This window comes from Callionymus lyra, chromosome 15 (genome assembly GCF_982586985.1).
Source record: "Callionymus lyra chromosome 15, fCalLyr1.hap1.1, whole genome shotgun sequence".
Classification (NCBI taxonomy): Eukaryota; Metazoa; Chordata; class Actinopteri; order Syngnathiformes; family Callionymidae; genus Callionymus; species Callionymus lyra.
Window position 1 is genome coordinate 17,679,144 of NC_141832.1, and position 124,220 is coordinate 17,803,363.

At 36.6% G+C, this 124,220-nt stretch overlaps 3 protein-coding genes across 4 annotated transcripts; all 3 read right to left on the minus strand.

Moving 5' to 3' along the window:
- Nucleotides 1-66,396: 66,396 nt before the first annotated feature.
- On the minus strand, nucleotides 66,397-79,929 carry micall2a (mical-like 2a). Its single transcript, XM_087808881.1, has 17 exons — nucleotides 79,732-79,929; nucleotides 77,437-77,485; nucleotides 75,235-75,376; nucleotides 74,996-75,159; nucleotides 74,107-74,243; nucleotides 73,564-74,049; nucleotides 73,314-73,483; nucleotides 72,172-72,235; nucleotides 70,739-70,881; nucleotides 69,701-69,802; nucleotides 69,514-69,578; nucleotides 69,238-69,361; nucleotides 67,789-67,891; nucleotides 67,428-67,501; nucleotides 67,239-67,353; nucleotides 67,116-67,162; nucleotides 66,397-67,048 (listed from the first exon to the last, which is right to left on the minus strand). The coding sequence occupies exons 1-17, from the start codon at nucleotides 79,872-79,874 to the stop codon at nucleotides 66,969-66,971; spliced, it is 2,208 nt and encodes a 735-aa protein (XP_087665007.1). The 5' UTR covers nucleotides 79,875-79,929; the 3' UTR covers nucleotides 66,397-66,968.
- A 2,503-nt stretch (nucleotides 79,930-82,432) lies between these two features.
- On the minus strand, nucleotides 82,433-87,266 carry LOC148065167 (visual system homeobox 2). Its single transcript, XM_087809304.1, has 3 exons — nucleotides 86,474-87,266; nucleotides 85,103-85,260; nucleotides 82,433-83,202 (listed from the first exon to the last, which is right to left on the minus strand). The coding sequence occupies exons 1-3, from the start codon at nucleotides 86,712-86,714 to the stop codon at nucleotides 82,798-82,800; spliced, it is 804 nt and encodes a 267-aa protein (XP_087665430.1). The 5' UTR covers nucleotides 86,715-87,266; the 3' UTR covers nucleotides 82,433-82,797.
- An 8,122-nt stretch (nucleotides 87,267-95,388) lies between these two features.
- Nucleotides 95,389-118,991, minus strand: ints1 (integrator complex subunit 1). 2 transcript variants are annotated; one of them, XM_087808588.1, is made up of 48 exons: nucleotides 118,853-118,991; nucleotides 118,507-118,599; nucleotides 118,143-118,433; nucleotides 117,888-118,084; nucleotides 116,937-117,074; nucleotides 116,444-116,603; nucleotides 116,266-116,371; nucleotides 115,998-116,184; nucleotides 115,747-115,892; nucleotides 113,493-113,634; nucleotides 113,238-113,414; nucleotides 113,069-113,177; nucleotides 112,867-112,987; nucleotides 112,724-112,801; nucleotides 112,449-112,606; nucleotides 112,274-112,370; nucleotides 112,116-112,207; nucleotides 111,967-112,027; nucleotides 111,706-111,903; nucleotides 111,311-111,440; nucleotides 110,278-110,457; nucleotides 110,063-110,212; nucleotides 109,825-110,004; nucleotides 109,659-109,763; nucleotides 109,423-109,590; nucleotides 108,080-108,191; nucleotides 107,860-108,018; nucleotides 106,639-106,785; nucleotides 106,473-106,571; nucleotides 106,290-106,414; nucleotides 105,960-106,214; nucleotides 105,713-105,872; nucleotides 105,501-105,632; nucleotides 105,089-105,257; nucleotides 104,226-104,349; nucleotides 104,023-104,138; nucleotides 103,859-103,946; nucleotides 103,537-103,778; nucleotides 99,339-99,468; nucleotides 99,142-99,275; nucleotides 98,878-99,070; nucleotides 98,023-98,147; nucleotides 97,847-97,956; nucleotides 97,528-97,641; nucleotides 97,362-97,432; nucleotides 97,192-97,283; nucleotides 96,958-97,067; nucleotides 95,389-95,792 (listed from the first exon to the last, which is right to left on the minus strand). In XM_087808588.1, exons 2-48 carry the CDS (start codon nucleotides 118,559-118,561, stop codon nucleotides 95,677-95,679), a joined length of 6,549 nt encoding a protein of 2,182 aa, XP_087664714.1. In that variant the 5' UTR covers nucleotides 118,562-118,599; nucleotides 118,853-118,991; the 3' UTR covers nucleotides 95,389-95,676. The 2 variants fall into 2 exon arrangements, with proteins under 2 accessions (XP_087664714.1, XP_087664715.1); XM_087808589.1 differs by having other exon boundaries at nucleotides 118,507-118,595; nucleotides 118,853-118,979.
- Between the last annotated feature and the right edge of the window lie 5,229 nt (nucleotides 118,992-124,220).

The following is a 124,220-nucleotide window of genomic DNA, read 5'->3' on the forward strand; positions in this document are numbered from 1 at the left end:
GTTGAAAGGCATTATGGGAGTTTGTTGGATGGATGGATGGATGGATGGATGGATGGATGGATGGATGGATGGACGGACGCTTTTCAAATTATAATAGATAACTTGATTTTCGTACTGTGACTCAACTTTCAGTAGTTGACGATTGTTGTTATAGCACCAGCAGCTAAAGAAACTATAAAATCCTGCAAGGTGCCAGCAATGACTGAGGACAAGAGGATACGGTCGACTCCGTCAGCTTTTAAAACTGATGTCTGGACATGTTTTGGTTTCAAAATGAAAGCAGTTACGACTTCGTTAAGAGTCATGTGGTCTGTAAATTCAACAACACCAGAGTCAAGTACTCGTATAATACTACAAATATATGTTCCTATAGTATCGCAATATAATTTATCGTTGCCCCTGTATCATGATACGTATCTCCAGATTCCTGCCAATACACACCTCTATGTGTAATGTGGTTGCGCTACTTAGTGCCTCCCAATAAGTTCTGTGGTTGCGTTGAAGTTTCTGTTCGAAATAAATCACCTGGAGCAGGTTTACTGGTCCCGACCGCAGCTTTCTACCAAATATTGAAATATGTAGTACCGTGTGCAAAATAAAGAAATCTGCAAAACAACAAGACCGTCGAAGAGGACCACTGTATACACTCATCTGATGCTTTATTAGGTACACCTACAGGGTATAGACTCAACAAGAGGTTCCTTAGAAATGTTAGTCAATATCACTTGATAGCATCCCGTCCAAAAAGTGTCCTACTGGACTGAGATATGGTAGACAAATCGGTACCAAACTGTGACATAGCAGAATCGATCCATGATTCCATATTGTCAAAGCCAAATTGTGGCGTCCAGTCTGTGATTCTTTAACTACTATTGTCCTTTTGTTAGCGATTGCGCAAATTCTAGCCTCGGTTTCCTTTTCGTGGTCGAGTTAAGTAACTATTGTTGCGTCTTCTGCTTTAGCCTTGGATGAAAACAGGGAATTTTTGTCCACACAACTGCCACTCGCTGTATATTAGCTTTTTCTTTTTTGTGTTTTCTGTTCACGCAATAGAAGATTTATTACAAAAAATCCAAACAAAAAACACAAATGGCTCTAAAATAAATCTATTATAATCAAAAACCTTGTAAAGTTAAACACTCTGAAATAAAAAAAAATATTGGGGTGCTTTAAAATAGAAATATATTCTGATTCAAATTTCCTTTAAGTTTCTAAAAAAAAATTCTCTCCTTTAAATCTTTCTAAAGGGGGAACAATAAGTTCTGTAAGTGTTGTAAGGGACTATTACGAAGAAGAGACGGCGGAAAAAGAGCCTTTAAAAAAATGGATGAAAAGTAAGAAGAGCGTCATTTTATCAAGAATATTAAGATTTAATACTAAACCTACGTCTAGAAAAGTGTCCTTTAGACTCACACTCGACAAAACGCTTGAAAAACTGGCCTATAATCCGCTCTGACTTAGTGTCATCTCTCCTCCTCCTGTCGCGTTCAAGTTTTTTTTTTAAAACACATTTATACCATCCAATACTTGCACTGAATGATATAAAATCCCTATGTTTTCAACATATATGTAATTGAATTGACTACTTATTCAGTTCAACTATTAGTAGATAATTAAAATAAAAGTAGAAAACACAAATGTTTCTTGGGTAGATAAACATTTCTACATGATCAGTTTTATCGCTTCCCCACGAACTCACAAGGGCCACATAAATACAATTAAAGGGCCGCTCTGGCCCCCCACGGCCGCACTTTACTCTGCTCTGCTCTAATGAAAAACACAAAAAGTTTCTTTGTTGAACTCTCACCCCGTTGGTATCGTTTTTTTGCTATAGTTTCCGCCCCCAAAAAAATCACGGCAAATAACGACATGATCGAGACGCTAAATATCCCGGAGACGCATCACCACCGGCAGCGCGAGCGATCCCCCGAAAAAAACAAACAAGCATTTTTAATTTACAGCCCATAAACAAACAATGGACGTCACGACGCGCCAGTGTGTGTCCGCCTCGCCTCTAAATTTCCCAGCAGAATATCTGTTATCTTGATTTGACAACAGAATTGGCAATTCATTAAATGTTTTCATATACAGAGTATCAGTTTCACTTTGCAGCTCACGCCAGACATTAAAAAAAAAAAAAAAAAAAAAAAAAATTACACATTTGGGAAGAACGAGACTAATCATGTCTCGGAGTCGTCCGTTTCGAGGCTCCTTAATTTCCCCACTGTAGCCAACAGGACGCATAATGAACAATTATACATAAAGTCAATCTCGGTGTTGTGCGGGAAGACTTAATTAAAATTAGTAATGAAAAAAAAAAAAAAAAAGGGGAGACGGCTCGCCGTGCGGAAGTTTGCTCATCAATTCCGGGTGCTTTACGGGCGGTAAATGAAAAGGGGGTCTTGGAAGACGCTCTCTCTCTTTCTCTCTTTTCAGTCTGCAGTCGTTTGTTATGCAGGAACAATGTCTTTTATTTTTGGAACAATATCTCTTATCAATTAGGCGTCCGGAAGACGAGGTAATTATGATGATGAACAAGCGACAGGAAGCTGTCACATGCTTTTCCCTGAAGTGATTCCATCCCACCCCCAAACCAAAGAAAAAAAACCGAGCCGGTCCCCAACCCAACCCCCCCCACACCGGCGCCGCGAGGCACAATCGGCAGCGTGGCACTGACAGATTGACAAATAAGGTTAATAAGTACTTTCCACCTCTCCTAAAGGCTAATCAAATATTAATCCTCGAGGTGTGGTCAGCGGAAAAAAACACAACAAACAATTGGTGGAGGGGAATTGATTGAATTGATTCGCCCTCGTAATGCTGGCGGGGGGAGGGTGTGTGTGTGTGTGTGTGTTGGGGGACGAATTGGGGGGTGTCAGTATTCATTTTAGACTGAGGGGTGGAATAGACAAATATTTGGATAGAAGCGCTTAGAGCAATTTCAATTTTTAATCCATCTGCTATCAGCTCGCCTGGATTTCCTTCATGCCCAGTGTTTGGTGGGGTGTCACTCAGGAGTCGAGCGCCACTGACACCCGGGTCTCCTCCTCCCCACCTACCCCCCCAAACACTTAAATTCTCGCCCGACAGTGATGCGAAGCCATGCCAACGGTAGGTTGGACTGTGCCCACGGAAAGGGCACCCCTTGGATTTCATGAGTCGTCGAGCAAACAAGCATGCTATGAAAACTTGACCCCGTCGGTCGATCCCTTAAGGCATTACTTGAGCTCTAGTCCGTCCAAAATGCCAAAGTACACCCCCTTATCTGAACCACGACAGGTTCGTCTGGAAAGTCTTTTTTTCGTTCTCTTCTGTGGGACTACCGTTTTGCAGATCTTTCTTTTGCATATAGTACTTCACTATCGATGACTGTACTTCTTAAACCTACTGTAAAAATTCGGTTGGTGAGCGTCAAAGTTTTAGGGCGAGTCATTCCCACGATAGGGAGGACTGGGCCCATGAAAGAAGAGCGTACCCCTTTGATTTGGCAGTCAAGCTTTTGTAAAAAACGTAAAAAATTAAAAGCGAGCACTACGATCCATTTTCTCCAAAACGCCAACATGTACTTGTATTCCAACCTCTACAGGTTCATCTGGAAAGTTGTTTTTTCATCCAAACTTGTAGAGAATAAGACGTCTTAAGCTTGTTAACATCGACATGTACAGGGGCCCTCTTCTGAGGGCCCACCGTTTAAAAATACTTTCTTCTGGACACAGTACTTCACCGTCTATGATTCTACGTCTAGATCCTACTGTATGAATTAACTCCAATGTGTTCTGTATCCTGAAGGTTCCAGAGAGTGTCCAAATACTGGGTTCTGTGTCTTGATTGACTAAGAAATAAAAGGATAATAACAAGGAAATTTCGTCCACACGACTGCCACTCATTTCATTTTTTTTCAATAGACCATTTTCTGTTAACCCTAGAGATGGGGTCAATTTGTGGGGGGGAAAAAACAACATATGGGTAAAACAACCGTCTATTTACTCAAAGAATCAGGGTGCTTCAAAATAGAATAAATACTATAAGGGGCCACAATAAATTAGGTGCCAGAGGGGTGGACAATAGGATCTGGTGAACAAAAAGGGGGACAAGCACCCCCATGAAAATTCATATATTTTTATTAAATATAAACCGTATGTATTAGAAAATAAAATGATGTATTATTTTTTAACATGAGACGAAGTTATAAGGAAGGGTGGGGACGCAGCGAAGTCAGAGGAGCTGTAATACCTTTTTTTTTCGTTCCAGACTGACGATGCTACAAGACGGTCAATAGTTTTTGTTATAAATTTATTCAGTAACCAATCCTCACGCTACCGTAGACCACAATACTCTCTCTCCTTCCTCTTTCACCCGGAAACAATAAAAGACTTCTTACAATTCATCGAATCAGAGACACCTTCACTGAGACTTGTATCCTGAACTTAAAACGAACAATTATTGTAAAGCCCACCGTTAAAATATTGATTTCTGATCGCTTTTGCCATTATGAGGTAGTGTAGCTTCACGCTAAACCGTTTTTGCCGACTTTTCAGAACGTAACGCGCTCAAAAAACAAGAAATGTTATCGTTTATTAAGCTAACAAGGCAAAATAAGTGAATTGTAGTAGAAGGCACACTTCTCTGCTGTTTTTGATGGACTAATGCTTCTGAGGAAAATACTCTAATGTCACTCCAATGCTTAGCTCTTTAATTTACTTTCAACTGCGTATTCCTATATCGGGGCCACAGGAGGCAGGACACTATCCCAGCTGGTTAGGGTCTAAGGTGGGGGGCCACCCTGAACAGATTGCCAGTAATCATTGGACACACAAAGACTCCAAAGGACAATTTAGAGTATCCAATACACTTCTGTATGGACTGTGGAAGGAAACCAGGTTGCCTTGAGTAGACAATGGCGGTCAATTGAATTTCTTAAGGGCCCATGCACCATGCTGAGACTCTTTAGTGAGGTGCCCTCAAGCCAAAACAAATAACAGACGACGTAAATGGTTGGAAAAGTTCAACAAATCATCGACAAAAAGATTAGTTTTGAATGATAATTGATTAAATTAGTAGAAATACATTAACTTTAACATATGAACAAATAATATATATATTTTTTAAGTCCTGAATTCAATTGCTTTGGTATGGTTATATAGTTTTACTCTCATGAGGGCCTCATAAATACAGTGAAAAGACTGGATGTCCTTCGCCCGACATTGACCAGGTCAGGGCTAGCTAGAAGTTAGCTTGACCATCATCAACAAACAATCTTTACACTTTATTTATTTAAAGCACACGAGTGTCCAACATTTTTCAGGGGCCAAACCAAATGTAAATAGGGACCAAATTGACTATAAAAGGAAGTTGAGTGTGATATCGTCTTAAATAATCTTAATTATCACTTTTAATCTAGTTCAAAATTGTTGACAAATCCACAATATATCCGATGATTTTATCTTAAACACTAAAAATGTATCAACTTTGATTGGTGCGCTCCGCATTAAATTATTTGGCGGGCCGGATTTGGCCCCCTGGTATTTGTGCGTCGAGTTTTCGGGTGTGATCCCTGAATACGCGATCGAAATTACAATCATTAATGACAAAAAGGGGCAGAAACCTCAGTCATAACCAGACTGTTGGAGAGGAAATTAATTGCGCTTCTATTGCTGATAATTAACCTTTTTATCGCGTTAATAGGACGAGATAATTGAAAAAAAAAAAAACATTCATGAATATGAAATTACTGGTGAATATTTTTGACACAAATCTCACCCCCTAAAAAGTGTTGTCACTAATCGCCCGCCGCGGGACATGTGGGCGGCCGCGGGAGCCGGTGAGCTCCACAGCTCCAGTCTGGAGGACTGATAGGGCAAAATTGGATCCAGTGAAAAACGCACAGCGGCTTATCAAGCAACACTGGCAGGCGACGCCGCTGCAAGAGCATATGTCAACATCATTTATTAGATGTGGCCGGGGACTAAATTATGTATGATCACAAAACGGGGAAATGGGGAGAGAAAATAGGATCACACACAGCAGGTGGATGGAATAATATTTGGAGAGAAAGGGAGAATATTAAAAAGAGAAGGGAAAAAAGTGCTTAAGGGAGTTATTTGTGAACACTTAACATGCAGTCGGTGCTTTAACCAACCAGGTATTGATTTCACAATCATTATGGGATTCATTTATGCCTCTAAAAATTTGATTTCTTCCTAAAACTAATTGTGTCTTTTTTATACCACATATTTTAAGACTTGTGTGTTTTTGTTTATACTGATAATAGCATTTACACGTCATTTTAGCGTAGTTTATGATTTAATTGAATGGTTTTGTAATAAATTAAGTTTTGTTTTTTTCTTCTTAATTGTAACATTTTTGTTTGTTTACATTTCATCGTCAGTTCACAATCAATTTGAACTACAAAATGTACTCGTTTTCAATCTTTTCTTTTTCCACTGAACAACATATTGACTTCAAAGTTGATTTATAATGTTTGAATCCCGTTAATGTCGAGGTTGATAATTGAGTTGACGTTATTAAGTCTTGCCTTGAAACACACTTTTATTCTCTGGCTTTTAACACAGCATGAGACTCTGATCTGTTTTTAGTGCTTTATACTCGTTTTATTCGATTTTTTTTTTTATCTTTGTGTTTTAACTGGGATTTTTTAGCACTTTCATGTCATTGTACAGCACTTTGTATTGACTGTTGTTTTTAAAGTGCTTCATAAATAGTTGATTGATTGATTGATTGACGTTTGTGTTGTCGTCGTCTTTACACATGTTGTCGTCACTATATTAGTATTGTTGGTTGTGTTCATGATAACTATTTGGAGTTTTGATTGGTTTTCATTTTTTTGTCCTTTTGCTTATTAAGTTTAAAGAAATATATACAGTAAATAGTAAGAAATATAGAAATACATGTTTTAATTCTATGTGCAAATAACTGTATTTAGTTAGTTATTTTATATGTTCCTATAGTTTAGCTAATTTAATTTGCAGCATTCTGCAGATACGCTATTTATAACTGTAAAAGTATTGTTCCTTTTAATATCATAGTACGACCTACTAAATCTTATTTTGATTTCCCTTATCTTAATCCTACGTATCAGAACTGTGGTGCGAACTTCACATATATTCCACATTAATTTTATTATTTTTGTTCTTAAAACTTTAGTTAGTATTTTGTCCTCATGTCAGTTGCTGTGTGGTGACTGGACCCTAATTCCTGACAATGATTTCAAATATCTACAAGATTTATAATGTCCTCTATGATGATAAAAAATACAAATTATTTGACAACTCTACGAAGTGTGTGCTGAATGATGCGAATTACATTAGCAAAAGGTATAGGGGATTCAAAATAAAACAAACTTCATGCACCTTTACTTTATATTCTTTTTTAGGTATGCTTTTCAGGTACATGGGAACACATTTATGAGAATCTTTAGCACGAAATGGAAGAATTGGAAGTGAAATCTATGAAGTTATTTAGTCATTCATTTACTTTTTCTTTCAGTTGCGACCGTCATCTCACTACACATGACCACTTCTTCAAGAGAAGACGGTCCTCAGCAGAAACCAACACATTACGATTTAAATGAACCACATTTCCTTGACTTTATCAAACATATACTAAGTAGCTTTAATATTGCCAGATGAGCAATCTCTCAAGCAAAACACTCGGCAGAGATACGATGTAATTGACTCCACATCTAACAGTATGGAACAAATCCCACTAGCAGAGGGAGTTGACAAATTGCATTAAAAAACACTCAATTGGGGCCAGGATTGGATAGAAGCTCATGTTCCCTCCTTATCCCATTAAACATGAAACAGTTTAATCTCTAAAAGTTGCTGACATGCGGGGAAAACGCTTAAGCGTGCGAAAGGCCCTCGTGTTTGATTTATGGAGGAACATCAAGGTGCGGAGGAAAAAAGTCGCGGAAAAGCCGCCCGGATGCGCGCGAGGCGGGCGAGACAAGAGCGCGTTATTTTCAGTCAACATCAATTACAACATCGTTTAGCCGCACACTCGGAGCAAAGCCGCAGACACGCATGTCATTTGTTTCAACCTCCCCAGAGTGGGTTATATTAAAGACTCAAACTGTCACATCATCCAAGTTTCTCCTTCAATGGCTTACCCGATTTGAACATGTTCCGCTTCCTTTCATGACATGTAAACAGGTTTTGACATGGGTCTGCTTAAATGTGTGAGACGTGCTCGGAGAGAGAAAAAAAAAAAAAAGGGGAATGCCAGCGCGGAAAAAAAAAAAAGCCAAAACCTGTCAACACGCAGTATACCTGCTTTAAATCTGTTCCCCGTTTCAAGCAATCTGTGGGAACCAGGCCTGTGGAGTCTAATCCTGTTTTCATCCCGACACCCCCCTTCATCTGTATCACACTTTCAATTCCACTTACTGCTGCCTTTGTGCGATTTCCATTTGATCTCGCTTTTAAAATTTCTAAATCTATTCAACGGTTTTTTTTTTTTTCTCTTCCAACTTAGATCGTTTCACCCAAGCTTTATTTATGTTCTACATTTGGACTTGCAAAGTGCGCGCTCAGGGAGGAAACGTGAGTCCACCTTTTTATGACTGCAGAGCTTTTGAAAAAAAAAAAAAAAAATGTTAACAAGACAGCGAGCGAAGGTGATATGTGAACTATTACGCCGCCTCCGACTGTAAACTTCTCCACGAGCGGAAAAAAAGAAGAAAAAAAAAGGTGTTTACTCGCCCCGACAAACGCCGAAGGACTCGTGTTGGTTTTAATTTCGAGGTCTAGACGATCCCCGCCGTCCGTCTTCGGCCAAGCGTGCGCTGATGTTGGCAAAGTTGTTGTGATGTTCCGCCACGACTGGGCGAAAACCACTGTTTGTGTCACACACAAACAAAAACATTAAAAAAAAAGGGTTTAATAATGGCCTTTTTGTTTTACTTGTACAACACACACAAGGTTCGGTTTAAGATGAGCTCAGGTTCACGATTAAAATCCCTGATTGCGTAGGTGTCAGTTTTGAGGTAATAAAGTTGTAGTTGAGACCAAAATGTGTATTAAGAGCATCTTAAGTTCAGCAGATACACACATTGAGACTTTTCCACTAGATTGTTATGGCGAGCAAATTGGTTTGAGAAGCTAATTTCCGCATTCGGTCACAGTACAGCGCCTTACGATAACAGCTAAGTCGTACCACGGCTCATAGCGGCGCTAGCTAAGATGAAGAGAAGCTTGAAGTTATTATAACATGTGTGTTTATACTAAATGACCATCAAATCAACAACCCAAGTGGTGTATCATGTGGCTATAGTGTGTTAGAGCTTTGATTATTAAGGTGGTTGAGGAAGTTAAACCTGGTCAAAATACAGAGCAACTAATGGTGACTTTCTACTCCAAGATGTGGAAGAAGTTATCCACACTGAAGTTGCAACAAAAGGTTTAGGACTCAGGCTCAGACGTCCTATGACCAGGACCGAAAATAATATACTTGGCCTTATAATGGAGTCTACGGACTCCTTCAAGAAACATCTTAAGACGTTTTTATGTCTTCAGGCTTTTCCTTATCAGTCTTATCAGTTTTATCTTGACCTTTAAAGTATTTACTTTATTGAATATTGTTTTGATTGTTTAAGCGCTTTGTGACCCTGGTCTGGAAAAGCGCTATACAATAACAATTACTTACTTACTTACTTATAAAAGAACTTGACTGGGAGGATTTGGCCCCTAGGCCTCAAGTTTAAAATGACAGCCATAGGGAGGATAACAAGGATGGCGTCACGAAAATTGCTGCGTAAGAAACCAATAGTATTCACTGTGTATTACTTAAGACAGTATTTCCCAACCACTAGGCCAGGGCCCGAGTACCGATGCTGCTCAAAAAACAATATAAACATGTTCCTGTGCATTGATCCTTACTGTCTGATAGGACATTTTACTTTAAAAATAAACATTACTATGTGACTCTAGACGTATAAAGGTACTGGTTTAGGTCACATTTACTGCAAAATAAGACTGTAGTAAACTAGCAAAAGTGAATAATGGTTCTATGAAAGAAACCAGATCAGGGCTAATTCAGAGTAACGATTTATTTTTCATGTATTTACCAAGATTTTTTTTTCATGTTAGCCATTCTATTTTAATGTTACTTTCTATATCAGAGGTTTGATGCTGATCTTGTGTCTTAAGTATCGCACAACCACGCTAAAAACCGGTTAGAATTTACCTCAAACAAACTGTGGATTGTTTTGCCAAAGTGACTAAATGATCCCATCATCTGCATAGGTGGTAATCTTTATCTTAAATCTTTGTAGATATCGGCCGATGTATATTTTTGCGTTCGTAAGTTATAAAAGCCATTCCTTGAAAGATTTTCTTAGATATAACGATAAATAATCTTCTAAAGATGTCAGCACACTTCAGGATTTGCTAAACAAAGAACCTTAATAACGAAAACAAAGACTTCGGCATCTCCCTCAAATGTCAGCAGGATACTTGAAGGATAAGAAAAAAAATCCTGAATTCATCCTTAACCAAATAAGAACCATATATCAATAAGAAAATAAATTTCCCTGCGAGCTTCTTTTGCTTGTGAGGAAACATTTCTTGGGCGTTATTATCCGAGACGGCGTGTGTTTTCTGATTGTTTTTTTCCTCCCGGTTACACTGATGCCAACGGGACAATATCAATATCCTCCAAATTAATAACCGGCCCCACTGTGAGAGAAAAACCCAGCTCAGTCCAAGGGAAAAAAAACAAACTTTGGGTCTATTAAATAAATTCTTACGAGCTATTTATTGGAAGGAGATTTAATATTGCTGCAGACTGCAAATAACAGCTCATATATGACTCTAAAGAGCACATTATACTTCTGATATTCTTCAGGAAAAAAAATCTCTTTTTTTAAATGTCAGGCCTTAATAAACAACATTTTTATTGCTCCGCTCAGCGGTAACGTAGTGTCCGAGGGATTCCGAGAGGAGCCTGTGATCATGTTTGTTTGGAATAAATGCTAATCATGTTAGAGGAAGAACTGTATCCGCTCCTCAAAGGAAAAGGTTTCTTCTCGACGTCCAACATGGGATTTAGGTGAGCGTCGACAACTCCGGGACGCGACACGCTTCCCTCCACAAAAGGTGCTGACTGACGCCCCGGTGTCGACATTTCGCCGTGAATAGAAAACCGCATACAAGGACTTACCCACTTGTACGGTTCTCTCCCCTCTTTTGTGGTTCCAGGACGAGTCGTTGGATCATCTCCGGTGTGTGTCGTCCCGGGAAACAGCTGAAACATCAGAAAAATGCTAAATAAAAGCTCCGTTGTTGGGGCGACATGCTGGGAAAAGTAGTAATGGATAAAAGGGTCATGGTGTCGTTTCTATTTTCATTTTTAAAAACCCGAGCCTGACCTGTTACAGGCGGAAGTTATTACCGGAGTAACGCGGAATCTGATTACCATAAAAATAAAAAAAATCCGCCGAGGTTAATGGTTCATCATTTGCTGCATTAAAACCACGACGCTTTAGCCCCCGTTTCTGTTGCCCTAATGGATTTATTTCACTTCCTGTTCTCTGAAAGCATACATAATCTCAGGTGATACCAAATCTATTTTTCATGAATACAAAGTGTTGCAATAATGATCGACTCCAAAACACAATGAATTTGCATAACGGAACTCTTTTTTTTAAACATGTTTTTATGAAAGTTTGAACTTTTTTTTGTAACCATTTTATTTTTCATTTGCATAAAAGACAAATATTTTTGCTTTACATTTTATAAGACTTCTGGACGTCCCACCAAAACCGAAATGTATCCAGTAATAGCAAAAAATGTCTTTACTCGCTCCAAAATCCTTCCTTTATGGGGGTTTTCTTTCTCTAGTTTATACACTTTAGTACTAAACTTCTCTTAATTAATGCTTGTGTTTTCAACACAAAAAAGGTTTTTATAAAGCGCTGACCAAAGATCAAAAATCAGTTCTTTAAACAGTTCAACACAATTTTGAGAAAAGGTTAAAGGAATGTTTCAATTCAACCAGTGAATAAAAAATGTACATATGTGTGGTACAAAGTGTTCTCCAATCATTTCAAATTTCGCTGACTCATAATAAGTTGGTCGAAATGGTACGTAAACTACGAATAAGCTCTGAGGCTGTACTTTGGACTATACCAATCTATAAATAAATACTGTGTTGTGTCCTATGTTAAACATTTAATAGAAGTCAAAGATACTTTTTCCCCCTCTATCATTCAATCAGTGGGATTTTTCCCACACTAAAAAGTGTATAAAAGAGTGTACATGCAAATTGTCACACACATTTTTTTTTTACATCTACAATGTAATTAAAAAAAATGTATACAAACATGGAAAAATGGAAAAATGAGAATAAATTCAATTTTAAATTAGGTATATTTTCATTTGTAAGTAAGTAAGTAAGTAATTTTTATTTACATAGCGCTTTTCCAGACCAGGGTCACAAAGCACTTAAACAATCAAAACAATACTCAATAAAATATATACTTTAAAGGTCAAGATAACACTGAGAACACAACAGGAGTTCCAGAAAACCAAGGAAAAGCCTGAACAAATAAAAACGTCTTAAGATAATCTTAATATTTTAAGATGTTAAAATATTATATTAAATATATATTTGTCACAATAGTATGTTTATTTAACTCATTCTGCGCAATTGCAACTTAAGAGTCTCGCTCTCCGTCTGATTTGACGGCCTATTAAACACTTCTGTCAATAAAAAGCGTGGTGAATGTTAATTTCTGGCAGCCTCCATCGATAAATGACCATGAAGCCCACGCAAATTAACCTCCAAATGTCATGGGAAAAGCTGCGGCCACAGTTATTACTGTGTTTGCTGCAGGTAAGAATAGAATATATGTGTATATATCACACAATCAAAGTTGAGACGTGAAATAAATATCCTCTCATTAAAAACTGACCCTGATCATCTTGAAAACAACAATAAAAACAACATATTTTCATGAGAATTATGTCGCTTTTGACACCCCAGTCATACCTCAATAAATCAATGTCAAACAATCTATAATAGACATATCATATCACTTAAGATTGATGATTTTTTTTACTTTAATACAAGAGGTAAGTAAGTTAGTAATTTATATTTATAGAGCGCTTTTCCAGACCAGGGTCACAAAGCAATTAATCAATCAAAACAATACTCAATAAAATATATACTTAAAAGATCAAGATAACACCGAAAACAATCCAGGAGTCTCAGAAAATCAGGGAAAAGCCTGCACGTATAAAAATGTCTTAAGATGTTTCTTGAAAGAGTCAGTAGATCATCAAACATAGAGCGAGAAGAAGATCGTTCCAAAGCTTAGGAGCACAGACCTCAGAGCCCGAGCTGGGGTATAAGGCTGGATCAGATCACTGATGTAAGGAGGAGCCTGACCATGAATAGCTCTGAAAGTAAGAACCAGAATTTTAAAGGTTGATCCTGAAAGAAACTGGCAGCCAGTGAAGAGATTTAAGGATTGGAGAAATGCGAGTTCTTCTACTAGAGCAGGTCAAAAATTACAAGTAGAATTCTACCTCACTTTCTTCTTTTATCTGCTTCAGTTTATATATACATATATGATCACGTGGCTTTATCCTCATTTTTGACTTGACTGACAACATCAAAGGAAAATAATAAATATAAGTATTATCAAAATAAAAATAAAAATTGGTTTAAAAAATCCAGAAAATATTGCCAATTATTCCTCAACACAGTTTCCACTTCTATGGATGTTGTTTTGGGAAAATAATGAACGTGCATTTACCAACTTGTGTCTGCAAAAGTGTTGTCTTAGCTTTAGCAAAACCAGCTAGCTAGTGATAGAGCTACATTACAATTTGGGACATTCAGGCAAATCCAACTCCTTAGAAACATCACTCTTCTTCCATATCTATCTAGGAAAAGTGCGGCCCAGGGCCAAATGCGGCCCTTTGAGAGCAGTTGTGTGGCCCATTTTTACTAATTGCGTCTGTTTCTTTTTCAATATATATATATTGATATTTTTTAACTTTTTCTCCAATTAAGTTCTTTGTTTTTCATTGCCAGTATTTCTAAATAATTGGTTGATCGAGTATATTTCTTCGTCAACAAAACTTGTATAAATCATAACTAAAAAGACACTTAAGCAAAAGTACACAAGTGGACGAATTCACAATTCCAAAGAATCTAATGATTCTAGATAGAGGTTGTCGAACTTCATCAAAAAAATATATATATATTTACCAATTTGTCAAGTTTGAGGAAGAATGAGTCTGATTATAACATTGTCTTTTCATTCTTGGAGGTTTGATTTAGTCGAATTATCGGAAGTCTATGTATAATCTTCTCCTTTAACTTAGCTCAAACAGGATCATCTTTTTAGGTCGTTATAATCACATCTAATGTACATTTTATTGGTCATTAAGCTTTATAGTTTTCGCCAAATAACCAGGTTTACATTTGACTAATTGACGACGATATTTTGACTCAATACCACGATTTAAAGGAGACACAAATAATCGTCGAGACCAACTTCACGGCTGGAGAGCCATAATCGACACCACGACTACTTTAAATAAAGTATTATATTATCCATGAACAGACGGCGTTTGACTTATCTTTTCTTATCCTGGTGAAACTTTAATTTTTGGACTTATCGACTCGGCTTTTTCAAACTCTCTTTGTTTTCATTCAGGCCTCAACTTACTTCAACTCGCTCAGAAAACGACCTTAAGAGTAAATGGTAATTTTCCCTCTTAAGAGAGAAATACTGGGAGTGTTAACAACAGACGGTCCGTATTAAGAAAACCAAAGCAACAGATATGAATTCTGTTCCAGGAAAAAAAATTCGTTAAAGCCCATAAAATACATCGCACATGACTTTTTTTTTTTTTTTTGTGATCTCCTTTATAATTCCCAGCTTCCTGCTTCCTGCCTTATCTTCTTACCGCCACTGTTGTGGCGCACCCAGAAAGCCAGTGTGCAGCTCTCGCATGTGTGTAATTTTTCACATCCGCAGATTCACACGACATGTCAGCGTCGGGGAGTGAAATATACTTATGTTCAAAGGAGTTTAACTCGGAGTGATGGCTGGGCCCGCGGTCGCCTCCCAGCCGCTGACACGCAGCTGTCTCTGCTGTAAATCTTGCTAAAGCCACTAATAATAAAAAAAAAAAAAGAAATACAACTTATTTTCCAATTGCTTAAACCAAGAGTCGTCTTGTGAGGAACTTTCAAAGGGATTGAAACAATAGCCGAGCGGATTCCTGATGGTGCCTCTTAATGTAAATAAGTAATCTGGCGACTAAAGGTTAATCCCGTAGGTTAATGCGACACAATGCAATATCACATCTGCCGGGTGTCGGGGTCGCTCCTCTTGACGCCATTATATAATTATATTATTGTCGCTCCCGTCCACCCTCGGGGTGAGGAACAAATGAACGCGCTGTTAAGCTTCATATGACTCGGAACAAAGAGCACAGCAAAAGTTCATATTTCCCTCCCTGTAATGAACGCTACATTATTTATGCCATAAATAATGGATGGTGAAAGCGCCGCCGACTCGCGCCCGCCGTGACCCGGATTGACTCGAATCAATACGCGTCTGATGCGCCGCGGCGCAGACGGAATACTTTGAGACGGATTAAGGAATGATTGTTACTGCGAGACGTGTTGATGATTGTTATTTGTGGGTCATTGTCTCTATAATTATAGGTTCAAAACCAACTTTCCCTGAATAGGTCACAAGAATGTTAAAAAACAAACTAAGCATAGGTCAAATTCTGGTAGCACAGAATCCAGGGTTCGTCAGAGTATTTGTACGAAATAACTTTATACTCTTATGAATCTGGTTATTTTGTCTAAATATAGTTAACCTTGGATATATGTGATAAATTAGAATTAGTCACGTTAAATAATTGAACCTTGAATAGCATTTCCGTGACACATCAACGACACCTATCAGATTTATATAACGATATTGACCATAATTCTGTTTTCAATTCAATTTTTGCTTAATACATATTTTTATTTCATGTAAAAAAGGTTGTTTTAATGGTATATGTACACGTGATTTACTGCAATAGCTCCTGATACTTTGCTAGAACATCCGTCTAGATCAGATAAAGACTTTAAGCGTTTTTTTTTTAAATAGGTTCGACATATTAAGCTCAGATATCTTATATGTTAATGTTAAAGTGTATCTTAAATCGATGTTAGATTCTATTGTATCATCAGTATGTGTCTGTTTGTACAAAACTATCTTTTCATTGAAATATTTACATTAGAAAATGTGCTTAAGCCCCGCCCACTGACATTTATTTTATTTATCTAAAGATGAAATCTTGTTTAACATAACCACGCCCACTCTGCTGGGATTGGTCAAGCATCAAGGTTTGTCACCGCGCGTCATCAATCCCGGAAGTCTCTACCCTCAAGGGACTGGTTGTATAAACAAAGCGGGGCGTGATAACAGCTGGCTGGAGGAGTGAAGCTATTATTTCGTCATAATGGACTCTGCTCTTGTAACCCCTTATTCGTTGAGATTTCAGAACTTTATAAAGTAATAAGTTGAAAACATGGTCATGATGAGGGACTTACTGCATCTTGGAGAGTTAAGACTTCAACATTTGAAACATGTGATTCAGTCAGGAGAGTTGGGTTTTCACATCAGTTGCCCTTTAAATGGGCACTTGTTCATTTTTATTTAATTCAATGTATTTAACAATTTTATTTTTTCCATTATTTTCATAATTTTGTCAGTTGGAATTTCCGTGAACAATCATGTCTACAAGAAAAAAAAAAAAACTCACAACTTTTTACAATTTGGGGCACATCATAGAATAATAGTGAGCGCTAGCACCTAGAAGTCGCAGTCACAACTCCAAATGGAAACTACATCTAAGCTGAGCAAATTAAAAGGAAGTACTTGTGTTGCTATACTGTCTTTGTTTTACAAGGAAGTACAAGTGTCTCTATAGAGTGAGCAAATTAAAAGGAAGTACTTGTGTTGCTATACTGTCTTTGTTTTACAAGGAAGTACAAGTGTCTCTATAGAGTGAGCAAATTAAAAGGAAGTACTTGTGTTGCTATACTGTCTTTGTTTTACAAGGAAGTACAAGTGTCTCTACACAATGATCAATTTAAAAGGAAGTACTTGTGTTGCTATATTGTCTTTGTTTTACAAGGAAGTACAAGTGTCTCTACACAATGATCAATTTAAAAGGAAGTACTTGTGTTGCTATACTGTCTTTGTTTTACAAGGAAGTACAAGTGTCTCTATAGAGTGAGCAAATTAAAAGGAAGTACTTGTGTTGCTATACTGTCTTTGTTTTACAAGGAAGTACAAGTGTCTCTACACAATGATCAATTTAAAAGGAAGTACTTGTGTTGCTATACTGTCTTTGTTTTACAAGGAAGTACAAGTGTCTCTACACTATGATCAATTTAAAAGGAAGTACAGTACTCTGAGGAGTTTTTAACGTTTTCATGATGCTTGGGTTAGTTCGCAATGGGAACTCGGGTTTCCTCCCATAGTCCAAAAAAAAAAAAAGGAGGTTGAGAAAGTACTCTAAATGGTTGGTTGAGTAGGTATTTTTTCAGGGTGTCCCGTGCCTCTCACCCGAGGTAGCTGGGATAGAAAGAAAGGGATGAAAGCGGTAGCTATGATGACCCTGTAGGACACCGTAAAAAAAGTCTTGTGATTTGAAGTGTCCGTTGAGAAGAACGCCGGCAGATGCCCGTGGATTCCAGACACCTCCCATTAAGTAGCAGCAGAGATAAAGCTGTATTGAGTGCGTTTGTTAAAACGTCCACTAAACACTAAAGAGGAGCACTTTAAATGACAGCATCCTTTGAATTAATACACTTTGTCGCTTCGCAGGCAGCCGCGCCAGATAGAGAGGAAACCTTATTCATGGTGTTTTTTTCTATCCTAACTCTACTTTATTAGCTTATTCGATTCCCCCCATTCTTCCCATAGTTGATTCAATACATCCCCCTATTTGCATAAAACTGTCCGGTAAGATTATCTTCACTTATTCGATCTATCCTAAGAGTCACCTTGTTCAGGATCTTATATGAATAATGAGATTTTAAATTGGAAGACACTCACACAGAGAATGAGGCATTTACAGTTAATTCATCTCATTGAGTTACATTGCTTAGAGGTATTGGAAGGGGTTTAGATTTTCATTGCGCCTCATATTTAACACTGTCTGCTTCCCCCCACTTCACCGCCATTCAAATTTAAATGTCCTGAGCCCCACAGATCCAATATTGGGAGCCACTGTTGCCGTTTACCCACCAGCAGAATATCATGGAGGGAAAAAAAACACCCTGGAATAAAAAAGAGAAGAAGCCACCGCGCTACTATGTGTTTTTTAAAGATGCTTATCTTTTAATATCTTTTAGCCAATTGTTGGAGTGTCGTTATTCAACGTGTCCACCAGACTCTGACTTGACATTTACAGGAATCTGTTACAAATGTGAAGAAAAAAAAAAAAAATAGAAAAGTGCAACATTTATATCATTTGAAAAATATTTTCTATTTTTACAGAAAATTCATATTTTCTAATTCTAAATATCTGGGTTTTAATGGGACGAGTGGCACTTGTACTTCCTTGTTAAAAAAAAAGACAGAATAGCAACACCTGTACTTCCTTTTAAAATGATCATAGTGTAGAGACACTTGTACTTCCTTTTTAAAAAAAGACAGAAACGCAACACCTGTACTTCCTTTTAAAATGATCATAGTGTAGAGACACTTGGACTTCCTTTTAAAAAAAAGACAGAACAGCAACACCTGTACTTCCTTTTAAAATGATCATAGTGTAGAGACACTTGTACTTCCTTTTAAAAAAAAGACAGTATAGCAACACCTGTACTTCCTTTTAAAATGATCATAGTGTAGAGACACTTGGACTTCCTTTTAAAAAAAAGACAGAATAGCAACACCTGTACTTCCTTTTAAAATGATCATAGTGTAGAGACACTTGGACTTCCTTTTAAAAAAAAGACAGTATAGCAACACCTGTACTTCCTTTTAAAATGATCATAGTGTAGAGACACTTGGACTTCCTTTTAAAACAAAGACAGTATAGCAACACCTGTACTTCCTTTTAAATTGACGATAGTGTAGAGACTCTTGTACTTCCTTGTAAAACAAAGACAGTATAGGAACACAAGTACTTCCTTTTAAATTGATGATAGTGTAGAGACTCTTGTACTTCCTTGTAAAACAAAGACAGTATAGGAACACAAGTACTTCCTTTTAAATTGACCATAGTGTAGAGACACTCGTACTTCCTTGTTAAGAAAAAAGACAGAATAGCAACACCTGTACTTTCTTTTAAATTGACGATAGTGTAGAGACACTTGTACTTCCTTGTAAAACAAAGACAGAATAGGAACACCTGTACTTCCTTTTAAAATGATCATAGTGTAGAGACACTTGTACTTCCTTTTAAAAAAAAGACAGTATAGCAACACCTGTACTTCCTTTTAAAATGATCATAGTGTAGAGACACTTGGACTTCCTTTTAAAAAAAAGACAGAATAGCAACACCTGTACTTCCTTTTAAAATGATCATAGTGTAGAGACACTTGGACTTCCTTTTAAAAAAAAGACAGTATAGCAACACCTGTACTTCCTTTTAAAATGATCATAGTGTAGAGACACTTGGACTTCCTTTTAAAACAAAGACAGTATAGCAACACCTGTACTTCCTTTTAAATTGACGATAGTGTAGAGACTCTTGTACTTCCTTGTAAAACAAAGACAGTATAGGAACACAAGTACTTCCTTTTAAATTGATGATAGTGTAGAGACTCTTGTACTTCCTTGTAAAACAAAGACAGTATAGGAACACAAGTACTTCCTTTTAAATTGACCATAGTGTAGAGACACTCGTACTTCCTTGTTAAGAAAAAAGACAGAATAGCAACACCTGTACTTTCTTTTAAATTGACGATAGTGTAGAGACACTTGTACTTCCTTGTAAAACAAAGACAGAATAGGAACACAAGTACTTCCTTTTAATTTGCTCGCTCTTTATAGAGAAACTTGTACTTCCTTGTAAAACAAAGAAAGTATGGCAAAACAAGTACTTCCTTTTAAATTGATCATAGTGTAGAGACACTTGTGTTGCTATACTGTATCTGTTTTACAAGGAAGTACAAGTACTTCCTTTTAAATTGCTCATTGTATAGAGACACTTGTACTTCCTTGTAAAACAAAGACAGTATAGCAACACAAGTACTTCCTTTTAATTTGCTCACTTTATAGAGACACTTGTACTTCCTTGTAAAACAAAGACAGTATAGCAATACAAGTACTTCCTTTTAAATTGATCATAGTGTAGAGACACTTGTACTTCCTTGTAACATAAGGAAAGCTTAGATACGCTACACAACTGTTACACCTGTAATTCATTGTGAAATAAAGAGAAAATAGCATAGCAACACCTGTACTTCCTTTTAAATTCATGATAGTGTAGAGAGACTTGCACTTCCTTGTAAAACAAAGACAGCATAGCGACACCTCTATTTCCTTTTAAATTGATCATTGTATAGAAACACTTGTACTTCCTAGTAAAACAAAGAGAAATAGCAATACAATACTTCATTTCAAATTGACGATAGAGTAGAGACACTTGTTCTTTCTTGTAAAATAAAGATAGTGTTCAAGGTAAAACAAAACCTTTTTCATATCAACAAAAATATTTTGAAATGGAAAAGCAAACAAGTACTTCTATTGACCCAGCAAGAATACAAAGTACGCTCAGTAAAGTGTATTCAAACAACTAGGGAAAGTAAAACGTCAACAATCTCATCTTCAGGAGCTTTTATTACTTCAACTATATTTTATTTTCATTTGGTAGCCAAAATTGTAATTTGAGGATTCATTCCTTCAATATAAAAAAATATATACACCTCGCATTGATAAAGAAAGGAGGACATTCCCATAAGACCTACTGTTAACAAGTTATGGTAGGTTTTCACCAGATGTTCACCTACTTCCCGAACCCATATAATACTTCCTAACTCTGCCTAATGTTCTTATCTTATCAAAATCCCAATAGCATAAAATGATGTGCTATATATGCTAGTATTACCGTTTATTTCGTACATACAATTTATTTAATGAATACTAATAAATTTGAGGTAGAGTATGGACTGTAATGTTTGGGAAATAGCATAAAAAGTTACGTTTAAAAGAGTTAATATCCGACTGTTACATCAATAAATACCAAGAATCAATGATTATCTTTGAAAACACACTTTGAATCGCTCACTTCGCTGTCACTTCTTCACAAAGACGACTCGGAGAAAAAGAAACAGTGGGACAGAGAAGGAGGGGAGGAGGGGTTAATTGGCTTTTTATGACTCCAATTAAATAACATTATGCACATAGTGGCTTAGCAGCTTATATGTGGCCTCCATTAACAACGTCCCCTTGATTGGTTCTTTGGCTCAGGGTCTCCTCCACCTCGGGCTCGCCGTGACGCTAAAAAAAAAAACCCGCTCGTCGCCCGGTATGAGATTTTTATTTTGTTTTAAACCAAAAAAAAAGAAACTATCAATCTGGCAAAAGATCAACGACCCCCTCAATGACACGAGCGCCGGACACGACAATTGAATCCGAAATAAATCAGATCATTAAAGGCGGCGTTATCTTTTGAAAAAGCGGCGAGAGAGAAAACAAGCATGTGCCGGTCCTGAAGCGTCGCTCCCGAGGTGTTAACTAATCTCTGGTGGCCAGTCCGTGCTCTGCCTGCCTCTAATTGCTCCCTGTATTTCAGTCTGGTGTGAGAGCAGCCATTGTAGCCGGCGCCCAGTCAGCCCCCCGAGGTCTCACACCTTCATTATCACTCTTTATTGCACAACCTTATACGGGCACTCGGCACCAAACAGCCTGCCCGTTAAAAATAGAGCTCTTCTCCGCTCCTCTCCTTTTGGTGGTTTCAGTTTTAATTACTAACGCAGAGCCAAAGCCAGAGTGCTCAGCAGGCCTCACGTTTTTTTTTTTCTCTCGTCTTCCTCCTCCTCCCCCCCTTCCTCCATCCTTTAGTTTTTTTTTTTTTTTTGTTCACTAATTAAAGCAGAGTTTATTGAAGGAACCTGGAGTCTGCTCCCTCATCTATTATTAAGAGGCCAGGACAAATCATTTTTAAATTTATATGCTGAAACCTGTCCGGGGAAAGACGCAAAGGAAGGTTAGGGTCGGGTCGCATGACGACGTGACGTCAGGAACAATATGGAGTCAATAACTATACAATTAAAACGTTTAATTAAACGTAAGTTATATGTGTGTGTGCACAAGAGAAAATGTATTAAAAGCTGTCAAGGCATTCTTTTTTTTTGTTAAAGTAAATTGTTTATTATAATACAAACAAAGTATAAAAAATGTATATGATCAGTAAATAAATCGATCTCCTTTTTAATCTCACCTACAATAGCTGAGAAAAAAGTTCTCAACTTGAGTTAATTTTTTTCTATTCAAACTGATAGTTGTGGCAGAACAAAAGGCTGATGAATAGAAATATATGTATATTATAACTGTGATTAAGTCATCGTAATTAATCACATAATTTGATATCCCAAATTGTGTGTTTCATTTGTATATTTACCTTGCTTGTTGTTTTTTTTATTATAAAATAAATTACCAAATGATCAGACTGAAGTACTTTTTATCTTTCCGATTCAATTCAAAATGTCTTCATTACATTAATAAATAAATGTTTTAAGTAATAAGTAAATAGTATTTATAGAGCGCTTTCTCTTTTTTTGATGTTAAAATATGTTTTGCTGTAGTAATAAAATATTTTTATTGTGATAATTAAATGTTTTTTTTGCTGACCAATAGATGAAACTCCTGCTGTTTTTTCTATTAAATGCCAAACTTAATTCTCAAAGTTAAATTGAACAACATCTCGGATAAAATAAATCAAAAACGTTCACTAAGACAACAAAATACAACCTAATTTTTTAAACTCATTAATAAAAGAACCTAATCATTTCAAAATAAATATACATTTATTTAAATATATATAAAATATATAGACTTGTAAACATATCTTAATACAAAGAAAACTGCATTGCAAGTTGATCTTTAATATGTTTTTGTTAAAAATGTTTTAAATGTGCAATTAATGAATAGCAAATGGAGGAATGTACTTTTTTTCAGAGTACAATTATAAATATTAGTTAATTCAAACTGACAAAAAAGTTATTTCCTTCACAAATACATGTTGGTTTCAAAGAAAAACCAGGTCACTGCTTAACATTTTGGAAGGATGACTTCAGGCAACAGAGCTTTCATAAACATCTGTTCTTTGTTCTCATCTTCAAAAGTCTTTTTTTCCGGAAAGACAGTTTAAGTCGTCCTGAATTTCACTTAGTCAACCCGGCATCGGCCTCGTCGCTGCTCTTTAGATCAAGTCTGGCTTTTAAAAACAAACCTGTTTGTTTCAAGTGCCAGACTGGTCTGCAGCCAGCTGTCTCTCTCTCACTCTGACTGTGCTACCTGTGCAGCTGTCAGGGTCGAGCCTGTTTAGACAATTAAAGATGCCAGACCCGAAAAAAACAAAAAAACGGGGGTGAACGCAGGAAAACATCAATGTGGACGCACGCCGTCCTCGCGCATTACCGCCCTGCTGTTTCGGTACTTTGGCCGAGTGTTTACACTGAGGCCGCAGAGGGGGGTCCACCAATCAATGTCTTTATTTCTCCTCGGATACCGGCGCTGCCGACCGAGATTCAGGAGCGTATTGATCCACTTCCGAGGTTTACTCATTTTATTTAGTCGACTCGTATCCGTCCGACTCCTTTCTACACTCGCTCGGATCAAACAAATGATCAACACGGGTGACAAAACTGTAACTCGGGTCTAAAATAAGACGGAAATATCAACAATAGTGGAGATATTTGTTTGTCTATATTCACTTATTAAGCATTCCTGGCGTCTTAAAAAAGGAATTATATAAATATAAAATATATTATTTCAGTTGCTCTTTAGTAGTGGTGTGTATTGGCAGGAATCGGGCGATACGATACATATCACGATACTATTTATTTTGATACTCTAGTAAAGTTTATATATTTGTGGTACTGTCCGAGTACTTAGACTTAAGACTTTATTTTATTGTCAGTGAAACTGGCAATGAAATTTCGTTGCTTGGCAACCGTTAAAAAAAAAACACAGCATAGGGTGATTGTATATAAAAAAGTTAAAAATATTTATATTTATACTTAACTCTAGTGTTGTAGACAGGCTGCACGACTCCTGACAAAGTCGTAACTGCTTTTCATTTGTTTTGAACCCAATTACGTCCAAATATCAGCTTTAAAAAGCTGTTGTAGTCGACTGTATCCTCTCGTCCTCAGTCATCGCCTGGATTTCCTCGTGCGTATAGTTACAGAGGACGTGACGACTGCTGCCGTCTAGCACCCGTGACAAATGCTGTGAATATTTGCATGTTAATTCTAAATTTTGAAAATATAATTATTCATTAACTAATATTCATTATTTAAATTATCGCTGATAGAAATGAAATATAAAAACTAAAAATATATCTGGTCTAGAAAGGCGCTATATAAATAGAGATTATTACTATTATTATTATTATATATATATGTATATATAAAGTAATAAAAAACAAACAAGAATCAACAAAGTGCTGTTGAATATCGATACAGTATTGTATTAAATTAAATATTGCGATGTATCGGCGTATTGTTATTTTTTTACAACCCTATTAGTACATGTAGGTCTGGAAAAAGAAATGGTGATAACGGGATAAAAGGCAACTCTCCTACCTCCCTTTTTTATTTTTCCAAAAGGAAAAATCTAGTATGAATAAGTTAAAAATATACCGTAAACATGAGCAAAATACAAAGCTCAAATCATCCATTGAACAGAAACTATTTTCACCCCTTGTTCTTAAGCACTCTCGTGCAAGTAAAGAAATATCAGAAACTGAGGCAGGAAATCTTCATCCTGGCTCCCTAACCTTTACGAGTGCAGCCGAAGTGAATTGAAAAAGAAGAAATAATGAATTTGGCCAAGTGCGGAGCAAAGACAATCCTCCTTTAGCCTAACAAGCCGCCTGCATCCTCGGAGCAATTAGTCACTGTCATCTGAGGGCAAATGTAGAAGCGTCTGCAGCCTTGTTAAGTAAAAACTTACACCGGGGTCACTGACATGGAAGAGAAATGCAGGGAAACCACTGAGCTGCTTTGAAAAAGAAACAGCCAGACAAAAGACTTTTCATTACGCTGGATTTGAAGCCAAAGGAAAAGTAGTTAGGTGGCGACGTAGCGGAGAGATAAACATAAATACCAGTTCTAGTTATATTAATTATATGATGTATACATGTATCTTGATGATGGTTGGTTTCAGGTTGTGTTGTAGCATAGCCAGGTACACTTGTCCTTGTCTTTTAATACAATTTTTAAAAAGCTCACGTTGAAATACAAGCAATTTGTGTAATTTCAATATTAGCATTTAGCTGAATTAGCGGTTAGCAGAAGCTCTGATGGTATATATATATATATATATATATATATATATTACTAAATATAAAAATTAGCTCTTTAATCAAAACGTTGATGTTCAAGAAGTTAGCTAGGTAAGTAGCTAAAACTGGCTAACTACTCGCTAATAGCTTAATCAAACACAGCTTGTTAGCGGTTAGCGTTATAAGAACAATTAACTTCAGTATTAATATTTTGCACTTGCATCTTAGCCATTTCCTTTAGCAGGAAATAAAAGCATATAGCAAATTAGCCATTATGTTTAAATTTAGCTTAGTGAGTTTATATGCACTTTAATTCAGTGACTAGCCATTAGCCAAAGTTGCATTAGCTCTTATGGTGATAATGTTATAGTGATATTGTTTTGGAAAATACTGGCATCTGCATTTTGATGAGTGAAAAACATATTTGAAACTATATTTGTATTTAGGATAAATTACAGCATTTTACATGTCAATATTAGCAGCATCATGCTCTCTTTAGGGCAGATATGGTATATATTTTTTTACATTTTTTAAGCATTCATTGGTCATATAAGAACCTTTAGCAAATCATTTAGTTTGTGCTAACATATTGTGAAGCAATTGAATGAAGCTAGACTATGTCTTGCATATGTCTAGCAAGAGAGCTAACGTTAGCCAAATGTTAGCAGTAACTAGGCTGTGGCCTAAATTTTGCACTTCTGCACTTACACTTAATATTTTAAGTACGTCCCGATGAGCAGTGTGCGAAAAATGTAGTGTGCAATGAGCACTCAATTGGCGCACTCAAATGGCCAGAAAATTGAGTGTGGATCGATGGACACTTTCCACCCTTAACGGCCGCCATCTTAGTGACGTAGATGACGCTAAACAGAAGCTACGTCACTGAAGATGCATATTCGTAGCAGATACTGGCGTAAATGTCTCGAGAAAACTCTAATTTTACCAAAAAACAACAAAAATAACAAAACTTTTGTTTGGCGAAAAGCGCTGTCACGTGTCGGCGATAGAGTTCCAACTTCCTGTTGCCATTTCCGCTAAGTGCATAGCGGCAATGTTTGATCTGAGACAGTACTATCTGTCGAAAATATGCGTACTGGCCAAGTACCTGCACTGTCTTAATGTGTACTATAAACCAGTGTACTCGGAGATGTGCGCGATTTTGGAGACAGCCCTAGTTTAGTAGCTAAGCTAGCTAAAACTTAAATATTTTTTAAGTTTTTCTATTTTTAAATAGATGTTATACGTCAGAGAACATTTAAGCTTAAGATACAATGTCGTAGGATACGCCACAGAACCGGTCAAGCTAAATCAAACATCAGACCGAAGTTGAAACAAATGAATGTGTGCGACTGGAGAACAAAGGAGGAGCGAAGGATTGTGTAATTTGGAGATTTTTCCACAATATAATGGTTTGGTTTCTCTCCGAGTGGTTTTTTTTTTTCTTCCTAGCACATACATGGGAGGGATATATAGGTCAGAGACCTCAGTGCCTTATCAGTAATTCGCCATTGCCCGGTTATTAAGGACAGCTTAGGTGGAGAGGGCTGGAGTACCAGGAGGGGTTAAGGTGAATTGATTGCCTGTGGACATGTTAAACATGACCCTGTCAGGCTTCCTCTCTACTCGGGGAGAAGAAAAAAAAACACACCAACCTGTGCAACCTCACTGCCGGTAATCAGCTGTGGAGGCTTTAATAAAATTCAGTAAAAAAAAGCGCCCCGGAACTTTCCCCAGAGGGACGCCGGCAAGTTGGAAATAATCGAAACCCGCGGCGAGTTTTTTTTTTTTTTTCCCGTGTGTTACCGGAGGAGAGCGAAGTGTGGAAAAATAAACGCTCAGATTCAGAGTTAGCAAGAGCTGGTTATCGCCGGCAGATTGGAGAGTGATCACCGGAGTGTCTCTCAGAAGGCGGCAGCTTGCGGTTTGAGGGGGCTTTTGGTGGCCCGGGTAATTACGGGGGGCTAACCTGGGCTCAATCTGTCTGTGGACGCCCCTCCCCTCTTTGGTTAAAAAAAAAAAACGGGGGGGTGTTTCCCTTGATTAGCCTGACTTGGGGTGAAGCCCCCTCTGCAAACGGCAGATTGAAGTTCATCACAGGGGTCTCAGCTGCCGGCGTGTTGCGATGAATTGCTGGCTGTAAGAAGGTGTTGACAGGAGCAGCTGGACATCAGCGAGTGATGAAAAGAAAAGGGAAATTCATGGACGGCCCCAGACGCAACGGTACACTGGGGGGAAACAAAAAAAAAAAAACGGGGGTCGGTTCATCTGGCGGCGGGGAGCAGAACTGCAGCTGTTGGGAGTCCAGTGGCCCCACGTTTTTGTTTTTTTTATGTCCACAAATGTGAGTTAAAGGGTCTTGACGAGTGCTGGGCCCTCGTGGGTGCCATGGCAACCGGGTTTGGATCGTAGAGCTTTAAATGTCTTATACAGGATCGTATGTGTCGTAAGAATTAAAAAAGACACAGTATAATCCTTCACTTTTAAATAAATAATACTTTTTTTTTTCAATATAAGGGAGGAGCCTCAGTCACAGATGGATGAATTACATGTTATAGTTTTTAAATGTTCAAATAAATATCAATACTTCTTAAAACATGAATATAAAGGTGCCGTATCTTTATTTAGTCGACATCATTTGATAATATGGAAAAGTGCTATATAAATAAATATTACTTACTTACTATTTTTTTTAAGCATTTGTATTATAAAGCATTGATAGCAGTGACCGCAGGATTTATTACAGTATTTACTTCAACAACACACAGTAGGCAAAGAAGAGTTGTTCGACTTTGAGCCACGAGCTTTGAACTGGAAATGAACGGAACATGACAAAAGAAAGAAACTGGCAGCCTATGCAGTATGAGTTTTAAGGATCGGGGAAATGTGAGTTCTTCTACTAGAGCGGGTCAGAATTCTCGCTGCAGAGTTTTAAGGATCGGCGAAATGCGAGTTCTTCTACTAGAGCGGGTCAGAATTCTCGCTGCAGAGTTTTAAGGATCGGGGAAATGTGAGTTCTTCTACTAGAGCGGGTCAGAATTCTCGCTGCAGAGTTTTAAGGATCGGCGAAATGCGAGTTCTTCTACTAGAGCTGGTCAGAATTCTCGCTGCAGAGTTTTAAGGATCGGGAAAATGTGAGTTCTTCTACTAGAGCAGGTGACAATTCTCGCTGCAGAATTTTAAGGATCGGGGAAATGTGAGTTCTTCTACTAGAGCGGGTCAGAATTCTCGCTGCAGAATTTTAAGGATCGGGGAAATGTGAGTTCTTCTACTAGAGCGGGTCAGAATTCTCGCTGCAGAGTTTTGTATTAATGATAGCTTAGCTATAGCGAGAAAGCTCCTTCTGGATGCAAGATTAAACATTATAACATGAAAACAGATGAACACAATGGCAGACGTTAATAGTTATACAACCTCCTTGGCAGAGATAATTATACGTTCATTTTCTGCAACTAACTTCAGCCACATAGAACAAAAGATGTGTGATGTATGAAAGACCAGAACTGACTTTCGTCTCCACAGAAATCTTTCAGATCTTCTAGAAGATCAACAAGGTAAAGTGCGATACATAGTTTCTTCACCAGAACTAAATCTCCCAAATCTCCTCCCAGTTCATTGTCACCTCAAAAATGTGTCAATGTGCCAAAAATGTGCCTTTGAATCCCTCACAAATGAGCATAAAACTGGAAAACCCAAAACTTGAAGCCTCAGTTTCTAACTCCTACTGTAAATGCAGAAATAGATGGACGCTGTGCATAAATAGGGAGATCATTACATTTATAAACGAGTAAACAAATTAATTAATAATGACAAATTAATGACTAAATCAACGTATAAATAAATGTTTAAATAGGCATTAAAACAGAGAAGTGGATAAATACATGTTTATATATGTGGATACATTAAAAAAAACTATTTAATTAGACTGTGTAGATGGGTAAACAACTCCATGAATAATGTACGTCAATAATAATATACACTTAAAAGAACTGAATTCTTTTTTTTTTTTAAAGGATTTTTCACAGTGTTGGAAGGTTAAAAAAACAAGTTAAACCCTGAACCCACAGTTTGGCTCAAATATTGAAGATTATCCGTGTAGTGGAGTCATGCGTGACTCTTCACCGCATCAAACCTTGTTCCACACCGCGACCTCTGACCCCGGCCGGCGTCTGGAGAACCCTCCTCCGTGTCTATTGTCTCCATCGAGCTGCTACTTAGCGCGGCGGCGCTGAAATGTGTGCGTGTTGTGATGAATAGCGACGGTTGCCCTAAGGTGAGGACGGATGATATTGGTGTGATTCCACTCCTCACTACCGTAATGAACTGCCTAGAGGTGCAAATTAGCTTTTAATGGGTGTTACTTTATTAGCTCTGAACCGCCATCACTTGACAGACCACGTGTTCAAGTACAATTGAGGAATTGTTAGGAAAATGATTTTTTACCTGAAAAAAAAAAAATGAGCTTGATGGAGACAAAAAAAGAAGATCATTATTAAGATGAAACTGCTTTTAAAGGTGGTTTGTTACTCTTAATTTCTCATCAATTTATTAGGCGTTTATAATAAAATAATATTACATCTTCCTGATTTTTTCTCCTGTGATGATTTCTTTAAAAAATATTTAAAACTACTGTATCTTCAAGTAAAAAATGGTGATGCTTGAAAAAAAACAACATATAAATTGTTAACTAGATAAAGAAAAGCAAGACAAAATAAAACAATATTTTCTAATTTTATTGCCTTATTTAATTAAATCTAACCTAAAGATTGGTAAATTATGCCTTATGTCACATTATTTAATCCAATCAAAAATATATGAAAGAAAATGTTGAAAAAAAAAAAATGCTTTTAAAAAGAAGATAATGAATCAGCTGGCTTATCATAATGCTAAAAAAGTAGACATGCTAATACCAATATTGGCTTGTTTAAAAATATATATATATATATATATATATATATATATATATCTTTGATCCAGAATATCAGCACATAAAGTATTTTTTAATAAATATTCTTATAACAATAAGAAAATAAAATAGCTTGTTGATCATAATACTACAAAAGTTGACAATGACAGAATTAGCTGGTTTATTTTTTTTAATAAAACTTATCTCTACTGCAGAAATGAAAACATTTAAGCCAGAAAATGTTCAGGAAAAACATTTTTAAAAATAAAAGGATGGATATATAAAAGAATATATACATACATAGGCTCTATTGTAATTCAAATAAAGCTTACATGTGCTAAAAGCTATATTAGCTGCATGAAAAAAATTATATATCTAATGCGATAAAACCAAAAATATTACAGCACAGAACATGTTAACAACAAATATATATTTTTAAAATAGATATAATATCAATATTAGAAAAATTGCCTGCATGCTAACAAATAATGCCTTTATCCTAATGCTACAAAACATGCTAATAATATTAGCAGCTTTGAAAACCACATTTAATCTTAAAATATATATATATATATATATATATATATATCTGCTGCGATAAAACCAAAAAAATGTTCAGCACAGAACGTGTTAAGAACATATATATATATATTTTTAAATATATATAATATCAATATTAAGTAAATTGCCTGCATGCTAACAAAATGTATTGCCTTTATCGTAATGCTACAAAACATGCTAATAACATTAGCCTCTTTGAAAACCACATTTATCTTAAAAAATATATATATATATATCTGCTGCGATAAAACCAAAAATATGTTTAGCACAGAACATGTTAACACATTTTTTTTTTATTTTAAATATATATAATATCAATATTAAATAAATTGCCTGCATGCTAACAAAGTGAATTGCCTTTATCGTAATGCTACTAAACATGCTAATAATATTGGCCGCTTTGAAAACCACATTTAATCTTAAAAAGAAAATATATATATTTGCTGCGATAAAACCAAAAATATGTTTAGCACAGAACATGTTAACAACAAAAAGTTAAGAAATAATATTTAATAAAAATACTGTAAATATGTTTGTTATACATCTGGAAAAATGGCTGCCTTATAGGTGCAAAAAGCAACATAAGCCGATTTGAAAAGCCCATTTAATCTTTATTAATTGATCCTTTTTCACCTAAAAGTGGTCGTTGACAGCTCCCGGCGTAATGAGGAGGTGGTGAAATATTCCAACGTATATATATATGTCGGCGGTGCGTGCGGGTCCTGGGGGAAATCTGACGGGCCATGTTAGTGTCTGGACATAATGGTCGGAGACCGTGTTGCATTTTTCATGCTTAAGTCCTGCACTGAATCTCGGGGCGCACGGCTAAAATCAATTGCCTTATTGATCCTCAACTAATTAGGAGAAGATAAATGGTTGAACTAAACAAATACAGGCGCCATAATGAGCCAATAGAGTGTGTGACACATTAATTGAGTTGTGCATTATAGCAGGGGGCGCCCCCTCCATTAGAGCGGGTGGTCAGCGGCGCTGGACAGTTGCATACATTCGAGCAGCAAAAGCGTTTTCAACCCCCCCCCCCCCCCCCCAAACTAATGTTTCTTTTCGGCGCTGGAGAAAAAGCGTGTCCGGAGGTGGAATCACTTTTGCGATGCGAGTCGTCTTGTACGCCGTCAGCACCGATCAAAGGCTAATTAGTTTCAGCTGACACCGGGAAGACCCCGGGGTCAAAGATCAGGTCACATGTTATGGAGATGATGGGGTGAAGAGAGAGGGAGCGAGGGAGAGAGGGAGGGGTGAGTGGACGAGAGCAGGGAGGAGGAGAAAAACAGGAGCCTTAATGATTTTCATGTCAGTTTTCATGTGTTTTTAGCAGAAATAATAGATTTGAGAAATAGAAAATTCCATATTAAAGAAGGTTTGAATAGTTTTCTTCTTATGGTACGATATTTTTTAACGTGTACAACAATGCCAGGTTTGACAGCGAAACAGACATTTTCAGAAATTCTCTAAAATAATGCAAGATGTGAAGACATTATTATTATTCCTTTGATGTTATTATCGTGACAACTACTAGAGTTTCGGCAGGTGGTTCAAACTCAGGGAATCCGAAAAGAAAGCCAGTTTGACATTTTGTGTTGTCATTTTTACAAGAAAATCTCAACTTATAAAACTCATTTTGATGGTTACTAATAAAAAGTAACTCTTTGATCTGGGACATTTAACTGATCTTGGGATAAATATTGATTCATTGAATTTACATATCTGACCATCTTCTACACACAAGCGCAATAAATACTATAAAACGACTAAAACATCTGAACAAGCAAATAACAAGGCAACATATGTGAGTTGAGAAATTCGCTAAAAAATATTTGACAGTAAAGCAAATTGTTTCAACCTTAAAAGTCTCTTTAAATGACACTTTTCCGTGTTTGTGTCTATTTATTTCAAGGGGTTAATATATTACTTTCTTTTTTTAATCGATATAAAAACATTTAGTCATCATTTTAAACCATAATTACATTGTTATTAATTTTAGAATTAGTTTAGCTGTATTAGTTTTACTTGTTACTTCTAATATAATAATAGATTTAAGGACTAAGTCCCTTACATTTTTGTGAAATATTTTTACTTTTCATTCTGTTTATATCAATTCATGTGAATGTGTTACAATTAAACCCTTAATTTTGTAGCTATTAACCATACCATACCATTTTACTTATAAAGAAGTATTTACAGCTGTACAAAAAGAAGATAAAACATTCAATAAAACTTACACAAGCTATAATAAAATACAATAAGCTTAAAAAATATTAAATCATTACATAATTAAGGATAGCAACTGTAGGAAGAGAACAGCTGTGTGCTTTGTTGAAACTCTTTTTTTTTAAGATTTGTTTTACAAATTAAGAAGCCTGTCCGACACATTAAGGAGCTAGTCATTTAATTTGTTTAATTTAATCATTAATATTCTATTTTTTTGGAGAAGAACTATATACCTTGTTGCGTTTTATTTGTCACCTGTAAAAGAAAAACTACACAACTGCTCTTAACTTGTAGACTAGATTCACTTGTAAATATACCTAAAATAAGCTAAAAAATGTTGTTGTTTTTAACTTCGTGGAAATACATCTGATATTAACACGTGTGTGGAAACACCTAGACTGACAATAAATTCAGAAAAACAAATGTTTTAACTCGAGACGTTGCAACTCCCTGCACTAGAGTGAGCAGCTGCGCCCTCCTCAGGCCGTCCTCGGAATCCCACCCTCCTCCTCCTTGACAACATGTGCTGCTGCGACGCTTCATTTGTCAGAGCAGATGCTCCAAACTATTTCCCCCTTTCTGCAAGCATCCCAAAAAAAAAATGTTGAAGAAGAAGAAGTAAATTAATATCCCCTCCCTCCGCGTGTTTCTAAGTCCTGGGCTGCACTGAGTGCCCTTGTTGACTCAATTGGATTAGCACTAATATGTAAACACAGGAGCTGAGAGCGGTAATCCTCTAATGAGAGCAAAGGGAGAGAAAAAAAAAAGGTGAAATCAAGAAAATGCCAAAAAAAAAGTCGCCTTCAAACTCATTCGTCAGGTATGTTCGGAGCGAGTGAAGGTTGCCATTGAAAATCCTAGCAGGGGGATATTGCCGAGGCAAAGTGTTGTGACCAGCCAGTGACAGCGTAATTACTGGTTTGTAACTTAGTTGGATAATAGGAGGACGCCTCGGGGGGATAAGACAAAGACTTGTTAATTATTAAAGCTTACATCAGCCCCGGCACTGGAGAGTTGCAATTATTAATGTTGTTGTTCTTGTTTGTGCTTAAACACTACCTCTTGCTGGTAATATGCTCATTAAGCAGAATGAGTGATTTTATTACTCTTGATTTGGTTTGGGGTTTGTTCAACAGATCAGGCTCAGCTGTCGCTACTTAGTCGGGGATAAACACTTTTGGCAGATGATGACAGGTCGCCCCCCCAACCCGCCCCCCCCTCCCAAAAATAACACATCATTCTGTTTTGTGCTCAGCACTTGAGGTCACAGCACACTGTTAGACACAGTTAGCATATTTTTTGGAGGATAAAATTTAGCTTATTTTAGTTTTTTTGCTAAATTGTTTGCTCTTTGTGAAGCGACCTAGAGTGGCCAAGAATAAAATGTATTATTATCATCATTATTATTACTTTTCCTTTGATTAATGGTTTAAAAAAACTTTTTTTTTCCTTTTTTCTCTTAAGGTTCACCTTCAAATTTGACTACTAATTTAACTTATTATCCGGGGTCTAGATAAAATGCTTGCCCTTTTTCAAAAGAAATGAAATACTGTGCCGTTTTACAGTTTTTTTTTTTATTTTTGTTCATATTTGTTTTGAAAATGGCAATTAAATGATCATTTTTCATTGTATTCGTATAATAATAAACGTTATTTTAACATAACAGTAATTTTAAATTGAGTATTTCCTATTATTACCAATTTATAATTATTTTAAATCTGTTTTTTCTTTCTTAGTTGATTTTTAATTACCAATATTGTTGTTTTTTAAAAAAAAAAAAACATAACAGGATGAGGTTTTTCTAGTTATGTACTTGGATTTACACCTTTAATAATTGAGCTTCTCACTTAAACTGTTCACGAATGTTTCTTTTCATGCATTTTTACGATTGTTTTCAACATTTTAATTTCTCAAAAGATATTTTATTAGCAATTTTTGGTGTTTTTACACAATTCATTCTCCATTTTTAAATGTTATTTTTTTCTTTAAAGTTGATATTAGTTTGCTTTTTATAACTTACATCACTTATATGTATCCGTTTATTCTAAAGTCCCATTAAAACTATGTTTTTACGCATTGAACATGTATTTCTCTCATGAAATCAAAGCAGAATAACCGTCTCTTCAGCCTCATTTGTTGGGCTGCCACCGGCTCTGGCGCTGGTGTCGGCGCCGCTGAACGCTCCTTCTTGTCGATAGTGACTGCGGATCAAACTGTTGCTGCCTCTGCGTGGCGAGGATCCTCTAATTGGAAATGTCTGTTGAGCCGCCGATCGCTAAATGTTCAACTTGTCACAGCTTTTAATCCATTTTCATAATGTCTTCTTATCCAAACTAACAGGCTTAATAAACCCGATTCGATCGGTTGCATTTCCCCGTCTCTAAATACTTGAGTGATAAAAAAACACACAAACAGGCAATTATATTTGTTAACTGTCCGCTGTGAACTAAAAGCATATGCGGCTTTTAAGGGTCTTCTTCGCTCTAATGGGTCCCGCGGGGACGAAAGGGTTAATTGATGCAGATGTTGATGGCTTTTACACATGATGCAGGGAGCGTCTCTCCAGGGGCTCCTATTAGGCGCACTTTTAATGAAGTGCTAAACAGAAGGCTTCCCTGCGCCGCGGCCTGTCCTCAGGAAGACTGCCAAGGAAAAAAAAAAAAAACGATCACTGGAAATAAACAAGGTCCCCTAGTGATCTTCACGCCAAATAATGTGGACACCTTCCCGATCAATGCCATTTTCTCAACTTACGGAGGGACCATTGAAGACGACATGAGAGGAAGTCAATGGTTGGAGTCCAGGACGCGGTGTGAGGAGAAAAAGCTGATTTTTGACTTCCTGACGGCGTCGATGCTATAGAAGTCGAGTCAAGTAAGCCGTGATTCATTATCCTCGCGACTACAAAAAGGTCCACAATGAAGCTTGAACCAGAGTAAGGGCACATTTCATCCACTTACTCATTGAAAAATAATAAGAAAAAGACTACATTTTGATGGATTTCAAGTCAACACTACAGGTGGCGCTCTAGCAGGAGGTCGTATTAGGCGATGGTTCCGGGAAAAGGAGGTTGAGGTACGATGAATGCTAACAGCTGGTGAATTAACAAAAAACTAAGTTGGAGACGGCAGCGTAAAAAAGTGACAATGCGAAAAGACGAACAATTCTTTAAGAGGTAATAAAGCAAAACTGCATACATTTGGTAACAACTCTTGCCTTAAGCTATTTTTAATCTAACTATTTAACTGGAGTGCTTATTTTCTTAGTTTTTACCTAAACTAAACAAAAATCCATTCCATCATTTTGACAACTCTGGAGAATGTAACACACCCTATTTATGTAAAGAGTAAATAAATCGTTATACATGTATACTTGATACATATCTCTATGTCAAGGGTCACAGGATTATTAGCGTATATAGGCTATGCTAATAACAAGACATGCAAACAATAACAACAAACAAAATACTTATTCTATGTCTAGACTAAAATGTTGTTTTTCACCCCCCATTTATTTGTATAAATGAGTAGAGTATTCTCTCGTTTCTACCGTTTTTCTTTGATTATTCATTTGCATTTGGTACTCGTTTACCTCCCTTTAACGTTTTTAAATAAAATGCAATGTAGCTATTTTACTGTAGTACGCATTTAAAATTAAACAAAGAGGTTTCCGTGTAACACTTTTCTGTCTTAACATCTAATTTGAAAAAGTTTGACTAATAGACACTGCCATAAATACATGTAAAAAAAATGTTTTAAACATAGTTGTTGCGCCTTTAATTTAAGTGTATTCATCCCAGAAATGACGGGACTCAGAGTCGCAGTAATTCTCTCCAATCAAACGACTCCTATCACGAGTGTGCGATTCACAGGTTAAACACAATTACACTCAGAAGAACGAGACACTTCCCATCTACTGCTGGATTCATCGTTTATATCTAATATATCCCCTTTTATTGTGTAATTACGACTGACGAGACTGAGAACTACTTCCTGTGGCACCACTGGTTTTATGGATCAACATCTTTACCAGGTCGTCAGTATTTTTTTAAAGCCATTACTATTGTTTTTATAGTTTTAAATGCTTGTATACTTTATTCTACAGTTCCCTTTTTTTAAAAAGTACATTTCTATAAATATGGTTGTTATGTGTGATTAAAAAATGTAGCATCACTTTACACACACGGTATACTACAAATGGGTAAACTGTGCTTAAGTCCACTGATTATTCCCATTAAAACAACACAGGGGTGAAATGAAGGAGCGCCGCAGACACTGGATGTTGGTTAAAGTGACGCTAATGTAACAGGGCTTCTCTCGCAGCAGCACCAGCTCACAGTCACTAAATTCTCCTCATTAAAATGACAAACCCAAACACACAGCTACTCAGGCGTGATCTTCAGCTGTGTATGGCATCTGGCCCTGACGCACCTCCACCCCCACCGTCTCCAGGGACCCCCACACACACTCACACACACAAAATTAACCCAATCAAATGTTAAAACAATCAGTACTGCTTTCATTTCCAATTGAGTCACCTGTCAGCGCCAACCATTAATCCAGCGCGATACCAGTCGAGCCTTCATTTACTGCTGCGGAACTTCCTTCTTTTCGCGTTTTCTGAGCAAGAAATTATACATACTTTTATTATACTCGTGAAAAAAAAAACATGACTTTTCTTCTTACTTAGTGTGTTGTTTCCGAGTAAAGAAATTAATAAATAATTGATAAAAAAAAAAATCTTTAAAAAAAAAAAAAGGAGAATTTGTGCAGACGATAGAAAAAAAATTTTTATTTATTTTGTTAAAACATTTAATTTTGCTCAAGAAAAAGCAAATTTTTACTCATTTAAAATAACTTTCTTTGACTTGTGTATATTATATGACATATTAACTTAAAATGTACTTGAAATTAAGTCAAATATTATAACAGAAAACACTTTCACTGTCTTTCCACTTACTTACATTATGTATGTATTTATTACAATAAAATCAATTTTAAAGTTTATTCAGGACACTTTGTAGTTAAAAATAAAATAGATTTAGATTTAACTAAACAGCAAAGTTTATTTAATAAATAAACATTATAGTCATTAAATGAGATGCTGACAATGAACTTGAGCAACTTTTTTTTTCTTTTAAATCAAGTTCTTAAAAAAAACATTAGGAGTGTAATAAGATAAACACATTAATACAACATATTTATTTAATTTACAAATGTGTAAGTGAATAAGAACCTTTTTAAAAAGTTAAATGTATCATTCTAATACATTTTAAAATATAATTTTAATATGAATTATGTTCTGTTGCTGACTTATTTCTAATATACTTATAATTTAAAGTAAAAATATTTAGTTTATACAATCATATCAATAAGAGAATAACAAGAACATCAATCAGTTGAGATACTTCTTAAAGAAAAAACCTTATTTTAAACTTATTTTATAGACTATATGTTCAGATATTTAGAACGTCCATAAACTCTCATTTCCATTAAATATAAATAAGTTTTTAGATGAAAAGATTTCACCAAATAACTCTTAGCTTCGCTTCTTATATCGACACTAAACTATGGATCACGCCGCTCACGAATAAACAAGAAAACAAGCTCAGGTTGTTACAGCAACTAGACAAACATCAGGTCCAACCCTCACCTTAAATAATTAAGTTTGTTTGATTCAAATCAGACAAACGTGAAATGTGCAAAAAAAACCTCTGATAATCTTTAGTCGCCCCTGGTTCTGGTGCAGTCGGCGGGGCCTCCATACGTCCCTCCATCCTGATTATCAAGAGACGCCCCGTTTTCAAAAGCGACGTCTTAATAGTGATGTCAACGTATTAATTAGAAGTGTTAATGAGCTAAAAAGCAAACCTAAATTAAATTAATGCAAGCCATAGACGGAGAGCGAAAATTAGCTTCAATTTCTGTAAATGACTCTGAAGTGTGCGCGACATATCAGCCTGTCTGAACACTCCCATCCCCCCAAAGCTAATCAAGAGCTACATTGCAATTAGCTGCTTAATTAAAGCAACACTCTGCTCGGGAAAATCCGCCACAATTAAGTAATGGCTGTAACAGCATGAAGACAGACTGTAGTTTTTTTTCCGTCCGGAGGAGGAGGAGAGAGAGAGAGAGACGGGAGGAAAATAGAAAACAACATATTCTCTCCCTAATGGCCTGCGGGGGATCGAGCCGGGGCCCAGGATGTTGCCAAGATGGAGAGGTTTCTATCTCACGCTTCAATGGGGATCTTTGCTCCAGCTGGAAGCCGGCGTGAATCAATGACAGCCAAGGCAGATCAAAAAAAAAAAAAAAAAAAGCGGCGGTGGCCCAGGGGCGACTAAGACTTCTTAAATTGGCAGCGACCGGGGCCCGGCTGTGTGTCCTAATCACCGGCTCTGGTGTTGGGCTTCCAGTCGGACTATTGACACTCGGCACATATTTGGGCGGCGGACCTGTTAGTGATCCCCGCGGCTGTGGACACCGTCCCTGCTGGGGTCGCCCCGGAAAAAAGGAGCCACGGATTGGAGAATAAACAATGTCACGGCCAGAAGAAAGGCCCTGCTGCTTGACTTCTTCTTTTTTTTCTCCTCTCCCATGACTTGTCTGAATTTGACACGGATGAAGTGCAACTCAAACATTCTGTGTTTATTTGCATCACTCAGCTGAAAAAAAACCCATCAGTTTAGTATCAGCGTTTACTCTACGCCATGTTGGATTTACACTTGTCCAGCAGATTTTTGGTAAGACTGGGCCACTAAGTACTGGACGTGTAAGAAAACATTGATACACATAATTATTCCAAGTTTTTTTTCACAATACTATATCGATATTAAACAGCAATGTATTTGTTTTTTGTTTTTTTTCTATGCTGTATATTATTTGTTTTGACATTCAAATGATATTTTAGTTTAATTATCATTCCTTTTCTGGTTTATATTTAAATAAAGTGTGTGTAAAATTTAAATGATTGGATTTTTTTATTTACAATTAAAGTTGAAATGTTTCATTATATGCTCCGAAGCTAAAGTAAGAATCAAATCCACTGAGATCTCAGTGATGACTGAGGATGAGAGGATACAGTCGACCAATGGACTTATTTTCGTTTATATACAACGAATTAAAGCAATCACTACTTTGTCAAGAGTCATGTGGTCTGTAAATTCTGCAACACCAGAGTCAAGTACTCGACAATACTACAAATTAATTGATCATACAGTATTGCAATATTTATCGTACTGTTGTCCCTGTATCGTGATACATATTCGTATTGCCAGACTCTTGCCAAAACACATCCAGTCTCTACGTCCTCCAGAGCTACAGGAACAATGATATCCCGCCCGATTCCTGGCTATGACTGAGGATGAGAGGATACAGTCGGCTAAACAGTTATTTGTTTAGTTGATGTTTGGACGCATTTTGGTTTCAAAACAAATGTAAACAGTCAAGACATCATCAAGAGTCATGTGGTCAGTAAATTCTGCAACACCATAGTCAAGTACTCGGACAATACTACAAATTCATCGATCATACAGTATCGCAATATATCTTAATGTTGTCCCTGTATTGTGATACGTATTCGTATTGCCAGACTCTTGCCAGTACACACACCAAGTCTCTACGTCCTCCACAGCTACAGGAACAATGATATCACGCCCGATCCTGGCTATGACTGAGGACGAGAGGATACAGTCGACTCTGCAGTTTTTTTGGTTAGTTGATGTTTGGACGCATTTTGGTTTCAAAACAAATTAAAAAAAGGTTATGACTTCATCAAGAATCATGTGATCTGTAAATTCGGTACAATACAAGTTATTTCCACATTTAGAAGCATGATGAAGATAATTTAAAAATGTTTACCAGGTGTAGTAATGACAACTGAGCTTTTTGCTTTTACACGCAGCAGGATTTCTAATAAGATATTTTCATACACATTTTAAATGTATAAATCTTTTATTTTTTATTTTTTAAAGCATTCCTGATGCTGTCAAAGTCTACACAAACTACACAAAACGTTTGCTCTTTGACCAACCACGTGCTTTTAAAGTAAGAAAAACAGACAAATTAAAGTCCAAATATACAGTACCTCCAAAAATACCATATATACGTACTGTACGTTCACAACTTCCAAGTATATGGACTTGTTTAAATGACAAATGTGTTGTCTGCGTAGTCGTGAATATGAAGGCAGAAGAATCAGGGTTTTAAAACAAAAATCTAAATTTAAACATAACCTTTCCATCCTGTCTAATATTTACAAAAACATCTAGTTGAAGGTAATGGTTCCCCTCGCATGTCACTTATTTCCCCTCCTCAACAGCGTCTGGCTGCAGGCTAAACTGTGATTAACAGTCTTCTCAGAGGCGGAGTCGAGGGACCGAGGTGTAAACGGCAGCTTTCAGCAGGTGTGGGCCGCCGTGGATCATCTGCCGTCAGGTAAGCCGAGTGCCTCCCTCCACGGAGACTCCATTGTGATCTCAGCCTGCTTCTGCTGGGAACCAGCGTCGCTCACAACACCATCTGTCAGGAAAACAGCGCCGCCTGCCTCGTGCGTTTATCAGCGCGTCTGACGCAACGATGCTCAAACGAAAGCACGAGTTCTACACATGTTCAGGATGTGTTACTAGAGGTGTTTATGATTTTTACTGCATTTGTTTATATTGCAATGAAACTTCAGGACACTGAATGGCAGCACTTGTTACATCCAACGCAGCAAAAGAAACATCTGGGTGATGACTGAGGACGAGAGGATACGGTTGATTCCAGTAGCTTTCAAAGCTGATGTTTGGTCATATTTTTGTTTCAAAACAAATGAAAGAAGTAACGTCTATGTCAAAAGTGGTCTGTAAATTCTGCAACACCAGAGTCAACTACTCGGACAATACCACAAATGTATCCTTGTTCCTACAGTATCACAATATATCACAATGAATTGTACTGTTGCCCCAGTATAATATTGCCATATTCTTGCCAATAAACACCCCTACAGGTTACATGACTTGAAGCAAAAATAATAACTTGAAACTTTATCCACAACTACTGAGCTACAAGTTATATATACATATATAAAAAAAAAATCATATTATTTTAATACATTTACAAAACATTTTTTAATTCAAATTGTGTCACACGAATTTTACACGAAAATGTGTCATGCCTTTTTTTTTGTTTCCTCTCTTTGAAGCACACATATCTATTTTCAACAAACTCTTTAGTTGTCCAGTGTATCATCAGATCAATATATATTATCAGTGATAAGGTTATGATCGACAATAAATAAAATTATTGTTAAATTGTTCCAATAATTTGTATTAATAACTCTTGCAGACCAGATAAAATGACTTCATCATCATCATAAAAACTAAGATAATCAGAGGTAGAAAATAAATAAATGAAAACATATTAATGCTTTTTTCTTTTTTTTGGCATTTTAAAAAGATACATCAGAAATAATTTGTTTAGAAATAAATGAAAACATTTTGTATCAGTGACACACCCATTAGTAAATATGGTAAACAACCTGAAACTAGTAAAAGTAAGTGAAATATAAATAGTTTTGTATTTCCTTTGAAAATATATTTTTAAAATTTTTATCCCAAAAATATCTTAGAAATCTAAAGAAAGATCCTAAGCCGGTGTTCGATGTTGTATTTCAGTTAATCTTACACACAAACGTTGTGTTAAGGAACAGAAAGAGTCAGACTTACACGACTTGTGGGGTCCGGGGTCTGCTGGCACCTCTTTAGGCAGAGAGTGGATTAGTTTCATGTGCAGCTCCGACCATCATTTGCCCTAAAAAATGTGAAAGAATAAATTAATATTTCTTTAAAGCTAAAAAGGGGGGTAAAGGTGCATAAGTGTTGATCCCAAATTTTACTTAAAAAAAAGAGTAAAAGGTGAGCCTAGAAGAACTAAAAAAAAAAGAGAACAAGGTGAGCCAAAAGAACTAAAAAAAGAACAAGGTGGGCCCAGAAGAAAATTAAAAAGAGAAACAGGTGGGCCAAGAAGAACTTGAAAAAGAGAACAAGGTAGGCTCAGAAGAACTAATAAAAAAGGGAACAAGGGGAGCCTAGAAGAACTAAAAAAAGAACAAGATGGGCCCAGAAGAACTAAAAAAAGAACAAGGTGGGCCCAGAAGAACTAAAAAGGAGAACAAGGTGGGCCTAGAAGAACAAAAAAAGAGAACAAGGTGGGCCCAGAAGAACTAAAAAAGAGAACAAGGAGAGCCCAGAAGAACTAAAAAAGAGAACAAGGGGAGCCCAGAAGAACTAAAAAAGAGAACAAGGGGAGCCCAGATGAACTAAAAAAGAGAACAAGGAGAGCCCAGAAGAACTAAAAAAGAGAACAAGGAGAGCCCAGAAGAACTAAAAAAGAGAACAAGGGGAGCCCAGAAGAACTAAAAAAGAGAACAAGGTGAGCCCAGAAGAACTAAAAAAGAGAACAAGGAGAGCCCAGAAGAACTAAAAAAGAGAACAAGGAGAGCCCAGAAGAACTAAAAAAGAGAACAAGGGGAGCCCAGAAGAACTAAAAAAGAGAACAAGGTGAGCCCAAAAGAACTAGAAAAGAGAACAAAGTGGGCCCAGAAGACCTAAAAAGAGAACAAGGTGAGCCCAGAAGAACTAAAAAAGAGAACAAAATGGGCCCAGAAGAACTTAGAAAAGAACAAGGTGGGCCCAGAAGAACTAAAAAAAGAACAAGAAGAGCCCAGAAGAACTATAAAAAGACAACAAGGGCGCCCAGAAGAAATATAAAAAGAGAAGGGGAGCCCAGATGAACTAAAAAAGAGAACAACGTAAGCCCAGAAGAACCAAAAAGAAAAAAAACAAGGTGGGCCAAGAAGAACTAAGGAAAGAACAAGGTGGGCCCAGAAGAACTAAAAAAGGAGAACAAGGTGAGCCCAGAAACACTATAAATAGAGAACAAGGGGAGCCCAGAAGAACTCAAAGAGAACAAGGTGAGCCCAGAAGACCTAAAAAAAGAACAAGGTGGGCCCAGAAGAACTAAGAAAAGAACAAGTTGGGCCCAGAAGAACTAAAAAAGAGACCAAGATGAGCCCAGAAGAACTAAAAAACTGAACAGGTGGGCTCAGAAGAACAAAAAAAAAAAGGACCCAGAAGAAGGAACAAGGACCACCAAGACGGTGTTGCAGTTTAAAAAAGGCAGATTCTTCTCATAAAGTGGTGATAATAAACAAACACAAGTACATGGTGAACTCAGCGCTGTTCTCTCCAGGAACTGTTGCTGAGGACTGGAAGCCGCCACAGGACACGTCTCTCTTTCCTGGAGAGAGGAGCGACCGACACCTGAAGTGTTTGACGCCAAATTAGCTTTTCAAAGACAATAATTAGACTTCTGCCCCTAAAGCTAAATTACCTGCTCGACGACTCCACTGTGCTCTAATTATAGGATCTTGCCCGTGGGCCACTGCCAGGGATTCTTGTTCGTAGCAGCAGGATGTAAAACACATGTTTTTTTTTTTAACATCCTAAGGATGGTGGAGGAGACGGTGCTGGGTAGACCCCGATCAAAGGAGGAGATCAAAGGAACCTGTGGAAAGATGGAGATAAGGACGGCGGTGATTTAAATCAATTGATAAAATATAAACAAGTAAAAAAGCAACAGGGAGGTGTTTACGTCTATATTTATCTTTTGTTGGTTGGAGTCTCCCACAAGGTGGCGCAACGGATCCCATTTGAATTCACCAGCCGTGCCATTAGCTCGCTGCTAATTAATATGGAAATTTTGACTTTGTTTGTTTTTCCGCCGCGTCAATCTTTGATGTGCGGAGCAGCTTCCAGGTTAACGGAGAGGAAAAAAAGGGTTGAAGACCTGCCACAACATCCGTCCGGACCCCCGTAATGGAATATCCTGTCCAATCCGGGTGATACCGTAAAAGTCTCCGCAGCTTTGGAACCTGGGAGACGAGCTAATGATATTTTATTAAGCCGCAGTAATTGAGAATCCCATCAAAATATGTAATTAAACACTTAAGCGTAATTACCCAACGCAGCAGGAAGCGAATGAATTAATTAAAACGAAGGGTGGAAAAAAAAAAAAAAAAGGCAATACATCAATTTATTTGAATTCCTTTGTCCCTTTTCTACTTGTAATAATTAACATTTTAATTGCCTTTAATTTGCGATGAGCAAAAAGAAATTCATACTCTATCGGACGACGGTACTAAAGCGAGGAATCGAGGCTCATTGTTACACACTTGTGGGAAGAAAAATGGTGAGAAGAGTTTCTGTCTGTGGCTTCTTTTATGATCCTGGTTTCAGAATAAAGCTGAGATGCTAAGGTGTTAGTTTCCTTCTATCACAGATATAAAAATATAATTATTAATCAATTAAAAAAAGTAACCTGAAAAAGTTGGATAACATTTGCCTCCTTATGTTAACGCTATAAAAGTATATCCATATATTACATGATCACTTAAATCACTCGTTTCATTGGTGAAACTCTTTCTTGAAAAACTACTTTTAGCTATAAAAAAAACTTGAAAGCGATTTCTTTTTCATGTCTAGTAATAAAACAGCCTTCAAGAATTATTTTGTGAATGTTACTTTTTTTTGTTGTTTTTGTTTTTGTGTTATTTTTACTAGTACTTCAAAGCAGTTTTTTGTTTATTAAACACAAAAAAATGATTATGGGTTCATTATTGGGTTTGTATTCATATATTTAAATAAAATATTTGTAAAATACAATAAAAAACGATTAAGTCGTTTTTTTGTTCATTTTTAATAGTACTTCTTGCTCCTCAAAACAGTTTTTTGTTTATTAAACACTAAAAAATGATATCCATTATTCAGTTTGTATTCATATTTTAAATAAGATATTTGTTAAATACAATAAAAATCAATTAAGTATTTGTTTTTTGGTTCTTTTTTACTAGTACTTCTTGCCTCTAAAAGTAATAGTGATTATTCTTTTGGTAAAAACAAAAAATGATATCCATTTGGGTTTTATTGTCATGTTTTTAATAAAAAGAGATGTAAAATACAATGAAATAACAATTTCGTCGTTTCTTTTGTTCTTATTTATGAGTACTTCTTGCCCTTCAAAGTATTCAAGTGATTTTTTTTGTTTGTTAAAAAAAAAAAAGATTTCCATTATTGGTTTTATATTCATATTTTTAAATAAAATAAACTCAAATAACAATTGAGTTTTTAAGTTTTGTTCTTTTTTATTGGCCTTTCTTGCCTATCTACGTAATACTGATTATACATTTGTTAAGAAACTACACATTTTTAACTATTATTGCCTTTATATTCACAATTTAAAATAAAATATATGTAAAATACAATAAAAAATATCATGTCGTTTTTTTTTGTACTAGTACTTCCTACTTCTCAAAGTAATCGTAATTATTATTTTGATGGAAAAATATAAATTATTTTATTGCCTTTATATTCAATTCTCTAATAAAAAAGGGATGTAAAATACAATAAAATAATAATTGTTTTGTTTTACTAAGTACTTCGTGCCTCTCAAAGTAATACTGATACGTATTATTATTTAATTGATTTTATATTAAATGTGTTAATATAAACAGATGTAAAATACAATAAAAAGCTATTAAGTCAGTGTTTTTTGTCCTTTTTTACTAGTACTTCCTACGCCTCAAAGTAGTAGTGATAATTATTTTGTTTAAAACAGAATATATATATTATTTTATTGCTTTTATATTCCATTTTTTATTATAAACAGGTGTCAAATACAATAAAATAAAAATGAAGTCGTTGCTTTATTCATTCATTTTTCACGAGTTTCTCTAGTAATGAAGTGAGAGAGTCGAAGATGAGAATGCAGACAGGGTGGAAGAAGTGTCAGGTGTAACCTGTGATAGTAAAGGGACCTGGCAAGAAGACAGGGAGTAGAGTTAGAAGAAGAAGAAGAAGAAGAAGAAGAAGAAGAAGAAGAAGAAGAAGAAGAAGAAGAAGAAGAAGCAGAAGAAGCAGAAGAGAAAGAAAACGATGAGGTTAAAGAAGGTAAATAAGGACACAATGAGGACTAGAAACGATGGAGGCTGAAAGAATTGAATACTGAACGGAAGCAAGTGATGCGAGCATACACTAGTGTGTGTGTGTGTGTGTGTGTGTGTGTGTGTGTGTGTGTGTGTGTGTGTGTGTCAGGTATATGTTCATTATCAGCAGGCTGCCTGGGTTTGATGCATACCTGGAGAGCAAGTTAATATCCTGGGGCCACTAATACATGTCAGGCCACGAGGACGACACACACACACAAGACAGAGGAATATCTGTGGCCCCGCCGGAGCCGTTTACCTTTTCTCCAAGTAGGTTCAAGATATTAATTAAGATAAATCCACCTCGATTCACACGCGCTGCCATCTGCCCATTTATCAGAATTACGCTCATCATTCCTGTAGGGCACGAGAATTATTACTCATTTTGCTCATGATTCATATTAGCGTGCGGAAGGTAAACCTGCTGCATCTGCACATGTGGAAGAAAAACTCAAGTCCCTTGTGTTTACATCGAGCAAACATGTTGTTGAAGCTGTCAGCCATGTTGAAACCAGCTAGCTACAGCTAGCATTGATGCTAACGGTTAAGTACTCACCAAAGTGTCCACCTGTGACCTTCATTTTCATCAAAACGTTTTTTAAAAATCTCCAAACATTTCTTATTAATAGAAACTTTGACCAATATATACACTTACTTACATTTATTTTTTATCTGATGCTGTGATATCCATGTTGCAGACTGTCTACCAACTTCCTGTTGTTGGACCAAACTTAGTCACGTGATCAACTACCAATTAAATCATTTCCGTTTTTTTTTTCTCAATTTATTTATTTTATTATAATAAATTCTTCAAACACATGTTTGTCATCTTGGAATTTTCTCACCACTTAATTTTCTATTTTTAATCTTTTTAAACCAGCAAGTGAATATTGAATTGTTGTTAGCGACGATGCTAACTGCTACACTATAGTTTAAGGCAGTGATTCCCCACCTGTGGGCCGCGGCCCCCTGGTGGGCTGCGAAGGTATTGTAAGTGGGCCGCAAAAGCGTTTCAAAAAGTGGGAGGGTGGATGTAATAATATAAAAATAAAAATACACATTATGTTTTAAATGTTAAAACTAGTTAAATTTAAAAGGATATTAAATGAAAACTATTATGTATTTTATTTTATTATTAATTTATATTTTAACTTGTTTGAGGTCTTTATTTGTCCATTACTATTTCAAGTGTAAATTAATAAATATTGTTTTTTTTTTATCAATCTAGCTTTGGTGAAAGCTCGTTCTTCACTTAAAAATAAAATAAACAAAATAATTTTAATTTATTGTAACATTGTATCTAGAAATATGATATAAAAACACTTTCCCCAAATAATCCCCCACAAAAGGACAAATTAAAAAGGAAAGGGGATAAATAAGTTCTTTAATAATTAAATGAGTTCAAACTCGAACATAGTCATGTGATCAAATACCAATTAAATCATTTCCTTCGTCTCCTGAAAATACATATTAGAAAAGTGTAAAGAAAAACATAAATGCTTCAAACACACATATGTAATATTTATGACAACCTTTGAATATGAATACCTTCTTGAAATAATGTGTTTTTTTATTAATCATTTAACATGTTTTACAAGTTTACTTTAACGATCTTTTTTCACATGTGAATAACATAATATAGTATTTTTTGGTGAAAGTTATCTTTAAAATAAATAACTATTTTATTATTACTATTTAACTTTTTTGTGAGAATTTTTTTTTATTTCTGTCATGTAATAAACACACTCTTAGTTATTTATTCCATTATATTTCACTTACTTTATTCATGAAATAAAGCTAAACAATCTAAAGCTACTTAATTGTGTAAAATTTGATAGTTTCGTATGATATAAAAACCTTTCATTTTAACCAACTGACCAAAAAAAGGCAAAATAAAAGAAATAAAAGACAAAAACCTAGATATTTAATGAAATAAGTTAAAATATTAAATAGTCATCAGAAACACTTATAAATTACCTGTGACACCATGTGATCTGTTGTCATTTTTCGGCAAAAAAACATCATGAACTTATATATATATATATATATAGTTAAATAACCTAAACCAGGAGTTGCTTTTTTGTCGTCACATGTCCAACGTCGAGGTTCCTGGTTTGATTCCTTCTTAACCTACAGCCTTTGACCTTGGCATTTGTTGACCTCACTGTGTTGGTTTCCAACTTGGCAACTCTGGTTTCCTCCCACAAATAACAGCAAATCAGGTGATGGTCACACCTCGATCGTCTTGAGCTGCCCGTTACCCCGGTGCACTGGGATCCAACCATTTTGAGCCGGTGGTCGATTGGGTCGTGCATCTTGTTCCCAACGTGAGGAGGCACCGGTGAGGAGGCTAGATGGATCCGGAGTCTCTTCTTCCAACAACTTATTTGACCTCTTTGTGCGTCCACTGCCCCCTGCAGGTCGCTCACGGAAATGAAGCGAGACGGATGGCGTGAAAGCACTTTATTACAATATTGTTACACATGTACAGAGCAGTTATTACACCACACATCTAAAGATCCGTGCGTCTTCGCTTGTGTCGTCACGGGAGAGAAAGGTGTGTGTTTGTGTGTGTGTTTGTGTGTGTGATGAGCTCCTTAATTAAACTCTGAGGAGATAATTAAGACGAGGCGGCAGCGGTCAGTGGGCCATTATCGAGACAGACCTGACAGGTGGCGGCGACTGCGATGATCACAAACTCAAGTTTGTTGTGTTTTTTTTTTTGTTTTTTTATCCCTTTATCGGGTCCTGGTGGCAGAGGTCCAGGGGCCACGCGGGTTCACATGGTCCTCCTGCACAAGCCAAGAGGGCTAATGAGGGTGAGGACAGGGGGCCGGAGCGTGCTATGTGATTAAATTTACATCTGGAGGGAGATCTTGAACCCACCGTGGCCCACGTCTAAGTGACATTTACCCAGGAGAAACACTCCGCCTGTGAGCCTTATTAACCTTTGATGGATCCAAGCGCCGGCTCCCCTCTTAATTGGGGAATCTGATTATTAAATAGACTAAAGCCGGACTGATTTGATCCGGGGCAGGGTCTGCAAGCTGGACAATGAGAGGGTGGGGGGGGTTGTGGGAAGGGGGGCTCCACGTGAGAGGTTCAAGTGAATCGCCCTGAAAGATTTTCCGGAGTCAATTACGGCCTTAGAGGTAAGTCACGGGGGTTAAGGGTGTGAATGAGTCGGTCGATGGTGAAGCCGGAGAGACAACAAGAGAAGCGCGTGAAGATGAATTCTACTTAATTAAATAAATCTAATTAAACGTACAAGGATAGACGAGAATATATTCATATTTCCAGGTAACAAAGTTTACTTTTAATTAATAATGTTATTAATAAGAATTTTCTTACAGTGGTTTTGAAATGATTTTTTGAACTTGAAGTCCTTTTCAGGCAGTATACTTGTGTATTATAAGCTTCTCACAAGTGCACTTTTCAGCTTAAAGATATCGTATATTTGTAGGCTTTTAATTATTTTGTTTTTATTTTATACTCCCTTGTTTAAGTCCTTTATCCTTTTATTTTTTTTTACAAATTTTATAGTTTTCTTTGGATCTTATTGAATACACGTACTGTACATTATGAATTTCCAAGTTGACTACCAAGTACTTTCTTCTGTGGATTCCAAGGATAACAAAGTACTAGTTCATGAGGTCTTCATTGGTTAACAACTCTATTAATCAAGGCCTTAGAGTTCCAAATAGTCTTCCTAGTTGACAAAATCAATTTGACCTAATGATACCAAGTACATTATGAATTCATAGTTCAAGTTCCCCCCCCTCATACTTCTTATTTTGTGTATATTGGGCTTTAAAGACTATCACGTCTACTTTGTCCTTCCTAGTTCATTTAGGTGATTTTAGAATCCAACAGGTCTACCTTCCAATACCTTTGAATTCTGTCTTGGACTTGGTTCAACATGTCTATTAAACTAGGCCTTGCAGTCCAAAAAAAGTTTACAAAGTGAATTTGTAATTCATAAATGATGTACTTCCTAGTAGTAAGCTATTTTTTAGCATTCATAGTTTACCAAGTATTTTAGGAGCATTTAAGTTTACTTTGTATTCACTACTTAACCACTTTGGAACTCACCAAGTCTTCCTTATACCTTATAGTATCAACTATGGCATGAGTTTCTAGTTCCAGTTCCCAAAGACTATTTTGTCTTTTTTAACTCGCTTGTATGCCAAGTCTGTTTTGGGCCTTCAAGCTTATCATGTTTACTTTGTACTTCTTAGTTTCCCTTCCAAGTCTACCTTGCATCTTAGAGATTAACAAGTATATTATGAATTTCCAGGTTGACCAAGACTACTTAGTAATTCCTAGATTTCTAGGAACATTATGTACTCTCTAGTAGTACACCTTTTCAGACTTCCATAGTTTACCTTCCTAGTTAATTTTGGAATTTACCAAGTCCTCCATGAACCTTATAGTACCAAGTGCATTGCATGAATTTCGATGAAGTTCGAGTTTCCAAATAATTGTTTTTTGTCTTCCTAATTTATCAAGTCTATTTTGCACCTTAAAGATGATCAAGTCTACTTTTTACCTGGTGATTTACCTTCGTAGTCCATTTTAAAAACTCACCAAGTCTATTTTATATCTTAGAGTTTAGCAAGTGTATTTTGAATTTTCTAGTTGCTCAAGACTACCAAGTACCTCCTGGATTACAAGGGCAACTTTGTCATTCCTAGTATCTAGTTCAGTATATTAAACTAGGCCTTACATCTCCAAATAACTCTTAGTTTAAAAAGTCAAATTGTACTACCTAGTTTACCTTCCTATTCCATCTTCAAATTTATCAAGTTTATATTTACTTTAAGTGTATTACGATATTATAATCAAACAATAAGAAATTCATACTTGTTCATAAAGTCTTTAAGAGACTCCCTAGTTTACCAAGTCTCCGGTATTTGGGGCCTTACAACTTTTTCTGTCTACTTTGTACCTTATAAATAAGCAAGTTTACTTTATTTTTCTGATGTGATGGTTTCCCAAGTGTATTATTCATTTCCTGTTTCACCAATACTTTCAATAGTTAGCTAGTCTTAGGAAAGTTTCTCCAGGTATATACAAATATACCAAAATCTTTTGTTTGTACTTGACCAGTACATTCAAAATTCAATTTAAGATGTAAGTAAGTAAGTAATTTATATTTGTAGAGCACTTTTCTAGACCAGGGTCCCAAAGCTCTTAAACAATCAAAATAATACTCAATAAAATATATGATTAAAAGGTCAATATAACACAGATAATAACACAGGAGTCTCAGAAAATCAAGGAAAAGCCTGAACAAATAAGAAAGTCTTAAGATGTTTCTTGAAGCAGTCAGTAGATCCATCAAGCGCAAAGAGAGACGAAGATCGAAGTAAATGTTCGGCCTAAAAGTAAAGTATTCAGGAGTAAAATAAGATTCATTAGGATGTCACAGCGTTCATTTTCATACATTTGAAACCATGTTTCCGTGTCGACGGATGATCTCTCCGGGAATGTTATTCGTTCCCAATTAACACTCAGAAATTACCGCATTAGTCTTGTCGTCGAAATTCCCATCCCCGTCGACCAGTTAACTTGCTAATAGGAATTAATATTTACAAGAGTGATTCTCATTAGAACCAATAAGTTTAAAAGCCCATGTGTCACACATCGTTGGCATGAAAAAAAAAGAAGATCTTTCCTAAACAACATCGCCCGTCGTGTCGGGTGCAGACGAGGACTTTTATGGACTTCTTACCGTCAGTTAAGATGACCGACAAGAGCCGGAGAACATTAGTTCTGTGCCACAAGTCCCATACATCAAGTGTCTTTGTGGCCAGTGAGGGAGGGGATCAACATATTCTAAACGAGCAGACATAATCCCGCCCGAATGTGGAGTTAAGCCATTTCATAATTAGCAGATTTTCTAATGTATGCCAGGCTTTAATGACCTTTGCAAATGAGAATGGTTGTTTGAATTTTCCATCCTTCACATGGTTTTTATCCCCGGCCATATCTGCCTGATAGAATGAGTGCAGCGCTTGATGATATGCGCGAGGCTTAATGAACACACACTTCTGAACGGACGAAAGTGATGGGCTCGGGGCCCCGGCTCCGATGGCAAATGCATTTCCACACCTTGAATATCATCATGGTGGCCATAAGTGGCGTCCTCTCTGACCCGCTAACAACGCATTTGAAGCCTTTTTGCTTCAATTAGGTACACTTCTCCCTCTCGGTCGGCTCATTAAACCGCTATTAGTATGCAGAAACATTAAAGTATATTAGATTCTATGGCAGCACATCCCGAATGACAGCAGGATTATTCATTCGGCGCTGCAGATGACAATCACGGAGAGAGAGGGGGAAAGATTGTGTCTGGAGATTCTGATAGGGGTTTTTTCTGTGCTGAGGATTGAGACGACAGAGGGAAGTAATATCTTCAAGTGACTCGCTCCGATCTTTAACGTATGATCCTCAACTTTTAACTAAAATATTAAAAGGATATTCATCTCCTGCCTTTTAATTATTGACTGCATCCTTAATAATTATTTTTTTTTACACAACATCGAACATAATAATGTAAATATTTTGAAATTTAAATATCTTTAAGATGTTAGAAGCAAGCATACTTCGTTAACTTTTTTCACGCTTATTTAATATCCATTTTAATTCATATTTTACTTTATTCCAGTTTTGGAAAAACTGCTAGCTCAAGATCTGGCATTTGATTAACACAGCTACACTTATTTGAGCAGATATTTCAAAGAATTAATCAAGCAAAACAAAAGGAACAAATAAAGTCATGCAAAAAAACAACAACATATAAATGCATAATATAATCACTGATTTAATTGATCCTGATACATTTACCAATTCGCCTCAAAATCTTCTAAGGAACCCGTTACTTCCAATTTCTATAAAAGAAATAAAAAATGTATTTCGTTTTTTCAGCATAGCTCTTCCATACTGAAAAAACAACGATTTAACAAGTTAATTCAAAATGGGTGAACTTACAGCTGAAGAACTTAACATTTTTACTCTATATATGTGACAAGTTTAATTTTAAAAAGTCATGACTAGAGAAAGTTGTTTTTTTTTTCTTTTCGTCCTTACTACAGTACTGGGTGACCCACCGGCCAACACCAAAATACCTCATGGCAGTGAGCTGGCAAGATTCATTAGGAATGAAAAAAATACTTTTTGAAGGTTGTAGGAAGAGAAAACTAAGATCTTATTCTGTCAGAATACGTTCTGGGTCATTGTGTTAAACTGATTTTAAGAGCCAGTCTTGCTACAAAGAGTTGCTCTGAAAATTGTTCAGGTTCAACTATTGCTACAAAGGGTCGCTCTCACATTTGGTCAGGTTTAACCATTGCTACGACGAGTCGCTCTGACATTTGGCCAGGTTTAGCTATTGCTACAAAGAGTCGCTCTGACATTTGGTCAGGTTTAGCTATTGCTACGACGAGTCGCTCTGACATTTAGCCAGGTTTAGCTATTGCTACAAAGAGTCACTCTGACATTTGGCCAGGTTTAGCTACTGCTACAAAGAGTCGCTCTGACATTTGGCCAGGTTTAGCTATTGCTACAAAGAGTCGCTCTGACATTTGGTCAGGTTTAGCTATTGCTACGACGAGTCGCTCTGACATTTAGCCAGGTTTAGCTATTGCTACAAAGAGTCGCTCTGACATTTGGCCAGGTTTAGCTACTGCTACAAAGAGTCGCTCTGACATTTGGTCAGGTTTAGCTACTGCTACAACGAGTCGCTCTGACATTTGGCCAGGTTTAGCTACTGCTACAAAGAGTCGCTCTAAAAATGGTTCAGGTTGAACCATTGCTACAAAGAGTCGCTCTGACATTTGGCCAGGTTTAACCATTGCTACAAAGAGTCGCTCTGACATTTGGCCAGGTTTAGCTACTGCTACAAAGAGTCGCTCTGACATTTGGCCAGGTTTAGCTACTGCTACAAAGAGTCGCTCTGACATTTGGTCAGGTTTAACCATTGCTACAAAGAGTCGCTCTGACATTTGACCAGGTTTAGCTACTGCTACAAAGAGTCGCTCTGACATTTGGCCAGGTTTAGCTACTGCTATAAAGAGTCGCTCTAAAAATGGTTCAGGTTTAACCATTGCTACAAAGAGTCGCTCTGACATTTGGCCAGGTTTAGCTACTGCTACAAAGAGTCGCTCTAAAAATGTTTCAGGTTTAACCATTGCTACAAAGAGTCGCTCTGACATTTGGCCAGGTTTAGCTACTGCTACAAAGAGTCGCTCTAAAAATGGTTCAGGTTTAACCATTGCTACAAAGAGTCGCTCTGTAGCAATAGTTAAACCAAACCAAATGTCAAAGAGTCGCTCTGACATTTGGCCAGGTTTAGCTACTGCTATAAAGAGTCGCTCTGACATTCAGTCAGGTTTAACCATTGCTACAAAGAGTCGCTCTGACATTCGGTCAGGTTTAACCATTGCTACAAAGAGTCGCTCTGACATTCGGTCAGGTTTAACCATTGCTACAAAGAGTCACTCTGACATTTAGTCAGGTTTACCAAACAAACAGGAAATACAGTCTACGTATTTTACAGGCCTGAAAGTTCAAAACATTTGTGTTAATAAATACAAATATAAAACTCAAACAACTATTATGAGTGCTATAAAATATTCCAAGTGCCCTTTTCAAATACTTGAATACGAAAGAAAATGAGTTGTGCATCTCATATAATGAACATTCTGATGAGTGGAATAAAAAAAAAAACACCATTAGTGACTGAAGTGTACGGCGACACTAGCGTCGTACTGGTGGATGCCAGTGGGCTCGCAAACATTCATCGCAGCTTTAGAGCAATCCGACTGTAATCTGTCTGGGATTTCATGTGTGTTAACACGACTACACATGCACGGAGCAAACACTTCAACAGCTACTACATAAATGTCTCACTATATTAACTTGACAATAAACAACCTATTCAATTCGGCGGGGGGGATTTGCATGAGAAACGTGAGCATTAGCGAGCCGACACACGTCTTCCGTCGCCGCCGCTGATGCCTTCAAACGCGATCTTTTGTCACAGAGGATGAGGCGAAGCGTCGACGTGCGAGGCAGCCTCTCTGGCAGATCCGCACAATCCCGTAGATTAGCCTGACCGCGCGGTGAAAACCAGCTAATTGCTTAATTAGTTGACCCAATTCTTTAAGCTTCTTTGAGCACATTAACGCCAGCCGAGAAACAAACAGTCGCGATTCCTTGTTTGTTTCCCCCCCCGAATTACAATAATGAGGATCAAAAGACAAAAACACACGGTCAATAGTGAGGCTGCACTTTTATTTACCCAGACGCGAAATCCCCGGCCCCACATGTGAAGTGGGGAAAATGACGTCATCTTGAAATACCGGTTCCTACGAAACAATTAAGCGGCTCTGGGGACTGACCCCTCTACATTTCTGGACATCAGAGCAATGAGGGGGGGGGGGAATAAAACGTGGAGGAAATACAGGAGATTGAAATTGATTAATTTAGGTTTTGTGCTCGCGTTCTTTACATCCGTGATCTTTGCTCGGCGCCGGCAAAAGAGCGATATTTGTATGAGAGGAACTCATCTATATGCTAATTCATCCACGGGCTTCATTTCTTTCTTTCGGGACTGTTTACCTATTAGCTGCCGTACAGTAGATGCGAGGAGGACCGGGATGTCGGAGCTGGGAATATTAGTTGCAGATCAGCCGTTATTACGGCTATAATATCGCACTTGTCTTGGCTGTAAACACATCGGAGCTGCGAGGACAAATAAAATGAAGCCGTCGTTTATCCATTGTTGGATTTACATGCTGCGATGAAGATTTTTAGCAGCTCCTGATGTTTGTGGAGTTCAACTAGATTCATGCTAACCGATGGCTAACACTTAGAGAGGCAGATGCAAAGAGGATTTGAGGCTAACGAGACCAAAGCTGTGTCTGAAATCGCATACTTGCGCACTCAATCTTACCGTATTTTCCGCACTATAAGGCGCACTTAAAAGCCTTTCAATTTCTCAAAAAACAACAGTGCGCCTTATAATCCGGAGCGCCTTATATATGAACATTACCTGGTGGGTGACGTGTTTACAAACACTTTCATGACTCTGTGCCGACACACCATGGGTGGGATTACGTCATTGCGTTATCACGGGGTGGGATTTACGACGCACATCATGGCGGACGTCTATTGAGTGATATTAATGCCACCGGTTTGAGTGAGTGTGTCTTGGTTGTTGTACACTCAAAATCACTCTGCTGCGCGCTGAACCAATAGTGTTTAAACCTAATTATACACTATTGTAACTAAAATAAATAACCAAAAGAGAGAGATGACACAGCACTGTTATTTTTTCAAGGAGAATTTGATCATACAGTCATTGTTTTCAGGAATAGCAAACAGCTAGTGGTCGATCAGCCCATAAATCATGGCATGAGATAAATATTAAGGAATTTGAACATTTGAACTTTTCCGGAGCAGCAATATTTTTGACAACTCTAACACAAAGGAATGGTCCAAAGAAGGCCTTGACCATGTGAAAATGATTTTCTATATAATGTCTTTTCTGCTTTTTTCTAAGCAAGTATGCAACAACTACGCTCAGAGAGACACAAAAACAATAGAATTGAGCACAGATCGACAAAACAGAACAATAGTGCAAGAGGATCTAAAACAGTTTAGCGATGTCGACCAACGACTTGGCTAATCTTGTGTTGATGATAAATTAGCTCTTTGAGAAGATCCTGTACGGATTAACTCACTTTTAACACCAGCTAGATGGTTATTTGTATCATTTCAATAAGAAATAAAGTTCAAATAGATAGATAGTACCTAATAAAATGTATATTCCTTTCACTCCAAATGGGTCAAAAACAGGGGGTTATAAGATTGTTTCTAATCGCGATCTCGAGACTGAAATGGGACAGTTTTAAGAGGACAAAACACACAGTTGACCTGTACACAATATACTCCCTAAAGTACCCAGTATTGCCCGCTGGAGATACAAATCAGATAAAGTCTTGGGGGGGCTTTCAAAAGGCAGTAACTTGCTTAATGTTCGACTCATTCCAAGGAAGGTTTTGAACTAAATAGTCAAAGAAAATGTGCCTTTTCATACATTTGTAGCACGTATTTAGCGCACAACCCTTTTAGGTCCTTGTGGACAAAACCGAAGGAAAAAGAAAAAGAAAAAAATCAGGCTTATTCTAGACACAGGGCAGGTCATTTTAAGCTCGATAAGATCTTTGTAGGACCCCTGTAGCACCCGTGTTATATATACAATGCGTATGAGATCGACACTAGAAAATCCCTTTTCCTGGGGAAGTAGTTTTCCATTCGTTTCCATAAGATTCCCTGCAGAGACCGTTGACCAGGTTTAACATTCACAGGTGCAAGATAAGCAAAAAAAATACATAAACCATGCATGCACTTGATGCCCCATAATGAACCGTAACGATTGATATTTTATTTTTCGCCGTGAAGGGCTGGAACCCTGTGACCCCATGACTGTAGGTGGTTGAAATTAGAACCTGCCTTTCTTTTCTTTAAGGACTCATTCAATCATCTTCTTACCGAAAAGCTTTTTTTTTTTTCTTACAAACATTACAAATTCAGAATATACCTTACTATACCAACTTGTCACACGGAAAATTGCTCAGAACAATAAGTGGTTTTCGTCAATTTCATGCATAAAAAAAAGGGACTTAAACGCATCACCGAGGCCCTCGAAAGACATTGACAGATCAAGTTACAAGTGTCGCCCAAATGCTAATGTAATTCCACATAAAAGCGCCGCCGGAGCGATAAGATCCAGCGCTCCAGATTGAGCCGAGTGTTGTGTTTAAGGACGACCACAGCCCTTCTTTCTTATTGTCTATGTAATTCTCCAAAATTGCCACTTACGGCCGCTAAGAGTGGGACGTTTCATCTCCCGGCTTCCTCTGGTCTTCGCCACTCATCCCATTTCCTCTCCCTCCAAAAGTGCCACCACTTCATTAACCTTGCCGGGCAGCAGATAAGAGACGGGGTGCATCAAAGCCGCCTGCTGTCCACAGTTTTTCTCACACACACACACACACACACACAGACACACACCACACACACACACACACACACACATGTGCTGGAACCAAGGATCGTTTGTGCTCTGAACGTTCCTTCAGTCTCGTTTTGAATCATGTAAAGAGGGTATTTTCAGTCCAAGAGAAAATACAAATACAAAATACAAATACAAATATATAAAGTAGATTAGAACATCTTTACACCCGTCAATACTGGATAGAAATGTGTGTTTTTAGGAATTGTGTATTTTTTCATGTGATTTAGGTGAGAAAACCTCAAGTGCCGACTCATTGGAAGTCATTTTCTAGTCCCCTTATCGTGTCTTTCTCTTAAATTTGAAACGTTTTGTTCACGTATTAAAATAACCAAAATAGCTACGGCCGTCTACCTCAAGATTTTGAATCAAACACAAAGTCCGCGGGCCAACCATGGCCCACCTGATAATGGAAACAGATTAAAAATAACTGCAACGAAATCTCGGTCCTACTTCAAGTCAATATCTCAACCAATTTATTTTAAAGAAGTTTATAGATGTCGGAGACAATAAATGACCAAGAATCCAAGGGAAAGAAGCCATATTTTTAGAGATTTAAAATCTCTGGGTTCAAGGAATTCAAAAAGACTAAAACAAACCCTTACAAACTCTTGGACCTTTAAACACTATCTTGGGAAGTTTTCTTGGAGGAAATAAGCGTAATTATTACAACTATTATTATCATTTATTTTGTGTCAATTGTCTTCTTAATAAATGGAATGAAAATAAAACACCTAACGTTTGAATCGTGAAGAGAACAAGGATAGTACCTTTGGAGGTTCTGAAGTCTTTAAATATGTCTTAGCACATTGGTTATCAATTGGTTTAGTGTGTCCTATTTAAACCCTTAAGCCTTAAGCATTGGTATAATTTGTAGTCGTTGTCTTTTCAGCTACAAATCTGGAAAGCCAACTGATCTTGAGTACTACAAGGATATCCTAGTATCTTGGTATTGAATATACTGTCCAAAAAGCCTTCAGCTTGACCTTGAACCCTAACAATCAGCCAAGTTCTTGACTCCTAGAAGTATTTCATGTTTATACCTCTTTAATAAATCCCAATTAATGCCTTGTTTTTGTGGTAAAGGAGTCTAGGTCACTGCCTGAATACTACACTTCTAGAAGAGTGTATTCAATTAAAACTATGAGACTCAAGACCTGAAAGAAGGAAGTGGTTCCAGTCAAGACCACAGTCAGACTTCTCTCTCTGGACCTGCAGATCAGGTAGACCCTTCAACGGAAAAAATGAAACACCTGAAAAAATCAGTCGTGCCAACGACTTTAAAACATGAAAGTGGATTTCTGGGAAATGTATTAACTGAGTCACAATATTGTTTTACTCACAGCACAGACAGAATCTCCCCTGGTGTATTTAATCCCTCTACTCACAGTTGCTCAGAAAAGAAGAGGATAGAAATTATTTTTCCTTTGGTGGAAACGGCAAATCCCTGTCTGGATTCTGTTAAAAGGCTTAAAATGTCACTAAATGCCAGGGCTGAGACTCCAGCTAACACGCGGGTCTTTAAGACAAGATGTTAAAGCGTTGAAAGTTACCTGAAATTGATGAGGTTAATATTCTTATCGCTGACGGAGGCTTCTCTGGGAGTGGATATTGAAAATAGCCACGTAACCCCTTTCGTCTTTAGGATTAGCTGTGTAAACACAAATTACATGTTTAATTGTTTGTCAGCCGTGCTCACGTTTTAAATATCCACAGAGGACTTTTGGCTGCAATTTGATAAATTCACATGAATTACACGTTAAAAGGCCGATTACGGGCTGTAACGGCACAGCTTAACAAAGAGCGCTCACCTTTAACTGAGACACCTTTTCAACAGGATATCATAAGTCTGACGTCTTTTCTTAATTTTTGTTATGAGACGCCTAAAACTTTTCTATGTTTGATGCATTTATCAACCATTTACCTAGAGTTCAAACATCCGTCATTCTGCCCTGCATGAAAAAAAGGCATGTTTGTCTTTTATTAAAGAACAAATCAAGAATAATTTTGCATTAAATCACTCGTTTTTTTTTCGTTTTTTAAACATTTTTATTTAGTAGACTCTTTTTTCCCAATGGATTTTTTTTACTTAATATATCTGTGACATTTTAAAATATATATATTGGTTATTAAAAAGCAAACTTTGAAGTCAGAGTTGTCTTTTTGTGCCCGTTTTCATTTATCCAATTTGATCGTTTTTCTTTTTAACTATAATCAGTTGAACGTATCATGCTGTGAATTTTAATAATGTCATTAAAAATCGAATATATTGGATTCTAGTTTAAGCATCTGTCCAACAATACATCTGTTCTCATGCAAGTCTTTGTGTTCCAGCTTCCAAAAAAAAATCAGGGATTGATAACGGTAACTATAGGAAAATTGAAAAGCAAAGAAAAAAAACGATATTGCTTGTAGTATACATATTTTTCTAAAAAGTATTTATTTGTTTATGTTAAAAAAAAATGCTGACATTTATTCAGACATTATTAAATGTTGTCATCTAGCACAAGAAACTAGTGATGAAGCTTCATGAAGCAGTGAAGTATTTAGAAAGGCCAGTAGGTGGAGCCCTAGTATGTAATTTCAATATGACATAAATTCAAATACATTCATTTATAGATCATAGAGCGCCATCTGCAAATAATAATATTGCTTCATGAGGTTCATAAGGTATCAGAGAATATTCATGGAACATTTTTTTACAATCCAAATAAACTATAAAATAAATAAATAAAAATAAAATAATAAGAATAAATAATTTTAGTATTTGTGACGTAATAAAGCTAATAAAATTGTATTATTTATTTATAAAGCCCCATTTTTGCATCTAAAATTGACGATATTTCATTATAAAATATGTATAAAAAAGTTGTTTATGTTATTCATTATTTTGATCATTCAAAAGGAACTATTTCCAGCGACATTGGTGAACGGTTTTAAGCACTGGCAACGAAAATAGACGCATTTTAGTCAAATGAACGAATTTAAATCTTGACAATTTCACGGTTTTCCTAAATGAGAGCCTTCGTATCAATAGGAGTCACCGGACAAAATGTCAAAATGAAACCATCCATTTCTCAGCTTCATGATATTCAATAGCAACGACGGCGAGGGGTCTTTGCCGGCACGAGAAATGGGGACAAGGGGGTTCAAAAAAAAAAGTGAGAGGTAAAGTACAGCCTGGGTAAGTGGAACCTCTGAGGCGGCGCAGAGAGAGACATTCCACTATCTATTAAGACTTGCGTTACGTATATATTGTGCGTTTTCGGACGGAATTTTCACTGATCCACAAAAAAAAAAACCAGCGGCAGAAGGGATAAGAGCGAAGTCCCTAAGACCACGTCGTAAGCAAGTGTGGCGAAGAATCTCCGGCAAAGTTGAAAGTTGCTGTGGCGTTAAAGGAGGAAAGTCTGGCGGAATCCTGCGCGCCCGCTGATAACATGCTTGGATTAGGGACGTTTAAGGGAAGTGAAAATTATTCATTTGAGATGGATGAAAGCTGCACTTGTCAAGTCTACCAGTCATGCACTTTATACATTTCATTCCCGCTCGCCCGGGACGCATAATTCAACTTCAATGCAAATTTTTACACACTGAATACTGCAAGCATATTTTCAACCCTCCTCGCCCCCCCTCACGACACAGAAAATGGATCATAACCCATGGATTTGGGACCAAAACAATACAAACTAGAGGAAATTTAAGCGACGACAAATAACGGTCATGAGTAACGACTGTTTTTTTTTTTTAAAGCCACGAGTGTGAAGGCTTGTTACCGAGCGTATATATACACGTCTGTCGCTCTGTTCAAATATTATGATCTCTCTGATGAGAATTAAGTCTCCAGACTGGATGGCCAATAAATTAGAGGCACGCTTCTCGTTTACTCATCAGAGCTAATGAGGCTGATAAAATTACCTCGAGGATCATAATTACAGGCTAGTGGCAGAGGCGCTGGCAGCCACCGGAATAAGACGACACACACACACACACACACACACACACGGTCGCACACATACACGCACACACACTTGATAATGTGTTGCGAGTGGCAGCATATAAAACAAAACCTTAAATAACACAGAGCCGCCGTAATAACAGGACAACAAGTAGACATTAAAAAAAAGGACCTTTTAATTAATATAGTCTTTTTTTTTTTTGCATTTCAGCCGCTGGAGTTACATGTCAATGTTCACGAGCTCAGACATTGACTCTACATATATAAATATAGTTGGAGTCTGTACACCGGTTTAATGTTTGTAGATATGTTTAAGGTGTGGCAGATAAAAACGGCAAAGTTAAAGTACATTAGTTGCTGAAAGAGTGGTAGCTCCGGACTGGTTTCTTCGCAACAAGTTGATCCCAAATATAGTTCTTGTTTAGTTTAGAGACTGCTCGTTCTTCCCAAATAAAACATGACTTTTATAATGTCGCATAGCACCTGGTTCTAAGTTATGAACTCTATCTTTAAAGGTCCTATGAGTCATTTTTAAAATGACGTTTCTGGCTCCACCTGGTGTTGGAGAGATGTAACTGCATAGTCATTATTTCCTCATTTTGCGTGTATTTTGACAAAATACGAGAAAGGCTCTTGTCGAGTCAGTTTCTCGTTGTATCTTCCTTCCACACTTGTTGATTCGCTACCTCAAATCCCATTGTTTTTGTCCAAGTACCATCCCTACATTATCTTAAACATTGTTGTATTATCAAGCTTTAAAGCAGAATTTTATGATGAGTCAATGACACATCATAAGAATAGTAGAATTCTTAATTTATTTTTCATGGATCTTTCTTTTTTTCTTTGACTTCCTTTATGTGGCCCTTGTGAGGTCAAAGATCATATAGGAAGTAGTAATGAATAATAGAAAAACATCAAAAATAAAATGGTTAGACTCTGTATATGTTTTTGTTTCGGGACTTTTGTTAGTTTTTTGCGATTATTTAATGCCCCTGAAATTTTTTTTAAAATATTTTTTTCAAAGTTGCTTTATATGACATTTTTTAAGAAATAAAAGTAGTATAACATACGATAAAACAATAGTTTAAGCACATTAAGCAAGATTGTATTTCTTGATTTGATAAGATGTCGCTCCTTTATTTGATACTGTATCAAATGTGGCCCCTGAGGAAATGTAATCGCCCACGACTGAATTAGATGGATTTGAGGCCCGTCCTGGTTATAATGAAGGGAACAACTTAACTAGAAATACAGAGCTTTTGGTTGTTCTTGTGTTCATGGTTGAGGGATAAAATACAAACTCCATGGAGAAAATAATCTAGCATTAACATCTACCTTAATATTAAGATTAAAAATCATGATTTTTTTCCCAGCTAATTCAAACTTTTTGATCATTTTTAAACCCAAAAACATAAAACCGGTCGTTACTTTCCAAAAAAGGAAAGACCTCACATTTACCTGAAGCAAAAAAAACCCCACCATAAGTGCCTAAATGGCTTCCATAAACAATGCGGCGGCCATAGCCTCGCATTCCAAATCTCAATTACTTTATGTTAAAATATGCAGGATTAACACGGTGTAAGGTGCTGAACGCCATTAGAATTTCCACCTTTCTGTCAGAGTGACTCAAACTGATTTTCCCAGCCTTTCAGAAAGATTAAGCACTTCATGGGTAATGGCATATTTTAATGAACGGTGGCAGCCTGGACACTAGAGCTCACCTCGGAGGATTCCATTTCATCACGCGTTCACGGGATGAATTGTTTTACTTATGAATATTAATGTCCCTCTAATTTGAGGCTGTTGTTAATGCTTGTCGCTAGGAAGCCCTGGCAAATCAGGTCCCATTCCTGTTAAAACCATGTATTAGACACCCCCCTGACACTAAGCCCTCGCCTTTGATTCTTAATTGCAGAAGTGCAAGCATTTGCAGTAGATGGGGCGCAAAGCTTTAATTAACTCCAATATCACACGTTCAGTCTCGACTGTCACCCCGCATCACGCCCGGGCGTTTTTTTTTTTTTTTCCCCCGACCGATATCTTACCCCTTCCCACTAGAAAAAAAAGATTGTGTTCACCAAGTTCATGATCGCGATTTCATGCGTCTCAAAAATGAAGGATGTGGAGTTTAAGTCGCCGAAAATGTATTGATGCCAGTGAATTATCTCTGTAGACGCTTTGTTGATTCGCCTGATCTTTTCCTGAATCAACAGTCGCCCGCCGAAGCTTGTAAGACGAAGCGGAGGGTGATGGGGAAAGTTTTCGGGGGGCTCGTAAATAGAGAGAGATGTGTGCCAAAAGATGTTATTAAAGTCAATAATTCAACCTCTCGCAACGCGCTAATCTTCAAAAGGATTTATTGGACAACAGAGCGGAAGTTTAGTCGGGGAAAAAAAAAAAAAAAGTACACACTCAAGCACAAAATGTGACTTTTTTTTTCTCCCCCACGTACAAGCGGTCCCAATTTTCACAGACGAGCGACTCCACGACTGGGTTTTTTTTTTTTTAATAGCTCAGGTGCGGAGCAATTCTGATGCAGATACTGGTGATGTTTAATTAAAGCAGGTTGGGAGATAAAACCCTCAATACAACCTATAGTTTATAAGCCTTCTCCATCCATAAGCTACTGCTCCACCTAATCCTCTTTTCAACGTAACATTAATGCATCGGCGAAAAGCCCCACATTTTCGGCAGCATTTATAAAATTAGCAAAGAAATTAACTGTCTGCAGTGTGGCAAATTGGTTTTTTTTCCTCAACTCGCAGTCTGGCCATTGAGCGAGCCCAGGCTGACACCTAGCGGCCGGAGAGGTATTGCGTCGCTGTGTTGCAAATATGAGTTTGTGTAATTTTGCTTTATTTTTAAAAACGATTTCTTCAAAACCATGAATTCTGTGTGGAAAAACGCTAGATATTTTTTAATATTCATATTCTTTAATTTCCTAAAGCCACACTTGTTATAAAAAGATAAGCTTGTGACGTATTTATTGAAGAATGTTGTATACATGATTATTTGAATTGATTGAATACATTTAATAAGATCTTAATATTCTAAAAAATGACAAGCGAGTTTTAATAGATTTTGGATTTATTTAATTAATATTAGCGATAAAAAGGTATACATTCAACAATTGGAAACGAACCCTGTGATGTACATAAAAGCACCATAATTCAATGTGATTTTTTTTCTTTGTGAAAGCGTGAAAATAATTGTGAAATATTTAACAAAATGTGGTCAAACCAGCGTAACTTTAACACAAACAATTTGTGGGGAAAAAGAAAATACTCGCATAGCAAAACTTCAAACCACAACAGTGAAAACCTTTTTTTTACCGAAAAACACGACACCTTTTTAACGTGAATATTTCAAATATTAAATCCATTTTAACAGATATACTGTATATATATATAGCTAGAAATAAATAAATACAATCAATACTAATTCAGCATACCTAAACAGATGAGATATTTATCTTTAAAACACATTATTTAATTAAATATTATTAATAATGTGTTAAGATATATACTGTAGTTGTAAAAAATAATTTGATGAAAAACCATACATGTTATAAAAGTCGAACAGCCAGAACATATAGTTTAAAATGTCATTTCTACATCGTATTCCTTTAAAACCACTCGTGTTGGTCGCAAATATATTGCATTTAAGGTAATATTAAGAATGATTAAAAGTACTAAACCTCAGTCACTCTACTCTCCTCTTACTTCTTCTTCGGAACAGTTTTGAAATGGAAGTTGTTCTCTTTGCTTTGGTTTTCTTGACTCCTGAAAACCAAAGACAATACAAGTTACGATGAGATCTAAAAAACGACAAGTTATGGAAAATTCCTACCAAGATTTCGCATCATTTCATTCAGCTGCTGATCTTCTTCTACTTCCCTGCGAATGAGATCAAACGTTTGAAAACGCAGATGAAATATATATATATATATTTTTTTTAAACTTCCTCCAGTACCTGAGCCGGTCTTGGTCCAAACCTTCGACGATGGCGTTTCTTCTGTCCACGATCTCCATCAGTCGCTTCATTAACTCCTTCTCCCGTCGCTTCTCCTCGTCGGACTTTAAACGATCTGCGACAAAAACGACAGATAAAAAGCCAAAGTAAATCGACAAGAAGTCGTTTTTTAATGAGTCATTTTTTCACCTGGTTTCTCCATCAGAGAACGAAGTTCCCACTCGACACCCGGCTGCTGCTGCTCCAGATCCTGAGTCCTCGCTCTGAAACAAACATGTTCAACGATGATGAAGTTGAATTACATTAAAAAAATGAATATTTAAAACATTAAAACTAATTACAAACCAATGATAAGTGATTAAGTTCATTTTAAGAAACATTATGATATTAAATTGTCTACTTTTACTTGTGTTTGTTACGATCTTGGCAAACCTAAAAAACATTTATTAATAATAAGTACACATTATAGCTAGAAAAATACTAAATAAAGACATTAAGCCACATTAAAAGCACTGCATTCATTTAAAAAAAAGAAAGACAAAATGTTTACATGTAAACAAGCTCGGATTCCTTTCTAATGTAGGTTTGTTTCCTCCGGATCAGGTTGAACCAGTCGACCATCAGCGGATCCATCAGAATATCACAGTCTCCGTCTACAGTGCAGAAAGAAAAAAAACATATTTACAATTCATGAAAATGTCCATTTCCAGACAATATAGTTTTTAACTTTAAATTTTCTAACAAATTAACCAGCAGGTCAATAATAAATCAGGTCAATAATAAATCTGACCTCTGGATTACGCAGTGAAAAATGAGAAATTCTTTCTTCTTTTCTTCTTGGTTAATATCAAATGATTTTATGGACTGCAAACGTAGTATTTATACAGAATTAACCAGGGGGGTCCAACAAAAATGACTGATAGATGTTAATAGCGAGAGCAAAAATATATTATATTTACCAAAGTTGTTTGTCACCGGAAATGATTGTGATCTACGATTACGTAATTATCGGAGACTACAACTTGTTGAAGACATTTTTATAAACATATTGTTATTTTTTATTTTTACACCTGTAGAAAACAATTCATATAACTACTAATATTATAGATTTATTACAAAACTAACATGTTAAAATTGGCATATTTAACAATATTCTATTAAGAATAGAGGAAAGTATTTTATGAAGTATTCTTTGAGAATCCTTGCCAAAAACTACATTTAAAAATATAATAATTAAATATAATAATTCCCACATGGGTTGTTTCAGCTGTGCATAAACATATGAGGACATAAAGTACATATATTAAAAACAATAACAACAAAAACAACAATAGATAAGGATAAGAATAATAATTATGAATAAAACGAAAACAATAACGTAATAATCATGACATATTAAACATTATAATTAATTATTAATATATAAACAACCATAAACATTTATAAAGGGACCATATCTACTAGTATGATCTTTTTATTTTCAATTCACTCTACAGGTGTGAAGGAAAAAAAACAAACATATTGACATTTAAATTATACTTTATATATTATAGTGTAAAAGTATATATAATGATCGATAGCTCATAAAGGCAGGATATCGTGTGAATATGAGCACATTTGTCCAGGTATGAACCTCAAAAAAAAGACTGTTTCTGAGCTAAAGAAATGTTGCATTGACTGGAATATATAAAACTTAAGCCGAGTCATGATGACCTTCAGCAAAGCAATCACCCCCCAAAACACACACACACACACACTCCTGCCATCGTCCCTTCTACCTGAAAAGGGAGTCAAGCATCCCCTCGGGCTCACTGCGCCCCTCAACTCATTTGGCTGCAGAAACCGTAAGAGAAATGGCAGGACACGAGAAATAAAAAAAAAAAAAGGACACGACCATGTTGTGTCGCCGCTGAGAAAAAATGGCTTCACACCAGGAACGAGCGAAACCAATTGAAGTTTGCGTCAAAAACCGGATTCATTCAGGTGTTTTTTTGTTTACCGAGCTCACAGCTGCGCAGCTTCTTCTCCAGCTCCACTCCTTCCCTTTCAAGTCGCTCCAGATTCGTCTCAATATCATCCAGCTCCGTCTCAATCTGCTCCGCCGGGATATGGCGAGACCTCACCTGACATGAAACAGAGGAGGAAAAAAAAAATTCACAATCCATCACAAACGGCTTTAATTGGGGGGGATTCGGACTTAATTTTTCAGCAGAACGCCGGCATATTTGCGGAGCCGTTAATTAATCTTTTAAGAGACTTAATGGAGGGAACTTACGGAGGGTGACCTCATTTCGGTCCTGGAGGCGTCAGTGGGTGACAAATACTTTCCCTTTTTAGCACCTAAGAGGTAGATGAAAAAGGATTAGACAGGCAAGCGGGTTCAGGCGTCGGCACGTGAGGTAGAAAGAGAGAGAAGAAAAAAAAAAAGAGTGATATTTGAACGGAATGTGTGTCAGACTCACCTGATGAGTTTTCATGGACCGGCGGAGTGACGGCGCAGGAGACTTCCACGGCTGGACATTTTGGCGGGGATTTCACAGGCGAGCGGTTCGGCGGTTTAGCGGCTGAGGAGAGAAGATTTATAACACCTTTGCTTCACATTTATTTAATATGAATATTAATCTCTTTATACGTCCATTTGTAGTTTTTTTCCTTGAAATTGACATATGTGAACTTTGGTGACATCTAGTGGCGCTAAGTAACACTGCACTCAAAGGGGAGTTTAAGCAAAAACTTTCTCAAATTGAAGGAGTGGCAATAAAATAATCAATTTAACATAGTTACACTATTTAATAGTGTGTATTGATTGTCAACATTATTGGTATCGAGAACAGACATAAGAAAAATAATTAGAAATTATCAATGAATGTTTATAAATAGTATGAAAAATCGACTTTTTTTTAAATAATTGAAACATTTATGACTGCTATTCTAATTTTCTACTGTATTTTGATTAAATTAAAGCACTGTAAATGAGTAAAAATATTAAGTATATAACTAGACTTGAGGCAAACATCAATAAGAGACTAGTTTATACGTGCATTTTAAGATACTTTCTTAAACTTTTTCAAAAACAAAATCTTGAGCTTAAGCAAGACCTGAATGTTTACAGGATTTTCCACATCTTTACATGAACCTGGACTTGTTAACTAATATTTGTATTAATTGTGTCACCAAGGGTTAAATTAGTTAAATAATTATATAAAGCGCGTTCCAATAAACTTAAATCTATCCGTTCACCTAAAACTCAAACTTGGTCATTGTGGGATGATAGCGTTATTCTTATCAAGAACCTCTCAAAAATAATACTAAATATAAATATATATAATACTTAATAATGCCATCAAGGTCACAAGAAATCAACTTATTATTTGAGTGAATATGTTTTATTCAAGGCATGTTCTCATGTTGGCTGGTTCTGAATGTAGTTGAGCAGCTGCAGTTAAAAACTGTTTAGATGAAAACCCTTACTGAAGATTTAAGTTGAAGAGAAAACTCACCCCACCTTCCTGGATCATGGAGATGCTTTATTTGGGGTACATCTTGATAAAATGTGGGTCCAGTGGATGATGGGACTAATGTTGGTGTCCAGGTGAAGAATGGAAGCTGATTAATTGTCGGCTTTTGTTGAGTCGAGGAATCACTATTAAAAAACAAACAAAAAAAACACTTTTTAATTTGAATGGACATAAATGTTGACATGGAAATAGAAGCTCACCTCTCACCTCTCTTACAGCAGAAATAAAGGAGAAGAAGAAGAAGAGGCAGCAGCGGGGGTTGTTAACAGGAGGGTGTTAGGGAGGAGAGAAAAGATCAGGCCAGACACTCCTTAGGACTCGGAAGGACGGGGGACAGAACGAGGGGCTGCACTCGGAGCCAGTCAGCCAGGAAAGAGATGGATGGAGGACGACGGGTTCTAGAGAGTGACATGAGCTTCAGGGTCAGGAGTACAAGATCACCCGCCGCCACCTGTGACCCCCTAACCAGGGCTGTGTATTGGCAAGAATGCGACGATGCGCTATATTGCAATACTGTCGGAACAACACTTTTTTTCTGGCTTTTACATCCAAAAAATGAGTAAATACTTTAACTGCTTGTAGGAAAGTGCTTCTCAAAATTATATTTTTTAGTGTTTTTAAATGTTTAACTTTACACTTAGTTTGAAGCCAAAAACATCAGCTTTAAAAGCTGCAGGAGCCTGGTGTAGCCCTTCATTTGTGCCGGTTTTGTCGTTCCTTCGGCACGGAGGAAATGACGAATGTTGCCAACTAGTGGCTGGATGTGTAATTTCAGCACAAAAATGTATAAACGCCATGAATATTTGAGTGTTAATTTTTAAAATAAAACATCCAATAACTGTCTTGTTTACACACACTATTGAAATATAAACCATTAAGTAACTTTGAATTAAATTTAAATGCTTTTTTCATAATAATAATAATAACATTTCTCAAACCAAACACCTAACAGACCTGGACTTATCTCAGTTATTCTGAGCTCAAAATGAAAGTGTTGCTTAGTACCTCGTTTATTGCGAGGGTTACTTTCTGAACCCAAACTAGGACCATTTGATTTTTCCATTTGTTTAATTGAACAACATTTGATTAAACTTGCAAAATCAACATGGCATATTAGGGGCGATTTCTCTCTCTCAACTGTCAACCACTTTGGACGAAGCAGCATAGATTTAGCATTTTAATCTTGTATTGAAGCAACCAATAAATGACCAAAAAGGCATCTCGGGAGTTCACAGTTTAGTCGCTGCGGTAATTAGTGCCTCACTGTGATTTATGCAGCTCTGTTAAAGTTCATCTGCTGTTAAAAAAAAAGCTAAGACCACAGAAAGTGAACCACTTTATGGTGAGAGAAATTCTGATTCCCTTCTAGAAGCACGGTGATGAATGTATGTCTTTAGATGATGGAGCAGGTTTACCTTATTGATGATTCTGGCTTCACTGGCACTGGGATGAGATTTGCTCGCCAGGATTTGACAGAATCTGTAACCAAAGATGAATTTAAAAAAACACAGAATAAACTAATCTTAATCTTAATAGACCATGCAATAGCTAGGAATGTGCTGGAAAATGTATAACTTGGACCAAGAAAATAAGTGAATACAATTTGAAATTAAATTAAAACAGAAACTCAACAATCAACCATATATTTTTTTTAAAGCAAAGGTGATTTTTGCCATCGTCAATCAGTTTATTGTTTTTAAAAACGAAATACATTTCACCAGATAAACCAACAATTAAAGGCTTTTAAGAATTTTTAAGTAGTTCAAAAGTTTAATATAACCGAAACGGTCTCCGTCATTGTGAACAATTCATACTAGATCTGCTCTACAGGAAGAACAGGAGGGTTTTCCTCGTGGAATACCGGGCTGTTACAATACGATTTGATACTAAATATTCACTATAGTTACTACATAATATATTTCGATATACATGCAATTTTCTAAATTATTTTAAGGGGACACTGAATTTAAATGACATCTTGTCATTTTTCCACTCCATTTTGGTTGAATGAATAGAAATGAAAACCAAAATATGTCCAAACATCAGCTTTAAAAGCAGCTGGAGGCAACTGTATCCTCTCGTCCTCAGTCATCGCCGGGATTTCATTGTTCCTCAAAAAGACTGCCGCCATCTCGCGACCATAAATTACTAAACTAAATTGAATGATTTTACTTTATTTAAATATAGACCAAAAAATTACCCTAATAAATCGAAAATATGTTCAGAGAGACACTTTATAATAAATAATTATATTCAAATATATATATATATATATATATATATATATATATATATATATATATAAAGTAACATGAGTGTATCTTTTTTTTGTGTGAAAAGGTAAAAAAACATCGTGCAAATCCGTCTGGTAAAGCATTTAAAAGACATAAAAGTATTATTTATTAATAATAATGCTGCAATTGAACCAACTGTAATCCAAAAGCAGAATCTCTAAAAAGAAAATAACTTGTGTGATTTTAAAGAAACAAAGTTAGCCTCAATTCAGGAGTGGCTTATTTACTTCTTAATGTTTTTCATTTTAAAGTGTTGTTTTCACCTTTGACAGTGTTGCTGGCAGCAGTCGGTGTTGTGTTGTTACTGTTGAAGTCCTTTGGACGGGAGGCTTCCTTCCAGCTCGAGTGGCCAGTGCTGACCCGTCCTGTCAGGTTTGATACTGATCCGGTGACTTGTTTATCTCTGCACAGAACCGCTGGCACATCTCCAAACCTTCGGATTAAAAAAAAAAAAAAGCACTCAGTCAGAGTCAAAAGTGGAAAAACAAAATGAGGAAAAAAATGATTTTTCACCGCTGCTCTGCTGATCGGATGGTGAATGGACGCTTGTTGTTATTGTTCAAGTTTTCCTCCGCTAGTTTTTTCCCGATCACCGTCCTGGCCCGGGTTTTATCAGCAGCAGAACCAGAACCCGGGTTCAGTTCTCGCACGGCACTTGAAGGTTGCCTCGTGGAGCCGTTTGAAGTCTGGAAGAACTTCTGCCTCGCGTCCTGAGTCCTCTGAGCCGAGGGGGTCCAAGGGTTGGTCGGAGGGTCCGAGCCCACTCGTTTCAGGACTACGTCCGAAGGTTTGGACGGCGCCGGATTGGGACGGGGGGCGAGCGGGGGTTTACCGACACAACTCGCTCCTACGGATGAAAGAGTCGCGGGCGACTTTTTGACAGGACCCTCCGAGGAGGAGGGAGGTCTGCCGCTCTGGTGGTTTTTACAAATGAAGGTGTCCGGCTCTTTGCCTGGTTTGTAGCCTCCCACATGCAGGACGCTGGAGCAGTCGCTGCATCTGTTAGGAGGTGATTGTTAATAATGACCGAAACAACGACTTCTGAGGATCACTTACACAAAACAGCTCCTGTGGAAAAGTCTTCCCTCCACAAAGTGTCTCTGCACCAGATGAACATGACTCTTGCAGGCGACACACTTGCTGTTCAGAGTCCCCGACTTGTTGGAGTTTTCGGACAAAACCGTCTTCTGTGACTAAATCAAAACACGACATCAAAAGCTATTAAACAAAAACACAATTATCTTCTTTGTTTAGAGCAATAACACAATAGATAAAACATAATCAAACCCTCTATTCATAATTAAGAATGAATCATTAAGATTTGCTCAGGTTTATTTAACAATTTACAGACATAGTGTTGTCTCTCAAACATTGATTCTTGACCAATCACAGCAGAGCGGGTGTGGTTAGGGTAAACAAGATTTTGTCTCCAGAAAAACACGTTTTAAGGCCATTTTTTAAAGTAAATATTTCAATGAAAAAACAGACACATACTGATGAGTACAATACAGTCCAACAACTATTTAAGACACACTTAAATCAACACATTAGTTGCACTTTAAATAATTTAAAATATATATATACAAAAGGAGATACCAGATGCATTCTTATTTGCGTTTTCTGACCCTCTGGAAATATTTAGTTGAAAAGTCCTGCTTTAACCCTTTTTTCTCAGGGTCAGGGTGACCCAAAGGCCAGAAAAACAAATGCGCTTGTGGTATCCTTTGTGTCGTCTCTGGGTCTCTGGCTTTAAGAAATACATATGCAGTAGCGAAGGTTGTTTTAGGGCCTTCGGGTAACCTTGACCCTGAGATAACAAGGCTTAAATGTTGCTAATGTTGCTATACATATAAGGGAGGAACTCAGAGTGCTTGGATGAAACTATAGACGCATAAACACATCTTGGCCACAGATCTAGTTGTGAGTAACTGGAAAGGGAACTGACCGGAGCTGCAGCGACGGACGACTTGGGTGAACTGTGAGCTTTGATGGCAGGAGGTGAACGGTTCTCCCGGGCGTTTCTAGACGTGAAGACTTCAGCGTGCACCGGGATGTTTTTCTTCAAGGGATTTTCTCTGGGGCCCTGAGCTGGCCTCTTCACACCCCCCACTATAAACAAAAAAAAAAAAAAGAGGCAGCGACTTAAAAACACTGTTTATAGATGAATCATTTTTAGAAGCTCACTAGAAGGCCGGGCTTTGAAGTAGTTGTGGTACTGAGACACGTAGGTGAGGATGCTCAGTCTGTCCGGGATCCTTAGAGCCACCATGTCTTCTGCATCCAACAAGGCGGGGATCCCCAACTTTTCCTCCGCCACCCGAAAGGCCTGAAATCAACTTAAATTTAAACAATGATCCAAAAAAAAAACTAAAAAAAACACAGCAAATGACTATATTTGTGGTTTCCAGTTGTAACAACAATGCGACAATTCAAAGTTCTTTAAATAGACCACCCAGCCCTCCAAGTCTGCCAAGGGTTGAAGAATGAATAGAGCACTTCCTGTGAGTTGGCAGGAGGGGAAAAAAGAGGATTGGAGGGAGCAGAGTTTCAGGCCATTGTTCAGGTTCTGCTTGAGCATGCTCATTAAACTTGGTGTAAAGAGAAGAACTAATAACAAATAAGCTTCTTGATTAAGCTGAAACCACCTCGGTGGATGATTTTACACCGTTTTTTGAACACTTGACCCTGTGAATTTCAGCTAAAAACAAAACAAAAAAACAGTATAGTTGTACGGTGTATATAGCAGTCTTAAGACACCCTTTTGATAAATGTATGCATCATATATTCGATAAGACTATAAATCATCTTCAACAATTTAAAAGATCCATAGTTTGAAATTGGCATTAGATCCCAGTGGGAGAGTTTCTTACCAAAATATACTGTAATTGTTAAACTATGTGCAGTACTGTAAGTATATGTAAAGTATGTTTTCGGTGCCTCTAGTCAGCTTAGAATAGAGTTATTTTTTTACATCTCCTCTGTTGTGATTGATACAGAGGAAAAACTATGAGTCAGAACAGAACCAAATCAAACTTAATGGTATTTATTCATATCAATATATTCTTAACTATAATCAAAGCACTCAGAGCTTTATATAAATGTCATCTCTTGTTGTCCGTTAGTACCAACTTTTTTCTCCTATACATACAGTGCATTAGCGATGGGCTTGTGGAGCTTCATGAAGCGTTGTTAAATGTTATTATAGCTCAGTAGGTGGCGCCACCTAGTTTAAAAACGGTTGACAAGCCCAAAATTGTAAAGCATTGACTTGTAGGAGGGAAACATTGATAGACTTAAATATCTTAATATTTTATTTTATTTTATATTTTTACTACATTGTATCGATATGAAACGGCCCTGTATTGATCTTTTGTTTTGCTTTTAAGTCATATTTTATTATTATCACTTATTTTAGGTTTTTTATTTTATTTTATTAAATTCATAAAACATTTCAATATTGTTAATTCTATTTACAAATTAAATGCAAATATTTATAGCGTTTGTTCATTTTTGTGTTGCAATTTAACTTACGGGGCGCTAGATGGCAGCAGTCATTAAGTCCTTAACAGCTAATGAAACGGTGAAATACTGCGAGATTTTGTTAATGACTGAGGACGAGAGGATACAGTCGACTCCAGCAGCTTTTAAAGTTGGCGTTTGGACATATTTTGGTTTCAAAACAAATGAAAACAGTTACGACTTCGTCAAGAGTCATGTGGTCTGTAAATTCTGCAACACCAGAGTCAAGTACTAGACAATACATCCTTGTTACTAGAGTATTATAATATATTATATCGTGATACACATCATATATACATATGCTCTCACACAAGCTAATTTAAGTGAGGATGAGCTAGCCTTCCATTCTAACAGTGAACCCTACAGGGCTAGAATACAAACATTTCAATGACATGTTTCTAGTATTCTCTCTGTCCAATACTAAGAATCTGCAGTTCACCTTCTTGTTTAACCTCTAAAAAGCCTCCACACCTGTGCACTGAACTGATACGTCCATACAAGGATCGAGTAGCAATGATGGTCATGAGCCTCATTCTAAATAAATAAACAGTTCGAGGTACGATACGGACACTAACGGGGTCATACAAGACAACGAGGAAGTGCGTCGCGCCTCCCCTCCTGCAGGGACCGTCATCCTCACAGGAAGATGTCTAAATAATGGATCCCCCCCCCCCTGTGTCGCTCAGGTCATGGAGGGGTGAGTCACTAAATCACTCAGGCAGCCAAGTTTACATTTGGCTCATGGATAAATATAAGTCTTTGTTCGGATATTAAAAACAGCAAGAGTGTCTTTGTGTGATTTCACAGCAGAAACAAAAAAAAAAAAAACATCTTCCGAGCTTAATACTAAAATCCGGGTAATCTTACCAGACTGTTGTTCCTGAACACATCCTCCTTGAGAAGAGAGTCGTAATCTCTAAGAAAACACAAGCAGAATTACTGTCGGAGAGACATTGTACAAGAAGGTGGGATCAGATGCTGGCATGAATTGTCGTGCTTTGTTCGAGAGAAAAAAAACAACAGAAGACTTTTTGGAGCAGAAGTGTCCTTGGATTAGTTTAATCTTGGTACTTTCCAGTAAAAGAGTAGCAATCGAGGGCACTAACAGTAGCATGACAGCTGTGTATTATAGGTACCAGGTAATGGTACAGAACATTATAAAAACATGAATATTTTCAATCACGCATACGCATTTGGGAGGAAATGAAGAAAATAAACAGTTTCGATAAAAGTCGTTATGGACTTGGAATGTTGACATCAACTTAAAAGTAGCAACAGAAGGAGCAGTAAAGTATTTATTCATGACGTTGATAACTAAAAAAAAAAAAAAAATACACAGTAAATGTTAAGTTGGTTTTTAGTATAATTAATATTAACAAAGATAGATGCCCCCGATAAAGATTGATATATACTTTTAAAAACTGTATTGCCTTTTTTTTATTAATTACATTTTCTTTTGGCTTTCAAATTATATTTTTCATGGTTATTTTGGAGCTTATACCTAAATACAGTGTTTTTTGAATAAAATAATTCGATGTTTCATTTACAATTAACATATATTCACCGTTTCTTCATTTTGGTGTTGCAATTCAACTTCCGGCCACTAGATGGCCACCACCATTACATCTTCCGAAGATAAAGGAACAATGAATTGTATTGAAAGAGTAGTATATTGTATCTAACCATATCGTGAGATTGGTGTATCGTATCGAGAGAGTAGTACGATGTATCGAACCATATCATAAGATTGGTGTATCGAGAGAGTAGTACGTTGTGTCGAATCATATCTTGAGACAAGTGTATCGTATCGAATCATATCGTGACATAAGTGTACCGTATTGAAAGAGTAGTTATCTTATCAAATCATATCTTGAGATGAATGTATCGTATCAAGAGTGTAGTACATTGTATCGAAGCATATCGTGAGACAAGTGTATCGTATCGAATCATATCTTGAGATAAATGTATTGTACGTAGAGTAGTGTACCATATCAAATTGTATCGTGAGAATAGTGTATATTTAGGTGAATATTTCTCTAAATATCAGTTTCTGAAGCGGTGATTAAGTATTACTAGACGTGACCCAGTATCAGGATACATAGAACGTATGTTTGTTTGTCGTTCTTAGTAGTGGCATTAGTTATAGTCGCGTTAGAGAAATAACAGGAAGGATCAATAGCATAGGCCAATGTGGTATAGTTGTAGATTTATCACTGTTGAATGAGACATAGTGGCCATTTTATTATAATGCAAGTGTGTTACTATTCTAAGTGTTAATGTCAATAACGTAGTTTTTTCATTATTGGAAACAATAGTTGTTTAGGGTGACTACAAAACTGGTGCCATTTCAAGAATCATAAACTACAAAAGCTACACTTTTTTTGTGGTGGCAGTATGGAAAAAAGTAATGAAATAACAATAGAAGAAAAAAATAACGCTTCATTTAAAAATAAACAACCTAGACAAGTAGTTCACTTTAATAGCATGCATTTGACATACATCCCTATTAAGATTATTCTTATGGTAACACATTTATTTATATATATATATATATATATGTATATATATATATATATATAAAAACCCAATTTGCAATCATAAAAATGTCAGTCTTATATTAGAAATGACTTTTTTTCCCATTTATTTAATTGGAAATTCTGATTTTAAAACAAAATAAAAGCGCCTCCGAATGAATGCGGAAAGCAGTGTTGTTGACTAGCTAGGCTAAGCTAAGCAAAAAGAAGCTAAGCTAAGCTATGCTAAGATAAAACAAGTTTACAATAATGTCACCCAAAACAATTGTTGTTGTTTTTAAAAAAAACACTGTTTTGAAATAAAATTGAAATATAGCATCAAGGACATATAATTATACTAATAATTCATTCAAATGAATTACAGACCTTTTTAATCATTGAATACGTTCAATTCTTAACTTGTGTCTAACTTTCCGGGTGTGTAACTAAAGATATATCATATAATTCTAAACACTTAAATTACACAATTTAATCCTCTTAGAACATTTTAAAGAGCTCGTTAAATAATCTTGGAATAAGAAACTGCAGCCACTGAAATAGTGTAATAAACGCTCATCCAAACAACGTGTTCATACTAGAGTTAAAGATAAATAAATAGATATATTGGTGTATAATAAAAGCCACTCACATGAGGTCGGGTCTGAACCGGTGGATGATGGCACAGAAAGCCAGTCCGCTCCTGAACGAGGAGGTCATGTTGGTGACGCTCACGTCCCTGTAGCCTTCACACTGAGCCCTGCACCACTGCTCCAGAGCCTTGATGGCGGCCATGCCCGGGTCTGGAGGCTTCTGTCCGGCGGGAAGGACGAGCAGCAGAGCAGAGGAAGCAGCGACGAGTGTGTGTGTGTGTGTGTGTGACGGTGAAGTTCAGCGTCCTGTTTCCTCCACCTGACCGCGCTGCGTTTCAGAGCCTCGTTCATAATACATGACGCGGATTCATTTTCACCGACAGACTTCTCGCTGTCAATCAAGTAAATAAAAAGGTTCTTATTGTATCATCTTTCATTTAAGATGTTGTACCTGAAATGTGCGACAGGTGAAAACCCCGCGCTTTTTTAAGCGCTACCTTAAATACATGATGTCAGTGAACGCATCACCACCACCCCCTGTAATCTGCGATTATAAATTGTCCTTTAAAATTCAGTTTAACTTCGTAAATTCGATTTTAAATTTTTTTTTTTAAAAAACATACAAGTTTAACACGGTTTCCCTTAAAATAAAATAAAAAATGCTAAATAAAATTTCTATCAATAATTTAATTTATTTATTTTCTTATCCTGTTGTGTTATCAGTTTTATCTTGATCTTTAAAGTATATACTTTATTGAATATTGTTTTGATTGTTTAAGCGCTTTGTGACCCTGGTCTGGAAAAGCGCTTTACAAATAAAAATTACTTACTTACTTACTTATAGCTTAATCCCTTATGAGGGTCGCGGGGGAGCCTTTATAACACAAACATTTGTGTTATAAGTTAAGTAGAGTCAGGGGACACCCTGGACAGGACGCCAGTTTGTCGCAGGGCACACAAAGACAGACAACCATTCACACACACAACAGACAATTTCCCCAGATTCCCAATCAACCTCTGTATGTTTTTGGAATGTGGGAGGAAACCGGAGTGCCTGGAGTAAACCTATTAAATAAATAAATAATAATAAAACTTACACAACGTTGGGAAGGACACAGTGATCACGTGATCAAGCCAGAGGAAGAGATTTTAATTTTATGTTATCCATTGTTTATTTGTTTATTTATTTATTTGTGTAACACTCTCACGCTGAAGTAAGTACTGACCCACTTTGAGGCTCGGTTCGAGACATCTGACCCACAAACCTCTTGTGCATTGTGACTGAACTTGAGCCTCTGAAAAGCAGCGTGACCCCGTCTGACCTCGTTCTCAGCGTCACGCGCTGACGTCACTCAAACATCTATTATTCACTCCAGTGGAAATAAATAAATAAACCACTAGAATAGATTTACTCACGCAAAACATTTGTGTTTAATGAGTAATAAGTTTAGTTCAACTATGTTTATTTGCGATTCCAAGATGTAGTACGATGGTGTCCAGAAGGGGGCAGTGTTTGATCGATTTAATATTAACGGAAAACACGTTTCTGGTTGATTTCAGGAAAGTAACAAAAACAAACAAATATGAAAATTGATTGTTGTCTCTAAAAACAGAATTTTAATTTATATAATCAGTAAAAAAACAAAACAAGCCATTTATTCATATTCGATTTACTGTATATTTAGCAGAGTATTCTTTATTTATTTAAAAATTGTTTCCATTCTTCTTCCTTTTTTATAACCAATTTCCTAAAGGATTAATAACGTTTATCTATCCATCCATCATTGAAATAAAAATTACATACAAGTAACTTTTGTGATCATTAAAAAGTAATAATAATACTAACACAACGTTTATACATTATTTTTTTTACACAATAATATTTGATCATTTAATGTAGTGATGGGTTAATGAGGTTTCCCGATACACTGTCCACATTATTACAGGCCACTAGATGGCACTCTCCGCTATGTTATATTTGGCTCTGAACCTCTATTTTTTTTAATTCCAAAGAATAACTAACTGAGCTCCAGAAAACAAGAGACTGTTTCATAAAATCAGTTATTAATGGAGTTATTAGAATGAAGGCAACTGTTATTTAATCTTAAATCAATATAAAAAGAAAATAGTTGTTTTGTATTATAAATTTACAGACACTTAAAAAACGCTGATATTTGTCAATGTTACTAGTTAAGTTTTAAAATTGTTTATTGGCATTTCTGGTAGTTGGCATCCGGGTCAAACTCATGGCCAGGAGGCCAAATCCAGCCGGCCAAATCATTTTATGTGGCCCGACGGATTGTTAATTCAAAATCAACCTAGATAAATATTCATGTTGATATTTTTAACTATAAAGTGGTCAGTTTTGAAGATAAGATAAGGAACATAGATTATGTAGGTCGACTATACGAGTCAAACATACACAGAGATGATTGAGGGAAACCCAGCATCAAAGACCACATCAAAATCAGAACCTCTACTTCCTGTTAGGTAAACATATTTTTGTATTTGTTCTGCGACTTGAACCGCTACTAGATTTTCGGCCCTCCTCGTGTGATTGAGATTGACGCCCGTGAACTAGAGGATGCACTTCAAGGCCCAACTGGAAACACATTCCTTCTTCATGGGAAAGTCAAAAGTGATCAGATAACTGCCAAAATTTACCGACGCATGACGGCGTCGCGTCCAACAGTTGAACTCACACCATGAATACAAGAAGGTTCAGTGTCCAAGGACAAAAAAAAAGTATTGAAAAGTTGAAATAATATGTGAATTTCTTGTAAGAAATACTGTTGTTTATTAAAAAAAAAAGTAAGCATTACTACTATCATCATGAAGAGACGATTAATGATCGGTTGGTATTGATTTCAACTAGATTAATGACGTCCTTGATTAAAAAAAACACAAACGTTGACGGATGGTTCTTGTGAGTCTTTCACGCGTGAAGTTTCATCTTGAGAAAAAAGTAGCAGCTATTTATCATGTGACACGGATACTCTGTGATTCATCCGTCAGATATTTCCTGTGAGGACATGCCTGCAGAAGGTCAGCGTGTTCCTTATATCGACAGAGTGAGATCATCGGCGTACATAGACGTTTTTGTGTTCAGTGGAGCAGGAAGTGCATCAATCGTCGTCCTCTTCCTGCGTCGGCGCTCCGGACACGCCGCCGTGGATCTCGGCCTCGTGCTCCCTGGCTTTGGCCCGGAGCGTCGCGATGCTGCAGGAGCGAAGGGCCTCGCAGATCGCGCCCCCCTGACCCTCGGGCCTCTCCCACCGCCCACCCACCGACCTGCTGGTCTCCGGGGTCGCACACGGTCTCGTCGTCGGTGGCAACGACGCGGCGGCGGCGGCTTTGGTCCACGAGTAAAGTTCTCCTTCCTGTCGTGTCTCCAGGAACTCACCGTCTGAACTGTCCGTCTTCACGCTCACGCGGCTCCTCGACTTCCCCGACGCGTCCTCGTCGTTTCTCTTGACCTGCTGCAGCTTCAGCTGACGCCTCATCTTGGCGCGACGGTTCTGGAACCAAACCTGGAGATCCACATAGAACATTTTTCCTCATATATATATATATATATATTTTATATATGTCAAAAGAAAAAATATTTGAATGAAAATGTTTAGAAAGTCCCACATTGTGGCCCCTAAATATCCCCAGATCTAAGTAAGTAAGTAAGTAAGTAAGTAATATTTATTTATATAGCGCTTTTCGAGACCAGGGTCACAAAGCGCTTAGACAATCAAAACAATACTCAAAAAAGTACATACTTTAAAGATCAAGATAATACTGAGAACAACACAGGAGTTCGAGAAATTCAAGGAAAAGCCTGAACAAATAGAAACGTCTTAAGGGAGAGTATTCTACTTGTATACATGGTACATCACATTTGTAAAGTATATTCCAGCCATATATTTGGGTAATATATGGCTGGGATGAGGAAAGAGAAAAAATTCTTTAAAAAAAAGAAGGTATATTGACCCATTTTGTAACATTTTTATATTATTTAATCTATTATTTAAGACAAATATTACAGTTAATATAACTTCAAAGTATTTTGACCCAGGAATACTCAAAAGAAGGACAAAAGAAAATAATGGAATTATATTTAGAATTGGACCATTTATAAACAATAGAAAAATCAGTTTTAAATTTAGAAATTCTGAAAACAAATGTGTTTGAGGTATCCCCTGTGTTGTCACTGGTTGAAGGTGAATGACCTCCACCACTGCATGTGTATTAATGGAAGCCAGGGAGGGTGTTCACCTTGACCCAGAGGCGACAGAAGGGATACCTCAAACACTTTTGTTGTCGGGCCTCCTGAACACCTTGACCCTGAGATAACACAAGGGTTAATGTAGTCAAAAGGGCCACACTTTGCTGGACTGTGTATCAATTGAAAAGATACAAACAATTGAAATAAGGGGTGAAGAAAATAACATGTTTTACTCTGATGAATCCAGTGTGACTTATTTGAGTATTGTAGTGGATACAAATCAGTTAAAAACACTATGTTTAGTATATCAAATGAAAATAATTGAAGATATATAATAAAATAACACAAAATAAACAATTTAAATAGAAGTCTGGTTTGAAAATAACCAACCTCATGTTTTTCTACTCCATTAAAAAAAAACAATTAATACAATAATTTACATTTAACCTATAGAAACTACTACATTTTGGTGCTGAAATGTAACTTTTTCAGACCTATTAGGTTTAAAAAAAAGTTTCAAAAGTGTACTACTTATAATAATAGAAAAACAAAATACAAATAATTGACAAAAATAAATTGTATATTATTTTATTTTCTATAGATTTTTGTTGTATCTTTTATTAATTTATTCCTTGAACTAAAAGGGCCAAAAAGACTCCCATAAATGAGAAAAATTGGGAAAAATAAAACGTTGTTGAGATCTATTTAGAGTTGAACCCTAAATAAACAATAAAATAAATAAAAGTAACTATTATCTATTGGAAATTCTAGGATATCAGTTTTATATGGACCTTAAATGGGCCTCTTTAATATAGTAAGAAGCTCTACAATTAATACTTCTATTCTTAATCTAGTGTAAAAAGATATTGTCTTTATTTTAAAACAATTTATCAACTTGTTTCAAAAAGAAAACAGTTAAAAATGTATTGTATATTGATAGATCTAGTGTGACTAATTCAGTATTTTATTGAAATATATTAAAGTTAAACCTGATATTCAATTAATTTTGAGGCGTAATAGTAATGATTCATAAATAAATATATAATTCAACATTCACAGGAGGATGGTGTGGAAACAAATATGCAGAATTCATCTTTAAAAATGTCCTGAAATGTAAACTTTTTAATAATTCTAATAACAAACTGAATGTTTAAAAGAAGTTGAGCAACACTGATGTTAAAGAGTCTTCTGTGGAACAGGTTTTTGTGGCCACTGACCTGGACCCGGGCCTCGATGAGGTCCAGTCTGAGGGCGAGCGCCTCCCTCATGAAGATGTCGGGGTAGTGAGTGTTCTCGAAGGCCTTCTCCAGCTCCTCCAGCTGCCAGCTGCTGTAGTTGGCTCTCGCCCGCCGCTGCTTCACCGGCCGCGGCTCCTCTGGAAACACAGCGACGGCTGAGAGAAGCTGCTAATGACTCTGAAGATCTCATTAGCCGTCGTCAGGATCCATTTAGCTTCTTAATTGATTGTTAGTTACGAGCTGTTGGCCGCTCTTTTGTAAACATTTGTGATCCGACGCGGCAGTAATCGAGCCCCTGTTTCAAAAACAATCTGAGGGGAAATACACAAACATTAACTGTGTGCGTGTCCAAGACAAATGGAACGTTTGTGTATCTGTTATGAACATGTTAAATACATGAATAAATAACGCAATTATCAGCATTTACTTTACTCTGAACATGTTTTACTCTTGAAAACCAATGAAAGTGAATGAAACAATTAATTAAAAAAAATCTGAATAATATTTTAATACATTTTTTTGTCATCTTTCTTAGTATAAATCTTAATTAAAAAAAAAGAAGGGGAAAACAGTCTTTTTTATTTTACTGAATAAATCCCGAAATATGTAATAATGGAGGGAAACAAACATATATTAATGTAATTAAATTATTCAGATATTAAAATTATATTCCTGGTTTTTGAAGAAAATGTCCTTTTATACACTTTCTTACTTATTTTGATGAAATCAAATATGAATAATATTTTAATAACATTTTTTTCGTCATCTTTCTAGTTTATTATCGTCTCAAATCCAAAAAAATCTTAATAAAAAAAAAAAAAGGCAAAACGGTCATTTTTTTACTGAATAAATCCCAAAACACATAATAATGGAGGTAAACAAACATATATTGATGTAACTAAATTATTCAGATATTAATTATGTTTGTGGTTTTTGAAGAAAATGTCCTTTTATACACTTTCTGACTCATTTTGATGAAATCAATGGAAATAAATGAACTTTGATGGCATTTACAAAAGAAAAATCATTGTGTTAAAATAACAATGAACACAGAAAATAAGATAAAAGAGATTAAATAATTTATTTTAAAGGTTTTTTATATGTATTTTAACACATATTTTTCATGTAATCCATGTTTTCTAAAAAAAATTAAAATAAAAACTATAAATATGAAACATTATGGGAAAATGATTATATATCTATGTCTATAAGTATAATTTTTTTCTCTAATTTCTATCTAAAATGTATATTATTCCTAATAAACATGAAACATTTCTACATAAATCAATTTAGAGAAGTTAAACTAGTCAAAAGTAAAATAGTTAAATATTATTCCATCCCTGGACTCACCAGTGCACTCGTGTAATCTGCCCGTCCCAGCTACCCGGGTGCCCAGCAGCAAGGCTTCCTTGCACGGGAACTCCGGCTGCAGGTAACTCCGGAGGGTCTCGTAGCTGAAGAAGGGTCCCGGGATCAGGAAGGGAGCTTGAGATCCCAGCCTGGCCGGGAACGCCGGGAAGAAGTGGGCGGCGGGCGAGTGGAAGACGGCGGCGGGCAGGAGGGTGGACACCAGCTGACCCGACCCGAACATGTCCACGGATGAAGGGGGCTGAGGCTCCTACACGGCGGATGGTGGACGATGGCTCTGCATCGTGAAGTCACTGAAAACATCTGTGGGTGTGTGTGTGGGTGTGTGTAGGTGTGTGACCCGCAGGTAGAGACACGATCAGTGGCTCCACCTCTTCATGACTGACTTCCTGGCTCTGAGCTCCATCCATGTGATGGGAGTCCGTAAGTGTTCGTCTTCATCGGGACAAGTTGGAACAACAGTAGGTGTTGAAAACACACCTGCACAGATGAGGCAACAACCTCGTTCCACGTCCTCCTCGGAAAAACTATTTTTATGAAACAAAATACACTATTTAATCTTGATTAGTCAGTTATTTAAGGGGAACTTAAACAAAGGCAACCATGAGAGATGGTTCTCGATACACATCCCAAATTCAAAGTATTTTTTAGTTTGACACGTCAATCAACTAGTATTCATCAAGTATTTATTCATCTTGGAACACTTCTCGACTTCTATACGTTTATAAGTCTGATTATATCATTTTTTTAAATTCAATTATTGATGAATTGACCATTTTACAAGTATGTTTTGTGCTTTGATTATTATATTCTAAATAAATAGTATAAATATAAATGTAAAACTTTGGAAACCGTGTCAAAAAATGTGTGTATTTACAATCAATCAATTGTGCATCATTATTTAGTGCATTTAATATTGATCATTTTTAAAATAATGTATAATATGTACAAGTATTTGAGTTCTTGTTATAAATAAATCTATGTAATGATTCATACATTTTAAGAAAAGATACATTTTAAATATTTAGGTATTTATTTGAAAATAAATAAAGTTTTATTTACCATCATTGTTTCTATTAAGATGTTATTTAATCATTATTGAGTGTATTTAGTGTGAATTATTTTACAAGAATTTATTATATATTTAACTCATAGTTAATAGTCATAGTTGTATAAAATATACATATATTTTAAATATTTAAGTCCTTTGGTAACTGTCAAACAAGGTCATTGTTTGTTTTTATTGTTGCATTCTTATTTAGCCCATTTCATATTTACTATTATTTACTTTTATTTTTAACCTTTATTTTGTAATACAAAATATACCTTTTAAATATTTGAACCATCCGTCTAAAATGATCATACAAATAAAGCTTTATTCATCATCATTTTACTTCATCAATACTTATTACTAAGTAATTTAAATATCTAAAAAAAAAACTAAATTGTGGTTTTCATAATAATAAGTATAATTATTGGTCAAAGTTATTATAATATAATATTGTTTAAATACAAAATATATCTTTCAAATATTTAAGTAGTCGTTTGAACCATCCGTCTAAAATGTTTGTACAAAAAAAGTTTTATTTTCCATTGTTGTTTTCATTATGATTATGATTTTTGTATTAAGTGTATTGAAAATGTAAAGATTGTTTAAATGTATTTTTTTTCTTTTCACATTATTAATATGTATAGTTAGTGGTCAAAGATATTGTTGTAAATATACAGACATTTATTTATTAATATTTTTTAAATACAAAATATGAATATAAAATATTAACGTATGTATTTAAAGTCTGTCTAAAAGTGTTGGACAAATAAAGTTTTATTCATTATCATGGTTTTTTTTAAATTGTTTGGCAGTAAAAGTGAATTTAAAGTGAATAAAAAAAAGAAATACAAATGTAAATTACTGTTTTCATATTAATAATATGTTATAATGATTGGTTTAAAACAAATATAAATATTAAAAGTTAAAAAACTCTGATTATCCCCCGTACACCAAAGACATGCCTTAAAGAATGTAGTGTTGACGTTCTCTACTGTTGGCAGCGTTCCTGACACAAGTGTTTCCACCATATTCAACGTTCTTTCCATGTCTTAGATTAAAGCTTCTCGTCACCTGATCAGGTGAGACGGGATGATTAGTAGCTCTCTCTTTCTCCAGCCGTCCAGCTGCAGCTCTGACGGATCGGCGATGAGTCCGTCGCTGCCATGTTTCAATTAATCCGTGGTAAAAAAAAAAGCCAGAGACACGGCTCACTAAACTGCTGGTCGACTCTGCGGGAGCGAAAAACACTTCCCTGTCAGGAGGTGCTTTGATCAGCAGCTGGTCAGGTGACTAACACAGGATGGTCATTCCTCCTCGCCTCACCTGCGCCCTCTTTCATCCTCACCTGTTCAAACAGGACCAGTTACAGAGACTTGTTGTTTAAAGCCGAAAAGTCAATTTGCTACAGAGATGAGAATCAAGTCTCAGATCTGGTGCTACTTAAGGAAATGCATGTTTATTTATGTTAAGCTTGGATTTATTTGAATAAAATGTTCTGTATTGACATATATTGTTAGTAAATTAAACTAATGTTAGCAGTTTTGTTGCGAATCATGACTGTTTTAACTTCTAATTTTCCCTTGGAGCTAACATGATGCTACATGCTAAAGTCAGATAGCATCAACTCTTAAAAAACCCCATTAAAGAACATGTTACTAGTGACGGTCGAATGAGGTTTCACAAAACTGTATCTTCAATATCAAAGGCCACTAGATGGCACTCTTTTGCGCGACAATCCTTGGCTCCCTATTATTAATGTTAGCCTCACATCCTTTTTTAAAAGTGAGAGCGCCCTCTACTGAATGACACGGTTTTGCACATTAACTGTGATTGTTGTAAACGACCAAAAGAAATAAGGAAAGAAAAAGAAAACAATTATATGCAAGTAAGCAGAATGTCGTAAGAAAGGAAAATAACAACAGCAATATTACCATTATATTATTTAATAATCTTAAACTAATGTATATTATTTCATGAATTAAACGTTTTATTTAAATTAAAAAAAAAAACTATTTTTAAGACGTGAATTACTACAGAAACGTAATGTCCAAATTATTTATTTATATTCCATTTTATGGTAATGTCTCTTATTTTTATTTAAATGTACTCCCTTTCATTTTATTAATCTCTTTATTTCATTCGTATTATTTTTAATTTATATTATTATTATTTATATGACAAAGCTGGCAATAAAAGTTTCAGATTCTGATTCTTGGTACAAAAATATGTGACCTAATACTTTTTTATTTAAATAAAAATGAATGACACATTATTCAAAATGCAAACAAATAACATACTGAGTTTTATTATTTTAAGTTTTACCTTATTTAGGATTATATTTGTACTTTCTATCTTTTGGCTTGGCAGCCCCTTAGAACAGTCCCTGTGTATATTGTGGCCCCTGTGGAAATCTAATCGCTTACCACTGCTTTAGAAACTTAAACAATATAATAAGAAAATATATTGAGGATTCAAATTGTAATGAATATTGGAAAAAGCATTCAGTATTGGTTCAAGTTTTACAAAACAAACGAAGAAAAATCATGTTTAAAAGAAGTTAGAGGGACTTATGTGGCCCCTCCAGCTTAAAGCTTAAGAAGAAACAACATGAAAATGAGTGTGTGTGTTGTGCGACCGAACTGTGTGTGTGGCGAGTTCTCGCTGGGATTCTCTACCTCCGTGCCGAGCCTGTGTCCTCTAATGCGTATTGATCCAGATAATCAGCGGCTCGATTGGGAGGAAGAATCCGTCTGGTGGGTGGCGCTGAGACTCTGACAGACGAGGCTTGAGGATAATTAAAGGAGGCATTAGCACAACAATGGTGACGGCTAAACGCGGAGCCGTTGTTTGCTTCTCAGGTGTCTCGGGCTCTCCAGATGACAGGGATGCCGTCTCGGACTCGTCGGCGGAGACGCATCTGCGGACTAAAGACGGCCGTCGCTGGGACGTCCTCGGAGTTTGACATGTTGGAGCTGCTGCCACAAAATATGAGTCAAAATTCACACCATCAGGCACAAATACTTACTTATAATTTACCGTTTATACTTACCAAAGTATCATATTTCATAGATAAAGTAATGTTCAGCACCTTGTAAAAGACTAAATGTACTTTATTCTGGACATTATGTATCAATTTATTTATTCATCCTTCTTAAAAGTGTTATAGGTTTGTGAGATGTCATACATAAGAATCTAAATTCTTTAAATGTACAATGTAATACCGAGAAACAAAGGGTTTCTGGGAGTTAAACGAGCAACGTTAGCGACAAGCTAATGGTTGCGACAAGCTAATGTAGCTGGTATGCTATTTAGCCTAACATTTTTAAAAGATATAAGAAAGGGGAAATGTTGTTGATTTGTTTGATTTGATTTATGTTATGGGTGGTACATTTCACAACAAAATGAATAAAGCCAGCGCTACAATCGACAAGCTAAATTAGCCGGCGGCGGAATCCCATTTAGCTTTTAAACAAAATAGGAAAAAAACAACTTTTATATAGGAACAGTTTTCGTTCTAGGAAGCGTTACAGGGTTGGTAAATTGCATTGTTGTCGGCTAGCTAACGTAGCTCTTTTATCACAACGCTTAAAATCTTTCAAACTACTGAAACTACTATCATATATTACAATGCAGTATATTTTACATCTACCATTAATCTGAAAGATTTTAAAACTTTACAAAAAAATGAATTACAAAATCCCTTTCGTGTTAAGGGGAGATAATATTCCCATCAGATATACGTTAGCTCACTATATACCATTTAGCTTTCAAACTTTACAACGTAGGTTAACATACGGTACGTGTTATGGGGTGGTAAGATTCACATCAGGAGGCAGGTATACTACGTAGATTGGAAATCTTTCAAAACATTTGGAAAACAAAAATGAACGGAATTGCTTTCCATTACATGTTACGGGGTTCTACATTACACATCAGAATCTCTGCTAGCAATGCTATTAATTAACCTAGCAGGTATAGCATATTTAAAAAAAAAAAATCTAATTTAACTTTATATTCAAGTTCTTATTTCTTTTTTTTTTAACAGAATATCTTACAAGTTATGGGGTGAAGTTCACATCATAATTATTTTAGCTAGCTTTCTTAGCCTAACATTAATCAAAACGTTATATTAAAAAAAAAAGTTGTACTAGTGTTACTATTTCTATAACGTGTTACGGGGTGGTAAGGTGAAGCCCAACACTACCATTTATCTACCACAAAGAAAAAAAAAATGCATCAAATAGTATGGTAAGTTGTCTGCTTTAGACCTTGGCTCCTCTAAGGGTTTGACTATTGCCATATCTAACGTTGAAGTGTCGGAATTGTTGTTTTTACTTAGTTAACAATATTAATTAGTTTATGAAGGCAATAATTGTTAAAAAACAAATCAAATGCATCGAATTAACTTTACTTTATGTACTGTATATATTTTTTTGGAAATTGTTAATAATTAATCATTAGTTAATAAATATTTAATAGTTCAGAATAGGAATAAATGTTTTATGGCCCTTTGCTTGTTGAATGTGTGACTTTAACTACATTTTTATTTTCTTTGTTAAAAGTCCTTTAAAGTAAATATATTATACATAAATATGAACATTTTCAAAAGCTTATGCACCAACATGCACTAATTGTCTGGAATGGCAGTACCATCGAACGACCACGTAGAGAAAATAAATATTTAAATAGCATAGGTTACTTGCCTGCTTCAGACCTTGGCTCCTCTAAGGGTTTGAGTAAAGACTATTGCTTTACTTCATTTTGAAACAGTGCATTTGTTTTAGACACATTTATTTATTTTTTATTTACGAGTTGCTTACAAGCATTAAAATAACTATTATAAAGGAAATCAAATAGTATGGTAACTTGCCTGCTTCAGACCTTGGCTCCTCTAAGGGTTTGAGTACAGACTATTGCTTTTATGTCCTTTTGAAACAGTGCATTTGTTTTAGACACATTTTTTTATTTTTTTATTTACGAGTTGCTTACAAGCATTAAAATAACTATTATAACGGAAATTATACTTTTATTTAAAATTAAATTAAATGCTTACAATATAATGATTGTGTATATATATATATATATATAATTAGTAATATTTTGGTTGCTTATTCTAAGTGGGACTTAAGGTAATGATTTTCTTCTCCTTGTTAAAAGTCATTTAAAAAATACATGTTGATAAATATCAACATTTTCAAAAGCTCATGTTGTTTTGAAAGTGTGATTCCATTCAAGGGTGTTATTTTAAAGACGCGACAAAAGGCCTAAACACTAACACGATAAGAGCACTAATCGCCTGGAATGCCTTTGGAAAATTCCGAGTCATTGCCGGACAAAAGTTGTTTTGGCAAAAGCGTGGAGCACAAAACGTTTCCTTAGTCTAATTCAATCATCAGATGTTAAAAACCCTCGTCTGAGACTTGAAAGGTGAGCAACACATCATGCATGAGGAACTTCTCCCACCGTGGGGTTTTTTTTTTTTCCCTCACCCCCCCTCCAGAGGTAATCGAATATCCCGCCCCGATGATTGTTTTAGTCCCGGATCACTGGACTGGGGGGGGGATAAACCCAAGACTTCTCAAGTCAGGAGCTTCAAGGAGAAAAAAAAAAAGCGGCGACAATCCAAGAGCAATCACACTCGAGACATCAGAGGAGAGGCCAGAGACGGGTTCTTGTTTCCAGGCTCTCTGCTAGTGGAGCGTGGAGGCAGAGGAGATGATCTAAGAGGACGCTGCCATGGAGAGGAAGATGGAGAGCAGACAGATGTGCACGGGCAGGTAGTGACACATCAGGGGGAGAGAGAGAGAAAAAAAAAGTCTCTTCGGACGCATTCCTGCATGTCCACTTTGTCACCGGCTCGGTGTCCGGCTCGGGTGATTTCCAGGAAATCACTCTGAGTAAACAAGGCAACCACAGGTATGGATTCATGGCGAGAAAAAAACGTCAACGATCTCTCTCTCTCTCTCCATCTCTCTATCTTCTCTCGACTGTCACTCATCTTCGTTCCGCATCGCCGCCGAGCAGCCAATAGGAAGCTGGCGCCGCACCAAGAGTCCAGGGCTGATAGATAAGCATAAACAAGAGCGATGTCACATGACACCACGCAGGTGCAATTATACGCCGCGACACCTGCCCTCTCTCTCTCTCTCTCTCTCTCTCCGGCTTTTTGATTGGTTTTCCATATGAAGCAGGTTTCGTTAAAAGAGGGGAATACGTGACACACATATTCATTAACGTGGGATTTCGCGGTGAATTGATGAACGGAGAAGCGATTACGAAGAGGACGGAGCCGAACAATAAGAACGATTAAGATTCTAGTTATGATGCGGACAAATGTTGAAAAGTGGAACCAATAATTGATTTAAAAGATAAGTAACGTTAGAGGATTTAATTAGAAGGAAGTCAAGACTTAAATATATGTTATTAAATACTAGTTAAAGCTAGTTAAAAATAATGAATTGATGCATTTTGTTGCAAAACTATAAGAAAAAACGTTTATTCATTTCCTTTTAAAGACTTTTCATAATTAATATTAAATTAGTTCTGGGCTATTAATCCAGGAATGTATTAATGAACAAAGGATTTTAAAAAATAACTAAAAGAATCCAATTTAAATTCTAAAACATTAACAGCAACATTTTAATATATATATATATATATATATATATATACATAAGTCACACTACACATTGTTAATTCAAATATAGGATTACAATATTTAGTTTATGCCAATCATGGATTAAATAAATAAATTCAGATTTTTATATCAATAATCTTTCATGAAAATGAAAAATATATATGTATATTTTTAAATTAATGTCTATTATTTCCAATGACATTTACCTTTTTAACTTTAGGCATTACTAAGTAAAAGTTATATATTTATAATTGGTTTATAAATAATATGAAATACTACTGGCTGCTTAAAAAAAGGTCATTTTCTAAAAGAAAGCAAATGTTTAAATATAATTTTAGATGATTACAATTTAATACAATATCATAACTCGATCGGTAACAATCGTAGTAGTTTTAAAATAATAAATAATTTAAAACATAAATTATTTAAATATTATTATAGCGTCTATAAGAGCACTTTAATAATTAAGTAAGTAATATTTATAGAGCGCTTTTCTAGACCAGGGTCACAAAGCGCTTAAACAATCAAAACAATACCAAAAAAAATTATGCTTAGAAGGTCAAGACACCACAGATAAAATTTGTCATTAATAATAATAATAATAATAATAACAAAGTCATGAAGTTTTTAATTCACTAACTGTGTAACGTTTTCAAAAATCACTCTACTAAATGAACACAACTTATTATTTCTTATCCATCTACTGCCAGTAACCGTAGCGACGGACCGTGATAAGGAAAAGTGAAATCAGCTCAACTATGTAAACGCTAACTTAGCTGCGAATAGAAAACAAAGAGCTTCATCCCGGGCGGGTCGTGGTGACGCACGAGTGCGAGCACGTCTCCCACCTTCATGCTGTAACTCAACACCAGCAGCAAAGTGCTCCCCCACCACCAGCACCACCAGCACCACCACCACTACAAAGTCTCCTCCCCGCTCATTGAACAATTACCTCCACGCTTAATTTAGCCAGAAAGGAGTCGTTCACTTTCCCGCTTTCCCTGCCCGGAGACACTTTGTTTGACGGCCATGACTGACTGCACCAGGCAGAGTTCATCTGCTTTACATTTCACGATCAATACTTAAGTATCTCTGGAGTTTATCAACTGGTTTATCAAACCAACGAGCAGAAATTCACCGCAAAAACCACAGAAAACCTTCAAAAATCAAAATATATACTGTAAGTGAGTTCAGGCAGTGAATTCCAGATGAAAGCGAGCGTGTTGGTGCTTCTTTATTGAGTCGACATTGTTGCGATTGACAGTCAAATGTGGTTTATTTATGAAGATTTCACGAGGCTGTGCATGTTTTGATGTCAATACCAAACAATCCATGATTCAACGGAGCAGAAAACATGAGTTTATGGCCCATATTCCTCATTTTAAAACGGAGAGATTGACCTTCAAATGACTTTCGAATGGATGGTCGTGAGCGTGTTTCAACTATATTTAAGGGAAAACTTAACTTGTGTGAATAAGCGGTGATGAGTGACCACAGTTATGTGGTGGCCTCCATGTGCAGAACCTTCATGGACTCAGAGATCATGGAGCTGGTGTCAATTTGTCCATAAATACCCACTAAAAACGCTTTGTGCAGCAGGATGTCGGCGTGTTCTGGTGAGGAGAAGACTTGGTTAGAGTCACGCGAGAGTGGAAACATGCATGTTCAGCAACATGCGTTCGTTCTTCTCCTTCATTTCCTTCCTTTTCACGGATGATGTTATTGAAACTCTTCCATGTTTACAAACATCCTTATTTTTTCATCTTCCCTTCTGTTTGTTTTATTAGTATATCTGTAACTTATCTTCATTATTTCTTTCTTTCATTCATTCCCTTGTTCTTTCCTTCCTTCATTACATTATTTTACACCCTTTCGTACATTATTTCATCATATTATCTCTCTTTCATTATTTTTCTTTCTTCGCGTTGTTTTTTCTTTCTTTCTTCCATTACATTATTTCTTTCATTCTTCCCTTACATTCTTTCTGTCTTTCTTTTTTTCTTACACATTTAATTGCATACTCTCTTTCTTTTTTTTTAAACTTATTTCTCTACATTTATTTAATTGTATTCTTTCTTCCATTTCATTTTCTTATCATTACAATAAGTTTCTTTCTTTCTTTACATTTTTTCTTACGGATTTAATTACATTATTTATTTCATTAAATTATTTCTTTCAGTTTTTTCTTACTTTATTTAATTGTATTTTAGTTTTTTATTACCTTATTTAAATACATTTAGTCTTTTTTTAATTACATTGCTAATCCTTTGAATCTTCATTTTGTTCATATCTCTCTTTTTTTGAAACACTATTTTCTCATTTCTTTAATTATCTTTTTAAATAATAAAAAATATTGTGTTTTAATTATTTCTCCTTAATTCAATCCACATATAGTTTCTTTTCACTGATTCTTAGGCCTTCCTTCCTCAGACTTGAATCAACTTCTAAATCGTGGATAAATATTTAAAAATCAGAAAACATTGATGAATTAAGAGACAATAGTTAACTATATTATTTAATAATAGTTATTAAGAGAACACATTGTATCTAAATATGCATCTCATTTTAAATAAGTAATTTATTAAGTAGACCAGGGTCACAAAGCGCTTAAACAATCAAAACAATATTCAATAAAGTATATACTTTAAAGATCAAGATAAAACTGATAACACAACAGGAGTTCCAGAAAATCAAGGAAAAGCCTGAACAAATAAAAACATCTTAAGATGTTTAAGATAATAATTCAGCAGTAGTTGCTGCCGTGCATTTGAATCTTACCTTGACAGAGAAGCACGTATTCTGGAAGATTCCTCAGCGCCGTCTGGATCACATCGAAGTTTCCGCTGCCCATACAGTACATGAATGTTGGCAGGAAGTCGGTCGCCAGGCTGCGATTTAGAATAATTGAATTATTGATTGTTTAAGAAAAATGGTTGTGGAAGAAGTTTTCTCCAAATGTCCTTATTGAAGTGTGTCGTTTGTGCTTTTTTTTCCCCAAGTGTGTTTCCGTACCACGGGTTGTTCTGGATGCACCTCAGAGCCAGACTGAAAGCCATGTTGCGACTGAGCTCCTCGGACGCCGTCATGAGCCTCTGCAGGTCACTCTGTAAACAACATCGGCAGGCGTTGACTGACGCTTCTCACTGTTGACGTGCAACCGATTTTTTTTTTTAATGACTCACGATGAAGTACTGGATGATCTCCGGGTTCCTCCTCGACCTGTCTTCCACCTCTGTCAACACCTCCAGCACGTCTGTGGCAGGTGGAAAAACACAATCGGAATATTAGTCATTTTGATTTTCGGGGAGCGAGGGATACGTGATCCCTCTGCAGCTGCTCGTCCGTTACCCTCCACTGCTTCTCCTCTCGACAGCTTCTTCAGGTACATCGTCATGTCGGCCCCGCTCAGGGGGACGGAGGCGGAGATGTTCACCAGAGGCAGCGACCCGGCAGACATGTCATCTGGTGAATGTTACAGACACGTAAACTTGTGTTTAGCACTTGCAGAAAGAGATTTAACAAGTAATGCTGTAACAGTCATTTAAAATCAGGATCATACAAAAGAATAAATCATTATTACTGAAGGCAAATTCCCATAAATAACTGAGGAAATCATGCGTATTATGAAGCTAAAATCCAAAACTTTCCACCGTCAACTCTCACTCACCATCTCCGTCTTCATCAGCGACACCCGAAGAAGAGCTCTTCACCGGCAGGGTGAGTCCAGCCAGTAGAGACTTCAGTTGAACCAAGTCTGGGTTTTCAGCACAAAGATTCCTGGAAGAAAAAAAAAAAAAAAGGGTAATTATCAAATGTGGAGAAGTTTGTTTCCAATAAACTTACTGAAGGATGTTGGAGTGCTTCTGCAGGTACGGAATGGCGGCGGCGGCGTTGTTGGTGATGTATTTTTGTGTGAACTGCAGGAACTTGTTGATGAAGATTAACGGAGAGCGAGTCCTCTGGAAGTTCTGCGCAACAAATCGTCAGGTTTGATCTTTATTTGTAAGACGACTCCAGTTTTGTTAAGGAAAACTCATTATTAAGAACAATAAAATAAATATTTTCCACATCATCTATTTTAATGTATTGAACACGTTTCTTTAATTATAGTATAAATTGTGTAACACTCAGGAAAACTAAATTAATTAACTTATAATAATGAACTAGAACCAATATTATATAAAAGTATTTAAGTAAAATTCCAGTATTATTTGAAAATTAAATAAAAGTTAATTTAACTGTTGAATTTAGAAGGAGAGATATATATAAAAGCTAACTAAGTGGATTATTTACACACATCAACAATATCCTTAGGATCCCTCTTGATGAAATAAAGGTCACAGAAATAACTTGGTAAAAGGAAATTGATAAAATAAACGGAAAATAAATAATGAAATTAAAAAGAAAAGCAACGAAAATCAAAGATTGCTTTTTCATTTTGGTTCAATAAAATGTATTTCTTTAAAAACAAGCTCATATTTGAAAACAGAAAACTTAATTCAAAAATCAGTATTACGATGAAACACTAGATGGTGCTATTTAGTCACATTTCTCAATCCAGACGTAACAAAATAGGTGAAAACAACAACAATATTGACAATAATAACACACAACAACAACAAGTCATGAAGCAGTTTTAAAAATAACACTAATATTTGAGCAAAAAAAAAACAACAAGAGAGAAGTTACTTTACTGACCTGCAGAACTTTCATGAACGAGAGGAGACAATCCTGTAGCGCCTTCTGGTGGTCACTGTGGAACAGGAGCGGCTGCAGCAGCTCCAGGATAGCGAGCACGTTGCTGAAGAACAACATGTGGTTCTGCTGCCGGAACTCCTGCATGTTGAGATGAATGCGGCCGTGAAGCAGACCCGCGATCATGGGCAGGTGTCTGCAGGGACGGAGAGCAGAAGAACCCATGAGTCACTCGAGCACCAAGACTTGAAGGTGATTTTGAGTCACCGTAGCAGCAGGACAGGATGTGAGACGGCCAGCTTCCTGCAGGCGAGGTTTGCGTCGGAAACACGACCCTCGACCGCCTTGGAGTCGCCGACGTCGGCCAGAAGACTGACCAGCCGGTGGACCAGAACGTCCAGCTGGAATCGACAGAAACGATGTTCAAACTTTTCTGCTGATACACGACAGATTTACGTCCGTACCTTGCAGCTGCTGCTTTCTGCCGCTCCTCCACTGCTCAGAGTGCCCTCGGGCAGAGCGACGTGCTGGATCACCTCGGGGAAGTGCAGGTAGATCTGCAGGAGCAGGTTCTGGCAACGTTTGCTCATGGCACTGAAAGATTGAAAGATGGAAAGTATTTACAAAAGCTCTGAGTGACTTCATCATTTTTCCTCAATTTATACAATATCTTTATGGCTAATTCTGAACAAGGATTAGCTCAAATTTCTATTTTAAAACTCAAAATGAATCAATTAATCCTCGAATCACTTTTTAAGATTTATTCAATTTTTATATCTTAGATCTTTTGACACGTTTAAAAAAAACAATGCACCATCTAGCGGTGAAATCGAAACATTGCATTCATTTAAGTGGAAAAAAAGGTAAGTAAGTAAGTAATATTTATTTATATAGCGCTTTTCGAGACCAGGGTCACAAAGCGCTTAAACAATCAAAACAATACTCAAAAAAGTACATACTTTAAACTGGGTAAGTAAGTAAGTAAGTCATTTTTATTTGTATAGCGCTTTTCTGCTTTTCCAGACCAGGGTCACAAAGCGCTTAAACAATCAAAACAATACTCAATAAAATATATACTTTAAAGGCAGAAATGTCAGCAAAAAACGAAGAAGCTGAGAAGTTTAACATTCTTTTCAAGATCTTGAGAAAGAAACAAGTTTATATACAGTATATACAAGGCTCTGTGTCAATTGTACACAGTTAAAGCAGACAAAGAGGAGTTGTAGTAATAATGTTAGTTTAAATTGCTTTTAGTTTCTTTTAAATACCTACAGAGTTATTATATCTTATAGGTCTTGTTCTTCTGAATACCTAAAGAAAGAAATATTACACTAAAAGGCAAACATTTGTCTCTTTTCCCGTTTTTAAATTGTATTACTATCAAGTTAAATATTTTAAAATAAAACCTTTTTTATTAAGTAAGTTATTATTATTTGTAAAGCGCTTTTTTCAGACCAGGGTCACAAAGTGCTTAACCCTTAAAAAACAATACACAGTTAAAATACGTGCTTTAAAAGGCCAAGACAAACATCGAGACAAACACAGCAGCACCAAGAAAATTAAGACAAAGCCAGCATAAATAAAAAGGTCTTAAGACAAAGTTTTAGACATGTTTGAAATACAAAGTTAAGTAGGACAATATTCTTTTTTTTTAACTTGGTTAACACACATATTTACACCTTTTTATTTTTCTTATGAAAAGGTTGCAGTTGCAGTTGTTATGTCTTAATGACAAGTAGATGTTGATTGGATTTGTTGTTGTTTGATAATAAAGAAATACACTATTCAGACAAAATGTTTATATATGAGAAAGAAAATCACTAATGCAGATTGAAAGACACAAAGACCGCAAAACGTTGCAATGGAAATGTGTACGTGTGTTGGCTTTGTATACAGAAAACATAAATTAGTTGAGTTTAATTAAATTTATCATTGTATGTTTTTTGCAAATAGTAGTTGTATTAGGTTAAAATGCAATCTTAATTCATTGTATTACACCTAACTAACCTAATACAATTATTTGCAAAAACTTGCCATAACAGATTTCTTCTTAGTTCGTTGTCAATATTCTGCAAACCTGTCAACATTGAATTGGTTATAACAAGATGTTTCTACTGTAACTGATTTACTACATGTTTCCTTTCATCACACCTGGGAATTCACCACAGTTTTCTAGCGCAGAATGTTTTAAATTGAACAGGCTTAATGTCCGTTTTTTTTCCCCTATTTGACAGCAGAAATTAAGTCGAACAGGTAGAGGATGAAACTGACAAGCCAGAGAGAGCTTTTAAAAAAGGGGGTTTAGGGTCGCAGTGGGGGGGGGGGGGGGCTGCAGGTGGTGCTGGGGAAAGTTATGGAGAAGGGCATCCGTTAGAGGATAAAAACAAGGCAACCTTAAATCAAACCGACACATTTGCCAGCTTCAGTCATATATAAAATCCTCTTAAAGGCTCAAACACAGCTAAAGTATAACTCGACTAATGAAAGAGGTTATTAGAGTGAATCAGAGCAACCTTGAGTGAGCCGAGAATGAAATAAACAGCAGCTGATCCGACAGAATAACGTCAAACATACAATCCAGTGTTTACTCAACATAAAGGCCATAAACTTTCAAACAAGCCTTTCTTTTTTTTTTTTTTAGTGTGACTAGCAACCACTTCACCAGACAGCTTAGTCGTACTTAAAATACAGTAATTTGGGAGCTAATTTTTCTTGACCTTGGCCAAAGATTCCTCATTAAAGCGGTTTAATAAGCAGAGACATATTCATGAGGGGAGCGTTCGCCTCCACAAAGAGTCGCACCCCGAGCTCTGACAGCGTTGGTCGGGAGCAGGAATTCACAACACAAGCTAGGAGCCTCAGCCGTAATCCTCTTGGCTTCATTATAACACACTGAGCTTTTAAAGAGATCACAGCGCAGACGACTTCTGTTGCTTTTAATTTCACACCAATAGACCTCATTATCGGGTTTTTTCCCCGGGCCAGGGCTTGACAGGGAAAAAAAAGTTGGGGAAAAGTTGCTCGGAGAGAGAAAATCTCTCTCCAAAGTTCATCAATGCAAAAAAATGTTAGAGGAAACAAGTAGAAAGTCTTTGTTATTAGGGTTAATGAGGGACGTCAACGTGATTTGCTTTTGGAAAGATGGTTAAAGTGATGATGAGAACGTGACTGAGGGAGGAATTGTGATGTGACCAGTAAACAATATAAGCTCCATTTCCTTTTTCTCAACAGTACACAGTAGAGATGAATGTCAGCTGTAGTTTGCTTTACACTTCTCACAACTCTACCAACTGGTGATCAATCATAACAAAAGATAACGCTTCAAATAACCAGTATATACTGTATATATAAGCATTTCTGACAAGTTCTCTACAGTATCTTGCTTGTCCAAAAAAAAAAGTTAAAATTCTAAAAGGCAGTTAACAATGAAAAATGTTAATTCATCCAATAAAAAACGGAACTCCTCCTTTTCTCATAAATAGTAGAAATAAATTATAATGTTGGTGGAAATAATAACCCTGTTCGGGTTTCATGTTCCTCTGAAAAGTCAAAATTAAAGCGCATCAATAACTTCTATCAGAATTTGCAAATCTAAATTCTGATAGCACAATTTAATAAAAATAGAAATAAACTCAGAATGTCATTTATAAAGCTCCTCCTTTATCAATGACAAAAAATATTAATATTATGAATCTATTAATTAACACATTTGGTTCAATTTCTAGATCGAGACCCCAAATTACAGTAAATTAGTCTATTTATATGAATTATCAGGACAAGGGTTGTCAAAAGTATTTAAAAAAGCCTTGATATTAAATGTTTTATCCAGATACGATACTCATTTTCCAAAATATCGGTATTTATGAATAAGAATAATATTTATCTTAAATATGGGGGCTTTTTTTTATCCTTATGTTATCAAATACAGTATTGAATATTTCATCAGTATCAGTATACATATAAAATTATTAGTATTGTGACAACCCTAGTCAAGACTGTTGAAGAAAGTATCATCTTGTTCTTTCTCTTTATTTCTCTTTGTTCTTGTTCTTATTTTATTTTTTATTTATTTTTATGAATAATTGCTGTAGCTAATTGGAAAAAAAAAAATCAATAAATGAATCAATAAAGTTCTACCTAACCTAACCTAAGAAAGAAACGGTTAACCAGTCGCCTTGTTTAGGTCAATTAAAGACTTTTTTTATGGATAAATTTAAGTTTGGAAATTTATTTATTCTATTCTATTGTCTTTGCTGCTTGGACTTCTTGTAGGATAAAAATAAAATTTCCATGTTTGGTATCATTGTTCCTGATGACCCTTTAAATGGATTCAGAATCATCTCAGAAAACTTTAGCTTGAAAAATATCCCCAAAGATCCTTATGTTGAAAAGATTTTCCTACCCAAATAAACAAATCGGTTCTTTATTAAAAACATTAAAAAAAATAAATGTATCCAACTATTGTTTGAATTAATCAAATCGTATTAAACTGTAATTCATCTTTATGGAGTGAACACATATAGTCACATTTTTTAGGGATATTTCTGGACCACAAACATCTTATATTAACTTGGAATTATTATTTATCTAATAAGGGTTAATCAATTATTCAAACCAAACTTGGAATTCAGAAACACAGCATGTAAAATAAAGGTTCTCTACCTCTCTTTATACTTCTTGGTGCAGTTGACGAGGTACTCCGCGACCCTCTTAATGTTCCCCAGTTCGGCGTTGCAGTAGGAGTGGAGGAGGGGCAGCCGGGACTGGATGAGCGAGCAGGACGTCTGCTCCACGGAGTTGTTGTCGTTGTCTTGGCTGCTGAGCTCCGACTCCAGAAGTATCAGGTCCACCAGGCTGATCAGCTCCTCTGAGCTCAGCCGCAACACAAACTTCTCCGTTTTTTTCTGGACAAAAACACACAAATAAGTGACTGACGACACACAGATAATTGAAAGAAGTGATAAAAGCTGATGTTTAAAAGTACTTGTGGGATCTTCTGGTCACGCCCTTGCCAGATTCGGGGGATGTGGCTACAGGCCCAAAGGAAGTCCAGGGCTGAAGATGGATCCAGTCTGAAAAAACATCCAAACCTTCTTTATCATATCAAACAACAAGCTTGATTTAGAGCTTTTATCGAGGTCAACATACTTATAGTCTCTCTGTTTGGCGAGGATGGAGCTGATACACTGCAGCAATGTCGACCAGTTAGACTGATGAGTCAGCAAAGCTAACAGATATGGCCTGTAGGCTGGAGTCCCACGAGCCTAAACCACAAAACACAACCAGAAAACCAATTCAGATTATTTGTTACTCGTTAGACTTTTTTTTTTTTCCCCCTTTTCAGTATTTACCTTGTTAAGAGCGAACAACAGTTTCTGCTGAAGGTCTGGACACACAGAAGTCACCTCAGGGTCCAGATATTCCATCCAGTCCACAAGAAGTCCAGAACTCAGTCCGGATTTTATCACCTCAGTACTGAAGGAAAATGCAAAGCACACATTGGAACAACAGATTAACCAACACTAACCTCTTATAACAGGGGTGGGCAATTATAATTCTTCAAGGGCCACATTAAATTCTGTAAATGTTGTTAGGGGCCGTCAAGCAAAAAAAAAAATCCTTAAAAAGAAGGACATGCGTCAATAGGCCATGACATTTATTAAGCTAAATAAGCTGCAATTGTATTCTTGTATAGATTAATTTTTTCAAACCATTTATTAAATTAACTTAAAATAAAAAATGTTTTGAGTGATTAATATATACTCGAAAATTACACACAAAAAGGAGGGAAGTGTTATGTGAAAATGTAAATGAATAATAAACACAAAATACATTTGTTAATGCATTAAAACCATTTATACATGACCATACTTTGACATTACAAGGGCCGCATAAAAACAGTCAAAGGGCCCGCATGTGGCCCTCGGGCCGCACTTTGCCCAGGTCTGTCTTATAACCTTAAATATCAATGATAATGATAGACAGAAGACAGATGGAAAATGTTAAAAAAAAAAAGGATATGAAGAAATCTTTAATATTATATATATTAGTTTGATTTATTTTATTTAACAATATTTAAGTTTAAATACTTTTAATGATGGATTTTTTAATATAATTAAATCTTTCTTTTAATAGACAAGGAATATGAATAAGACAAAAGATAAAATCTATGCCGTTACTCAAACCTGAGTCCAAGTTCGCTTTAAACACTTACCCGTTTGCCTCGCCCTCCTTTTTAATGGCTCGCTCATCACTCTCCTGAAGCAGCAGAGAGATCACCATGGCGACGGGGCCGGCGGTACCGTTTTGGGTCCCGACGTTCATCAGGAGAGACAGAAGCTCCTCCAGATATGGAGACTTGACTTCCATCAGACCTTGTAACACTGGGAAACCACATCAACGGTCACACATATGGTCGTCAATAATAAAAATAAATATTATACAATTTAATGTCCCACACAGCGCTACCTATTGGTAACTTTGGCTAAACATTTAGAAAATAAATACTCTACTATTTTGCATTTGAAACTACTACTAATTCTAAATCTACTTGTGTTAGTGACATGTTTTATAGTGTTATGAGCTCACACAGCTGGCAGAAATCCAGACCTAAAACTAGATTCTACCTTTTGCAATGAGCTCTGCCTCAGCGTTGCACCGTTCGCCCGCCTTCAACATCGCAATTATTGTTCTTAAAGGCACATCTGTGTCCGTATGATACGCCAACGCTTCAGCCAGGTGGATGAATCCGGTGCGCACTGACAAAAAAAAGAACGCGCAGAATATATATATTTAAATGTTATTTACATGTTATCATTATCCTGCTCAAGACACTCACCATCACTGTGTCTATGTTTGAGAGAGTTCTGTCCGGCCAGAGACTTGACTAACGTCTTGAGTGGCCCCGCCTCCACGCTAGGATTGTCCAACCAGATCAGCATTTCCACAATGACTTTGAGGAACAGCGAGGAGAAGGCGTTGTCCTGAGCGACTAGACGCTGAAGAAGTTGCAGAAAACACCATTTATAGGATCATACTTTTGATTATGAGGTTTTAATTTATAAGAATGCTGTGGCTGTATTTACCAGGTACAGGTGGAGTTGACGCATGAGAGGACAGGAGAGCGAGTGGCAACGGTGCATCGACATGACGACGGGTCCTCCGTGGGCCGAGGTGAGCAAAGTGGCGATGGCTTTCAGAAGGCAGAAGGCGAGTCCGCCCGCCTGGATGTGGCCTTTCTTGGCCAACATCAGCTCTTTCGCCAAAGACTGCTGCAGAGCCAGGGACAGCTGGCTGGGCGGGGGGCCGGGCCAGCGAGCGTCCGGTTTTATCGGAAATATCTGCAATTCAACAAAAAAAGTCTGTGAGAAAATGTCTGCTTCCATTTCTTGGAAGGGCATTTTAAAGGGTCTTACCTGGAGCAACATCCCGGTCAGATCGTCTTTAGGGCCCACGGAGGGCAGCTGACTAGCAGCTCTCATCTTCACCGAGCTGAGAGGCGCTTCTGCCGACACCTTTATTTTACTTGCCTCATTAGCATCTGCACAAAAGAAATGATTTGTATGATTTCGGATATCAAAAAGAACAATAAACAATACCTCTGTTTGGAGGGAGTGAAGTGCTCAGCAAAGAATGGAAAGTGTGCCCCCCAGTGGCTCCTCGCTCGTGCTGCACCTCAACCAAGTGGGCCATGTAATCTATAAAAAAATAAATGACAATAATTAAAAAACTCAATCGGTTTAAAGGTTCTTAAAACTAACTCACGTTTGTCCATGATGTTCTCCTCCAACGTCTGCTGATCGTGAGAGACGGCCTGGTCCAAGTACTGGAGCAGTTTGCTCATGCTGGACACCGGGATGCCGAACGACTGGACGAAGAGAAGCAGCTGCTGCGGCTCCAGGTCTTGTAAAGCTGAAATAAACATAAACAACTTGAGCACAATTCTCAAGATGAGGTTATTGTGGAAGTATATCAGTGATATCAGCATGTTGAATGGTTGAATTTAACATTTCAAATATTGAAACTGAGTTTTATTTACAGAATTAAAAATAATTTCATAATAAGAATTTTTCTTTTTTTTTACAACATTATACAATATATTTTTAATAATTGATGTTGGCACTATACCGGCTTTTTATATTGCATTTAAAATGTTACAAATTATAAATATTGTTTTCTTAAAAAATTAATTATCGTATTTTCCGGACTGTAAGTCGCAGTTTTTTTCATAGTTTGGCCGGGGGTGCGACTTATACTCTGGAGAGACTTATGTGTGAAATTATTAACACATTATTACCGGTATATCATTTCACATGTTATTTTCACACTAAACCGCAAGAGGGCGCTCTAGGCCTGTGTTGATAATTTCGACGTAGAAGAGGAAGCACCGCATCTTCTACCTCCGGAGTTAGCGGAGTTGTTTAAAAGTGACACTGAGGAAGATTAAAACTAGATTTTAGTTATTTGGAGTTACACGGATGGTTTGGTAAACTTCTTAGTTATTTATGCTATAGTTATCTGAATAACTCTTAATATGTTATGTTAATATACCAGGCACGTTGTGTCATGTAACGTAAGCCTACCGTACAATTATTCAGCCTTTTGTTGCCTCTATTCTATTTTTATTTTAAATTGCCTTTCAAGATGACATGTCTGTTCTTGGTGTTGGATTTTATCAAATAGATTTCCCCCAAAAATGTGACCTATACTCCGGAGCGACTTATATATGTTTTTTCCTTCTTTATTATGCATTTTATGGCTGGAGCGACTTGTACTCCGGAGCGACTTATAGTCCGGAAAATACGGTAATTAGAATTAGAAGCCCATGTGTAAATTTATATTTGGTATATATTTGGACAAAAAACTAATTTAACCTTTCAATGTACAAATTATTGTATTCAACATTTGAAATGTTGAAAAGAAAAATCAATATTCTGATGGCACTGATTTTCTTCCAAAAGCAATTTAAAAAACTTTGACCTGTACCTGCATCGACCAATCTGGCGACTTCTGATCGGATCATCCTGAGTTTCAACCAATCGGGCAGCAGGAGAGCCTCCTCTGAGGTGTCCACCAGGAAGGCAACAGGTAGAGGCTTCTTATCAGGGAACCAGATGTCCAACAGATTGAAGAAGTCACTCTCTCCTTAAAAAGGAAAGAAAAAGATTTGAATTAAAACAATTTAAATGTGGATCCAAAAACTTACCTTTGGGAGGTCCGAGCGTGAGAAGGATGACCATAGCGTGGACGACCAGGATGTGCATCGTGGCGGTTTCTCCTGTAGTCCACCGCAGGAAAACCTGGTCCTGAGATTCAGACTGACGAAAAAAAAGTTGCTATTTAGATTCAAGTATTCCTTTTTTAACTATTTTAGCTTAACTGTGTGTTTAAAAACCAAAAAATATTGGTAAATGATTTTGCCCTTTAAAAAGTCTGTGGTCTTCAAGAAAGTTTTCTTCTGGCAATTGGTTGCTCGGGTGTGCACCAGGAAGGTAAAATGATTTCGAAAAATTGCAAGATTCTGAGAAAAATGCAATCTTAGTCGGGATAATAGGGATATAATTAGGGCTTATATGTTAAGGCACTCCAAATTCAGTGATAAATATAATGCTTATAGTAATACACTTAATCAAGTTTTTATATTATTTTACTTTAAAGGGTGACCACCTCGTTGAGTGTACAGACAACATCATTTTTGATATTATTTAAAATGAATAAAGGTTTTTTTTGTAAATGTTCTCTTCCTTTTTTTATTATATTTTTTATCAACATACGTTTACCAGTAACAAACAGATTGAAAAAAACTAAACAAAATACAGTCACATTGTATAATAACATTGTGTTCTCTCTTACAGATAGCATTCCTACTCTTAAATTCAACTATAAAATTAACATTTCTTTTAAATAAGTAGGATTTTAAAGATTATTTTAGGCCTGGACAGTTTCAAAAATGAATAATTGTATAGGCTTTACATTGATTTCCAACTAATTCCATTTGTGCACCAAAATATTTATTTACCCAAATGACAGCAACATAAAAAAAGATGATGGATATTGTATTTTTAATTTGCCAAATATATCTATCAAATATCTTTCCTTCAATTTTTCGACACAAGTTTTTTCTATTCAAATTTACATTAATTTATTCAAATTTCAAATCATAGTGGCTAGGCTTTTAAAAAAAAAGGAAAAACTTAAAAGTTAAATAAAGATATCTTCAACAAATCAATTATTTATCAATCAAATTATCTAATTTCCTTATAATATGCAAGCCTGACCTAAAGGGAAGGAGTGGCTACATGTTGTTTCTATCAAATGTTATGTTGTTCATACACATATTTTGAGTCAATATTGTATCACCCAAAAAAATTGAAAACGGAATCGCAATATTAGGAAAAATTAAAAATTAAAAGATTTATTTTCCAAATCGTTCAGCCCTAATTTTTAGCCACAGCAATGGTGACTTTGTGAGTAAGATTTTTCCTCACAGACCTTGAGTTTGTCACATCTGATCCAGAATACTGATGACTTTTGTAAGCCTTATCTCACCCAGCTGTAAAGATCTTCTCCATCTTTGGTCTTCCTCATTCGTCTGATGTATGCGGAGAAGATGTTGAGGAAAGCGCTGAGCACAGCGTCGGCCTCGGGTCTGTAGGCGTGTTTGGAGAAAAGGCTGTTCATGATCGTGGAACGCTCAACGATGAGCCGGGCAACATCCTGCAGGCCAGTAAAAAGAGAAAGTTATGAACAGGGAACTAAATTGAATAAACCTGACGTTGATCTACCAAAGCAAGATCATTGTGAGACGCCTGCTCCTCCACTGGTGCATGCTGGGAGAGGTAGATGAGGTAAGCGCTGATGGTTTGTGGGTCTGTCTCCATGTGTATAGCCTAAAGAAGCAAAAGGTTTAGCAAAAGATGAAGATTAAGGATCTGAAATAGCGATTCTCACCTGCTGTAGAGCCGTGGAAGTCATTCCTCGCACACTGTCGAACATGGGAAGCTTCGGGAGGTCCTGCAGCAGCCACTGGTAACCTGGCAACAGCTCGCCATCTGTAGAGTCTTCCTCCATCGGCTGGTCTCGCTCCTCTCCATCTTTCAAGCCACCCTCGCTCAGAACCAGAGACAGGCCCTGCAGGGAAAATGAACCATTAATAGTTGTTCATAATCTCATAATCCGGGATCAGCACCTTCATGGCCAGCACTCGTGAAGCCACTTGAGAGGAACTGAGCCGCCGCAGGAAGTAGTCCAGGACTTCACATGTTGTCTGCTCATCAGCTTTGGGACCCAGCAGAAGATCCTGAAGCCGACCGAGCAGCTGCCTCTGCTTCTGTTGTCTCTGAAATGACATTTAAATAAATAATAATATTCATCGACGTTTAAACTGTCAACCAACAATCTTACCTGTCTCTTCTTGGCCCGCTGCTCTTTGCTCTCCGCTTCATCGTCGTCATCTATCGTGAGAGAGTCGTCTGCGGCGTCATGCAGCAGGAACTCACACAGGCACTGCACCGGCAGCACGTCCAAGGACCCCTCGCTGGACTGGACCAGATCAGCCAGCCAAGGCATGGACTGAGAGGAGGCCTGCAAACAAGGGGAACATTAGGACAAGTCAGATGGTTTCAGGTAGTCGTATAGAAACGTGTTTGTCATGAAGATGCTGGAATCTGATTCAAGCTGACTTCTATATCTCAAACAAACTCAAGTAGTTGTGAGATACCTACAATAACAGGTTGATGTCTCTAATGTGGACACATACATACATGTACACATCTATAGTAAAAAGCTTATTTCTGTTACATTATTATACTGAAAGGTTTGTCAACTATTCTAAAAACAATAAATAAACAAAATGAAATATGTTTAATTGACTATTATTTTAAGAAAAAGTAAAAAAAAAAAAAAAAAGTAAAACATAAGAACCACTCATTTAGGCCCATGTTTCAATATTATAATAATGAAAACATTAACCAATAAAACCAAAACGCAATTATAAAAATGACAATTATTGTAACATTTATAAAAACAGCAACAACAACGTCAAGGACCAAAAAAAAATTTAAATAAAGAATTTGTATGCTAGGTTGCAGAGAGAAAGTTAAAAAAAGAGGAAAAGTAGACTTAATATTCTATACATTGTACATGATTTCAGTAGAAACATGTGTGATATGTATTGTAAACTGATTTTAACTGATTAGATGAAACAAAAACAAAACGTCAAATTTCTCAATCAATTAAGTCAATGAGACCCAATCTCTTTTAAAGAAAATGTTCCTTGTAAATTATGTATTACAATGTTGTTATTATTATTATTTACTTACTCTTAGTTCACATGTATGTATTATTTACTTTGTACAGATGTATGTAATAACATCATTTAAATAAATCAGATAATCTGAACTCTAAAAAGCGGAAAATGCAAAAACAGTATCATCACCTGTCTCTGGATGATGTTAAGGAGGAAGTCAGGGCTGCGGCTGCGGCAGAGGAGGTGACCGAGTCGCAGGGACTGGTTCAGGGTCTTGACTTGCTCCTGGACCTGAGGTGGAGGTTTACGAGGTGGACCTCTGGAAGTATTCATGTCAGAAACAAGTATTAACAACGAGGGATGCAATAATGCGAATTGTAATTTTTCTAAACTTTTGCAGAGTTTTACAAGATTTTTTTTTGTAGTTATAGAAGAAAAGTTACATTTAAACTTAAGAAACAGATCAATACAAACTAGCTATTAAAAATGAATTCATTCCGAAAACTGAACAAATCAATATGAAAACAGATAAACAGCTGGTGTTTTCTTCTAGCGAAAATGATAAATATAGTGTTTTCTCTCACCGTGGCTCCAGACTGGTCAGCTGAGATAAGAGCAGACTGTTGCTCTCGGTGATGGTTTGCTTGGTAGAAGCTGCAGCCAAGTGGCTTTCAAAGGCCAGAATCTCCTGTTTCTCCCTCTGAGAGACCTGCAACTCACGATTGATCATCTCTGTCTTTGTGTCGTCGTCGGCAACCGTGCAGGGCGGGTAGGTGTAGTTACTAAAACGGGAAACACATTTGATTAACTGTAAGAAAAACTTTTTAAAAATAAGTTGACTTTACTTTGTCATAACCATCTCCATCAGCATCTTCAGAGTCGGATAGCCGTCCCATGCAGCCAAGCCTTTAAGAAAAAAGTTAAAAGATGTTACGTAAACAAGTGAACAGATAGAAAAAGTGTCTGTAAATATGAAAAAAATATATGTAATTACCTATTTTCTGTGGATTGAAGGCAGCGACGACGAGCAGCAACAACCAAGCTTTCCAGTAAAGTGCGGATATGGCCAAGTTTGGAGGCTGATACCTAAAAAAGAAGGCGTCAATTATAGGTTTGCTGCTTTCAGAAGAGAATATAAATGCTTTATCGTACCCTGAGGGAAGCTGGATGTTCTCAGGATGATGGTACGTGCACAGGTTCAAGACAGCGTCAATCAATTGAATCCTCTCTACTTTCAAAACCTCTAAATCTTGGGAGAAGAATGCACTTAAATATTGTGTATAAAAGTAAACAACATTAAAACTAAATGAACAGTTTGTTTGTTTACCATCTGACTGAACTCCTGCCGCCCTCTTCACCAAATGATCGGCGAGCTCCATGGCATCAGCCGGACCAAGAGGCAGGTCTCGGGACAGTCCGATCACCAGGATGCGCATCAGCGTGTCCTCCAGCAGGGGCACCTCCGAGCAGAGGCGGAGGAAGAAACTGGAATAGAACAGTATCAATTACGACACATAAACACGCTCCAACACCTGCAATGTTGAGGTTCAATTGCCAACCTCCTTTCCAGTGAAAAATGACTTGATGTATTTTTAGACCTACTTTCTGTCGCTCTCCGGGGGCCAGTTGTCCCACTTGTAGTACGTCTCCGGCTGCTCCGTGAACAGAACCTTGTGTAGGCTGTTGGTGTGCAGTGGAAGGAAAATAAGCTTCACATCCTTCTTCTTTCTATAAAAAATACTAACCAGTGGATGTAGTCTTTGGAGCCGACTTTGCTGATGGTTGGAACTACAGTGTGAAGCCACCACACCGCGTCTCTCTGTATGGCTGCGATCTGATTCTGGAAGGATCGGAGGGCCTCCAGATCTGAAGTTTGAACACACTTGTTAACCAAAGCCGCTTAAATGTGATCTATTTGACTTGTTTTAAAACAGATTTGTCACTCACTTTTCTTCTCCCCCTTGTCCCAGGCTACCCCGGCCTCTTTGACTTGGGCTGTGATGCCCAACATCATCGACACAGTCAGTAAATCGGTGACTTGGATGACAAACCGTTCCTGCAGGGAAAAACGTGGAATTAGTATCGATCAAAGTGAGCTTCCTCTGAGGTTTATTACTTTAAACTCCATGTCAACGTAGCTGGATTCTTTTCGCTCCTGCATTAAACCAAAACAGAAGGGCTGGAAATTGATCTCATGCTTGGTCTGTTTGATTATCTCCCTCAATAAAGCGCGGGACGCTCGCAGATAATCGTCCTTGTTGGTGAGCAAGTCCTGGAACACCATGGCCAGGAACTATAAAGAAAGAGAGGGCTGGTAATTACACAGGTGGTGCACATTCTTTAAACATTTTGAAAAACAAGCATAAGTCACCTTCGGTGCCTGTTCTGGACTGTGCTGGAGGACAGTGTGGAGAACTTGCATGTTGTTGGGATTCCTGGCGTTCGAAAGCTCATTGAAGATCACCAGCTTTACCATAGTGGCTAGATTGTCTCTGTTCGCATTCAGTAGCTCTCTGCACATAAAGAAAGTAACATTTAACTAAAAGTATTATTGATTATCTGATTTTATGTTCTTTGCTTAAATTTGTGAAACATGCATTTATTTTTCAGCATTGCAAATAAACGGCAATAATATACAGCATTTTTAAGAAGCTCACAATTTCTTTAATAAGCAAAAAGCAATTTTAGCTGAAAAGATGCCATTAGGTGAAGTAGCTCTCTTTCACCTTTGATTTAGAATTATATAGAACTTTACAAAAAGAACAATAGATGACAAAAGAAGTCATGAGGTTAAAAAATAACCTCAATCACTACCTTTAACTTACACAATAAATGGTAGATGTTCAATTATAACGTAACATACAGTGCCTTGCGAAAGTATTCGGCCCCCTTGAACCTTTCAACATTTTGCCACATTTCAGGCTTCAAACATAAAGATATAAAATTTTTAATTTTTTGTCATGAATCAACAACAAGTGGGACACAATCGTGAAGTGGAACGAAATTTATTGGATAATTTAAACTTTTTTAACAAATAAAAAACTGAAAAGTGGGGCGTGCAATATTATTCGGCCCCTTTACTTTCAGTGCAGCAAACTCACTCCAGAAGTTGAGTGAGGATCTTTGAATGATCCAATGTTGTCCTAAATGACTGATGATGATCAATAGAAGGCACCTGTGTGTAATCAAGTCTCCGTATAAATGCACCTGCTCTTTGATAGTCTCAGGGTTCTGTTTAAAGAGAGAACCATGAAGACAAAGGAACACACCAGGCAGGTCCGAGATACTGTTGTGGAGAAGTTTAAAGCCGGATTTGGATACAAAAAGATTTCCCAAGCTTTAAACATCTCAAGGAGCACTGTGCAAGCAATTCTATTGAAATGGAAGGAGTATCAGACCACTGCAAATCTACCAAGACCCGGCCGTCCCTCCAAACTTTCATCTCAAACAAGGAGAAGACTGATCAGAGATGCAGCCAAGAGGCCCATGATCACTCTGGATGAACTGCAGATAACTACAGCTGAGGTGGGAGAGTCTGTCCATAGGACAACAATCAGTCGTGCACTGCACACATCTGGCCTTTATGGAAGAGTGACAAGAAGAAAGCCATTTCTCAAAGATATCCATAAAAAGTCTCGTTTAAAGTTTGCCACAAGCCACCTGGGAGACATACCAAACATGTGGAAGAAGGTGCTCTGGTCAGATGAAACCAAAATCAAACTTTTTGGCCACAATGCAAAACGATATGTTTGGCGTAAAAGCAACACAGCTCATCACCCTGAACACACCATCCCCACTGTCAAACATGGTGGTGGCAGCATCATGGTTTGGGCCTGCTTTTCTTCAGCAGGGACAGGGAAGATGGCTAAAATTGATGGGAAGATGGATGGAGCCAAATACAGGACCATTCTGGAAGAAAACCTGTTGGAGTCTGCAAAAGACCTGAGACTGGGACAGAGATTTATCTTCCAACAGGACAATGATCCAAAACATAAAGCCAAATCTACAATGAATGGTTCACAAATAGACGTATCCAGGTGTTAGAATGGCCAAGTCAAAGTCCAGACCTGAATCCAATCGAGAATCTGTGGAAAGAGCTGAAGACTGCTGTTCACAAACGCTCTCCATCCAACCTCACTGAGCTCGAGCTGTTTTGCAAGGAAGAATGGGCAAGAATTCCAGTCTCTCGATGTGCAAAACTGATAGAGACATACCTCAAGCGACTTGCAGCTGTAATTGCAGCAAAAGGTGGCGCTACAAAGTATTAGCGCAAGGGGGCCGAATAATATTGCACGCCCCACTTTTCAGTTTTTTATTTGTTAAAAAAGTTTAAATTATCCAATAAATTTCGTTCCACTTCACGATTGTGTCCCACCTGTTGTTGATTCATGACAAAAAATTAAAATTTTATATCTTTATGTTTGAAGCCTGAAATGTGGCGAAATGTTGAAAGGTTCAAGGGGGCCGAATACTTTCGCAAGGCACTGTATATTAGCCGTTGTTTGCAAAGGTTATTGGTTTTGATTCAACATGAAGGTCAATAAATTAAACTGATGCGTTTTCTAACTTTAACAATATGAATATGGCTGGCGTAAGATATGAAAAAGAACAGTGACATCACAGACCTGACACAGAGCATGTACTGGTTCAACAGGACTTTGGGTTTGAGTCGGATCTTGATCAAGTTGGAGACCACCTCCATATCATCTGCCCCGTGCGTGTTGCAATTGATGCACAGGGACATGAGGAGATCTTGGGCCGGTCGTGTCAACTGAAGAAACAGAAAGAAAAATTAAAGCTTCCCAAATACTTTTTCACCTTAAATGTGTAACTATTATAAATCACCAAATGATTAAGCCACGTTGATATGACTTGCCTTTGGGTTCTGAAGCCACATCTCCAGCCGCTGCACGGCCATAAGTCTTGCCTCTTTGTAACCGCACGTGGCTGTGAGCAGACGCAGCAGGTTCCTGGACACATTGTCCATGGGTTGCCTACGATTCAACTGATCCCTCAGAACTTCCAGAACGTAATCTTCCACACTCTCTGCCAGCTCTTCATATCTGCAATAAAAAATAAGCAATAAAACATGTTTTATTATGAGCTGACAGTGAAAACTTGAGTCATTATTTAGCTCTTCCAACCTCGGCATGATCTGTCCTTCGTCCTCAGGGCTGAGTTTCTCCTCAGCTATCAGCAGTTCTGTCTGGCTGTCATCCTCATCAGGGTTTGATGGATGAGGGCTGCTTCCTAGAATGATCGTAAATTAGATAAATAATCACAATTCTGGGGTTAAACTTAAGCAGATTTTCTTTGTAATACCTGCACTGAGGTCCCCTGCTGTGCGACCAGTGTCGGCCTGCAGCAACATACTTTTAGGAGGCATCTTTGTTCCAAAAGCAGTTTGGATGTTGTCAACAAAGTTTTTACAGTGGGAACTGTCCACCCAGATTCGTTCACCCAGAGAGTCTTCAATGTAAACCTGAACATAGAAATGTCAAATGACAAAGTAAAGTAACTTAGATTTAATCAAAACAACTGTAAATTACCATTATTTTTGGTAGTTATCCAACACACAGTTCAAGAATGTTTTTATTAAAGCTATTCTAGCCAATACATGTATCAAAAAAGAAATACATTCTAATAAGAAAGTTTACAATATTAAAAAAGCAGATCTAGTCTCATTTATTAACGTTTAAAAACAATTGTGGTAAACTGGAAAACAATGGAAACACATGCCAGGATTATAAACTCAATTTAGTTTAGGTTTTTAAGTTGAGCACGAAATAGTGAAGGTTATGGGTATTCTTCTTACCTTAACAAAGATTTCAGGCCAGTTTTCGTCCTCTTCATAGGCCGCCATCAACAGGTTACAGGCAAGAACAGACACCAGGCTGTTGCCTTTGGCCTTGAAGTTTATGGAAGCATCTCGGCGCAGGAGGCTGCACAAAGCCTAGATTGAGAGAAGGGCAAAAGTATAAAGGGGCCTAAGTTTCAAAGTTCAGTTAAGTTAACGTTAAGAAAGATCAAAACATGAGTGACCATATGTTTACATGAGCTAAACGGTGTATTGACTGACATTCTACGTGGATTTTTGTTAAGGAAATACTTATTATTATTATCAATATAGAGTTGTGTTGGACAGGCTGATTTTGTCCTTTCATTTTTTTCTTTTTGTTATTTTCACCGTGTGTGTGACTTTTAAACATTGTTTTAATTATACAACATTAAAGCATAGACTGATGGGATTGGATTGTAATTGTACATTGTAATGTAAAAATCAATAAAGATGTTTTTAAAAAAAAAAAGACTATTCTCTTCTAAAGAAAAAGGACTTTACTACCATATACTACTTGATTTTCAATATTTATTCATTTGAAGGTATATAGAGGTAACATGTATTGAGTTTTGGTCACAAATGTATTCATTAAATTTACTTTTGATATGACATTATATTAAGAAACTACTTAAGACGTTTTTATTAGTTCAGGCTTTTCCTTGATTTTCTGGAACTTCTGTTGTGTTATCAGTTTTATCTTGACCTTTAAAGTATATACTTTATTGAATATTGTTCTGATTGTTTAAGCGCTTTGTGACCCTGGTCTGGAAAAGCGCTATACAAATAAAAATTACTTACTTACTTACTTACAATTTATTAGTAAAATTCTGTCTTAAAAATGTAATATGTATATGCTAAATTATTACCTCATCTATTTGTTTCAATACTTTAACAATATGTTTCTATACTTTAATACAGGCATCTTACCTCGATTATTCCTTCCGTTGCAAAGACATTGGGCTTGATTTTGGCCAAAAACATAAGACTAAGGTATAGAGTTATGTCAGGTTTGGCTCTGTTCAACTTAAGTTGCTTGACAGCGCCACATAGCAAGCCCTCGATGCGATCGTCGTTTCCTTCCGACTCTGCTGCCTCAATCTCATCCAGCAACACTACCGGTGACACTGAAAAAAGATTGCAGTGAGCATGAGCAAAATAATGACTGACTTGTAATTGTTTTACCTTCAATAGGAACTACAGAGGGCTCTTTGATGGAGGGCGATATCGCCCTCTTGTCCACAGCAGCGACATCTGCAAGTCGTCCGAGGGCGCTGACCGGAGGAGTCGTGGAGAGTTTTGGCCTCTTGGTGAGACTGGACAGTCCGGCCGACGAAGGCAGGCTGGAGGCGGTCTCTCTCTTGCGGTCAGCAGGTAACCCTGTGGCTGCCGGCTTCAGGAGGACAGCAGGGGCCTTTGGCTCCCCACTTTGACTTTTTGATCCAAGAGCAATGAAGTCTCCTGGCGGTGGGTGACCTGTGGAAGTTTTTTGACAAGTTGTCATTCATGCACAGTACAAACACTGAAATGCAAGTGAATGTTAATGTACCTGAAGTCTTTGCAGCGCTCGGGCGCCTCAGAGTTGCTGGTTTTGCTCGGTTCATGTTGCTAAGATGCCAGGTAGTTCATTTCCTAGAACTTTCTGTCAAAGAAATAAAACAGAAAAAAAAACATTGGTTAACAGTGAGTTCATACTAAAGATAATTCCCTCAATTTACGTCAATCATGCGATAGAAACTATTAACCATTGCCCGAATTTTGTGTCTAAAGGAAGCATTAATTGTTACGTGAAACCGGTTAAATATTTCAATGACCAAATACATGCTAAGCTAACAACAAACGCGCCTCATGCCAAATAAAAACTTCACCAGCTAAACTGACTTCTCGAAACCTACCACATAATCCGAGGCGACACAAGTGACTCGTGTGGTTCTCTCGCCTAAAACATATGTTTGTTCAGAATAAATGACACAATTATAACGGTAGTAAACAAAAGCTATCAATTCATCCGACTTTAGGGGATGTTCTTCTTCTTTGACATTATAGCCGGTCCACCACCATCATGACGGGGGACACCGCCCTCTAGTGTTCAGGAACTGACTCAGTTGGATTAAAACAAATTAAATTAAAATAATATATGTTGACACTTTTTTTTTTTTTAATCATTAGCCTTAAACTCTTATGTTTGTATCTGCTGTAATCCCATAAAAAATATAACATTAATTAAATAATTAATTCAAATTTCTAAGCAGTCGCGTCAAGCAGATCTTATTATTTCGATAATAACCTCAGGATGATATTCAACACTGATGTCTTCCTGTGATATTAAACACACATGTCACTCCTTTTATGTGCTTTCCAAAAATGACGGTAATATGCTTGATGTATTGTACACCCAGATACTACTGCGTCACTACTACTCTAACCTCAAGCATCGATTCATATTTCAAATAAAACCGCATCGGTTTCAGTCAAACAGTTGACAAGAAAGAAAAAGGATGTTTATGTCATCATCCTATTGTGCCTCAAACACAAATACACTTTCAATATTTGAACCCACTCAAACACTAAAACATGTTAGTTGACGTTTTATATATATTAATAATAAATCTGTAAATTAAAGCGTTGAAGGAGTTAAATTAATACATTTGTACTTTAATCGCAAAGGTGTGTTTTTTTTCGTTCAGACTTTATTTCCTTTTTCAATATAGATTTTAACGAATATGAGCCCATTTGAAAACTTTCTAAAGTGCTGAGTCAACACTAGAGGGCGCCACTCTCCGCTGATGTATTCCCACTACTGTCTGACGAAAATATGTATTTAATAATTAATCATTTAATTTGAATACAAGTATAAGACTAAATGTTGTTTGTTTCTGTCCATCTTTGCTATTACCTGGTTAATGTCAATAACACCCATATTACAGTTTGTTTTGTGTGTTGATACTATATAGAAATAACTTTATTGATACCTTGGAATATGTTTGTTTTTTTCATCTAAGGGCATTAGTTGGAAAATAAAGCCGATTTTGAGTTGAGTACGTCAATTGTGACGTTTGCACTATTGACTTTGGCTGTGTATTTCAGTATGACATGACTTGTATTTTGGAATTTTTGTATCTGTGATGACGTGATGCGTTTGACTTAATAAAGCAGGGCGCCACCTAGTGGATTCTGAAAAATAAAACACTGCTTCATAAACCTTAATCAGCGTATCATCCGCATATTATGTGTGTATTTTTGCTTTGATTTATTAGTAAGACATGTGTTAACTCTTAAGTGTGTAGCAGTGAATTCACGTGTTGTGCTTTTTGTATTTGTCGGTATTAATAAGTGGTTGAATTATTGCTATGTGTTATTATATGAGCAACTATGCCTTTATTTTTGGAAATATTTGTGTATTTTGGATAAATATTTATGTTTTGCATTACAGGAGTTAGAAGGAATTGATGTGTTCCCTATAAGGGTTCGGAAAAATGTGAATAAGGGAAGAAAAAATTGGACTTTAAATAATGTAAACCAAAACAAAACGCTAAGCAACATGTATGAAATAGAAAAGCAGGTTTATATATATATATACAGTATGTTTAATGCATTTGATTTTAATAAAACATTTATATATACATTAGACAAAGCATATGATACACAAGATTTTCAGGGACATGATAAAAAAATGACCAAAAACAAATAACTATAAATGCTTTTTTATATTTTTATATTTTTATAAGAGTACAAAATAAAGTTGTGAGTTAGCTGACATTTTTTTTTTACAGTTTTTTAGCTTTACCTCTGACCTCATGAACACAGTCGTATTATTTTCCCTTTTCTTATGCTATCATCCAACAACTCTTTCCACTGTGCTCTTGCTGTGTTCCACTGACTCTTGACCCGTCATACTTTCTTTATAAATCTGCTGCGCCACACTCTGGTCCAGCGGCGGTGACGCGCCTCGGCTGCTGACGCCACTGCAGCGACGGCAGCGCCTCTCCAACCAGACGCCGGGTTACGTAAAGTGTTTTCATATGAAACACATTTGGGGTGAAGTCAGTGGAATGTTTGGTCGATGTTCCGAGTTAAATCTTCTGTCATCGGCTTCATCTCGCTTCACCGGCTGATCCTTCGCATCTGGAGAGGGATAATTCATGATCCAATTAGATGTTGTTTTTTTATATCCACTCACATTTGTTTTGGATCATTATCACTGTTGCCATGTCAGCTTTAAACATCTGCCCCGCTGTAAATAAGCCTCCAATTTTGAGCATAAAAGTAAAGGAGGGAAGGGAAAAAAAAAGCAGGGGCCTCTCTGTGCCAGATCATATTTCTAACTTCAACAGTCTGAGTCAGAAGGCGGCAAGATTAGTGACTCGAAGTGACTTCCTGTAATCCAAAACTGGCTGGAATTGCCCAGATACCCCACGGCCCATTGATCCAACCCAAAGCCCCCTGACAAGTGCTGCTGCCGGTCGGACACGGCGAGTGTATTCCAGGTCATCTGCGGTCAGATGGACAGCGTTGGAAGGAAATATTCCCACACGTTCAGAGTTTTTTTCCATGACACGAAAAGGAAACATTTGGAAATAAATAAAGAGTAATGAGAAACAATTGGTAGTAACGTCCCGGTCACCGGTGGTGAGTCGTCCCGTGAGGTCTTCATCAATAGTCTCCGTTGTTCGGTAACGACCTGATCCTTATTAGAGATGAATGTTTGTACGTCAAAATAGATGATTGACTTCACCACCCAGTCTTATCGTGACTCTCATCTGTGTCAGGGGAAGTCGTTTGAGTTACATTTCCTGCTTTGTCGTCCATTTGTTTCGCTCTCTATGTCAGAAAAAGTGTGGGATGTGGGCCATATGTAGCCCCTTGACTGTATTTATGAGTCCCTGTTGAAGATCATGAATCCAACAATTTAATTTGTATGATTTCTATGACACATTTATAGTCTTGTTTTAAAGCTTTTGTCCTCAGATTCTGTCATTTTTGTGAGTATTATATCAAAAACTAAACCAAAAAAGTGTGTTTTACATCAATTGTCTACTTTTTCATAGTATAAAACACAATAAAATCACAACTTAACCATATTTATCTTGATTTGAATACTTGATTTTATACTTTCTGCTCCTATATTTATGCTTGATGGCCCCTAAAAACAGCCACTGTATAAAATGTGGCCCCTGAGAAAATGTAATGTCGTACCACTTCTCTAAATCTTAGTTTTGTCAAAAAACTTTCTTTTACTTTAACACATTTTTCTACTATAATTCTTCTTGTGTTTGTTTGCCTTTTATCTCTTTGTTGCTCGGTTATGATTGGACAAAAACATTTGGATTGATTATTATCTTTGCTGAGGAGGTTTTATTGTTTTTGCTGGTCTGTCTGTTGGAAAACAATAAACACATTTCAATGAAAGATTTCGGGATATGTTGATAATAGGATAAGGAAGAAAAAAGTTTACATTTTAATGTTCTTGCCTTTATGTGGATTTAGGAAATTAGAAGTTCAAATGTTTCGTGATGCTACGACCACGTGCTAATTGCTAACAATAAAATTTCAAATGCTAGAAAAGTATAGAATTGTTTAAGGAGGGAATACATTTGTGTTACATTAAACAAATATTTGCTGAGGTCTGATTTTTGTTTTTTTTTACATGTATACACTCTAGGGTGTTCAACTATTCCACCCACACTCAATGGACTTCAGAGCCAAATAAGTACAGGATACATGATGATACATGATGACATTTTGATACTAAACCGCAATGAAATGTCTACAATTTTGACACTTCATCGCGTAATACCCGAGGTTTCGTCACTCTCTGTGGTGGCGAGTGTTAAAGTTCAAGCTGATAAAAATCTTCCTTCTATTGTGTCTGATGTGTTAGGAAAAACTGACATGCTACTTTTCCATTGATAATATTTCAAAAGCTAAAAAAACTATACAATTTATTAGGATTTAAAAAGGATAGGGATAACAAGGGTTAAGGGATCATTTCATTTTCTTGTTAAGTATTCTACAAATTCCCTTTGTGCACTCAAAAATTCCAAAGCAAAAACAAGGAAGGAACGCATGACTGCATTCTGACTACCGTCTGGTCACTGTTTGGTGGAGATTGTAAAACTATATATATGTATATATGTCACTATGTGTGAGTAAGTTCTGTTACTGCGATTTGTTCATTTCCATCAATGACATACAGTATTAAAGGCTAGAAAAGTAATTTAAAACAAATTTTCGTTACAACTGTGACCCTGGTCTGGAAAAGCTATATAGATACAAATTACTTACTTACTTACTTACATTAAAATGCTTGGCAGAGGTCTGCGCTGCCAAAGTGCTTTTTTCCAGTTGAAGATATTGTACATTCATAACCTGTATATGCTCTTTGGTCTCCATGAGTTCAAAGTCAATACCAGAGGAATACAAGTAAAATAAGAAAAATGCTGAGTCATTAATTGATTTATTAAATTGTATTTTGTTTTTGTTTTAATTTGAAAGGTTTCATTAAGATATTTTAAGAAGTGAGTGAAAACAATAGCAGCACCAGATGTAGAAACAAATCCAATAATAATAAGAAAAAAGGGAATAGAACTGAGAATGCAAATGTTTTTTCCACAAAAGTTAGGCAACATGAGGAAGAAAAAACTATCTTAAAAAAATGTTCCTTAAGGTTTAGGGAGAGAAAAGCTGAACTTCCTGGATGCAGTTTACTTGCTGTAAATCATCTATAAACATCATCATTTTTATTCAAGCCAACATAACATTTATTTATGTAATGCTACTTCAAATATGATGTATATAAGTATGTAGTTTATGGTTAAGAAGGCCATGTCATAGTCCGTATCAAGCTGATGTGTGTCTGGTTCAGTTTCGTTAAAGGGAAACTAATGTCAAAATCCAAAACACGCTTCAAATGTTGAAGTCTTCTTCTCCAAGACGCAGTTTTTGAAGTTGTTACTTTACAAAGATCTCCTCGGCGAACGAGAGGTTACGAGAGCGGAGTCCATTATGACGTAATAATGGCTTCACTCCTCCTCCAGCCAGCTGTTTTCACGCCTCGCTTTGTTTACACAACGAGACCCTTGGAGGTGGAGACTTCCGGGATTGACGATGCGCTGTGACAACATCGATTCTTGACCAATCACAGCAGAGTGGCCGTGGTTATGGTAAACAAGATTTCATCTCCAGAAAAAAAAGGGTTTTCAGTGGGCGGGGCTTAAGCACATTTTCTAATGTAAATATTTCAATGAAAATAGTTTTTTTTAA

Coding starts and splice junctions, on each gene's coding strand:
- micall2a (XM_087808881.1), bottom strand. CDS start 79,874: ATGGCCGCCATCAAGGCTCTGGAGCAGTGGTGCAGGGCTCAGTGTGAA. Junction 75,160..75,234: donor CTTCAAAGCCCGGCCTTCTA/GTGAGCTTCTAA, acceptor TTTTGTTTATAG/TGGGGGGTGTGAAGAGGCCA. Junction 74,050..74,106: donor TTCCACAGGAGCTGTTTTGT/GTAAGTGATCCT, acceptor ACCTCCTAACAG/ATGCAGCGACTGCTCCAGCG.
- ints1 (XM_087808588.1), bottom strand. CDS start 118,561: ATGAACCGAGCAAAACCAGCAACTCTGAGGCGCCCGAGCGCTGCAAAG. Junction 113,415..113,492: donor GTCCAGAACAGGCACCGAAG/GTGACTTATGCT, acceptor CTTTCTTTATAG/TTCCTGGCCATGGTGTTCCA. Junction 97,433..97,527: donor GAGAGGAGAAGCAGTGGAGG/GTAACGGACGAG, acceptor CACCTGCCACAG/ACGTGCTGGAGGTGTTGACA.
- LOC148065167 (XM_087809304.1), bottom strand. CDS start 86,714: ATGTTCGGGTCGGGTCAGCTGGTGTCCACCCTCCTGCCCGCCGCCGTC. Junction 85,261..86,473: donor CAGATTACACGAGTGCACTG/GTGAGTCCAGGG, acceptor CTGTGTTTCCAG/AGGAGCCGCGGCCGGTGAAG. Junction 83,203..85,102: donor TCATCGAGGCCCGGGTCCAG/GTCAGTGGCCAC, acceptor GTGGATCTCCAG/GTTTGGTTCCAGAACCGTCG.